Genomic DNA, 115,800 nt, shown 5'->3' with positions numbered 1-115,800 from the left:
GGCCCCCGCACCTCACTCCACCTGGCCCCCAGGCACGCCAGCAAGGGCTCCTGCCTGAACCCTCAGGACGTAGGGGACTTGGGGGTGGGGGCTGCGACCTGCAGGTGAATTGCGAGTGGCCGGGGCCCTGGGCGGCCTCTGCTGTCTGCTCCTCCATGGCTTGGCTCCCATCGGGCCCTGGGGGTCATCATCGGGGGCACAGACCTGGACCCGAACCCTGGAGAAGGAGGCCGAGGCCCTTGAGCACGCCACCCCGGGGGCACTGTGAGCCTGCAGGCCCCTCTCCCAGCCGGGCCTCGGGCTGCTTGGAAGAGGCCGGCGGTGTGGAGAGCCCCATTCCCAGCCTCACGGGGCTTGGGAGCTGGAGGAAACTGCCCTGGGCTGGTGCCCAGAGGTGGAGGGCGGAGGCGGGGGGGGGAGAGCAGGGGAGAAGCAGCGAAGGGCTGGGCGAGGAAGACCCTCTGTGTTGGGTGGCGGCATTGGGGCTTTGTGAGGGGCGCACGTCACTCAGTTGCGAAGCAGTCGGCCACTCTGCAGCGGGCCGGGCGCACGGGCAGGGCCGGAGAAACGGAGCCGTCCGGGTGGCGCCTGGACAGGACTTGGTGGCCGACGGGAGGGGTGCTGTGACGGCCCCTGGAACAGGTCCCTGCGGAAAGCAGGCTTGGGGGGAGGGACACAGTCTTGGACTTTCTGGGACCCCGCGGCTGTCCTGGTGTCTGGAGCTACCTGGGCGCAGGGGGGCGCGGGCAGGAGGGCGCGTTGGCTTCTTTCTGGCTCCAGCTGGCGACCCCGGGCTTCGGGCAGCTCCTGTGGCCTCTCCTCAACCTTCTCCCGGGGGCCTCTGACCAGGGCTCTAGGCCCGTCCCTCCGAGTCTTTCCGCCCCCTGAGGCTGAAGGGCCCATGTTGCTCCCGCAGAGATTGGGACCGTCCGTCCTTGGGATTTCTGACCCTTCCCGCCCCTGCCAGCCTCCCGCAGCCCCTCTTTGAGGCCATGGGTGTGGGTTTTTTTTGGGTTTTTTTTTGGTTCCCCTCTCGTATCTACCACATAGGAATCTCTACACCCAAAGGCATAATTCCAGGGCGGGGCGGATGGAGCCAGAGGTGGCCAGTGGTGCGCATTCCAGGCATTCCCACAGCCGTCAGAAGCTGGCAGGAGGCCAGTGCAGACCCACAGGAGATCTCAGAGATTAGAGACGCCCCCAGGCCATGCACGGCGCTCAGGGAGCCCGTGTGGCATTTCCCTGCGAGTTAGAAACGTGGCCGGTGCAGCCCCGTGCCAGGGAGCACAGCTTCGCCTGCCGTCCATCGGTGACCTACTGGCCACACAGGCCATGGAACAAGCTGTCCCGAAGCTCAGCCGCTGCCCTGGCCGGTTGGCTCAGTGGGCAGAGCGTCGGCCTGCGGACTGAGGGTCCTGGGTCCCATCCTGGTCCAAGGCCCATACCTTGAATGCAGGCTCCTCCCCGGCCCTGGTCTGGGCATGTGCGGGAGGCAACCAACCCATGGGTCTCTCTCTCACATCCATGTTTCTCTCTCTTTGGCTCTCCCCTTCCCTTCCACTCTCTCTAAAAATCAATGGAAAAATATCCTCAGGTAAGGATCAACCAAAACAAAACAGAACAAAAGCCTCAGTTGCTTAAAACAGCGGCCACTTACTGCTCTGAGCTGGGCCGCGGGCTCTCGTGTGTGCAGTCACCTGTGGTTTGCTGGGCAGCCCCACGGGCTCTCTCCCATGCCCAGGCCTTCCTGGGGCAGCTGGGCTGCTTTCATGCGGCCTCGGGTCCTCCAGGCAGATGGCCAGGATGGTTCCCAGGGTGGAGGCAGGGGTCCAAGCGAAAAGCAAAGGCCCAGAAGCCCCCTTGTGGCCTACGCTCAGGACTGGCATCCCAGTCTCCTCAAAGCCAGTGACAGCCAGCCCGGGGTCTGGGGAAAGGGAAATACACTCCATGCGTGGTGAGAGGCGCTATAAAGGCACATTGAGGGGATCCCTGGTGAGTAAGAATCAGGGCCATTCTTGCAATCAATGCACCACATGCCCCCTTGGCTGGGCACCTGGTTCAGACCCCAGCCTCCTTCACCTCCTCTGTGCCCCTGGTCCCGCCTGGACCCAGCACGGCTCTAGTTACCCCTCTATCCTGTGCCCTCCGGGTGGCATGCTTCTAGCTCCCACTTACTTAGTCACCCGGAGTGCCCTGTCTCCTCTCCACTCACACTCAGTCCAGGGGGCAGCAGTGGCCCGTGCCAGCCTGGGAACCAGTGTCCCTTCTGCTGGGGGGAGCTCCCTGGTTTTCCTTTGGGAAGTGATCCCTCCCCCACTTCCACGCCCTGGAGCAGTGCCGGTTGGATGAGGAGGGTCTCCTGGCTCAGGGTCAATTCAAGGCTGAAGGTAGAACTGTTTGGAAAAGGAGGCTTCCTTTCTCTGGGGTGAGTTGCTGGGCGCAGAGAGGGTGGAAGGCTGGGGGGAGCTTTCAGAACCTCCCCCTGCAGTGCACCTGCCTGGGTGGAAAGCCCGTGCTGGAGAACAGACGAGAGATCACTCCATACATCTTGTCCCTGGATCCAGCCATGCCTGAAGCAGGATCTGGACTTGTCTGTTTCCAAGACAATTTGTAACCGCACCCCCTCCCCTCCATTTGTAAATTCTTAAATTTTATTTTAATGTTTTGGCTTAGGCTGGTTTGGATGGGTCCTGTCCCTTGCAACACAAAGAGTGTTGACGAATACACCTGTCCGCAGGTGGTTGTAGATACTCGGCCTTTTCATGTTCTCAGCGAATTCTCTTCCTCCATAAACGCATTTGCCAACACCTCTGGACTGCCTCCTGTGTGCCAGGGGAAATGCTGGGTGCACACATCGTATGGGTCAGCGTCTCCGAGGCTGGTTCCCTCGGGTTGTATTTCATGGTGGCTCTACACCCGAGTCGGGACAAAGCCCGATCTGTGAGCCAACATGTGCTCCCTATCCCCCGCCAACCCCTCACCCAACAGCATGATGGGAACGCAAGCACGTTCGCCCCAGGAATTCCTTGGTCTCTCACTGACGCTAAGGGAGGCACAGCCTAATTACACACCGCCTCTCCCAGCGACATCGGCCCGTGGTTGCCAGGAGTGTGCTCGACGTTTCCACAGATTCCATTCCATTTGACTTTCACAAGGACCCTCTGCGGTGGGCTTTGTTAGCTCCTTTTTACAAGTAAAAAGTCTGACACGCAGGACGGTCATGTGACTTGCCCGGTCGAACATGTGGGTCCGTGTAAATCCAAAGCCCATCCTCTGAGTGGAAATATCGTCTTTGTTTTGCTTTACGTATTTCTTATGCTTTTTAGATGTTAATAGTCATGCTCCAAGGGCCACGGGTGCTGGTGACTTCAACATAAAGCCCTTATACCTCTTTCCTTACCACTTCCTGTTCCTGGCCAAACGACGATGACAAAATAGCACCGTCGGAGGGGCTTCAGACACAGGAATCTATTTCCTCCTGGTTCTGGAGGCTGGACGTCCAGGATCAAGCTGGAGGCAGGCTCGGTTTGTCCCGAGGCTGTTCTCCAAGGCGTGCAGGTGGCCGCCGTCCCCTCGAGCCCCCGCATGACCTCTTCTCTGTGTGTGTGTGCGCATCCCTGTGTGTCTTCCTCTGCTGAGGACACCAATTACATTGGTTTAGGGCCCCACCCATGTGACCGCACCTCACCTTGATTACCACCTTAAAGACCCCGTCTCCAGATGCAGCCACATTCTGAGGAGCCAGCCGGGGGTTAGAACGGCAACATCTGAATTTGGGGAGGGGACACGATTCAGCCCATCACACTCCCTTCTCGGGGGCCAAGGGGAGAAGAGTCCTGGGCTGAGCTGATGCTTCTAAGAGAAAGGATCCCGTGAAGCAGGATTTCCTCACTTCTCCGCCCGCTCATTCCCACGCTCCTGCCCTCGCCTTCCTCCCGTGCTGCTCAGGCCCTGCCGGTTACTCATTTTCTGTCTGTGCTGTGTTCCTGCCCCCCGAACCCCCAGGCATCTCAGCGCACCAGGGACCTCAGCTCACTCCCCACTGACTCTCCCCCTCCCCGGCAGCACCCCTTCCCCCGTCGCACCCTCTAGAACAGTCTTGGCTGGTGCCCTCCGGAGCCAAATTGTTCAGACTGTTGTCTACACCGGCTGCGTCTGCAGCCTCGCCATCCACTCACCTCCAGGCCGGGCAGTGTGGCTTCCTCTCTCTTCATCCCGGAACCTGCTCCGGCCTCTGACAAGGAGCTGCCGGGAGGGCCGGCTGTCCTTATCGTCACTGCCCTCTATTACAGCCTCCCGGGCACTGTTTACCCTCCCTTGGCAAATCCTCACACACCCAGGCTCCAGCGGCCAGCTGTCTGCTCCCCGATAACCCTGTCCTCGGCTTGACTTCCCATTGGCCCAGCTGTTTCTAGACTTTGCACACAACAAGTGCTCAATAGTTACCCGTTAAATCAAACCGAATGACATCAAGGTAGGGAGCTACCAAGAGTGCCGCCTCCTCCCTATGAAACAGTTCGGCCGCCTGTATCCGGGCCCCTAAACCAGGCTGCGGAGGAAGGTCTGCAGAGCCAGACAAGCAGTGCAAACATGTGGCGTGGGCGGGTGTGAGGAAACGAGGACAAGGACGAGAAGCCGCTGACCGGCGGCCAGGGCGGGCTGGGCCCCAGGAGCTGGGGAGCGGCTGCCGGCTGCAGGGGGACCGCCCAGCCTCCCGCCATCCCTCCGGCCTCGGACTCCCACGTGGGAAGACACACCTTGTGGTGCCCGAGCTGCGGGCTTTCGCAAAGGCAGCCAGAAGCCCAGATTTTTATTTGAAATGTTGGCAACCAATTCAAAGCTTCAGAAAGGTGCTCAATCGGAACCAAAGAAAAGGTCTCGGTGACCAGGGGAGCCCAGCGGGGAGTTTGCAGGCCCTGGAACGAAACGTCTGCGTCATTGGATGCGTTCATACCACCTGGGTACGGAGGGGGGGGGGATGTTGGGGGGCTCCCACAAAGGGGCTTGGTTCGTTTCCAGTGTTAGCAAGGGAGCCGTGCTGGGGCTAGCTGCAGTCCGGGGGGAAGGTGCTGGCGGCCTTTTTCTGCAGGTGCCCCTTGTTTTGGAAAGTCACCCCGATGGGTCCCAGAAGGCGGGACCCACGCGGTGTTCTGGGGGAAACTGAAGTCACCGCGAAACCAATGCTGTTCCCCAGGCCGGGGCGCAGGGCCTGGCTAGCTGTACGAACGACCCACCCCTTTACCTTGAGAGTGCCCCGATCTCTAAAGAGGGTTTGACTGACTTCTGGATGGCCCCAGCATTGATGAACACGGCAATTGTGCGATCTTGCACCATGTGGGGTTGGTGTGAGGGTTTCCACAAAAGGAGACGGAGTGTCCAGGGGCAGGAAGGACTGGGTAGGGTGCGGAAGGGGGAGCCCTCTGGGCTGGAGGTGAGCTGGGTCCTGCCCCGTGAGAGCTGCCACTGCCCGCCCGCACTGAGCGCTGGGCGGCCTCCAGGAGGTGGCCTTAGCGGTGTGGGAAGGACTTCCCACGTTAGGAGGGAAGTGGTTCAGGGAACGCAAGTGGCGTGGGCAGGTGTGGCGGCTCTGAGCTCGGCAGCTGGCCACAGCGTCAAGCACAGGGCTACACCCCTCAGCCATCCCCCAGAAACTCCCTGAGGAGGGGGACCCCAGGAGAAAGGCTAGACGTGGAAATGCACCCCACAGAAATAGAAGTGCGGGGAGGCATGGAGGCACGTGGCCGTTCCTTGTGGTGTCCATCAGAAGCGACCAGGATGTCCAAAAGCTCGGGGATCAGAGGAACGGATTCCACAAGAGTCCTAGGTTGGAACGTAACACAGTGCTTAGAATGGTGAGGCGTGGTTAAGGTCATGGGAGGGCGCTTAGAATGGTGAGGCGTGGTTAAGGTCATGGGAGGGCGCTTAGAATGGTGAGGGGTGGTTAAGGTCATGGGAGGGCGCTTAGAATGGTGAGGGGTGGTTAAGGTCATGGGAGGGCGCTTAGAATGGTGAGGAGTGGTTAAGGTCATGGGAGGGCGCTTATGATGTAATAAGTAAAAAATACAACATGGATGGGCCCTGGCTGGTTTGGCTCAGTGGATAGAGCATCGGCCTGCGGGCTGAAGGGTCCTGGGTTCGATTCCGGTCAAGGGCACATACCTAGGTTGTGGGCTCATCCCCAGTGGGGGGCATGCAGGATGCGGCCAATCAGTGATTCTCTCTCATCATTGATGTTTCTATCTCTCTCTCCCTCTCTGAAATTAATAAAAATTATATATATATAATAAAATGGATGGGACCAGATGACCTAGGGTACAACAGGACTTTTTTTTTTAATAACCGTTCTTTTTTTCTTTTTTCTTTTAAATATATTTTTATTGATTTCAGAGAGGAATGGAGAGGAAGAGATAGAAACATCAATTTGATTTCCCATTGGCCCAGCTGTTTCTAGACTTTGCACACAACAAGTACAAAGAGATGAGAGAGAATCACTGATCGGCTGCCTCCTGCACACTCCCCACTGGAGATGGAGCCCCCAACCCAGGCATGGGCCCTGACCAGGAATTGAACCGTGACCTCCTGGTTCAGAGGTCGATGCTCAACCCCTGAGCCACCGCGGCCTGGCACAACGGGACTTTTGGAACGCTTCATGAGTGACGCAGGGCTGCGTGGGGCATCCCGACGTGGCCTGGCCTGGCCTGTTCTCCCGCAGACGCCGGGCGGTACCGGTGTGAGCAGCCCTGTGGGTACCTGCTCCTGGCGGAACTAGCCTCATACTTCCCGTCATCCTGGGAGAGGGGCGCCTCGGGCCTGAAGTGAGGACTCGGAGAGCCAGCTGTGGGCTGGACGGGAGAGACTGTGTTTCTGGCCCAAGTTCCGAGGCCCGAGGCCCCTGCAGTGTTCTCAGTGGAGTGAGTGAGGGTGCCCAGGGCGGGAGTGTGGACTGACGGCCGTCTCCCTCCTCTGCACAGGCCCCCCCATTGCCTGTCTCCCCAGGAAACCCAGGGACCCTGGCTGCCATTGTCCACCCAGGTGGCTAGTTTGCTGGAATTTGAGTGGATCCGTGGCCTGAGCGGGGCCAGTCGGAATCCTGCCTCATGAGATTTTAAATAACCCCTAGAGATTCCAGCCTTGCTAGGACTGCTCTCCAGAACAAAAGAGATGTGGACTTGCCAGTGGGCTGGAGAAGCAGAGAGAGGAGAGTAAGGTACATGTCATCTCTTTTGCCATTTCTGAGTGTCTGCTATCAGCTATCCAATCGCTTCCTGAGAAAATCAACCTCAGATTGCCAAGTCTTTAAAGAATGACTGATTTCATTCTGACTGTGAGGAAATCTGCAGAAAGTGGTTCTCTTAAATAATTACATGTTATTCAAAACTGCATGTGTGTGCGTGCATGTGTGTGTGTATTGAGGCACATACACATATATGCATATGTGTACACACACAGAATAATTCATAGTCCTCCTGAAGACATCGTAGACTCAGATGCATGGCACGCAGAAATAAATCTCAGACACAACCTCGCACATGGAGATTGACATCTTCCCAGCAAACTGACCTGAGAAAAGAAATGAGGAGAGACAACGGCGTGCAGTTTTCTATCAGGACTTTTCCGAAGGTTTGATGGTGCTCAGACTGAAACTCGCCGCATCAGCTCTAGAAAGAGTGGAAAGAAATGACCACTCTCCTAGGTGTGACTAGGTCAATATGAGGCAACATGCTGTAATTCTTTACAGAAAAAAAAAAAGCCCTGTCCGGTCTGGCTCAGTGGTTGGAGCGTTGGCCCAGACCACCAAAGGGATGTGAGTTAGATTCCCAGTCAAGGGCACTTACCTCGGTTGCAGGTTCTCTCTCTCTCTCTCTCTCTCTCTCTCTCTCTCTCTCTCTCTCTCTCTCTCCTTCCCTTCCTCTGCCCTTCCTTCCACTCTCTCTCTAAAATTCAATGGAAAAAAATATCCTTGGGTAAGGATTAAAAAAAAAAAAAGCTCAAAAGCTCAGAAAGCCTCTTCTATACCAAAAAAGATAAACACATTCTATCCCTAAGTGGAGGGGAGATGAAGAGACAGCTTTTCCTAAGTTCCTGGACCCTTTCCGTGTTTAACTTGGTATCGTCCGCACAGGTTGTTCTACGCATCTATTCCCAAGAATGAAAAGTGGCTGTGGCTCTGAATCCCTTTTCACGCGCGCGCACACACACACACACACACACACACACACACACACACAAAAACAGTGGCAAGACCCCAGCCCCATCACTGAAACACACAGGTGTAGGCCGTATGTAAATATTTATGCAATCTGGCAACATCTCACTACACACATCCGTTTCTTTGGCAATGCTCGCCAAGGCACAGCCCCAGAATAAATGAGATGGACGCCTGGAGCCGGAGTGAAGCGCCATGTCTCACTTGCTCAGGAAATTCATCCCCCAACCTTGGCTCGTCTTTCCTTAGACCAAGGACCAGGTGATGTTTCTGGAAAATGCTGTGTAAATGGATACTGCCAATGCCGACGCAGGAGCTGAACTGCTGAGTCATGGGGGACCCCAGGTAGAGGAGACGGTGAGCATTTGGGCAGTTTGTTCCCACGCTGAGTGGAGAACTCTGTCCCGGGAGCAGGCCAGCCCATGGCCCCTGGACACGCCCTCATCGTACAAGTATTGAATCACCATGTTGCAGCCCTGAAGCTAATGTCATTGGATCTCAACAAAAATGGAGACATTACAATGCTCTGAATTATTAAACTTGTTAATCCCAATACACTGACACACACACAAAATCAGTATCACACGAAGAGGTGACCAAAGAGGGTGCAGTGACAAAAATGTAGGAAAAGAGAGCATTTCGTACGTGTGCGAGGTGGTTCATTAGTAAAAGCGCTGTGAGGCCTTGGGGCCAGAGGCCGGCCTGTGTCGAAGATCTGGTCTGACTGCGCGCTCATCTCTGCTGGCCTGTGCCAGCCAACAGTCCAGCGCAGGCACTTCGGCCACATCACAGCTTCTGTCAAACTAGCCTGATTCGTCCAAATCACCCCAAACCGCCATCTCTAACTCAGGCTTCCATATGTTTCCCTGGACAAGTGTCTTTCGCCTCCCGTGTGCCGTGCAGTCACAGAGCCAGTGGCGGGAGCGGGAGCCTGGGTCCTGGCTGTTGCAGGAGCTGCCCTGGACCAAGCAGGGTTTTGATCATCCGAGGGACTAAGCTGAAGCCCACCGCCGGCCGGTGGATTCTAGAGCCCCTTGCCGGGAGCTGGGGCAGGAAAGCGAGGTACCATCCACATGAAGACTGCCCTCTCTTCGCCCACAGTCGCTCCTTGGGCAAAGAGGTTTAAAGTGAACTTCCTCGCCGAGACCGGTTTGGCTCAGTGGATGGAGCGTCGGCCTGCGGACTCAAGGGTCCCAGGTTCGATTCCGGTCAAGGGCATGTACCTTGGTTGCGGGCACATCCCCAGTGGGGGGTGTGCAGGAGGCAGCTGATCGATGTTTCTAACTCTCTATCCCTCTCTCTTCCTCTCTGTAAAAAATCAATAAAATATATTTTAAAAAAAATAAAAAAATAAAGTGAACTTCCTCATGGGGAAACTAATGTAGAACAAGGACGGGGGTGGTGGGCCTGCACTCCAAGAGAAAGGGACAAAGTGAAGGGACAAAGTGACCCGTGCTGAGCGTGCTTGGCACCGACCCTCGGGGCGTTTGCCATGTCTTCAGCCCAGGACGGAGAATTTGGAAGAGTGAAGGGGAATCCAAGAAGAGGCTGTGATTTTGGCGAAGGTGCCTGGTTTAGTGCTGTAATTACCTTATTTTTTAAATATATATATTTCTTGGAGTAAATCCTATATAACAAAAGCCTAATATGCAAATCGACCGAACTGTAGAATGACGGGGGGGGGGGGGGTATGACCGGTCGCTATGATATGCACTGACCACCAGGGGGCAGATGCTCAACACAGGAGCTGCCCTCAGCCCGCAGGCCCCAGGCCAGCCAAGGCAGGTGCCAGCAGGGGGACCCTGACAGTTGCCCCACAAGTCAGCCCTGATCACCGGCCAGGCCTAGGGACCCTACCTGTGCATGGATTTCGTGCACCAGGCCTCTAGTATTTCAAGTAAATGATATCAGTGTTTAAAAACAAATAAAAGTATTGTGTCATTTTCTGGCTTCTGTGCTGTTTGTGGCATCTGTCAGCGGGTCTGGCTTCATGGTAAGCGACCACTTTCTCAGGGACAGAGGGCCCCACACTCAAGGCTTAATGCTCCAGGGCGACCGTCTTCAAATTCTGAATAGTTTTATCTTTGAATTTGTGTTTTGCATGTGACGTCCGTGGCCCCTGCGTGGTTCCACTATTGCCGCCTTCTTGCCTCATCAGGATGGGTTCTCGGCTGTCTGCTCTCCTGCATCCCTGGCAGCCCAGCCTCCTTCCCTCTGCTTCTGCCCAGTGACCACGGCCACCTTCCATTGAGGTGGGAGCCTGGGGGTAGGTGTGGAGTGGGTCTGGTTGAACGTGTGTGCCTTGTGGCCTATATGAGCAGGGCATGGCAGTGGCCATCCCACTGTTTGGTGGTCAAGACTCTCACCCATCCCTGATCCAGGGATATCCTGACACCGAGTCTCTCATGCCTTTGAGGGTGCCCTCTGCCAGGGGTTGAGGTGGTGGTGTAGAAAGAGGAGATGCCAGCTGGAGGGAGAGGGAACCAGCAGGCACCAGGCCCCGTGCATACTCCACCCAAGCCCAAGGCGGGCCCTGGCTCACTGGAGCCACAGCGCTGGCCCATCCCCGATCCCCATGCCCAATGCAGTGCTCTCGACCTGCACTGCACGCGGGGACCCCTCTCCTCCTTCCGACCTTCCTGCATCTGTCCTGTGTTCATCTCTTCCAGCCGGGTCCACGGACACCCAAGGACAAGCCATGACATACGGATCGTGTGTTTTCAGGGATTCTGCGTCCGTGGTAAATGCTCGGATACTTGCATTCAAATCCGACGTTGCCCGATATAAAGACAAACGGTAAAATTCACGATCACAATTTAAATATTTTTTCTTTACTTAGAATGAATGGCAGTAAATAGCAAACAGGAAACACCCCAAGTTGGGAGAAACCGCAAGACAGGGGAAAGCTTATATTTTAGTCTCTTTAACAGCATTTCCCTCTGCTTTCCTCAGGGGATCCCACGTTTCTTCACGGGACCCCACAAATTATGCAGAAGATCCTGTTTGTCAGCTTCATTCCCTTGGCAATTTCTTGTGATTTATTCTCTCATCCTACAGAGTTGTTCACTTTTCTACCTCATTTTGCTCTCTTTCTCAAAGGGAGTTCCCAGAATGATAAAATCTTCAGACCTCCTCATAAGTGAGTTGACGACTCCCTCCCCAGACACCCCCAATATCGGCCTTATCCTCTGTGAGGCCACCACGGATTAATTTTTATTTTTCTCTTACACTTTTTCATACAGTAAGCCTGTAGAGCTCTTACTATTAGGGGGAGGGGAAAAAATCGCTCACAAGGGAGTGTCATTTCAAAAATTAAAAGGAAATCGCTGGCACCCGAGGAGAAGCCGGAAACCCAGCATGGGGGAGTTGGCGAGAAGCCGGGGTCCTCCGCAGCGAGCCCGGGAGCGGGCGCTCCCCGCCCGGCCTGCGTTCCGCAGCGTCCCCTTTAAGGGCCGGGGCCAGGGCGGGGCCTGGCGGCGGCTAGCTTTCCCAGGCTGCCCCGCGCGCGCGCCGGCAGTTTGGCCACGTCCCTGGCCACGTCGCGCCCGCTCTCGCCATCTTCGCCGCTTCCTCTCAGGGGCCGCCGCCGCCGCCGCCGCCGCCTGAGCCGCCGAGCCCCCGGGCGCCGCGCCGACCGCCGCCGCCGCCATGAACATCTTCCGGCTGACCGGGGACCTGTCCCACCTGGCGGCCATCGTCATCCTGCTGCTGAAGATCTGGAAGACGCGCTCCTGCGCCGGTGAGCGGCGGGCGAGGCCCCGGGAAGGCTCGGGCGCGGGGCCGGGTCCCCCGGAGGACCCGCCGACCTCGGCCGCCCCACGGCCCGCGGGCCTACGCCGGCCGGACACGCCCCCTCGGCCGGCCTGGCGGGCGGCGGACCCCGGGCGGCCTGCGACCCCCTCTGGGTGGGCGCTCCGGCCGGGGCGGGCGGGTGGCGTGGTGCGGGGCCCCGCTCCGCGCTGGGTCCGCTCCCGAACTTGAACCTGAGCCGTCGGGGCGGAGGAGGCGCCACCCCGGCCGCGCGCGTCCCTGTTCTGCCTGAAAAGTTTGGCTGGTGGGGCGGGGGGCAGTCAGGCAGGCGTGTCCCTCGCCCCCGGCTTAAAGGGGGCGCCGCCCCGGGGGCCTGGGCGGGGGTCCGGAGGTGCGGGGACCCCGCGAATCAATGGGACGGGCGGGCGGAGGATGGGCAGGACCGCGGCCGGCTCGGCCTGACGTGGCAGCCGGGCCAGTGCGGTCGGTGGCGCCGGCGTGGAGAGAGGTCACCTCGCCCCGCACCCTGCCCCTGGGAGGACCGGCCTTTGGGCCAGGGTGTCGGGTCCGACCTGGCCTGGGCGTTCTGCGGGCTTGGCCGCACCTCTCGGGCCCGGGGTCGCGCCCGTCGCGGGAAGGGGGTGTGGGGAGGGCTCGAACGAATTGCTTGGGGACCATTCGTGCTGCTTTGAGACATGGACTAGTTTGTCCAACTCCCAGCGCCTCGCCATCTAATAACGGGTTTAGGCCCGTGCGGCGCCCGCAGGGGACCGCCTGGGTCTCTGTGGTCGCTGTGATCCCTCGCTCCACGTCACCAGTGAGCTGGCGGCTCCCTCCCCGGGGCGCACCTCTCCTGCGGTGCTGGCGGCAGACCGACAGACAGACAGACCTCCTCGCCGGGGACTCCTGCACTTGATCAAGCCTAAGCATTTCAGAATGGCCGCTTTTTAAATGACTTGTCAGACTTATTTTTGGCGCCATGGCCTCCGTGAAGTAACTTTTGGTGGATTCTAGAACGTAATTGTTGCGGAGGCAGTAAAAGATGGAGTCCTCCAGGACCTGGGTGGCAGAGATTCCATTTACCGGGATGGATTCCTAAAAATGTCCACATCTAAAGTAACACCCCATCTTTGATTGCTGTCCTCAGGGCTCACCTCTCCCCCTGGCACATAGCTGAGATCCAGGAAGTAAGCAAAAACAAAAAAGACCTTTGAGCAGTCAAAATGGATGTTACAAAGTCCATGTGCTGAAACCAGTGTATCAGGCTTGGAGGCCATCCCTCGGTTTATGCGTAGTTCTGAGAGGTCCGGTTGTATGATTTCCGATGACAGCAAAGTAATAGCTGGGAGAGCTGACACTTGAGCACTTGCTATGCGCTGGGCAGTGAGCTCAGTGCCTGAGGTGGCTCATCCCCTGTAGTCCTTAAAATAACCTTCCGAGGCAGGTGCTATTGTTCTGTTCTGTGGAGGAGGAACTGAGTCTGGGGAGGTGAGAAACTTAGTGGTAGAGCCAGATTAAAACAGGCAATCGGTAACTCGAAATTAAGGATTTTGAAATATCTGCTTATTTTGTTCGAAGTCATTTCAGTGTAAATGTTTGATGCCAGGCCAGTTGCTTAGGTCATTTTTTGTTGCACTCAGAAAATTATTTTTCCTGCTTTACTGAGATATAATTGACATATTGTGTTTTGTGTACAACATAGTGATCACAGTAAGTTTAGTTAACATCTACCACCACGGGTAGTTACAGGTTTTTTCCTTGTGATGAGAACTTTTAAGATCTGCAGTCTTAGCAACTTTCAAATATACAACACAGTATTGTTAACTATAGACACTGTGCTGTACATTACACTCTGGGACTTACTTATCTTATGACTGGAAATTTATACCTTTAGAACACCACCCATTTTGCACACCCCTCCCACACACACCCAGGAAATGTTACTTTTAATCTTTATTTTTACTCCAAAATTATTGGATGAGTCTCTTCATTTTCTTTCACTTGTTTCTCAGAATCCCTGCCTCTGTCAAGTCATGAAGTTGAAGCATGATGTCTCCTAAATGTGTACGTAAACTAAGATGTTGGACAACCTCAGATAGAAAATTCTTTTTTAATCCTCACCCGAGGATATTTTTCAATTGATTTTTAGGAAGGGAGGGGGAGAGACAGAGAGAAACATCATGTGGAAAAGACATATTGGTTGCCTCTCAAATGCACCCTGACCAGGGCCCAGGCTGGGGAGGAGCCTGCAACCAAGGTACATACCCTTGACCGGAATCAAACCTGGGACCCTTCAGTACCCTTCAGTCCGCAGGCTGACACTATCCACTGAGAAAAACTGGCTAGGGCTAGAAAATTCTTTTAAAAAAAAATATATATTTTATTGATTTTTTACAGAGAGGAAGGGAGAGGGATAGAGAGTTAGAAACATCCATGAGAGAGAAACATTGATCAGCTGCCTCCTGCACGCCCCCTACTGGGGATGTGCCTGCAACCAAGGTACATGCCCTTGACAGGAATCAAACCTGGGACCCTTGAGTCCGCAGGCTGACGCTCTATCCACTGAGCCAAACCCGTTTCGGCTAGAAGATTCTTAAGGGAACCTTGAGTAATAAAGAAAAAACGAGTTTGCTCTTTTGTTTGTTTGTTTTTTAATATTCACTATTTTCATTTGAGAGATTTAGGAGCATTTAGGAAAATATAAAATACTTCAGCCAAAATAATTAGGGAGATAAATAGGTGAATTCCATTCGTGTGTGTTTGTCAAGTATTCCTACAGTTAAACCTGTAGTTATAGGGCATTATGAAACTATTTCCCTTGTCAGACTTAGGATCATTTTAGTTCTTATACTTGAGATTTCCTAACCTTTTAAAAACCAAAATCATGAGGATTATTTCTTCAGAATTAAATGCTAAATTTGACTAGCTGCTTGGTTTTTCCATCCTAAATTATAAAAGTTGTTTAGAGACTTTTGAAAGAGTAAGAATTTGATATGAGTTTCTCAAATAACTGGAATAGGAGACATGTACATCCAGGTTGTGTTTCTCACTTTGAAAATACTAGTGTTGGGGCTCACTTTAGGAATTTGGCACCTGTGTTGAACATGCCTGCAGTTAGAGAACCAGGGGGCTTTTTTCTCTTAGGTCAGGGCTGAGACAGGCTAGTAAGGAAGTTGGAGATTGTTTTCCTGACAGTCTAACTTGAGAACAGCTGCCTTAAAGGACCTATCTTAAAGTGGGGGCAGAGGACTTGATCTTGGTTTAGCTCTGTTTGAATTGGCATTTGTCCTTGTCTGTGTCTGCCATTGTCATTACAGAGGGGTGCCCACAGGAAATGTGAGTTTCTCATATTCCTGAACAATCGTTGCAACTGGATCCACAGTTTGCTCAGGTTATCACTTTATTCTTTTCCTAAACACTGACCCGCATAGCCTCCGGAGAACAAGCCTGGGTTTGTAGCTACATTTTCCTGTAGGCTGATAATTTTTAATAGTGCTGTGTCTGTTTTACAACAAGCAGTGTATAAAACCTCTAGAAGAAAGGTATCGGACTTCGCTGATGGACATAGAAGATGAGCTGAATGTACGTTCAAACCCTAGTTCTGGGTGGGACCAAGCAGACTGGTGAGGAAGCAAGAACATATGTCTCCCCAAATTAACTTATTCAGAATATCATCAAAGTGAAAAGACAATGAACTGAGAGAAATAATCTGCAAGATATCTAAGTGACAGAGGGTTAAAACCCATAAGATACTCCTACAATTAAAAAAAAAACCTGCTAGAAAAATGGACAAAGTTGGCAGTTCACAGAAGGGAAAGGCAGGGTGTGAAATAAAGGGTACTCTCATCGGGTGTTAGTGAATGGGTAAGGGGGCACAGCCTTTCTAGGGGAAGTTTGACAGTGTACCACACTTCAAGTTGCATATATTTTATCCCAGCAATGCTAGGGAATCTGAACAACAAAATTTGTAATGTGTGTGAGTAAACTTTATATAATTATAAAGATATTTGTTGTACCTAATAAGTACAAAGCTGCTACTTCCTAATCAGGATCCCAGGCCAGAAAGAATAAAGGAGAACTGTGTGAGTGTCCTCAAATTCCACAGAAGCAGTTCCTGCTTGGATTCTGCACAGCGGGGCAAGCTCCAGCCACACGCTGCCCGTCCCTGTCCTCTGCCCCATGCTCTGCTGGGGTGGGGGGGGGGGGGGTGGGGGGGGGCTCTCCCACCCTCTGGGTGGCAGTAAATTAGGGCAGAGCCCGGAGCATATTGCCCACTTCCAGTCACAGAGACACAGTATGACTTAGAAACTCTTTGGAAGTATTATCACAAAATGAGAATTTACCCCATGACATGAAAATAAAATGAATTTCATTTTCTTTTGTCCATTTGTTCATTGATTTAGCAAATATTTCCTTAGCCTGCTGTGTGTCAGGCTTAGTGCTCAACACAGATAATACCAAACGGAGTAAGGCACATCCTGGGCCTTTGAAGATCTCCGTGTCTAGTAGGGGCTGGGGGAGAGGGGGACAGGTGACCAGGTCCTCACCCTGTATTTTATAAGAACTGTAATAGGAGCTGGGGCAGCAGCTGGCGCGAAGCAGTTCCCATTATGTAATAAACAGCACTGAGGAGTGGGTCTTCAAAGATGACTTCCAGAGGGAGTGATATTAAGTTGGGTTGCAAAGGGGAGTGGGGAAAAGCAACATGATAGTCCCTGGTCTTTAGTATAGGAATGTTGAAACTGGAAGACAAAATTTCAAGTCTGAATGGCTTTCAAAGTTTTATTAGAATAAACCTTTTGCAGCAAAATTTGCCCATATGTATCCTATAATTTTTTTATTTAAAATATTGGAGTGAACCATGTAGGAAATTCACTAACATTTATCTTTCAAGCCTCCAACAAACACCAGATGTGAATCACAGAGCCCCTGTTCTCTCCCTTCCCATCGTGTCTTCTCTCCTATTCGGGGTCAGCGGCAGCTTCGTTGGTTCTCCTCTTCTGTGGAACATTGAACTTTAGTAGGAAAATTAAGTTTCTCATTTCTGGGAGAAAAAGCTAAAAAGAGCTGTCTATAGCTCTGTCTATAGCTCCACTCCTAGCCTTGAGGTTGGTTACTATTGATGGGTCTGGAGTCATTTCTACTTAGGTGTTTTTGTGAATAGGCTAGAACTGCGGTTATTCAAACATAGGAAGTAACATCCTTAGATCCAGGCATTTAATTTCAACAAGCTGCAAAGTTGTTCTGTAAAACACTATTTTTTAAAATGTGATTTTGCCCTGGAGAGGTGGCTCGGTTCGTTGGGGTTGTGGGTGTGATTCCCTGTCAGGACACATACCAGGGCTGCAGGTTCAGTCCTGGTTGGGACACATGCAGGAGGCAACCAATTGATGTTTCTCTCTCTTTCTTCCTCTGTCTCTAAAATCAATAAACATATTCTTGGGCAAGGATTTTACATTCTGTAGGTGTATTGCTAATTTGCGTGCAGTAACAGATCTGCACATGCTTAAATAAGTTTAATGGTGTGAGATTTGCAGTGTTGAGGGGGGATGGGTTCTGTTTCCTTAATGAATTCACTCAGTCTCCAACATCTGAAACCCTTAGTGCACGTCCTTCATCACAAATATTTGGCCAAATGTCGATATCGGAAAAGCCCAGTGCATGCTGTGTGTGACCTAGACTTCCCCAGCTGACTCCAGTTGTGCTACAATAGTACTCTGGAGGTGGAAACAGTTTCAAGGGGTTAAAAAAAAAGACTGCTGCTTTTGAAGACTGGCTGTGTGAGTGTGAGGTTGGTTGTATGATGAATCTAAGAGATGGAATTTTAAAACTTTGTAACGTGTCCAAGTCAGTGCTGCCCTCACAAAAGAAGTGGCCTTGGGGCCATACCCGAGGGCTGATGCTCAGACTCCTACCTGAAGCAGTGTTCCTCGTCACCTTGACCAGAGTCCAGCTCCATCCTTGAAAGATTTGTCACCACGAGGCCCTGTTTCCTAATGGAAAGAGAGGTGCTAAAGGTGACAGATGAGCTACAACACTAAATAACAGCAGACTAAAGTGACATATTTGAGCCGAAACCGGTTTGGCTCAGTGGATAGAGCGTCGGCCTGCGGACTCAAGGGTCCCAGGTTCGATTCCGGTCAAGGGCATGTACCTTGGTTGCAGGCACATTCCCAGTAGGGGGTGTGCAAGAGGCAGCTGATCGATGTTTCTCTCTCATCGATGTTTCTAACTCTCTATCCCTCTCTCTTCCTCTCTGTAAAAAATCAATAAAATATATTTAAAAAAAATAAAGTGACATATTTGAGAAATAAATGTTCATTTGGACAATGTGCATCCTGGTATATTGGCTCTGGCCTAATTAAGACACTTTCCTGAGTCACCCCATCATACTAAGACAACAGTTGTTAGAACCTCCCCAGAGGAGCATGTTCAAGAATGTGAAGGGTGAGAAAAACGAAAACTCTCTTATTTAGAGTCATCCCAGACGTTAGCCGTTGGTCCCTGGTGTCCCATTTCCCAATCTGCTTTCTGCACAGTGTTATCTACATGAATCCACGCTCTCCGGGCTTTTCTAACACTTTCCTTTTATTTCTTTAGGTATTTCCGGAAAAAGCCAGCTTCTCTTTGCACTGGTCTTCACAACTCGATACCTGGACCTTTTTACTTCATTCATTTCATTATATAATACATCTATGAAGGTAGGTATGGCATCCAGTGGAATGTATTTCATCCATAATTCACAGACCTATGGAAACATCATTGAGCATTTTTTTTCCATTTCAGAGCAGTATCTATTTAATTAAATGTTTTGCACTTAGAAATTTTTAAATCTTAAGTTCCTTGAGTATGACAAATTTCTAATGCTCTTGATAATCCTATAAGAAAGAGGGGTAAGCCCTGACCAGTTGGCTCAGTTAGTTGGGCATCATCTCCAAGATGTTGCCAGTTCGACTCCTGGTCAAGGGCACATGCCTGGGTTGCAGGCTCCATCCCTGGTAGGGGGTGTGCAGGAGGCAGCTGATTGATGATGTGCTCTCACATCAATGTTTCTCTCCCCCTCTCATTTCCTCTCTCTCTAAAAATCAATAAATTACTCTTTGGAAAGAAAAGAGAGAGAGAGAGAAGGAGGGTAACTTTTATGTTTTCATGTAGCGGGAAATTAGACTCCTGGGAAACCCAGCAAGTCGGTTCAGGACAAGGAATGAAAGCCCGGGCTCCTCGCTGCAGTGCCTTATTTTGCTGCTGAGGGACTATGTTAGGCCTTTACCACTTTTATTTCCCCCCCACTAAGTCCATGTTTCATAAACTTTTGCCGTATGTACCATCTTTATTATTTTTGCCGAGCTTAAATGTGCCATAATTTACTAAATATGTATTTAAACCTTTTAATTTATCCTCAGCATTAGTATCAGTGCTACCTTTAGTGTCCGTATGTTTTCCCCAATTCACATTAAACAAATGTATGACTATTAAAATACAAAACGTTTTCATATACTTAACACCCTGTGCAGCACTGGGGGCTCCCACTCCACACTAGGAGAAGCAGAGTGCCCACAGGGTGGGGCATTTCCCCAGCACCGAGGACAGGGCAGGAAGCAAGCAGAGGTCAAGATCTGGTGGGGAAAGGAGACCAGCGGTCGCCAACCTTTCGGACCTCACGGGCCACCGGTGGTCATCCCAGTGCTGCATGAATGGCTGTGATTTGTGATGGGTACTATGGAGGAAAAGTAGGGGGCTCTCAGGGTGTGAAAAGGAGTCTGATTTCATTCATTCAAATGCTTAGTGAGTGTGTGCCAGGCACTGTTGTAGGCACAGCCAAGAAAATAATGTTTAAGCTGAAGCTTATTGATGTGGTATTTATGTTTTGGGTTTTTTAAAATTATTTTTGTTAATCCTCACCTGAGGATATTTTTCCATTGATTTTAGAGAGAGTGGAAGGGAAGGGGAGAGACAGAGAGAGAGAAACATGGATGTAAGAGAGACACATTGATTGGTTGCCTCCACACAAGCCCTGATCAGGGCCGGGGATCGAGCCTGCAACTGAGGTACATGCCCTTGACCAGAATGGAATCTGGGACCCTTCATTCCTCAGGCTGAGGCTCTATCACCTGAGCCGGCTAGGACTTGGTGTTTTATTTGAAACAACTCCCCAGCACTTTGTGTTCAAAAGCATTTTAATAAGCACAGGTCAGAGTAGACAGCAATATTTGAGCCTGTCATCTTTACTAAAAAGCAAATTTGAGCTGCCTGTAATCATTCCATTCTTCATTACTAAGTGATGGGAGCTTAGTCATTAGGAAATTGGCTTACTTACAAATGCCTGTGTCCCTGCTTGTCCATGCAAGTTAAAACTGCAGGTATTAGAAGTGTGTGAGCAAGAATCCTCTCCCTCCCCCTTCCCCTCAGGATACCTAGCCTTCAGAAGAATCCTGCTTGGTTCTAGTTTCCAAGCACATCCTAAGAATCAGAGAAATACAAGTCGAGTTTTATGTGCTCATAGCTTTTTACTTTAAGTGCCAAAGCACTGATGAGTGGAGAAAAGGGGCTGCTCTCCCCAGAGGCTGCTAAGCCCTTATGGACATAATCTGGTCAGGCCACAGCCTGGATGCTGGCGGGAACCCTGGCAACCGTGTTCCTCGGCCAGATGTTCTGCTGGTGGGGACTCTGTGTACATTGATTTTGTGTGTGGCGAGAACTCCCAACAGTATAAGATTGACCTTGATTTTTTTTTTGGTAGTTCTTTGGTGTTTGGATGGGTATGATCAACAATTTTAATATTTACTATTTGCAAATACAACTCATGACAAGGTGCCAGGGACAGTTTAGTGTCTTTGTTTTGTTTTGAAGCAAAACCAAAGGGCTTGATGATGGCTTTCGTTGTCCTGTTATGTCATTTGCCCAAATGCTGCCCCTAATTAAGTTGTGCAAGGTGCTTTTCCTAAGGAGAAGCACATGCAGTAAAGCTGGTATCCCAGTTGTCTTTACTCACAGGCTAACCCTGCTTTTTGGTTCCTGAGCCTAAAATTCTGCTGTCTGAAAATTGGTATCATTTCAGAATGTCAGAGTTTTCTTTTGGATTGGATGAATGTGCAGGAACATCTATAATAATAAAAGCATAATATGCTAATTAGACCAGACGTCCTTCTGGACGACCTTCCAGATGAAGCCGGGACTGCGAGGGAAGCCTGGGTCTCGGGTGCCAGAGGGAAGCCAGTGCCAGTAGCTGGGGGAAGGAAGGCCTACTCTTGCATGAATTTCGTGCACTGGGCCACTAGTATTACATACAACCTTGAGTGATGCAGCTGAAATCACTCCCTATTGTAGGCAGCAGTTTTTTAAAAAAAATATATTTAATTGATTTTTTATAGAGAGGAAGGGAGAAGGATAGAGAGTTAGAAACATCGATGAGAGAGAAACATCGATCAGCTGCCTCCTGCACACCCCCCACTGGGGATGTGCCCGAAACCAAAGTACATGCCCTTGACCGGAATCGAACCTGTGACCCTTCAGTCCACAGGCCGACGCTCTATCCACCGCGCCAAACCGGTCAGGGCATAGGCAGCAGTGTTTTACTGCCTACACTTACTTTTGGTTTTGGTTTTGTTATGTTACCAAAGTTTCATAGCAACAATCTGAAGTTCAGTGTTAAAGGAATATAATTTAAGTAAAAACCGTCATCTTATAATGTTTAAGATGAGTTACATTAATTTATCTTTAAAAAGCAGTATTAAGAAATATTACGAAGCTGAAAGAAAGTACATTGGTTTTGAACTGCATTGAACTTTGCATTTCTTTTTTTTCTTAAGCTACATTCTAATAGTTCAAAATGGGATTTAAAATACATTCTTTGGCAGTTTCTTATAGTTACACTTATACTTAACACATTGCGGACGGATCATGAGAATTCTCGTGTTTTCTGTTCTAAGGCCTGTGGCCAATCATGAGAATTCTTTAAAAAGATATTAGCTTGTAAGAACATGTAATAAATAACTTCAAAATGCAATGGGTATTTAATTTTAAAGCGTGCCTTTAACATTTATGTAAAACGTTTTTTGAACTCATTCAATAGAAACTTATCTGACCACTGGGTAAAGCTAGCAATAAAACTACTGGTCCGCAATGTGTTAAGATATGATCCAGCAATCCCATTCCTAGATATTTACCCAAGAGAAATGAGAAATCACACAAAAGCCTGTACACAAATGTTTATAGCAGCTTTTATCCCCCAAGCCGGAAACAGCCCACCTGTCCTTAACTGGTGCGTGGATGAACAGACTGGTAACTCGCACAGTGGGCTGCTGCTGCTATTCAACAGCAGAAAAGAGTCACTTGTTTTATTAACATACCAACAACATGGATGGATCTCAGATGCATAATGCTAATCGAAAGAAGCTGGTCTTAAAGTCAGCATATTGTATGATTCCATTTTTGCAGCATTCTAGAAAAGTAAAAACTACAGAGACCAAGGATTGATCGGAGATTGCCAGAGGTCAGGCCCTGGGGGGAAGGCTTAACCACCGAGGGGCGGCATGAGGGAATTTTGTGGGGTGACAGTACTGATCTGTTTCTTGATTGTGGCAGTGATTATGACTCATAGAACTGTATAACCCCCCCAATAAAAAGTGAACTTTACTATACTTAAATTTTTAAAAATATGTTTTTATTGATTTTATAGAGAGAGAAAGGGAGAGGGAGAGAGAGAAATATCGATGAGGGAGAATCATTGAGCCAGCAAACCAGGCATGTGCCCTGATGGGAATTGAACCTGCGGCCTCTTGGTGAATGGGACCGTGCTCAACCAACAGAGCCACACTGGCCAGGCTATATTAAAATTTTAAATGAAAATTATCCTATATAATAAAACCCTAATAATAAAACGACCAAATGGCTGAACAATTGGTGGAACAACCAGTCACTATGACGCACACTGACCACCAGGGGGCAGATGTACAGAGGGAGATGACCAGCGGTAGTGAGGTGGGGGAGGAGGGGCGGGGCTAGTGAGCAGGCAGTGCCAGGCTGCCAGCCAAGGCAGGTGCCAGGAGGGGGCCCCGATCGCCCCACTCGCCAGTCACCCCACAGATCAGCCCTGATCACCGGCCAGGCCTAGGGACCCTACCCTATATATTGGGAACAGTCTCAGATTTAAAAATTAAAACCCGACAAGGCTACTCTAACTGAAAAAACAGGATGATGCAGCGATGACATGCATGGACTTTGGCTTGCACATTTTGTGGTCAGCCCTGATTCTGACACTTATACCTGTGTGACAGCCAATTCTCTCTGCTTCACTTTTTCCACCATACGAGGGGAAAATGGTACTACTGCCTCAGAAGGATCGTGTTATGTACTACTTTTTATAATCGGCGAAAAAGTGTAGCTGCCCATACAACAGCAAGATGCCTTTCACCTGCATGAAAAGTATGGTCACTGGTGCATGCAGCATCCCGGATTGCGAGAGGGATGTCTGCCTGCCGGCATCCCCTGAGGGTGCAGGCTGGGCTGAGGGGACCCCCACCCCATGAACGAATTTTGTGCACCAGGCCTCTGTGTGTGTGTGTGTGTTTATGAATGATGTAGACAACCAAGAGTTGGAAGCATTGATGACCTGGTGTTTTTCTTTTGCTTTAGCTTATCTACATTGCCTGCTCCTACGCCACAGTGTACCTGATCTACATGAAGTTTAAGGCAACTTACGACGGAAACCATGATACCTTCCGAGTGGAGTTTCTGGTGGTCCCTGTGGGAGGACTCTCGTTTCTAGTCAATCATGATTTCTCTCCTCTTGAGGTTAGTTAAGAGGTTATTTAGTGGACACGTCTCGTTCCCTAGGGAAATAGACCTGTTTGTAGACAATGTGGGTTTTGGTGTGCTTTTTCAGTTGGCAAGCTTCTGGTGCAACAGAAACTCTTGGGTATACATAAATGGTGGGCAGAAGTTAACCCCAGGTAGTCGGCTTTTGAGGTACCAAACACTCTGCCTGTCTGCGTGTTTGCTGAACAGGATCTTCTCCCCACTCTAACCAGCTTTGTTTCCCTTAATGCACATGTCGATACTGTCGGTGACCCCTAAGCAGCACTGCTGCTCTGCTCCTCAGCTTGAGGAAAAGTGGTTTGCATGGTGCCCTGGCACTGGGAGGCTGTGGCGGCCCCTCAGTGCCCAGTCCTTCCCTCAGCACCTGGGGGTCAGTTACTGCGCTGCTCTTGGTTCTCTGATGGGTGCGCTGCTCTTGGTTCTCTGATGGGTGCGCTGCTCTTGGTTCTCTGATGGGTGCTGCAGGCCTGGGCTCGTGAAACACTCCAAGGACTGCTCCCGAGTCCTGCCGTCAGCGTGAATAAAGTGCCGTGTTGGGCAGAGTTTGCATAACAACAACTCCGATTTCTTCCCTCCTTTGGTTTAACCCCACCAAGAGAGCCTGAAGAATAAGAAAAATCGACTATTTGGAGAGACTGGAAAGGAGGCCAGTTGGGGAGGAACATTGGCAGTGAGGGAGTGGAAGGGGCCTGGGTATCAGTGTGGTCCACCCTGGCAGGAAGCAGGGTTGACTCGGGACCCTAGATTCAGACTGGGACAAGCTTATCCAGGAGAAACATCCTCCGTGTAGATTCGCGGAGATTTGTACAGGGAAGAATGCGACGCTGGAGAGACGAGGTAATGAACCTTCATAGAGGTAGAGGTGTCCAAGGTGACCCAGCTTGTCACTGGGAGTGTCCGTGACTTAGGAAATTGCTCAGCTGCTCTGTCCTGGGCTCAGGCACCCCGACTCCCCACTTCCTGTACTCTTCCACAGTGAAACCAGCGTGTTTCCTGTGACCCCATGGCGGGCGCTGGGTGCTGAAGGATCCTCTGCTTTCCCTTACAGATTCTGTGGACCTTCTCCATCTACCTGGAATCCGTGGCTATCCTTCCGCAGCTCTTCATGATCAGCAAGACCGGGGAGGCGGAGACCATCACCACCCACTACCTGTTCTTCCTGGGCCTCTACCGGGCGCTCTATCTCGTCAACTGGATCTGGCGCTTCTACTTTGAGGGCTTCTTTGATCTCATCGCTGTGGTGGCCGGCGTTGTCCAGACCATCCTCTACTGCGACTTCTTCTACTTGTACATCACAAAAGGTACGCCGCTGTGCCCTGCCCTGTTCCCTCAGGGCTCTAGCTGCACGCTTTTGCTCTGGCACTGGCTTTATGAATCAGAACCGGCTGCAGAAAAGCATTTAATGGACTGTGAAATTCAGTTCTGGATCCGGTTTTAAGTCTTTCTTCTTTTGGCTGTAGCTGTATTTTTTTACAATGGCATATTTTCATTGTCAAAAATTCAGTCAGAACTAATACTTCTGAAAACAGTCGCCTGAAATCCTGCCACTCAGAGATCCTTATTACTGTTTCAGTAAATGGAATTCCAGATCTCTCTGTGCGCATACACAGATACATGGTTAACTACACCTAATCTGCCTTTTCCCACTCACAGTTGTTCATGTCAGTAAATAGAATGTACGTGATTTTCAACATTATGTGTATTACCATAATTTCCTTACTCAGCCAGTTGATGGATATTCACACTACCACTGCTATTTTGCTATTAAAATCCAGTGCTTAAGTCAGCATCCTTGTATATGTACATTTTTGCATTTATGTCAATATAGGAATGTGAACTTCACAAAACTCAGGTGAAAACTATGGTCCTTGCTCAGGGAAAAAAATGCATATGCATATTTATGCATATAGTTTTAGGGGGTTCTGGAGCCCCTGAACCCAGCTGTAGATGCTATATAGTAAATTCCTAATGATGTTGTTATTGCTGGTCCCAGGGCATATTTATCCCCCCTTTTTTGTTAAATGTGTTTTTATTGATTTTAGAGAGAGATGAAGGGAAGAGGAGAGAGAGAGAGAGAGAGAGAGAGAAAGATCAATGATGAGAGAGAACCATTGATTGCCTCCGGCATGCGCTCCCCTCCCCCCCCCCCCGCCCCCGTCCCCCCGCCCTTGGGATTGGGTCCGAAACCCTGGCATGTGCCTTGATGAGGGATCAAACCGTGAGTTCCTGTTTCATGGGTTGACTTCAACCACTGAATCACACCGGCCGGGCTCTTATCCCTTTTGTAAGGTCCAAATTTTTTAGGCATAGTGATAGTTACTTCTTAATATATGTTGATTAGGGAAGAAAGTCATAACAACTGCTGTGAATGTAGCAACAATTTCAGTCAAGTTTGTGTTTCTTAACTATAATTGAAAACCCCAGTATATGTGTGCGTGACATTTTCATAGTTGAGCGGGCTTTGTTTGTTGACACCAAAATCCAATGACTGTTGTTTGCCAAAAGCTTATTTCCTTGAACCTGATCTTGACCTCTGGGAATGGGAGGAAGGAAACCGTGAGCATGTCAATGTCAGTAATCTTTTGTTTTCCTCTCTCTAAAATTCTAGTACTCAAGGGAAAGAAGCTCAGTCTGCCAGCGTAAGTGCCAAAGACCATCACCAGCATCTGTCCTTCAGGGTGCTCGGACAGAATTCTTACCACAGCAAAGGCACAAGATGCTCGATACGGAAAATCAGAAACTTCACTCTTTTGTTGCAGATAGTCATCAGTGGCTCTGTAAGAACCAGAGGAAAAGAACCAGGAGGTTTCTGTTTAATGCATCTTGCCTTATCTTTTTTTATTACTATGTACAAAGATTTTTTTACACAAAGAAACTTAATGCTGTATTAATAAATTCAGTGTGTAGCTTCTATTGGGGTAGTTCCAAAAGTGAAGATTTTGTGAGAAATAGTGCAAACTTCTTTTTTTAAAAAATTCTTTGAAACTTTTGATTCTTTGTGTCTGCAATGAAATCGTACTCCTTGACAGTTGGTAGATTATATATTCTTCCATCTATCAAACTTGCATTCCACTATATTTATTTTTTGCCAAAAGATGAGTCATATTTGTTTGAAATCTGAGACGCTATGTTCAATTTGGTGTATCTGTTCCAATTTCTTCCACCGGATATGAAAGCCCTCCCTTGGACATCACAACACTACTTTTAAGGCTGGTAAGGATGACATGCAAGTCTATGGTTTTCATCACCACAGAGGTTAAGAATCTGAATGTGGACCGAGTCTCATTTGAGAGTTACCAAAGGTGCCTGCTCCCCTCCTCTGCTAAGAAGTGTCCGTTTGAGACAGTCCCACGGGCGTCGAAGGACTCTGTGGGCAGGGGTTCTGGGCTGCCATGTGAGTGCAGGATGCGAGGGACACTGATGACGATTTTGGATCTATGACTTGACTCCTCTGAGGACTAGAACGCAAGGAGTCACCTATCACTTTAGTTTACAGTTCCGCAAGATTGCTACAACCATGTCCATGCTCAGATTCCAACACTTTTTCAAATCACTTCGGGTAGGAAAATGATTGACGTATTTTTAAATTGGCAGCACCAATTACCATTCCTTATATTCTTACTTTTTTGTTTTTACTGAGCTCTTGCATGATTTATCTTGTGTTACCACCTTAATAAACATTTTATTAAACATAGAATAAATTGTCTCTTTTTCATGAACTAGGCTTTTGGAACATCCTGTGTCAGGATTATTTTTTGTTTGTTTTTCATTTGGCAACCAAAGCTCTATACAGGGCTGCAAACGTTTGTTGTCCACTTAATAATCTGAAACTTTCTGTAGTTTCTGGAAAAATTGGAATTTTTCATCCTGATTTTGCCATTAGGTGGATTTGCTACTTTCTTTTGACTTAAGCAAAAGCATATGAATGCACCGTAACTGTTAAAGTATTGAACACTAACAGCACTTACTACAAGAGGGGCACAGGCTTGCTGCTGCATTACAGTTCCTCGTGGAGGAAGGGAGCTGGGTGGGTTTGTTTTTGTCCGGGTCTCAGCAGCTTTCTCAGTTGGCTGTGACCGCATGGTGTAACCTCCTGTCTTTACCTCTCATTTCGCTTCCCTCCTAGCCTCATGGTTTAGCTTTTGTGTATCAGTATCTCTCCAGCCTCCTCGCCTGGGTTCAGTTTCTGTGTTCACCCTCCTCGGAAGATCCTGGAGGAAGGGGAGGAAATCCCGTCATTAGTGGAGCAGACTGCTGCTGCCCGACTGGGGACGGGTGGGGGATCTCGAAGGCTTTCGTGCGTGTAACCCAGACGCCAGCGGGGCTCGACCACGGACAGCACAGCACCCAGACCTTGGTCTAGGACCCCAGCATGCCACCTGACGGATGAAGTACGTGTTCTCTGGCCGCTGCCCAAGTAAAAATAAAGCCGGCTGAGATGTGATCACCATGTTGTGCCCAACCGGAATGACACCTTAATAAACAGGCTGCCTACGTGGGAGGGCAGGACTCGGGCAGTGCCCGGCACACGGCGGAACAAAGGCCTGGGATGCCTCGCCTTTTGAAGCGCTGTTTCAGAGTAACTCTCACTTCCTGAATAAAGGTTGGCAGGTAACTAATCTTTTTTATGGAGCTGTTTTGTTTTGTTTGTGTGGACTTTTAAAAATGTGAGCATAAAGAATTAAAGCCAAGTTAACACATTGCCCACTAAGAAAAGCTGCTGGCCATTGGCTGCTTACAAAGACCAGCCCGTTCCCTGCCCAGTTCAGTCCGTCTTGGAATGGCATTTCCTGCTCCTTTTCAGTCTGGTCAAAAGAGGTGGAGGGACAGGTGGCCAAAAAAAAGTCGCCAGTGGGAGGCCTTGCAGGAGGAGCCAGCCTTTCCAGAGAAGCCACTGGGCTGGACAGCTTCCTGGGAAGGTCACGAATGACTTCCTTTCCATAGAAGTGGCCCGTGGGGGGACTGAGGAAGAGCAGCACAAGCTCGGGCGGCCTGTGTGCAGAGCCTTGGCCCCCCACTCGGCTCTGGGACCCTGGGTTGAACATGAGCCTCGTCCCCGGTCGGTTAGATGCCTCCAATGTCGGTGAAGTATCAGTCTGTGTGGGGGAGCTCAGGATTCAGCTTGGTGCACTGGAGGTGCTCCCCATCAAGGCGCCCCCTGGCCCTCCCTTTGTGCTGAGCTAGGAACAGCTGCCTCAAAAGCTGGCGGAACCGTTCGGTCAGGAGTCCCTCTGGCCCATTTGATGGCCTTGGTCAGCTCTGCCCTTGTTGCGGGAGAGTGCATCTAATAGAAATGACTCCTAGGTACTTGCCCAAACTTCCCATCCCAGTGCGGTCTGGGGGCTGATGGCAGTGGGGCTCCAGGTGGGGTTTTCTGTGCCTCGCCCTCTAGAGCTAAGGGTGGAATTTCCAAGGATCCTGCGTTCCGCCCAGTGTGTACCACCGCTTCCCCCTCCCCCGACACCTGACTTGGGTTGGCCTTTGCAGCAGGGGCTTCACAGGTGCTGTGGGTGTGTCTCCTACCCGAGCAATTTAGAAGTAAATTGAAACAATATAGCTCTATTCCCTTTCAACAACACAAGGGCACTATTTCTTACAATACTAGAATACTCCAGATCTCTACTTCTAGTTTCACTTTGGGCACTTAAAGGGTGAGGTCCTTTTTAAAAAATATTTTTTATTGATTTTAGAGAGGAAGGGGGAGGGAGAGATAGAAACATCAATGATGAAAAAGAATCATCATTGGCTGCCTCCTGCACAACCCCTACTGGCGATGTGCCCGCAACCAGGGTACATGCCCTTGACCGGTATCAAACCTGGGACCCTTCAGTCCGCAGGCCGACGATCTATCCACTGAGCCAAACCAGTTGGGGCTAAACCAGTGACCTCTTGATTCCTGGGTGGATGTTCAACAGCTGAGCCACACCCAGCTGGGCAAAAGGCGAGGTCTTTAGGCAAACACTTCATGACATTTGACTCCATTACCAAAACAGAATGAAAATACAAAACCTATTTACTCATAAGGTTTCTAAGACAATAAATGGTTCTGTAACAGGGAAACTGGTTTGCCCTAAAACTAAAAAAAGTGACTTTCAAGTTCTGAAAACTGAAGATCTTGGGTCTGTAAAGAATTGCTTAGAAGCAACGATCCAAAGAGAGCTCCCCTGGCTAACACTGCCCACCCCCAACTATGTAACAACAGCAGCAAACCTTAAATGCAAGGATATTCATTTTACTCTGGACATAGACATTTAATCAAAGAAAATCAAGTCCTAAAGGAAGAAACAGAGTAGGAGATGAACCCAGGGGTTTGGGAAAGTGAGAATAAAGATCAGTTTCTCAAGTTAATATGAAGATGAGATGAAATGCCAAGAAAGTCTCTGAACAGCCCTGACCAGTTTTGCTCAGTGATTAGAGCATCGGCCCATGGACCAAGGGATCTCTGGTTTGATTCCCGGTCAAGGGCACATACCTGGATTGCAGGATCCCCGCCTGGTGCGTGCGGCAGGCAGTCAGTTGATGTGTCTTCCTCACATTTCACATCCATGTTTCTCTCTCCCTCCCTTCCACTCTCTAGGGATCAATAGAAAAAATATCCTCAGGTGAGGATGTAACAACAACAAAAATCTCTGAAAAATACTTATAATTTGCAATTAAATGATGAAATTAATCTGAAACAGCAGCAGAGAAGGATACCAAAGGTTTTTTTCTCCCAAAATTCAAGATGGAGCAAATACGGCAGGATGTTACCCTCACTAAATCGGGATGCTGGGCCTCAGGTGTCCCGCATCTCTGTATTTGAACATTTTCATCATTTAAAAATAGCCAGGACGGTCACTTATCCTTTCAAGAGCTGTGCTTTGCCGTGGAGTTCCGTTATTGAAATAACAAGAAAGTTATTTTTTAAATAGATCTTTTTAAATAAGTCTATTTTTAAATATCTATTTTAAATATTTTTAATTGATTTCAGAGAGGAAGGGAGAAGGAGAAATAGAAACATTAATGATGAGAGAGAATCATTGATTGGCTGCCTCCTCCATGCCCCCTACTGGGGATCGAGCCCTTAACCCAGGTACATGCCCTTGACAGGAATCGAACCAGGGACCCTTCAGTCACCAGGCTGACGCTCCATCCACTGAGCCAAACCGGCTAGGGCTAAAATATCTGTTTTTAATAGCAGAAAATTAAAAAACCTGTGTTTAAAATAAGGGAATAATATGCTTTTCACATGTACCTTTACTAACAAAAGTTTATGTAGAAGCATTATCTTATTGCTAAGCCTCACAAATCCTGTTTTCAAGAGGGAACAATTACATTTAAGAATATGTCTGATCACAGGTGTAACCTTCTAACTTCTGAATCACCCTCTCACCTTAATTCCTACTTTTCCTTCAGATCTCATTTCAATATCTCCTCCAGGGGTACCTTCCCTGACCTCTCATTGTTTAATCAAGTGCCCAGTAAATACTAATTTTGTGAAAGGATGAATGGCTTTTTTCTATAAAAACCTCATAACTTCCCTATTTACAAGTCTCTGTATCATTTTGACAACCATCAGTACAATTTCAATATTATCTTTAGCCCTGAAATGATGCCCTTTAGAAGAACCCTGAAAGAACTCAAGACTCGGAAAGCTTTAATAAGGCTGTTTATTCATTCATGGAATATGTAATGTGTTCCATTACGTGAACAGCGATGGACAGGGTGCCTATGCTCATGCCACTTACACTGGAGGGCGGGAGGAGAGGTAATAACCATGAGAGACAGGGAGTGGTAAGGTGCTGGGAAGAAAGCTGAGCGTGGGAAGGGAATGGGAACCGACGGGTGAGCTGTTTCAGATAAGGTGGCCGGGGAGGCCTGTTTGAGGCGGTGACACGAGCTGAAGCCTGAATGAAGCGAGTGACATGGAAATGCCTGAGGGAGGAGCGTCCCAGGCAGAGGAAACGGACTGTAAGAAGCCCTCAGGAGAGACCGAGTTCAGGGAGGAATACTAGGAGGCAGGGAGTGGGGTGATGGAGGGAGAGAGTAGTAACCCCACCTCGGGGAGACGGATCAACACTCATTATAGACTTGTGATGTGTGACTACTCGGGAAAGGCCTGGGGGTTGGAGGTCGGAGCCCATTTAATATACAAAGTGAAGGCTTGCAAGATCCAAGCGGAGGATGGGCTTGGTTTGACGGTGCGACAAGGTCCCTGTGCGGGGAGGCAGGGCAGAAGGAAGGGCGGTGTGAGTCCAGGCCGGGCTCGAGATGAAGGCGCTCGGACCAGGGAGGAGGAGACTGGAGGTGCTGAGACGGGTCAGGAGGCACTGAGCGACGCCTGCTCGGGAGGCCCAGCCCCAGCCCCCGCCCCCGCCCCAAGCTGCCAGGTGGTTTCAGGTCCTCAACTCTAGAAGGATCACCTGCTCCCTCCCCCAGACAGCGGGATGCACAGAGCGGGCAACAGCGCCACAGGCCTGGAGTCCCACGGGCCCGGATGAGCCTAGACCCGCGCTAACAGCCGAGGGTCTCGGCGCTGACCGACCCCTCCGGCCTGCTGGGTCCTCACCGGGAGGAGGTCAGCAGGACGGACTTCACCCTCCAGCGCACCTGCCCTAGAGCCGGCCGGCGTCCTCGGGCTCAGCGCACCCGCGCAGGCGCACAGGGCCCCGCCGCGCGCGCCAGGCTCGGCCTCGGCGTGCGCATGCGCCCGGCCCCGCTCGCGTGCGCCTGCGCCGAGTCGCGGTCAGTTTAGTTGGGAAACCGGGAGGGCGTGGGGCACAGAGTGGTGACCGGCGCGCGGCGGGCTGTCCGGGGCCGGGCGGCGCGACCTTCGCCATGCCGGGGATGGTGCTCTTCGGCCGGCGCTGGGCCATCGCCAGCGACGACCTGTTCTTCCCGGGGCTGTTCGAGCTGTTCCTGCGAGTGCTGTGGTGAGGGCGCGGGGCTGTGCGGGCGGCCCCGCCGAGGAGGGAGCGGGCGGGCGGGGGTCCGGGTTGGCGAGCCGTCCGAGAGGAGGGAGTGGCAGTGTCGTCAGGTCCCCGGTGCCCAGAGTTGGCCTTGCGTCCCCTTGTCTAGTCCTCTCCATCGCCCGAGGAGGTCGGTGCTGTTATTCTCCCCATTGTACAGCCGGCAAACTGAGGGCAGAGCGGGGAGGCGTGCCCGGCCGCCCAGGTGGGCCCTGGCGCTGCGGGGCGCCTGCAGCCCCCCCTCCCTCCCGGCCCCGGTGCCGAGCCCTGGCTGAGAGCCGCCGGGACTCCCTTGCCTCCCGAAAGCCATGGCCCGGGGATCTGCCTCCTCAGCCAGCGGCGCCGCGGCACCTGCCCGCACGCCGCGCGGCACGCCCAGCACCTCGAGGTGCACCTGCCCGTGAAAGAGGCGCAGTCGCGCGGCTCGGTGCCTCCTGAGCCGCCTGGGGCCGCGTTCCGCCACCAGCAGACGGGCTTGGCACATGCCCTCTTGTCTTGCACAGCCTGGGATCCGTGGGAAGTGGAATTGGGGCCCTGAGGGCTCAGCAAGGAATAATACTGTTGTTATTATTATTATTTTTTTAAAGTAGATTCTTGAGGGGAAAGAAAGGAAAACATGAAACGTTGGGACCTGCTACTGAGTAGTTTCATAGTTTTCAAAGCTAAGCCTTTCCGAGGTCAGTTCCCACTCTTTCTAGCCACGGGGTCGTAATGTCACAGAACTGACAAAAGCGTGCGTTACCTAGTCCCTTCCCCCCGGGGACTAGGATCCTTGGGCTTGAGTCCTAATGCCGGGCTCTTGCCAGGCGGCTGTGCCCTCTGCTGAGATAGCTCCAGTGGCGGTTGACACCTTTCATCATGGAGCACTGAATTGCAAAACGTTTGTGTGTCCACAGTGCTTCTCCTTTGCAGTTTACCGTGCTCTCCACCGACGCGGCTGCAGGCTTGCTCTCTTCCCCCTGGGCCTTTTGTGTTAGACACAGCAGGCTCCAGCGTGTGCTTACCCATGTCTGGTTGATCCACAGAAGTAAGATTTCTCCCGTTAGTAATTTAGCAAGCACCCAGCGTGTGCTTACCCATGTCTTGTTGAGCCACAGAAGTAAGATTTCTCCCATTAATAATTTAGCAAGCACCCAGCGTGTGCTTACCCATGTCTTGTTGAGCCACAGAAGTAAGATTTCTCCCGTTAGTAATTTAGCAAGCACCCAGGGTGTTGGTTTAGCAGTCGTGCATTTCTGAGTCGTGCTGTTTGCTTTCTTACGGCTGGAAATGCCGTTATTGCCTTACAGCGGATACAGAGTAAGAAGTTGTGCAAGCAAGGGGAGTAGAAAGCTCATTGTAAAAAGCCATAGGCCTAGGTGACTTTGTAGATCTTTTATTGATGAGCATTGTATTCCAAAGCCAGCCTCGCCTGTTTAAGGGAACGATTCGCTCCTTTTATTTCTTTCTATCGTGTTTGGCAAAGCAGCTCCTGGACTGACGTCTGACCCTCCTGGTTTCTCAACAGGTGGCTCGGCATCCTGGCCTTGTACCTCAGGTACCGAGGGAAGCTGGAATGTGCTCGGGGGGTCCTGCTCAGCAACTACATGGTCGTGCTCATGGTTCTCCTGGCGGTGATTATATGTACCATGTTGGCCATCGTGTACGTCAGCACGAGAGGTAAGAAGGAGCAGGCTGCGCGGCTGGCGCGGCACGGTTGGTTGGAGCGCTGTCCTGTACAGCGAAAGGTGGCAAGTTCATTCCCGGTCAGGGCACATACCCGGTGGTAGCGTGTCTCAGTACTGCATTCCTTTTTGTGGCTGAGTAATGTTACAGTGAATGGCTACACCTCATTTTACTCACCCATTCCTCAGTCCGGAACATGTGGCTGGCTCCCACTTTCTGGCTGTTGCAGATAATGCTGCTGTGAACATTCACAACATGTTTCTGTGTAGACATGGGGCCAGGACCTTCAGGGAGTTCACTGGAAATTCTCTTGGATATGTGCCGAGGGGTGGGATTGCTATGATGGCGCTGTTTCCCTTCTGAGGGACGGCTGGACTGTTTTCCAAGCAGCTGCACCATTTTTCTTTCCCCCCAGCAGCTTATAAGGGCTCCAGTTTTGAACAGCACTTGTTATTACGTAGGTCCTCGGGTTACGTCGGAGATCCGTTCCTACGGGTGATGAAACGCGATTTTCGCTGTTAAGTCGGAACCCACCTACATAAGCATCTACGTCACTCACATGGAGCACACACACAGCAGCAATGAAGTGAAGCAGTAAAAAGAATTTAAAAGAAAGATAATAATTCCTGACCTTTACTTGTGGTAAATATATAATAAGACACATAAAGCACATATGTACATACGTCGAAATGATGGAACTTTTTTTTTATATAAATAAATGGGAGATGGCGATGTAACCACGAAACGACTCGGATGAAACCCGAGGACTGCCTGTATATGACTTCTTTTCTTTTTTAAAATATTTTTATTGATGTAAGAAAGGAAGGGAGAGGGAGAGAAAGATAGAAACACCAATGATGAGAGAGAATCATTGCTCGGCTGCCTCCTGCACGCCCCCTACTGTGGATCAAGCCCGCAACCCAGGCATGTGCCCTCGACTGGAATCGAACCCAGGACCCTTCAGTCTGCAGGCCGACACTCAATCCATTGAGCCAAACTGGGTAGGGCTATATGACTTCTTTTTTTAAAAAGTGTTTTTATTGATTTTGAGAGAGAGAAAGAGAAACATCAATGTGAGAGAAAAACACCCATAGGTTACCTTCCTCATGTACCTCTACTGGGGACCCACCCCTCCTGGGTATGGAGCCCAAAACCTGGGCATTGTCCTGCCTGGGAATGGAACCAGTGACCTGTTGGTGCATGGATGACACGCCAACAAACTGAGCCACACCGGCCGGAGCTATGTGCCTCTTGGTCACAGCCATCCCAGTGGGCGTGAAATAGTAGCTCATCGTGGTTTTGATTTGCATCCCTGATGAGTAACAATATCAAGCATGTCTTTGTATGCCTAGTGGCCATTTGTGTATCATTTTTGGAGAAATGTCTATTTCAGTGCTTTGTCCAATTTTAGATTGGGTTATTTGTCCTCTCGTTAATGAGTTACATCTATTCTTAATGATCATTTCCCCCTCCATGTCACCATTCTCTGCAGACAGACACTTAGCTGGGAAGGGTGGAAACCTTCCCTGTCGATGCTCCGGGTCACAGGAGGAGCTGAGTGCTCTGGGCCTGAGAAAGCAGTGCTCCCTCAGTGACACTGCCCGGCGAAGGCCGGGCATGCCCCCGCGTCGTGGCCCAGGTCTTATCACTGCTTGCATCAGGATGCTTGCAGGCGACGAAACCGGGGGCGTAGCTGATACAGTGGCGAGAAACTGGCATTTTGAAATGATAGATTGAGACGTACAAAATGGTGGTTCGTGAAGACGGACACAGAGAGAAGTGTTAGTGGCAGCGTGTTTCATGGGGAAAGTCTTGGGGTTCGGATGACCAGGAAGCATGGCGTGCGCCCGCTGACTGGGGCAGGGGTCTGCAGCAGAGCCGGCTGTCAGTCCCGAGTCTGGACTGGCAGTGGTGCTGGTGCCGAGTGAGTGTGCGCACCGGCTGGAGCGGCACCGCGACGTTAGTGAGCCAGGATTTCTGAGAGATGAGGCATCGAGATGGTTCTCATTTCCGATACCATTACCTAACCTCTGTGCCCTTTCTGTTCGGGTCACGCTCTGATTAATACACCATGTTTACAGCTGTAATCATGGGTTCAGATGTGAAGCAGCAAGTGTAAGCTTTCCCCCCAGAAATGTTTTCCTTCAGATAGGTTTTGGGGAGTCAGGGCCCAGTCACACCCTGTGATGAATGGCCACATCTCCCAGGCACTGGCACACGCTCACCATCACAGCATGGGGGGCGGGGGTTTGCCTGCCCAGCAGCCTCCTCCAAACAAAACCCCGTTTAACTCAGGACACCCCCCTCCCCTGCACATGCCAGTGCATGTGTCACAGAGCCTGGCCCTCTGCCCAGCTCAGGAACGATGTCCGTGTGTCAGGGACTGCTTCAGGAATTGACATGTGACCAATTGGGGTCATGACATTCAGGGAATTTACTGGGAATTTCTGGAGAAGTCCTTCCTCTTGCTCCCCTAGGACTGTCACCCCTTCTGGATGATGCTGTGCATGGATGAGCTGCTGAATTCCTGCTGCGGTCAGGCCAGGGATGAGCAGCCAACACCAGGGGGGACGGCGCGGTGGGGGGGGGGGGCGGCGCAGTGTGTGTGTGGGGCGGCGCGGTGTGGGGGGGGCGGCGCGGTGTGGAGGGGCGGCGCGGTGGGGGGGACAGGGAGCACGATGCCCGGCCGCAGTCGGGCAGGTCTTCCTGGTTTGGAGCCACTTTGAGTTGGATTTCCTGTTGCTTGTGGTGAGAGACATCGCAGCTGAACTGAAAACAGTGTGTATTTCATAAAAACATGCTAGCTCAGTTGCCAGTTTGTTCCAAATGATTAACATCACGTGCCGTAGGATAAATATGTAAGCTTTAGTGAAACATACCATACAGAAAGTTTAAAAAAAAGGACGAATGGGATAAAAATATGAGACTTAGAGCCAGACTCTTTCATTAAAAGGGCTTTTGTGACAAATAAGAAAAAGACCAATAGTTGGTAGAAACATGGGCCAGGATCACGAACAGTTACATAGACATCAGTAACGTGTACATAGTTCAGCCTCCATCACGCAGGAAAAGTTCCCGTGGATAAAGCCTGGAGTCGGAGGCTGCAGGCACAGGCGGCTCGTCTTGTTGGTGGGAATGTCATTTGGTTGAATCTCTGGGCAGCCCCGTCTGGCTGTGTGTGCGGCTCCGTTCTCCTGTATGTTTGAAGGCGCGCAGAGTCCTCGTGGGGATGGTCCCTGTGGGGTCGTTTATAGGGACGAAAGGCTGGAACAAACTCAGTGCTTGTCGGGGCCACTGGCAGGTGAAGTGTAATTCAGGCCTGTGATGTCTGCTGTGCCCCCGAGGGAAAGGTCGGGAACTGCTTGGACACAGGAAAAGTCTCCACTCGGCTAAGGGACAGGACACGGCATTAACTTGCTCCCGTTTTCTAACGCGGATGTGTACACTCACGTTTTGTTCACGCGCGGATTGCGGGAGGCTACGGAAGTTAACTGGAATCGGGTCAGCGGTGGAGGCGGATGCTTTATACCTATTTGAACTGTTTGTACTTTTTACCTTTCCATGCATTACCTGCACAAAATCAAGTGTTTTACAAATTGTAAATTTTAGGTATATACATTTTTTAATGTAGTTTTATTGATTTCAGACAGGAAAGGAGAGAGAGAGAGACAGAAACATCCGTGATGAGAGAGAATCATTAATAGGCCGCCTCCTGCATGCCCCACAGTGAGGATGGAGCCCACAACCCAGGCATGTGCCCTGACCGGGAATCGAACCGTGACCTACTGGTTCATGGGTTGATGCTCAGCCACTGAGCCACACCAGCCGGGCTTGACTCCCACGTTTTTGATGGAACAGCCTAGATGTGAGAGGTCTGCCATTCACTGTGTCTGATTCCCGGACATTGAGCATCTCTGCATTTGCATCTCAAAAGCTCGTTGCTCATCTCCTGCCAGAGAAGATTCTACAGTGGGTAGAAGTGTTGAATCCAAAGACTTGTGCCTGGTGAAGGGTTACTTACCGAGACTGCTGGGACATAACATCCAGGGCGTAGCTTTCTTGTTAATCATGACGCGTTGCCTCACGGGGCCTTTGCAGCAGCCAGGGCCACACCAGCTATGCTTTTTCTTGAGAAGAAAATAAATACCTCAGTAAGATTAAAATGTTTTCTGGGCCGAAACCGGTTTGGCTCAGTGGATAGAGCGTCAGCCTGCGGACTGAGGGGTCCCAGGTTCGATTCCGGTCAAGGGCATGTACCTTGGTTGCAGGCACATCCCCAGTGGGGGGTGTGCAGGAGGCAGCTGGTCGATGTTTCTCTCTCATCGATGTTTCTGGCTCTCTGTCCCTCTCCCTTCCTCTCTGTAAAAATCAATAAAATAAGATAAAAATGTTTTCTGGGCAGGCACAACTATGTAGAGGGGACTTTCTCAGTGTCCGTTTCTCTTCTGGAGCCTTACACAGAACTCCATTCCTGATTCCTTGTTTGTGCGTTTGTTCTGTTCACGCAGCAGCCACAGCTTGCCTTGCCGATCTGGGGGCTGCTGGGTGTCGGGCACTACTCCCTTATTTGGGACCCCGTGCTCCCGGAAGCAGGGGCGTGTGCAGTACTAACTTCCTGTTTTTCCCCTCGGTGATGGCTGTTGTTACACAATAACAGGCTCCAAACTTAGGACTGGATTTTTCATGCTGCACTCATCGTCCCTCGGAGAGATTGCCGACTCAGTTCCCTTGTAAGATTTGTCTTTGTGCCCAGAATGAGACCCCATGGTGTCTAATATATTAAACGGTGACTTTAGCCCGGCTGGCATGGCTCAGTGGTTGAACGTCGACCGATGAACCAGGAGGTCATGGTTCAATTCCTGGTCAGTGCACATGTCCAGGTTGCGGGCTCCATCCTCAGTAGGGGGCGTGCAGGAGGCAGCTGATCAGTGATTCTCTCTCATTGTTGATGTTTCTATCCCTCTCTCCATCTCTCTTCCTCTTGGAAATCAATAAAAACATATTTAAAATAAAATAAAATGTGACTCTACATAATTCATTCTAATGGAAGATAATTTTGGATTTTAAAAGTGATTTCCTTACCAAGTCATTCTTTAGAACTTGGATTTATTGTATTTGTTTCAATCATATGGTATTTTGGTGTCACTTAAATTAGTGTTGATCATAACATTTTCTCAAAGGGAGAGGATTGATGATGCACGCAGGCCTCTATTGATGCTCGGATGTGTTTTACACACACAGTAAAAATGTGTCTAAAATGTCAGGCTTCTCTCAGTGGTCTTGAACATCAGAATGACTTCTTCCCAGAAGGGAGGCAGAGAGCCAGGGTCATAGTCACGGGTTATACTTTAGAAAGCAGCTTCTGAGCTCAGAGCCTCGGGTTCCTCGTTTGTGAGCTGGGACGGTGCCTCTCTCACGGTCATCTGATAACGAAGACAGCATCGTGGCGCCTGTGGCCACCGAGGGCTCCGGGACTGCAGCTCGGTTTGTCTGTGGGAGCGGGCACTGGTTCTGTGTCTGCCTGGACTCGTCCTGTTTATGCTCGTCCCAGCGTGATTATCAATAGCACCTTCTTTTGCTCTCAGAAGTATCCCAATTTGGACCCTAGTCAGGCCCCCGAAGCGTTTTTAAACCCGGCTAAGTCCAGGAAGCGAATCTGAGGCTGCCTGTCCGGCTCCCCCCTTACGTGGTCACGTGCTCAGTCTCAGGCGTGGGTGACCAGTTACAAGTAGGAACAGCAGGTGGGGTGCACGCAGTGCCGGGGACGCCCTGGCGGCCGTGCTGCTGTAGGAGGCAAGCCCTGCGTCTCCGAGGAAGCGGGTGACCAGCCTGAGTGTCTTCTGTCCTAGGAACCATCTGCAACCCCGGACCCCGGAAGTCCATGTCGAAGCTGCTGTACATCCGCCTGGCGCTCTTCCTGCCCGAGATCGTCTGGGCCTCCCTGGGGGCCATGTGGGTGGCAGAGAGCACTCAGTGCGACAGGATAGTGGTGAGCGCCATCATCGCCACCGTCGTGGTCAGGTGAGCGCTCCCTGTCCTCTCCCGCTTCTTGTCACACGTGCACTTGAGATGTAGGTGAGCAGAGCTTCCTGAGGGGCGACAGACAGCCCGGCGTCACCAGGCTTCCCAGCGGTTAGAAACTGGCCGTGCTGAGGACATGGGAAACATCCAGAGGCACCTGTTCATACATGAGAAACAGTTCGCCTCCCATCATGCACTTTTAATAGGTATTTATTGATTTCAGAGGTGAAGGGAGAGAGATAGAAGCATCAATGATGAGAGAGAATCATTGATTGGCTGCCTCCTGCACTCCCCACACTGGGTCTGTGCCCCACACTGGGCTGTGCCCCACACTGGGCATGTGCCCTGACCGGGAATCGAACTGTGACCTCCTGGTTCATAGGTCGACGCTCAACCCCTGAGCCTCATCAGCCGGGCTTATGCATTTATTGATGGTCTTCTTTCTTACCGGTTCCCATTTTCCTGTTCCCTCCCTTCTCACACAAGAAGGAGGAGGGCCTGAGGCCAAAACAAGGGCAGACACCAAGGCAGGATGGGAAGGAGTGCACTGGACAGAGTGTACTGCACTAGAATAAGGCTTTGGCATTTCCCAGGCTAAAATGTTTTGAAGTGATCTTGCCATACCCCATGTTGTATATAAGGAAGCGGACAGCCATGCTGACGGTGCCGTTCCTGGCCTCGCCCCCACGGGCAGCAGAGCCCCCCTCAGGGCCATCTCCAGTAGAGGCGTGTTGTGAACCCAGAGGCTCGCGCATCGGACAGCCTGGAACGATTTCAACACCGAACCAAAGGCCGGTCAGGGCCGGCTCTGGCAGAATTCTGTTGGTTTTACCGGCCGGAACCCTGAGGCCCTGGGGAGTGAGGGCGGGTCCTGGCCGGGCTACAGCTCTGCCCACGCAGCCCTTTCTCTGGTGATCGCCTTGGTCCTCGGGCTGTGATCCTCGCGGCCTCATCAGGAACTTTCTAGGGGACCAAGCTGCTCCCTCAGCCAGGTCCTGGAGAGCTGCTTCTCCCTGGAGGCCCCGGGCCCGCCCTCTGCGTCGGCCTCAGCGCCGGGTCCGCTCTGTTTTGCAGCTGGATGATCATCGGCTCCACGGTGGTCACCATTATGGTTGTCTTCGACCCGCTGGGGCGGAAGGTGGCGCGGTACTCCTCTGCGGGCCCCACCCTGGCGTATAACCCCGAGGCGAGCCAGTTCGTCGGTGGCCTCAAGACCGCAGCGACGAGCGTGTGGGAGAAGAGGGTGAAGCTGCTGTGCTGCTGCGTGGAGCAGGACGACCAGGCGCGCATGGCCTTCTCCAGCACCGCCGAGCTCTTCTCCACCTACTTCTCCGTAAGCTGCGGGTCTGCCGCCTGTCGGAGCCCGTGCTTCTGACTTTAGAGGAGGGCTCTGCACTTTGGGCTCCCCCCCCCACACACACACACACACACATAAAATAGGTCCCGGAGGTGACCTGTGGGGGTGGGGGGACACTACTCCCTGGAATGAGTACTGAGGACTCAGGGCGTTAACTGGGGGCCCTGCGTGTGTGACCCTGCCTCTGGTCAGTGCCTCCTGGTGTTGACACCTGTTCGTTCCTCTGTCAAGATTTTGAATTAGTTTTTAATGAACTGAATACGTTTTCAAGGACCTTTACACATTGCGAATAATTCATAATTCGCCAGTTGTCTTTTCACACCCTCCAACCAGCTGTGTGAGCAGACGCGGGGGCGGGGGGCGGGGCGGGCACTGGCTTCTCACTCGGGTTCCTGCCTCCGAAGGAAAGCTGGAGGAGATTGTTCCATGCGGAAGGGGTCACCGCCCTAGAGTGGCTTCTCAGTGTCTTGGACACATTCGTTTTGCTTTCGCACTTAATGTGTGTCTTTCCATACAATGGCCCGATAAACTGCTCTATGTTCACGCGAGACCACGTCAGGGAGAGTGCTCTTGACATCCCGCACCCGCGGCCTTTCTCAGCTCTCTGTCCAGGCTGGGCCTGTAGCCAGCAGCAGCCTCTGTGGGGATTAGGAGTGTGTCCCCGAAATCATCTGAGAGGAGGGCTTCAGCCTGGCCTGAGACCGGTGGAGGGAGGAAGGAGGATCTGGTCTCCTTGGAGGAGGCCGTGCCTGCATCACGGGCAGAGCTGAGAGCTGAGAGGTCAGCTGTGGGTCCCTCCGGGAAGGGCGGGCCTAGGCCACTCGGCTGCTTCCCCCGTGACGGTTCTTCCTGAGGCTGCTGTGCCTGGCGGCGTGAGCCCAGGCTCGTCCCTCCCTCCCACGGACCTTCCACAAAGCCTTCGAGCATCTTCCGCTTTGGGAGGGTAACCCTGGCTGACACTGGCCGTCGCGACAAAAGTGGCCAATCTACCCACTTACTCCCCCGCTTCGTCAAAGACGGGAAGTAGGTTAAAAAGAGCTCGGTCACTTGAAGAGCAATTTAAAATGGAGAACCACCCCGTCCTCTGTTCTCCGGTCGAGCTGTCCGAGGGCAGAGCAACACACTGAGCTCACATCCAGGCGGGGTCCCGAAAGGAAACTTTTTAAAGCACCTTTTTACATGTGCCTGTGCCTGTGTGTGCGTGCCTGTGTGTGTGCGCGCGTCTGTGTGTACCTGTGTGTGCCCGTGTGTGTGTGTGTGTGCGTGCCTGTGTGTGCGTGCGTCTGTGTGTACCTGTGTGTGCCCGTGTGTGTGTGTGCTGTGCCCGTGTGTGTGTGGGTGTATGTGCGCGCGCGCGTGCGGGGACCGTGTAAACGGGTGTGAGGGACTCGGGGGCCATCCTGCTGAGCTTTACGACAGGCCGTGTGGCTCCCTGTCCAGGACACAGACCTGGTGCCCAGTGACCTCGTGGCGGGCCTCACCCTCCTCCACCAGCAGCAGGACAGAGTCAGGAAAAACCAGGCGCCGAAGGAAGTGATCAGCCATTCCCCAGGGTCCTCCCAGGTGAGCCCAAGTCTGTCGGGTGTACAGTTGTGACATTGACACCCATTTGTAAATCTTTTTAAAGGAACATACACACACACAACCTCGCCAGCAGCAGTCCCAGCAGCTGGCGGGGAATCAGATCTGTGCCTCGTGCTGCTTGTGACCTGTCACCGTCAGGTGCGGCAGCTTCCCGTCACTGGAGTCGGAGAGGGCCATGCCCGGCCACTGCGCCGGCGCACTCTCAGGAAATGGGCCACGAGCCCACGTTTCAAACATTCCTCCTGGGGGGCCTGACTCCCCGGGGTTACGTGGTGCTCTCTGCTCTGGGCCTGGGGAGCGGAACAGCTCAGTTTTGTTGATGAGAGTTCCTGCCACGGGTTTTATGCTTTTGAAAGAGCACTTCCCACATAAACACATGGTTTCTCTGCACCTCATCCGGGCACCCGGTTCTCAGCTGGCTGGTCACAGTGGCGTGAACATCGCCGGTCTTCACCTGCGTCGGGCAGGAAGTCGGTGGCCCGGGCACCGGGCGCCGGAAGGTCCTTGGGGCCTTGCTGCCGGCTCACTGCACGTGCTGTCCTCCTGTAACTGAGGGTCCGTCTCGGCCGCACTGAAGGGCCGGTTCTCCCTGTGGGCGGCTCGGCGAGGAAGGGGCGCAGGGCCTCCAGCTCAGGGTCAGGGGTCAGTGTGTGGGCCTCTCCGGAATGGGCCCCTAAACCAGACGCTGTTCTCTCCTGCAGGAGGACGGCCTGGACGCAGAGCTAGAGAACTGCCGCCACTACATGCCGTTCGCGGCCGCCGCCTACGGCTGGCCCCTCTACGTGTACAGCAACCCGTTCACCGGGCTGTGCAGGCTCGGGGGCGACTGGTAGGTCGGCAGGGGTGGCCTCCCCCTCCTAGATGTAGCTTACTGAGGCTCCCATACATTGTTTCCTAAAAATAACCTTCCTTCCCTTTAAAAAAAACTCTGTTTTGAAATATTTCAAAAACTGCAAGATCAGCACTAAGATTCCGGGTCTCCGTGATGGGGAGCCGCCAGTGGGGCTCGTTTCGGTCACGTGTGCTGTGCGCTCTGTATAGTTGCCCCTGAACACTGGCGATACGGTTGCAGACACCACGTCCCTCCGTCTCCAGGTACTTCAGCCTGGATTTCTTAAGAACAAGAGCATTCTCTTCTGTAACTACAGCGCAGAGATAAAACTCAGAAAACTCATCATTCATCATTAGCTCTTTAAAACTTGTATTCAAATTTTTGCAATTGTCCCAATGATATTTTTTAAAATATATTTTTATTGATTTCAGAGAGGAAGGGAGAGGGAGAGAGAATTATTAATGATGAGAGAGAATCATGGATTGGCTGCCTCCTGCTCGCCCCACACTGGGGATCAAGCCTGAAACCCAGGCATGTGTTCTGACCGGGAATCGAATCGTGACCTCCTGGTTCACAGGTTGAGACACAACCACTGAGCCACGCCGGCCAGGCAGAAATATATTACTTCCTAAGGGCCATTCTATGTTAGCCAAACAGTCCTGAAAATTGTAAACTCTGGTCCTCGAGTTTGCTAGAGAAACAAGACGGGTTGAGCCCCTGGGGGAGGGGCTCAGGTTGTCGGTGTTTTCAGTTGCAGAAGCAGGACGACAGAGTATGACGTGGTTGGAGGCGATCAGCTGCACTGCCATTCTGGCTCCGTCCTGCGGGTGACGGGGCTCCAGCACAGGGACTTCATTCACATGAGCTTCCACGACAAGGTAGCGTGCACAGCGCTTCCGGACTGCCTCGGGGTCCAGAGTCCTTTGGATGCTGATGGAAGTTATAAATTACTAGAGGCCCAGTGCACGGATTCATGCACCAGTGGGGTCCCTCGGCCTGGCTGCGGGGATTGGGCCGAAACCGGCTCTCCGACATCCCCCGAGGGGTCCCGGATTGCGAGAGGGCACAGGCCAGGCCAAGGGACCCCACCAGTGCACAATTGGGGCTGGGGAGGGACCGTGGGAGGGCTCCAGGGCATGTCCAGCCTGTCTCACTCAGTCCCGATCGCCCGGACCCCAGCAGCAAGCTAACCTATTGGTCGGAGCATCTGCCCCCGGAGCATCTGGTTAGTGCACATCATAGCAACTGGTCGAACGGTCAAACAAACAGTCTGACACTTAGCATATTAGGCTTTTATTATATAGGATTCCCCTGGAAAAATGTGCGTAGACACACCTACCGCACACTCTCCCCAGGTTTTGCATGTCATTTCAGGGGCTTTTGAGCCCCCAAAACCCACACAGGTTTAGCCTGAGGTGGAGCAGGAAGCCTCCAGCAGAGCTCTGCTGTGTCGACCTGGCCCACCAGCCAGTGAACGGCAGTGGGGGGGTTAGTCCCATGCGGTGTCTGGAGCTAGTTAACACTGGTTTCTGGGCCTCGGCCCACCCACGTGGTGGCATGCAGTCGGAGGGGACCGGGAGCACTGGGCACTGGGACCCTCAGGAGCCCATCGGCCAGCTCCTGGGGCCTGCCCTTGCTGAGGCTCGCGGCTCTGCAGGTGCCTGTCACGTGGCCAGTGCGGTGGCTCTGCAGGTGCCCGTCACGTGGCCAGTGCGGTGGCTCTGCAGGTGCCCGTCACGTGGCCAGTGCGGTGGCTCTGCAGGTGCCCGTCACGTGGCCAGTGCGGTGGCTCTGCAGGTGCCCGTCACGTGGCCCAGTGCGGTGGCTCTGCAGGTGCCCGTCACGTGGCCAGTGCGGTGGCTCTGCAGGTGGCCGTCACGTGGCCCAGTGCGGTGGCTCTGCAGGTGGCCGTCACGTGGCCCAGTGCGGTGGCTCTGCAGGTGGCCGTCACGTGCCCAGTGCGGTGGCTCTCGGGTGCTGCCGCACAGGATGTCCTGGAGCTTCCCAGTCCCCGGAGTTCCAGGCCACGGGGTCAGGGAACTCCGAGGCCCTGGCAGTGGGACCCGGCCCAGGAGCCCCCGTGTCGGCGTGTTCCTCTCCTGGGAACCAGGGAAGTGAAGGCGGCAGTCTGTCTTTCCCCGCTCACCGCCAGCCAGGGCCGTCCTCACAGTGTGCCGTCACTGGCCGATGGCCGTGCGAGCTGGGTGCTGTGTCTGCGCTCCAGCCGGGCCGGCCTCTCCTCAGGAAGCAGCAGCAGCAGACCCAGAGGCCCGGGCACTCCGTGTCCTGCAGGGCCGGCTCCGAAGGCAGGAGCCGAGTCCCAGCTTCACCGGTGCTTGGTGCTGGCGAGAGGGAGGCGTGCCTGGCCCAGACCTCTGTCTGCTCGCACGTCAGGGAGGGGGCTCTGACCTGCCCGCCGAGGCGGCCCGCCCCGCCCAGGGCAGCCTGAGGCCATGGGACCAGCAGCTGTGGGGCTGCGGCGGGGCGGGGAGGGGGCGCCACACGCACAGCACATGGCGGGCCAGAGGCGGGAAAGGAGACCAGGCACGTGTTCCCGGGAGCAAAGGCAGCTCGCGGAGCCTCGTGCGCACAGCATGCGCCGCGGGCGGGGCGGGCGCGCCCCTGGGCCTCACGCGGCGTCTCCGGCAGGTGTACGAGCTGCCCTTCCTGGTGGTTCTGGATCACAAGAAGGAGTGCGTGGTGGTGGCCGTGCGGGGAACCTTGTCTCTGCAGGTGAGGAGCCGGCCTGAGGCCTGGGAACGGGGCGCAGATGCCGGGAGCCCCCAGTGGCAGCCCAGGAGCCACAGTCCTTTCCCGCCTCACGGGAACCCCCGGGCGGGGAGAGGGGACGCGAGTCCAGGCTTGTGAAAGCTCCTTTTGGAAAACGGCCAAGTCATTTCCTTTTCGTGGAGAAACTCAGAAACAGACACCAGGGGGGTGGGTCCCCGCTCGAGGGAGTGCCCGCTGACTCCCCTGGTGCGCCTGGCCTGGCCCCCAACCGGGGTGACCCCTCGAACTTTTACTCCCACCCCAACGCCAGAATGGGAAGTAAGTTGAGCAGTGCTGGCCGAAGTTGCACCACGCTGTGGGCACGCCCTCGCGGCCCGAGGTCCTGTGTGGATCTCAGCGGGCCCAGGGGCTGCCCTGCAGGGGCTGCGTGAACCTCCTGGTGTCCCCAGCCCCGGACCTGGCCACCTGGCCTCTGCCCTGTGGGACCGGCCCCCTCTCCCTTTGTCTCATGTTGGTCTCTTGGCCGTTCCTGTCTCATTGCCTGGCTCCCGTCGACTCTGCTGGCCCAGAAAATGCCTGAATGCATGAGACTCCAGAGCCCGAGCCCCTTCCTCTGCCCTCTGCCCTCTGCCCTCTGCCCGGCTCTTGGGGCACGGCTTGCAGCTCAGCTGGTGGCCAGGACCTGGCCCAGAGTCCAGAGCCTTCCCTCCTCCAGCCTGCTCCCCGTGGGCCCCCCTTCCTTCTAACAACGTGGCCTGCAGCGTCTCCTCCCTTTCTGCCCGGCGTCTCTGCCCATCTCCTCCCCGTTCCCAGCGCACGGCCCGCCCTGGCCCGGCTGCCTTTCCTGGGCTGGGGGATGGTTTCCCACCGCGGTGCCTGCCTCTCGTCTCACCGCCCCCGTCTGTCCTGAGCGCTGTCCACAGACCCTCTTTCCAGGCCTGGGCAGACCTCCCCTCCTCAGGAAGCCCAGCGAAGTTCGTGTTTCTCGTCACAGCTCGCTGGTGCTTTCCGACCTGACCCAGCGCCTTTCCGGCCCCCTGGGTGCTGGGAGCTCAGGGGCCCCCAGTTCCGAGCCCCGCAGCCTCGGTCACCTGTGCAGCCTGGTGACGCGCAGATGTGGGGCCCCTCGCCCAGCGGTTGGGCTCACTGGGTCCTAGGGACACGCCCGCCTCACAGGCCCCTCTGCCCGATCCCCTTGCTGTGCCCATTGCTGGGAGCCCCTGAGCCAGGCCCGCCACCTGCTTCTGACCCAGGAGACCGCCGTCCCCACTGTCCCTCAGGGGGACCCGCCCGCCCAGCCTGACAGCGCAACACCCCAGCTGACGCCCCTCTCCCCACGCTCTTACAGGACATCCTCACGGACCTGTCGGCGGAGACCGAGAACCTGGACCTGGGGTGTGAGGTGCAAGACTGCTCGGCACATAAGGTAGCCGCCCGGGGAGGGCCAGGATTTCCCAACTCCGAGTCTCCTGTTCCGCCTAACCAACAGCAGCTCGCGCCAGGGGCTGCGCACAGTGGGTGCTTTTGTGCTCCCAGTGCAGGTTCCCCGGGCAGCCTGTCAGCGGCTGGCGGGGCAGCATTGTAAGAGGCGGGCTCAGAGCCAGGGTCACTTGCCAGGAGCCTCCGGGCGCCTGAGTGAGTGTCCTCCCTCGTCATCAAAGGGCTGCGTTCTCAGGGCGGGCGCCCAACCGCAGCGCGCCTCCCCGGCAGAGCTGCCGCCACCAGGGCCTGGCCACGGCCTGAAGCTTTCCATGCCCACGGCACTTTTCATTTTAACTGTCAGTGCGTTAGACATTCAGAGCGCGGTGGCCATCACCTCCATGCCACCCATCAACCCTGGTGCCACTGAGTCCCAACTCCCCTCCCCGAGCCCCACCCCACCATCCACTGTCTGTGAGTTTGGTTGCTCTTGGGACCTCCTGTCAGAGGAATCGGTGTCCCTCCTTTCATGACTGGGTTGTTCCCCTGTGCACCGTTTTCAAGGTCCGTCCACACCGTAGCATGTGTCAGTGTTTCTTTCCTTTTCAAGGCTGAACAGTATCCACTGCTGCACACCTACCCCTCTGGCCACCCAGTCCTTCGGAGACGGGCGTGGGGCTGCTGTAATGTTGCTGTGCCCGGGGGTGTGCAGGGGTCTGCTCAAGTCCCGGCTTCTTCCTTCGGGTGTAGACCAGAAGTGGGATTGCTGGGTATTGATTTAACATTTTTTAAAATATATTTTTATTGATTTCAGAGAGGGAGAGAGAGAGAAACATCAATGATGAGAGAGAATCATTGATCGGCTGCCTCCTGCACGCCTCCCACTGGGGATTGAGCCTGCAACCCCGGGCATGTGCCCTGACCAGAATCAAACCTGGGACCCTCTGGTCTGCAGGCCGACGCTCTATCCACTGAGCCAAACCAGCTAGGGCTGGATTTAACTTTTTGAGGAACCCGAACTGTTTTCCAGCAGATGCACTGTTTCACATCCCACCAGCATGTATGCCAGTTCCTGTTTCTCCACGCCGCGCTTCCTGCTCTGTTACGGCACCTCCTGTGGGTGTGGGCGGCCTCTCGCTGTGGTTCCATGTGCGTTTCCCTGGTGACCAGTGAGGCTGCGGCGCGGAGGCTTGAACCCTTGAGGGGAGTTTGAGATGATACCAGGAGGGGTGTGAGGGTGCAGGGCAGTGAGCTTGTGCTCTCACACACTTCATGTGTTTTCCAGCTAAAACGTGTCCTTCAGTAGTCACCATTTTACACACAAGACGCCCAGCCTTACACAGATCCCGTGTTCCGCAGGCGTGTGGCTGCCCCGCTGGAGGCAGTGGGGGCTTTTGTCTGTCACCAGCTAGAAGCGGGGCGGTGCTGGGAGGGTGAATGACGTTCCTTTCACCCTGGGCTAAGTTTTTGCGCCCCGATTCGTGAGAGTCTAGTTTGACCACTATTGGGTGTGTATGAGAAAAGCGTAACCTTATTCTGGAACATCAGCCAGCCAGCCAGAGTCTGGGCTTGGCTGCGGTTCGGTTCCTCCAGGATTCGCCTCGCCTGCAGGTCAAGGCTGTGTGGCCACAGCTGTGGCACTTGGGGCCTGGCTCACCCCCCGCCCCCAGGCCTCCGCTCCGGCTCCTCCAGCAGCAGCCCTTCCCCTCCGGCGGGAAGACAGCTGCTCCAGGCACCGGCTCCACCTGCCCTCTGCTCTTGGCTCGGCCGTAGCAGCGTCGGCCCTGGCACTGTCCGTAGTAATTGGAGTTGAAAGCTCTGCGCCTGAAAACGCACTTGGCACCTTGTCTGTGTGAGGCATGTGCCAGGGAGACACCAGCAGGTGAGGGCCAGGCTGTGTGGCTCTGACTGCCCAGAACCAGACCCGGGATCGGTGCCTGTAGTGCAGAGGGAGCTGACGGCTCCCGTGCTCGTTGGGGGAGGGGACCTGGCGGTTTGTCAGTGCTGTCAGCCTTCCCCAGCTTTCTCTTTCCGGACGGCGGTGGCCTCGGCCGTGGGAACCTCCCAGGTTTGATCGCATTGTCTCCCCCGTCGGGGCTGCTTGCCGTTCAAGAAGCGGTGAGGTAGCTGTATTTATTAGGAAGTCTTACATTTTATTTTTTGAAATTAAATCAAAGCCCGACCTCCCTAAAATTCACTTCTGATGGTCTAAGTTTTGCCTTTGCAGGAACAGGGGACACTTAATCAATGTCACTGATTCAGAACTTTGTTTTAATGCCATTTTGAAACCTGAGTCATTCATGATCTAAATCTGACCAACCATAGGGACTTGGCCAGACTGGACTGGTACATCCACATGGCGAAACACTCCGTAGCTACAGAAAACGCCGTAGAAATACCCACTGATACAGCAGGAGGTTCCTGATGTCACCCGGGTGTTCACGTGCCCACCTCGGCACCGGGTGCCAGGAACACAAGAGCAGCGGGCATGGCCACTGCCCGAGACGCTGCTCTGCTCGCCGTGTTGGAGCGGCCCTGCCTGGCCGTCACTAGCCGCCGCCTCTGTTTCAGGGGATGTCTCAAGCTGCCAAGTACCTGTACCGCCGCCTCGTCAGCGATGGGATCCTGAGCCAGGCCTTCAGCGTTGCTCCTGTGAGATGGTCACTCCTTCCTTTCATTCTCCGCCGTTAGCTGTTGGGTTTTGTGACCTCGCCTCATTCCACTTCTGTCCTTTAGGAGTACCGGCTGGTCATTGTAGGGCACAGCCTGGGCGCGGGCGCGGCAGTCCTGCTGGCCATGATGCTCCGAGGCACCTACCCCCACGTCCGGTGCTACGCCTTCTCCCCGCCCAGGGGGCTGCTGAGGTACTGCTTCGTCTCCGGGCGGGTAACGAGTGTACGGAGAAGTCTGTAGTTGAGACTGGTCTTGTGTTGGTGACTTAATTTTTCATCCTCAGAAGTGTCTTCAAGTACTCTTTAGTTGAAGAAAGACTACACAGCCTTTCTTTTTAAAAAAATAGTTTTATTGATTTCAGAGAGAGATGGAAACATCAATGATGAGAGAATCATTGATCGGCTGCCTCCTGCACAATCAAGGATGGAGCCCACAACCTAGGCCTGTGCCCTGACTGGGAACCGAACGTGACTTCCTGGTTGATAGGCTGACGCTCAACCACTGAGCCACGCAGCAGGGCCTACCCAGCCTTCCGTAGGTCTGTCCGACCATGGCTTTGACTTCCTCAACGATGGAATGCCAAATGACATACACCATATTTTACTCATTTCAGGCACACAACACAGTGACCCAGTATTTATATATATTGCAAAATGATCACCACGGTGTCTAGTTAACATCTGTTACCATGCATTTTTTTCTTGTGATGAGAACTTTGATTACTGTTAGCAACTTTCAAATATGCAACAGTGTTAACTACAGTCCACTTGTTTTATGACTGGACTAGAGGCCTGGTGCATGGAACTCGTGCACAGGGAGGGTCCCTAGGCCTGGCCAGCAATCAGGGCCCATTGGGGCCTTCCTTCGTTCCATGCCACCCCCTGGTGGTCAGCGCACATCACAGCGAGCAATTGAACTCCCTGTCTCCCATCGAACTCCTGAGGGGACACTGTGCATATTAGCCTTTTATATATATAGATAAGCACTACGGTAAGCACCAGCTCTCCGACATCCCCTGAGGGGTCCTGGGTTGCAAGAGGGCACAGGCCAGGCTGAGGGACCCCACTGGTGCACGACCGGGGCAGGGGAGGGACATGGGAGGTTGGCCAGGCTGGGGAAGAGAGTGCGGGAGGGCTCCAGGGCATGACAGGCTGTCTCACTTAGTCCCGACTGGCCGGACCCCAGCAGCAAGCTAACCTAACAGTCGGAGCATCTGCCCCCTGGTGGTCAGTGCACATAATAGCAAGCAGTTGAGCCTTTAGCATGTCATTAACATATTACGCTTTGATTGGTTGAACGGCTGACTAACTAGTCAACCAGACAGCATATTAGGCTTTTGTTATATAGGATGTCTCTACCCTTACCCTTTGAGTCCCTTTGTGCATTTTGCCCACTTCTGCCACCCCTGCCCCTCTCCGGGCAACCACCAGTCTGTTCTCTGTATCTGTGAACTTGTTTTTTAGATTCCACATGTAAGTGAGATCATGTGGTGTTTGTCTTTCTCCGTCTGAATTACTTCATCTAACACAATGCCCCAGGCCTATCCACGTTGTTTCAAATGGCGAAGTTTCACTATTCTTACGCCTGAATGGCACTTGTCAGTGGGCACTTCCATTGTCTCCGTATTGTGGCTACTGTGACGCACGAATGTGTTCGGGTGGAGAAATGAAACTTATTTTTTTCTTTTTTTGGAATTCCAGCAAATCCCTTTATGAATACTCCAAGGACTTCACTGTGTCCCTTGTCCTGGGCAAGGATGTGGTTCCCAGGTCAGTCTGCTGGTGCTTCGTCTGGGGTCGGGGTCGCTGAAAAGACCGAGTACTGAGCATCAATCTGATCTTTTGACAAACAGGCTAAGTGTGACCACCATGGAGGACTTGAAGAAGAAAATCTTGCGGCTGATTGCCAATTGTAACAAGCCCAAGGTAATGTGTGCCTGCAGGGGCCTGGGCCCCCCCAGGCTGTGTGGCCTGGGGAGGATGTTTCTAAATTCAAAGCCTCAGCCCAGTGCAGGTGACGCTGCTGCCGCGCAGACTTCTCAGACTTGGTTGCGATTTGCCGTAGGACTTCGTAGCCCTGTCTGTGACCCACGATATCCTGATGCGTTTGGTCCCAAAGCTCAGAAAACAAGGCTACCAGCTAGAACGTGTGACGCAATGGGAGGGCGTCCTGGGGAGTAGGAGGCAGCCTTTCAGAATGGGGACACGAGCACTGGTTGGTGATCTCAGTGGTTAGAACACCGGCCTGCACACCGAAGGGCTGTGGGTTCCATTTCCAGTCAAGGGCACATAGCTGGGTTGTGGGTTCGCTCCCCACCCCAGGTTGGGGCACATGTGGGAGGCAACCAGTCTGTGTCTCTCTCCCTCCCTCTCTCTGAAAAGCAATGGGAAAAGTATCCTCTGGTGAGGATTAGAAAAAAGAATGGTGATGTAGAGAAGGCTATCCATGATGGACTGAAAAGTTAAACCCACAGGATATCAATAACAGATGCTTTGATGAAAAAAATCTTTTTTTAAAAAAAATGTTTTATTGATTTTTACAGAGAGGAAGGGAGAGGGATAGAGAGAAACATCGTTGAGAGAGAAACATGATCAGCTGCCTCCTGCACGCCCCCTCCTGGGGATGTGCCCGCAACCAAAGTACATGCCCTTGACCGGAATCGAACCTGGGACCCCTCAGTCCTCAGGCTGACGCTCTATCCACTGAGCCAAACCAGTTAGGGCTGATGAAAAAAATCTTAATCTCTCTTTAACCTTTGTTTTCTGACTTTTTGTTGTTGTTGCTAATCAGAAAAAATACTAAGAACTGAAAATAAACTTTCTCCTTATCAGCTACCCCCCACCCCCAATTCAAAACTATTAGTACCTACCACCTTTGAGGGAAGAGTAAAACTGGTTTGCAGAGTTACCTGAAAAGAATTAAGGATAATTTCGCCTCAAATTCTGCATGCTTTGGTTTTTAAATATTGCTTCTAGTATGATGGCTTCTTTGCCCAAGAGACACCCGAGTTTAGGCCCAGTGGTCTCCACACTCCTAAGATCCGACTGAAATACAACGCGAGGCACCTGTCCGCGCTCCGAGAGCTGCTCCCGCCTCCCCAGCTCGGGCGAGGGGAGCCCGAGTAACAAGAACGCCGCCTCTCGGCTCTCGCCCTTTAGTACAAGATTTTGCTGCGCGGCTGCTGGTACGGGCTGTTTGGAGGGAACACAGATGACCTTCCAACAGAGCTGGACGGGGGCGACCACAGAGACCTGACCCTGCCACTTCTCGGGGAGCAGAGCCTGCTGACACACAAGTCCCCAGGATACAGATCCAACGACTCCCCCTTGGAGTCCCCCACCAAGTACCCCCCTCTCTACCTTCCTGGCAGGATCATCCACCTGGAAGAAGAGGGTACTTCAGGGAGGTGAGCTGTGGGCTGGGGGCCCTGACCTGGCTCAGGCCACACACCGTCCGTAATGAAACACGCGTCTGTGGAGTTCAAGTCCAAGTGATGCTTTGCCAATTGATTGTCTCTCAGGTGTTCCTGTTACAGTGCCCAGTATTCTGCAAGGTGGTCACATGAGTCAGAATTCAGCGAAATCCTCATCGGCGGCAAGATGCTAACAGACCACTTGCCGGACATCCTGACCAAAGCCTTGGACAGGGTGGTGTCCAACAGGGAGGCCTGCATTTCCTGTCCCACCCCAGGAGGCTCCGCATAACGCGGACGTGGCGCAACCACAGCGCCTGGAGCTCCAGCACTGCAGACGCGGACGTCCTTCTTAGACTTGGTCCCAGTGGGTCCTGTGATGCCAGCGCAACGACAGGCGTTGACAGGCACTGACCTCGAGGCTCACGGCTGAGCGGTCCGAGAAGCCATTTTATCATATTGTCAGCACAGCAGGCTGCACGCACACGAAGCTTCGCAGGAGCCCGTCCCGGGACCTGCGGATTCCCGCACCTGAGACGGCCCAGGACAGCGCGCGACTTGGCTGCCAGGTCTGATCTGCACCCCACCCCCGCCACTTCCCAGGGCAGGGCCTTGTCCCTGCTCAGAGGAGCCCGAGCTTGGCACCCAGGTGTGCAGTTTATTTAGCGCACTGGATTCTCCTGGCTGCACACTCAGTCCTCAGCCGGGAGGGTGCAGACCGGGTTTGCTCCTGGAGGCACTAAGGATTAGCCCTGAGCTCCTACTGGGAATCAAGACAAGACCCGGTCAGGAAAGCGAGGGGGCAGCTCCTGCCCGCGGGCCGCAGCCCTTCCGTTTACACGCTCACACGCGCTCACACGCTGGCCTTGCTTCATCGCCCAGGCCCCAGGTGATGTAAACAGCCTCTGGCTCTGGGAGTCGGCATGGGTTCAGAGGGCACTAATAAAGCGCTTACACGGCTACAGACTGGAGATTGCATGGACATCTGATTTCACTCCAACCCACAAAGCCCATAAAATGAGGGTCAAGATTTCTTTAAAAAGCATAAGCCTGGCCCTAGCCGGTTTGGCTCATGGATAGAGCATCGGCTTGCGGACCAAAGGGTCCCGTGTTCAATTCCGGTCAAGGGCACGTACCTTGGTATTAGGCTCCTCCCTGGCCCAGGCCCTGGTCAGGGCTTGTGCAAGAGGCAACCAATTGATGTGTTCCTCTCTGTCTTTTCCTCTCTCTTCCACTCTCCCTAAAAAGCAATGGGAAAATATCCTCAGGTGAGGATTAACATAAGCCTGCCCTGGCCAGTGTGGCTCAGTTGCTTGAGCATTGTCCCATGCACCGAGAGGTCACCGGTTCAATTCCCAGTCAAGGCACATACAGGAGGCTCAGCTGCATTTACACAGTAATAATAGACACTCAATGAGCACCAGCCACAATAGCCATACTGAGGAAATGGGAACGGGGCTGGGCCGGAGGTATAACTGGGAAACAAAGCCCTCAGATCTCCCATGGTGGGAATATCGATGGTAATGGCTGAAAGAGGAAAACCCGACCACTAATAAAAGCACAGGATTTAGACTGACCCCCCGAGAGGGGCCGGCAGCTGATTCATCACCAACGGGTTCAATCATTCCTGCCGTGCGATGAGGCCTCCATAAAAACCCAGAGGATGGTCCTGAGAGCTGCTGGGCTGCTGAACATGTAGCTAGTTGGGGAGAGTGGCCCTGGAAGGAGGCATGGAAACCCCACACTCTTTCCCCATACCTTGTCCCATGCATCTCTTCCATCTGGCTGAGTTACAGCCTTCTATAATAAGCTGGTAATCTAGTGAACAAAAAAAGCATTTGGAATTAGATTATGGGGGCAAATATAAAAAAACTGCTAAAGTACTCAAAGTAGTTGCCTCTGGGGAGGGTGTACAAGGGGAGGATTGCTATTTCTGTAGCAAGCTTTTAGAACTCTTTGTCCTTTAAACAGCATATTTATCTTTGGTTAAAAAGAAACTCAAAAATAAGCCTTCCAAAGCAATAAAAAAGAATATTTAGGAACCGGATTCTAGCATTAACTACTTATAGCACAACTTCAGGCTCCAGAAAGGGTCTGAAGTCAGTGTTTCCGCCCCACCAAAATGCCAACTGCGATCCCAGCATCTCATTGTCAGCCCAGAGCCCTGGCCCGAGGTGCACATGCGATGCACGCACGCATGCCCCAAGGTGGGCATCATGGGAGTATCTCACCAACGACCAATAGGTCCGAAACCAACCACCCTCGTTGGCTGACTCACCCACGCCTCGTCTCCGCCTGGAGGGGCCCGCCCTGTTCCCCAGCAGGAAAAGGGGTATTGAAAAGGAGGATCTTCAACAGCCTAGGAATTCAAAGTAAGGCAAATGAACATGGACACACCAGGAGGTCGTTCCCCAGTTCTCAAGAACTCAAGTATTACCAGTCATATGATTCAAGGATTTATTAAGTCATACATGCAAAACATACTGCTAACTGCATTAGCAAAAGATCAATGTAAAAACACTCCACAAGTCTGCAAATGTCAATTTAAAAAATGTTGTTCTAGTGGTTGAAAGGTCCAATTTTGTGTTCTTGCCAGTGGGTAAGCTGTACAGAACGTCGTTAGCACAAGCACAAGGTCACAACCTCCCACCCAAAGGATCATGGTTAGGCAGAGCACAGGAAGCGTGACCACACGGGGAGGCGGGGGGCCAGCAGCGGCCAAGGTCCAGTGCTGGGATCTGGCAAGACAGTGGTGGTAAGAAGGTTCGTAGTTTAAGAATATCTAAAATACTTAAAAAACTGTAGATGCAACACGTGATTTTTACATCTAGTTACTAGAAAACTAAGGAAAGCACTTATTAGCTTTGAATGAAAGAACGTGAAAACAGGAATGCACTTTACTAATCTACAAAAAAACTAATGCATTATTATCAAGAAAGATTTTATACAAGGAGGCATATTGCTCATTGAGAAGGGGGTCTATAAGAAAAGCACTAAGTTAGCAACTATGGGAATGACCAGTTCCAAGATGAATTAAATGCCCAATTGTGGGAGGGATTACAGGTTTAAGAAAAAGGAAAATCTTAAGAAAACACTTACTGATTAATACCAACTTTCACCATCGACTGCATTTGACAGAAACTAGCTTTTCAAATCTTACCCGTGACCCTTTCATTCAGTTTGATACGCGTACAATGTAGTGTGAATTAATCTCCACTTCATCTTTTGTCAAATACTGTCTTCATCCTCTGATCACATTGTGTTCCCCACACTCCACCCCAGTGTGCCCTCGAGAGCAGAATACTTCATCAGAGGAACACGCGAGGAAGGGTTCTGTTCACGATCTCAGCGAAAGCTAACATACGAATTGTTTAAAATCTCACTACGAAATAAAGACCAATCCAGAGTTGAGTTGATGTACAGTACAATGTTAGGTGAGGAACATGGGTTGATAAATTATGAATGGCAACTTTTCGTAAAGAAGGCTGCGTGTGAAACTCATTAGTAAGCGTCTGCCTTCCCTAACGTCAGAGGCTCGTCTTCTGCAAGACAAAGGCCTTTAACAGGTTAGTGCTTAGTGTTCTTAGCACAACAATGCGACTTAGTTCACAAGGAATTTGGCAACTCTCTGTCTGAGCAAGAATAGGGGCTTTTGAAAAATAAGGCTTTAAGAAAGCTTGTCATTTTAGGGCTAAATTTTAATAGAATGTGAAAGTTTGAATCCTTACACTTATTTGTTTAAATAAAACCTAAAAATTACTGATTGGTTCAAAATGGTTTTATGGAAAAGCTAATTGGTAACAAAAACTTGGCATTGAGTGCGAAGGCTCCATCGTTTCTGAGCAAAGCATACAAAGGTTCGCAGGGGCCAGGGCCGGGGAGAGGCCCAGACGTTTACAACAGCAGGCATTTTCTCTTCCTCTTCTTGACGGGCGGCGGGCAGAGAACGGCTCGGATAGCTTCGTCGAACACTGTCTTGAGGCCCCGCTGTGTGAGCGCCGAGCACTCCAGGTATTTTACGGCGCCTGCGGAAACAGCCTCTTAGGGCATCGGCCCGGTCCTGACAGAACAAGGCTCCCCCAGGCCCGCCACCTTCTTCCGTCAGGCGAGACACAGCACAGCAGCCCCTAACCCCACTGCCTCTCCCGAACACTATGGGCGGGGCCCACCCAACTGGTTCCCCAAAAGTGAGCCAGACCCTGAGCTGGAGGAACACCCTTCCCCGTCCCAGGCCGGACTCTCTCTCTCAGGAAAATGGAAGCACGTGCAAAGCAAACACGAAAAGCGCGGGAGCTCTACCGATCTCCTTGGCCATGGCTAAGCCCTGCGGGTAGGTGATGGGGGTCAGCTTCTTCTCCTTCAGCTTCTCAATCGTGTCTTTGTCATCCCTCAGATCCAGCTTGGTCCCCACCAGGATGATGGGAGTGTTGGGACAATGGTGTCGAACTTCAGGGTACCACTGGATGCGGAGAAAGGAAAAGAGTTACGACGCTCTCCTTTTGGCTTCCTTCACCCAAGTCATATCCTCAGTTGCCAAAATGTCAACTGCCCTTTAGTCACTGTGCCCGACGGCCTTCAACGGACACGGCACCTGCTCTCCAGCCGTGCTCACACATCCCACTCACTCCCTTCGAGGACCACGGGGCAGCCTGGACCACAGGGCCCCCGTGGATATTTGACAGCAAGCAGGACTCCCAAGTTAAACCCCACAGCAAGCAGGCAAACTCGTGGCCCTACAGGGCAGGCACTACTGTCAGCAAGAGAGAGGGGAAGAGACAGGGATGGTTCCCCTAAAACCACTTTGTTTTTAGTAAAACGAGTCAAGTTCTTAGGTCAGCTCAGAAAAGACTCCATACAGGGGTGGGCAAAAGTACGTTGACAGACTTAATACAAATAAATGCAATAATTAATCACACACACAGTATTTAGTGTACTCACAACTGTCAACCTCCATTTGCCCACCCCGTTTACTCAGGGAGGAGAATAAAGGTCTGAACCAAGGTCTCCGCTCCGCTGCCATCACCCGCTGAGCCTCGAGGAAGGGCGGAGTCTGAGAGGTGCAGGGGGGGCGGCGCTGGGCCCCCTCCTTGGAGGTTGAGAGGTACAGGGGGGGCGGCGCTGGGCCCCCCTCCTTGGAGGTTGAGAGGTGCAGAGGGGGGGCGGCGCTGGGCCCCCCTCCTTGGAGGCTGCCTCGGCACTGAGTCAGCCGGAAGCTGCCGCTCCCCGCGCTGCAGTCAGACACTCAGGACCCCGATGGTGTGCTTCAATAGGATTACTAAACCCCATTTAACAACTGAAAATGTCAATCAGTGAATGGTATTTTATTTCTTAAAGTTCCTTCCTGAGAGTGACATTACGTAACAAAATAGGTTTTCTAAAAACAACAACAAACAAAAAGAACCCACTTACCTTTGCACGAACATTCTCAAAGGATGCAGGACTGACGAGAGAGAAGCAAATTAAGAAGACGTCCTGTAAGAGGAACACAGGTGGCGTTTAGGAGATGGTCTCGCCGTGACGAACGCACTCTGCTTTCTAAATGCCGCTGGGGACGAGCCGCCGGCCCAGGGGCACGTCCTGGACCCGCAGCCTGTTGAGAGCCGGCTCCCTGGACACACCTGGGCCTGGCAGCCGGCTCCGGCACGGTGGGCAGGGCGCGGAGGCGGAGCAGGCTACCAGCTACTGAGGCTGTGGAGGCACCGAGTCAGAGCCCCAACTCCCACCGGGAGTCTGACGGGGACAAAACCACGTGTCAGGGCACCCCAGGATATGTCCGTAAACCTGGTCAGTTTCTCAAAACGTCATCTACAAGCGGCACGCCTCTCAGGAGCTCCGCACCGAGGTGACGCGGCTCCAGACCCACTGGCTGAGCACCTGCCCGCGGAGGCCGGCCCGCTGTCCGAGCGGCCCCCGGGCGGGGTAGGTGCAGAACGAACACCTGAGAAAAGGTGGGGCTCCAGTGAGACATCTGGGCGCTCCCTCCCGCTCTGCATTGTGTAAAAAGTCTAAATACCTACTCGAGTTAAAAAATACCGAGTTTCTAGAATGCTAACTTTATAAAACATTTTCCTGGAAAGAGGCAATTTGTTACTTGGTGAAATGCCCAATTCCCAAGCTAACCCTCTCAATCATCCCGCGGCTATCGTGTACCTGAAAGGGAAAGAAAGCCCACAAAACGGCCTCTGTGAACATTTCTAATGCAGCACATGCACAAGCTTGTCCAAGAGCCACCTCAGCTGACGGCATGACCAAGCAGAGTGGGTTAGCTTGCCAGCCCGCACAGCCGCACCCAGACAGCCCCGCACCAGCAGGAGAAGCCTGGCAGCCCTGGTTAGTCTCACCCGCTGGGCTCCGGGCCCGCAGTGGGGTTCCTGGAGGAGCCCCGTCTCCATCTCCACCAGCCTGGGGAGCCCCCTTCACTCGGGAGGAGGAACTGCTTTCATTCAAGCTGGTGGTGAACGGTCACACCCTAGCCAAAGCTCGGTTCACCAAGCACACCCCAGAAACGTGAGGCTGAAGAGGAACCCTAGGAACGCTAAGAAACGAGAGGAGAGAGGAAGCTGAAACTGAAGTCGACTGAAAGGTTTACATACGGCAATCGGCTTGTCTTTGCCCCTGGAGGTTATATCCTTACCGTACGTTTCTCCGACCTAGTAATGCATGAGAACTTGGTTTGAGTTTAGTAAAAATGGAGGAAAATACAATCAGCACAGCCTGTTATTTATTCCTCACCAGAATTGTCTCCACCCGCCCAAGGTTTTGGTCCAACAGCAGCCAATGGTCTAACCCCGCGGTCCCCCACCTCTCGGACCCCACGGACCCCCGGGACCACCGGTTGGCGACCGCTGGTCTAAGAGGTCTCTGATGCCAAAGCCAGTTAACCACCCTGGGGGAGGGGATGGTGAAGCCGGAGGGCAGGCAAACACGGAGGAGACGGGGCACCCTCCTCCCCACGGCAGCACACCGAGGCCACACGCCCAGCAGCTGGTGCTCAGCAGGGAGGGGTTAAAGCGTGTCCTTCCTGCCACGGCCCCCATCCGCGGCAGGCACGCCTCCCCGAGAGCCCCGTCCGGCCATCAGACGCGGCTGAGGCCGCTGTGGACAGGCCTCGGGGGGACAGGCTCTCCGGGAGAGGGCCGAGGCTGACCTCTGGGAGCAGTGTTGCTGCACAGAGACCTTCAGTCGCTGCCGCCGCGGCTGTGGACAGAGTGGCCCCGAGTGACAGCATGCGGGTGTGGGTCACGAGGCTTTCCACTCACTCCTCTGTCTCAATAAAATGGGGAGACTGGCTCTTCCAGCAACACACAGCCCTGGCTCTCTCAGACGCACGGACAGAGAATTACCTTCATTTCGTCTCATTCGAGCTGCTCTCGCTTCCAATTTGAAGAGACCAGTAAAGCTTCCCTAAGCCCCTCTGTAGCCTGTGGCTGCCGGGGAAGATCTGTCCTCCCAAGAACTTGCCGTGACGCCAGATCTTCACTGTGACACAGGGACTCCTCGGGGCTGGCCACGGAAATGCCGTTCAAGATGCCTCTACCCACATCTACGGCACCTTTTCCATTTTTAAGAACATCTTTTGTGACGGAGAAAGATGTTTTCCGACCTACGTTCACGTCCCACCATCTGCCTGTTCCCTCCCCGGCCGACAACCCTTCCCCCTGCTCAGACCTCCTCCTCGCACCGGCTGCTCAGACCTTTGCTCTCCACCTGCCCCCGCAGTGTCACGCGGCCCATCCCTTGTGACAAGCCTGTCCCTGTGACATGTAGCTCCTCACACAGCCACCTGTGGGCAGCACAGGACACTCCTTCCTCCCAGGTCGCTGTGTGTCCTGCAGCCTCTTCCACCTGCGCGGTCCTGGGCCACAGCCACCTCCCCTGGGCGTGGCCGTCACCTGCCGACAGCACAGGGCATTCCTGACCCACGGCCGGGCCCAGAGGCGCTCGGTGACGTGACCACTCCCGCTGCTAACCCTGTCCTCACGGCCAACGTCACAGCCGTTTTCCTCTGCCCGCCCGCCCGCCGCTCGGTGGTACAACCCACAAAACGAGGTGGCAGACCTCTGATGGCAGACTCTCACGGCACTGTCATTCTTTCCTTCACTTCCGTCGCTTCCCAATGCTTTCCACCTGGTTGTTCCTTTCAGGCTGGGGTATTTCTTTAATACAGGCATTCTACGCACCAGAAAAACACCAGGCCCACCCGCACGCAGAGCAAGGAGCCCCGCCGAGGGCAGGCCTGGCCCACGGCTCCGCCACGGCAAGTCTGTGTGGCAACAAGCCATCTCCCAGAAGGCCGCCATGGCCAGTGTGCGCCATGCTGAACTGGAGACCAAACGTAAAGCAAACGGAAGACCACTCGCTTCCCAGCTGCCTAAGCACAAGCACAGGAGGTCACTGTGCCAACTGCAAAGCCCCGCCGCCCTCCCAGCCGAGGAGAGGAGCTACCAGCCCGCAGCCGGGCCGACTCCATCCTCACCTTCTAGGCAGGACTCACGAAGGCCCCACAAAACGCCCTCTTCCTGCCAGCACCCGCCAGGGCAGCCCGCTTCCTCGAGCCCTTGCCCAACTCTCACCGCCGTCGCCGAGGCGTGCGAGTCCCTCAGGACAGAGTGCCAGCCCCTCCGTGCTCACCACGGCCGTGTGCCCAGAGCCTGGCCGGAGGGCGCTGATGCCGCGGCGGCCAACCTGGCCACGCTCGAAGCCGTGTGACCATCACACAGCCCCGCTCCACACCCCGGCGCTTCTCTGTCTCTCGTGTGGCAGTAAGCTAGCCAGTGCTTACAAACCCTTTTCAAGTCAGGGCACATACTGCCACGCCCCACCTGGGTGACCCACACAGGGTCGGGCCGTGTGACTGACAAGTCACACCTGTTCCCACTCACACACTAAGCACCGGAACAGGCGGGCACAGGCAGCGCGCGGACACAGGTGCTCACACCTCCATGCCGAGCACGCCAGGTGGAGGTGAATGTGCAGAAGCTACAAACATTTTTAAGGAGAACGTCAAGGTAACTTATCGGAGGGGAGAAAAGCCCTAAGGATTACTTAATTTAGAAAAAATAAAAACGTGAAGGGCAAGCTATACTGAAAACGATGACTACTTGCTCACCACCTTCTGGAGAACGAGGTAGAAACCAATGGTTTCAAAGGCTGAACTGAGCTGCAGAGCTGCCAACAGAGGGGTGCCGCACCCAGTGGCCTCGGGAACAGCGTCTCTTTCCAGGACCCACAGGCAGGATCGTTTCCCAGGGGCCCTTCCAGAGTGGGCCTGAGCGCGGTCACGGATGAGCAGCGGGAGCAGGCGTGCAGCCCAGAGAGCCGGCAGCGGGAGACCGTGCTCCATGAGCACCAACAGGAACCAAGAACCAAGGAGCCGGCCTGGCCCCTCAGGGCCTGCTCCTCCCGGCAGGACAGCAGGGCTCAGCGGAAGGACACCTTCCAGGCAGGGGCACCTCCACACTCGGACCCGCCCTCCGCCGCCAAGGGTGACGTCCTTCCTCATCTGCCAGGAGCCCAGGCGGGCGTGCCTGCCTGCTGGCTGGGTGCTCTCCCCCTCTGCTCCTAAGTCACGCCCCTCGCCCTCCATGTAACACGTGGCGCACTACAGTACACTGTATGTGTGAGCTCCTTGAGGGCAAGAATCACACCCTACTCCTTCAGCTGTTCAAGCACTTGCTAGGACACAGCTCTTCCCGCAGAGGGAACGAGACGGCCAGGCTTAGGTCCCAGCCCTCCCCCGAAGGACAACACCCCCTCGGCTGTCAGCCAACTCACTGCCGCCCGAGTCAATCAGTGGCTAATCGGTGGCTATCTGTGTTCTTTAGCACACCAAGCGGAAATCTGGCCAAGTCACCTCTGACACACCGAGTGCCTCTCTGAGAAAAAGACCACGCCCCACCCTGAGTCACAGGAGGTAGAGGGACACCCTACCCACCCTTCCAGACGTAGCCAGTGGGCCAGGAGACTTCTAGCTCAGTATGTTTGCAAACCCATTTAAAATCTCCAATTATTAAGCACCCACTGGCATAGAAGAGATTCCTAAACATATTGATTTGGCTGGTTTTTAATACTTTGTTAATTTTTAGTTGTAGATAAACTAAAAAATCATACAATTCAAACCTCCCATTTTATAGTTTTTGTCTGTTACCAGAATCTAGCTCAAGAACAATCAGCAAAAATCTACAGCTCAAAGAAACAGTGCTTGGCAATTTCTCCAGCAGAAAACAAAAGAGGCAATCAATGACTGCTGCCTGGAAAAGGCAGTTTTCAGAAGTTTAAAACTACCGTTACTAAACAGGAAGTTCATTTAAAAACAAAAACAAGATGTGGGTAGACTGGAACGAATTAGTTCTTTTCACCCACACTACCCACCAAGGAAAAGTGATGGGTAAACCAAGCGAAGGGTCAATCAAAGGATCAAAGCTGCCTTCTCCAGCTGTCTCCCTGACCTGACCCTTAACCCCTCTGGCCATCTGGCTTGCTGGGAGGATGGGTGACTCTGAGCTGAGGTCTGCAGACCTGCATGCGAACGAGGGGGGCCTAACAGGCGCCGCTGATGTGCCCGGGACTGATGTGCCCGGGACTGATGTGCCCGGGACTGATGTGCCTGGGACTGATGTGCCCGGGACTGATGTGCCTGGGACTGATGTGCCCGGGACTGATGTGCCCGGGACTGATGTGCCTGGGACTGATGTGCCCGGGACTGATGTGCCCGGGACTGATGTGCCTGGGACTGATGTGCTGGGACTGTCCCATATGCTTCACGCTACTGACTCCGCTAACCCCACAGGAAAGCGGTGAAGCCAGAGACGAAGACAACGGCCCAGGTTGCACAGTAAGAGGGAGAGCGGGGTCTGAACCCAAGGAATTTGTTAACTGCCTCTATACCATGTTTGTCATTTGGTGACTAAGCCTCCGAAATTGTTTTAAATGCACTTTTAAAAGGAAGAACAAAATGTAACAAGATAAGCAAATGATGCAAGTAAGATACTTGCATATTTAAAGACAAGTGGCTCTCTCCCTCTCCCTTCCTCTCCCTCTAAAAGTCAAATAAAATCTTAAAAAAGGAAAAATCACTCGTGGTCCTTACTGTCTGCGGATAGGAGAGGGGACGTAATCGGTCATAATCTTCTTGTCCAGCCGTATCCCATAGGCCCAGATTCACCGGTTTTCCATCTACCATCACATTGGCAGAATAGTTGTCAAAGCTGTAAAACACGGAGAAAGAACTGTTAGTCTCTAGCCTTGGAGCATAAGGCCCAGGTCCAGGACCCGGGTCGCTGTCCCAGCTGGGGTCCCAGAGGAAGTGGTGCTGAGAAGGCCGGCGGGGGTAGGGGTGAGGGGGAGGGTGGGGGCTGGAGGCCGCCAGGCCAGCAGATACCCCTCCTGCAGGCACAAGGAGACACCTGTGAGCTAAGACGTGGAGGGAAGACGGGGTGGAGTGTGAGGGAAATAATGCACAGCTTGGGAAAATGCCTGAGAAACAAAGGAGCGCTACTAATGTAACGGAAATCAGTTACTGTCAGCAATAAAAAGCTCTGCCTTCACTGAAGAGAGCACTAAGGCTTTCCTCCCCAGGAAGAAATAGAATGTAAACCTGGTCCCTCTTTCAAATCCCGCTGCTGAGCTTTTCACAGACGTCTGACTCACTCTCAACAAGACGGCACACGGCGGGGCTGGGCCTCCGCAGACCCACCGTGCAGGCTGGGCTGAGTCAAGGCTGATCATCCACGCCCGCAACCAGCGCAGCGCGCGGAGGGGTTGAGAAGCCATCGCTTAACGTTTTCAAAGTGAGTGTAACTGGATTACACATACGATTAAATTACTCTGAAGTTGCTACACAAAAACTGGTTAACCATAGGAGGAAGACCAAAGAAGCCTACAGGCTAATAGGGGAAAATAAGGTTGACAAAAATTACGAGTATCACAGAGTAAGTAGTTCATTAAATAAAAAACTGGCATTGCAATTCAAACCACACAGAAACAAAAGAGCTCCAGAATGCATGTTTACATACTCTGAAGACTAAAACTTAAGGTCTTACTACACTGGGGCAGCAAAGTCAAGGTCTAAAGTGCTAATGTGGTTTGTAAAGTTCAGTGACCAAACTAGTTTTCACTGGAGGTCTGATGTGTAGTAATTCTGCCTCATGCGAAAAGGATAGATTATTCACTGAATGGTGACTCCCCCCACCTCCAATTTGGGAAAGAATCAGGTGCCTGTCTCATACTAAAATAAAAAATACATTCGAGGCCCTGGCTGGGCAGCTCAGTTAGTTAGGGTGTCATCCCAATATGCCAAGGTTGCTTGTTTGATCTCTGGTCAGGTCACACAAGAGAAGCAATAAGTGAATGAATAAGTAAGTGGAACAACAAATCAGGGTGTGTGTGTGTGTGTGTTGCTTCCTCTAAAAATCAACCAATAAATAAACATTAAAAATACACCCTAAATAAACTAAAGATAAAAACTTGAACCACAAAAATCCTAGGAAAATTACTAGAGAATATTTCCCCATCACTCATAGGAGACATCGTAACAAAGTTCAAAGACAAATGAAGAGACATGAATTAATATTTCTTATATGCAGAAGTTCCATTGGTAAGAAAAAAATTTCAGTAGAAAAATAAGCAAAAATTTCAACAGGCAATTCACAGAAGACTATGAATGAACAGTAAACATTCAAAAGATTTTAACTTCACTGATGATCAGAAATGCAATGGTAAGGTAACTTTATCAATTCATGAGGACCACCACATGTACTAAGGGGCTGTTTCCGTCACAGCTGGTCAAAGTGATAGCCTTTTAGACGACAAATGGGTAGTATCTATGAAAATTTAAAATTTGGTACAATTCCACATGTGCACAAACACACATGCAATGATGTTTAACACAGCTCTGTGTGCAATGCCAAGAAAATGACCAGGGTTCATCAGCTATAGCAGTTCAAAGTCCTAACAGCTGTTAACGACTCAGCTCTATCTACATGTGTGGATCAGGACAGTCCCTACATAGGTTCCGGACAGTGTGATTCCACTGATCCTAATATATAAAAACCCAGGGTCCATAATGACCGAAGGCTCGACCCACCGGAAGCCACGGGAACGACCCAGCACTGACTGCAGAGGGGGCTGCGGATCAGGCCCAGAGAGAGGCCTGGACAGAGAAGCAGGGTCTGATCCGTAGCCTCCGTGGCAGCTGTTGATCAGCCCTTGCCTCTCTCTTTCTCTCCAGGCCTCGTGGGGGCTGCTGATCAGCCCCACTTCTTTGATCAGGCCTAGAGATGCTGACTGGCATAGAAACCAACCAATCAGAACCAAATAAGGGTGAAGTGGGAGGAGCCAATGGCTGCCTAGGAGGCAGAGCTTTTGATGCTGACTGGCATAGAAACCGACCAATCAGAACCTAATCTGGGTGAACTGGGAAGGGAGAACCTAAGGTGGGGGCTGAGGAGGGGTTTTAAAGGCTACAGCTGTTTGGTATAAGGCAGTGGTTGGCAAACTTCGGCTCGAGAGCCACATGCGGCTCTTTGGCCCCTTGAGTGTGGCTCTTCCACAAAATACCATGTGTGGGCACTCAAGTACAGTGTGATTGAAACTTTGTGGCCCATGCTCAGAAGTCGGTTTTCAGCCTGGGCGAGTCTATTTTGAAGAAGTGGCGTTAGAACACTCAAGGGGCCAAAGAGCCGCATGTGGCTCGAGAGCCTCAGTTTGCCGATCACTGGTATAAGGTGTAAGAAAGCGGTTCAATTTTGTAATGACCGGTTTGGCAGCATAGTGTATATGTCTGGCAACATGGGATTATGTATTTTTGTCTGCCAAGAGCATCTCCTCCTGCAGTAAAAGGGTTTTCCTCCCCATTTAAGCAATCCTATCCTATATAATCTATCTATACTAATAAAAGGGTAATATGCTAATTAGACCCGGTCAACCAGCCATCTTCCGGATGTCCGACTTCCTTCCGAACAAAGCCATGGTGGTGGGGGGCTGAGGCAGAGAGGGCAGTTGGGGGCGAGATCAGGCTGGCAGGGGAGTGCCATCTGGGGTGAGATCAGGCCAGCAGGGGAGGGCAGTTGGGGGCGATCAGGCAGGCAGGCAGGTGAGTGGTTAGGAGCCAGTGGTCCCAGATTGTGAGAGGGATGTCCCCCAAGGGGTCCCCGATTGGAGAAGGTGCAGGCTGGGCTGAGGGACCCCCTCCCCCCGTACAAATTTCATGCACCGGACCACTAGTATTAAAATATGCAACAAGACACTTCAGGGAGCACCTAAGTGTGAGCATTGTGCTTGAGGAGATGGGACGTGAGGTGTTTCCTCTCCACCGGGAGGGAAGCCGGAAACAGAGTTCAGCGTGACCACAGGGTGGTGCTGCGAGGCCAGGCAGGCTACATGGGGCTCCCTAGTAACCCCATCATTAGAAAAGCGCTTTTCCATCTCCACCCAATTCTGCTGCCAACAGGGAATAAGCAGCTCAGTAGCCAATTCCACCCTCCTGTACGCTCACTCCCAAACACACCCTGGTTTAAATTCCAAAGCCCCGTAACTCAACAGTGACATGGAACCAGTGGAGAACTTGCCAGAAAAGACCAATTACAACATAACGGAGGAGGTCATGTTCCAATTCCCTGAGCCTGCACACAGAGCCCAGAGAGCCAAATGCATCTGAGACGTACATCACCCAGCCTCTATACTTCAGTTAGTTTAAATTTCTTGTATTTCCTAAACGTCTAAAAATCAATTAGAAAAGCTGTGTGTTTCATGACTGTGTGGAAACTACATTATATTAGGTATTTTTTTTAAAGCCCAAATACCTAGATTTTGGTGAATGTTTGAAAGGAAAAGCAATCATATCTGTTCATGTAAGTAGCAAAACAAAGGTCAAAGGTATCTGAAAACATCACAGATGAGTTGATTCCCAGTTTAACTTAAGATACTTACACAGTGGGGATATATTCTCCAGGAAATGCATTGGTAGTATAACTGATCAGTAGGCAAGTTTTACCTACAGCTCTAGAGAGAGAGAGAGAAAAAAAAAGGTATAAGTTGCTTGGTTAACATGAGTAATCCTAGTCTTCATTATTCTGTTAAAATAATTTATAGAAAACAAGGAGTATACACCAGTACTTAGCACTAAAGAAAACTGTTTCTGTAACCTTTTCTTTGACATTACACGTGCATTTTTATCTTGAAATTTAAACTAAACGAACTAGAATTTTTCAGAAAGGCAGTCAGGAGCCGTCACATTCTGGTTAGGTACGCAGTCAGGAAACGCTCTTCAATAAGGTTCAAGAGAAGCACTATTTTAAAATGGAAATTCTTTCCTGTGACCATCTGTAGAATCTTTCATCCAAGAATCTTCAATTCTAAACGGAAGTTATTTGATGAAACTAATATGCAAACACAGCTTTCCCCTGCCACTTCTAACGTGTTGCTAAGTAATAGATTGTGCTGCCTCTGAGTGGCAGCTCAAATTCCACCACCTTCCTAAAGCCGTCCCTCTGGCAATCAGTAATGACTGCTCTCTTAACAGAGTGCTTAGTCATAACCACCACACAGAACTCTTCTCACTTTAACTCATCTGCATTCACTTGCCACCTCCCCACCCTCTGTCCTCACGTATCACCACAAGCTTTTAGGGCAGCTAACACAGTATAATCCGGACGTTAATGAATAGCTCCGGGATGCTGGAGTCAACTTCCCAGCAGCGGCAAGGAGGAGAAAGCGAGAGACTCTGCAGAAATACTCCACAGAAGGAGAAAGGCCTCCTAGCTGGTAACGGGTACAGCGCACCATCACGCACAAGTCTGGGATTGGAAGTCTCCCAATCATTAAAAAATAATTTTTTTCAAGAGAACATCAGCTAAAATTTAAAGTTACTGCACCATTAGCCAAAACTGTACATTCCTAGGAAGACTTCAGGGCTGCTAGAGCCCATGGCCCTGGCCGCCTAACGGTTTAGAAGATGCCCACCTCCCTGCGTGCTCAGTAGGCTCACCAAGTTCCGAGGACACACCGGCACTCTGAGCTGTAAGGCTCTGTTGTCCAACCTCAACTGCTATAAATGAGGACTCACCATACGAAGCTGGTGCGTTTCTATTTTCCCTGCACTCTTCATTTAAGGCAAAAACCTCTCAACGAGGGCCGATTACAGGCCCATCCAGTCTTGCCAGTACTTGTTTCACTGGTAACATTACGTAGGGCTTAACAAAAGTTGGGACTCCCCACCCTAAAGCCCTCACAGAGTCAAACATTATATCATCAGGGGGTAGCTTCCAATTCCTAAAGGCTTTCTAAACAGAGATGACTCACTGGCCCTACATTTTGTTAAAAGCTTAGCATGTCAAAATAAACCTGTACGAGCAGGAGCCTAAGATTTGCAGTCATTACCCTGAACTGAGATCCACCCATGGCCAACTCTATCACTTACTGGCTGGAACTTTGAGGTAAGTTTCAGCTTCCTTATGCCTCCAGTTTTCTCAACTGTAATATGGATGCAAAACTACCAACTCCATCACAAACTATTGTGAGCATTACTTAATTCAATTTGAACCTATACCAACAAATTGCGTGCTATGCCAGGAAGAATATATACTAGGTACTGCAACAAGTAAGGCCTCATGGAATGTATGCAGTTCGTTAAAAAATGAGGAATACAACCATGACAAAAAATTACAGGTGCAACAGTGTTATCAAAGATGCTCTGGAAACATACAGCAAGAGAGCTAACCTAGTCTTGGGGGCAGTTAGAGGAGGCTGCAGTGCATGCTGAGACTTAGGGGAAGGAGGGACACGACAGGGAGGATTATTCTAGACCAGTGGTCGGCAAACTCATTACTCAACAGAGCCAAATATCAATAGTACAATGATTGAAATTTCTTTTGAGAGCCAAATTTTTTAAACTATATAGGTAGGTACATTGTTATTAACTTAATTAGGGTACTCCTAAGCTGGCCTTTGCTAAAAACATGGTATTTTGTGGAAGAGCCACACTCAAGGGGCCAAAGAGCCACATGTGGCTCGCGAGCCGCGGTTTGCCGACCACTGTTCAAGACAAAAGCAACAGCATATGGGGAGACCCAGGACTAAAAGAAGCCCAGAATAACTAAAGAACACAGGAATAAGAAGCAAGTGGTAGAGGAAAATTGGAAGAGATTATCATCTCTTCTTGCTAGGAACATGGACTTTATCCACTTGGGAAGTCACAGATGTTTTTAGTTGCCAAGAAACCATTAGATTTGCATTTTTAGAAGACTCTGAAGGCTGCTTGGAGAGAAGACTGAGGAAGCTGGGACCCTGAAGCAGGAAAAGGAAGGAGCAGCAGCTGCTCCATTCCAGTCACTACCCCTGGTAGTCTGGACCAAGAGGGGCTTTCAGGGTGAAGAGAGGGGGCATTTCAAGAGCTGCCTAGACTTGAGGCAGGACAAGCATGGCTCGGCCATGGGTTGGATGTGGTAGCTGAGGAAGAGAGCGGAGTCTAGGGCTATGATAAATGGACCTCTTTTCAAAATTACAAATGTTGTTGTGCAAAAATGTTCAGTTATTGTCACTTAATGTCCAGGATAAGCAGCTATGAGGATTTTAACTTTCGTCTTTGCCTGTGTGGCTCAGTTGGTTGAGTGTCGTCCTGTACACGGAAAGGTTGCAGGTTCAATTCCCAGTCAGGGCACATGCCTGGGTTGTGGGCTCAATCCCCAGTAGGGGGCGTGTAGGAGGCAGACGATCAATGTCTCTCCCTCTCCTACAAGTTTTCTCTCTTTACCACCACCAGCACGGCTAGAGAGCAGACGAGTTCCTGAGTAGGGGCGGCTGGGGATTGAGAAAGAGAGAGAGACAGAGACAGTAGGGAAAGCTGGGACCGGGTGGGACATTGCCCTCTGATGGAGAGACAGTGACCCAGAGCTGGTGCAGCACGTTTATTATATACAACATGATTCCAGGAAGTTTTACTAGAGTTTAAAACAAAGGAAATTATGTGAAATCGTGGTTAAAGATCAAGCTGCAATTCTTTATTCTTGTGGCTTCTTTGTAATTGTCACTCCTGGCTGAGCACGGATAATTAGGTTGGTTCTTTGCAACTGGCTGAACTTAGATAATGAAACCCACCCCCTGGCACCTGAACTAAGGGTCAGGCTGACAACATACCTGTCTCTGGCACGGTATGTTTCCCAGGACATGGCTCTGCCGGTGCCACTGGACTCAGCCAACAATTAGCTCATGTGCCTTCCCAGGCGCTCTCTACACTCTCCCTTCCTCGCTAAAAATCAATAAAAATATATTCTAAAAAATTTTTTTTTTACTTCCCTGTTAAAATGTAGTAGCACTTCCTTTAAGATCCTGGCCTAAGTCTCTTCTCTATATCTGAGGAATAGAGCCATTACTGTAAAGATGGCCAACTGTGCTTTAAGCACCCTGAACTTTCTTTTCCTGAAACTTTGTCTTCAGCTGAGGCAGTATCTTTTGAAAGGTTGAACTATAAAGGAATTCAAGGTAAGGACATAACCTGATATTGACTGAAATTTTATTAGCAATCAGTTATTTGCTACAAATCTGCATCCTATAAGATAATTATAAAATTATAACTTTTTAAATAAGTACATGTCCAACCTTTTATTTAAATATTTATTTAATTTTTAAAAACAGATAAAAAGAAAAAGGAAACAGTTATTTACCTCCTATTAGTGTATTTATTCACTCCTTTTAAACACATCCACAAATAAATGCCAGAAGCCAAAGTCAACACTGGCTCTAGGAGAATCACAGATTTCCCCACAGGAAGAATGGAGCCGTATTTGGTCATAGCCTGGACTGATGCTGCTGCAGAATTTCAGGAAGTTACTATTTGCTTTGGAATTTCCAATTTTATATATTAACTGCTCAGTTCAACCTCTTTTTAATCTTTGAAAGATTCAACTCCAGAAAATGAACGTGAGTCTACTGGAAGGACTTTCACATGAGCACTTTTTCTTTAACCTACCTGTGCACCTGCCCCATCTAACAGAAGTAACTAAGATTAAACCCAGTAACTTGTTCCTGTAATGTTCATTTTTCCATTAGAATTTTAAGGAAACTTTACTTAAAAATATTTTGGACAAATTCCACTGTTAATTCCTGAAATCTATAAACCAAAACTTTCACAAGAGAGTATTTTTTCCCATTGGTTAGGGGGCGGGGGTGTGAGAAACATGGATGTGAGAGCAACACATCAATTGATTGCCTCCAGAACTCACCCCGACCAGGGATAGGGATTGAGTCTGCAGCCATGGTATCGAACCCGAGACCCATTCATGCACGGGCCGACGCTCCAACCACTGAGTACACTGGCCAGGGCCAAAACTTTTTTTTTTTTTAATGATCAATAATCTAGAAACATCAGCAATTTCTTCATGTTTTTTTTAAAAAAAAATTTAAAGATCCTGAATTGAAAGGCCTCAACTTGCACTGGGAAATGGGAATGAGGAATCTAGCAGTAAGCCTTCAGTAAATGCAAAACTATGCACAGAATATGTTCAGAAAATACATGAATAGTCATTTCATGCTACAAAAACACAAAACACTAACAGAAATTCTCATATTCTGCTACTAACAAGACATCACAACCAACTTATAGAAAGCCACTAAAAAAAAAAGAAAAAAAAAAAGAAAGCCACTAATTATCACCATTGGAGGCTTCAAAAAACTCATCTTCTGTGTAGTTTCTGGAACAGTCAAAGCCGAAGAACTGCCGAATACAGAGTTAAGTCTGAGCAGCCTTTACTCAGACCGCCAAGCCTAACCCTGGGATAAGCTGATATTTGAGTCAGCTGAAGGTAAGAGTTCAAACAAGAATTTTTAAAAATGTGTTTTTAGTAATTTTTAGAAAGAAAGGGGGAGGGAGAGAGAGAGACATCAATGAGAGATAAACATCAATCAGCTGCCTCCTGCATGCCCCCTAACAGGAATGGAGACTGCAACCCGGGTATGTGCCCTGACCAGGAATAGAACCAGTGACCTCCTGGTGCATGGGACAATGCTCAATCCACTGAGCCACACCAGCTAGGCTCAAAACAAGAATTTATATCTAACTGTCTATCAGCCTCAGTCTCCTTCAAAATCAACTTCCCTAGTACATCGTCTTCAAACATTCCCTCCAATAATGGGAAGACATGGGACAAAGCAAACAGCAAAATGTTGATGACAGAATCCAAGTGGCAGTATCCACGTGTACATGTAGTTCATCGCACACTTCTTTCAACTTCTCTGTATGTTTGGAATTGTTCATGTTAAGATGCTGGAGGAATAACATTCCTTCTGACGACGTCTCTTAACTGCCCATCTGGAACCGGTAAGCAGGGTTCCTGACCAAGCAGCTCCTTTCTGTGAGACCACAGTGAGACGGGGCTGCCTGGCCATGCAGAGGTGAAAAGCAGTTAAGTACCAAAACAGTAGATGACTAATGCAAAGTCAACATCATAAAAGGTGGATTTAAGGTTTTTAAAAATGGATTCCTGACCCTCCTCCACTAAACCAAATTTTTACTGCGATTATAATTTGAATAGCAGTCAGAGAGAAGGGGTATTGGGAAGCTGGGTGAAAAAGGTAAAGGAATTAAGCAAAATTTTAAATTAAAAAACAAACAAACAAAAAACCTTAGCTCGGCCAGTGTGGCTCAGTGGTTGAGCAACAACCTATGAACGAAGAGGTCATAGTTCCATTCCCAGCCAGGGCACATGCCTGGGTTGCGGGCTCAAACCCAGGTGTGTGCAGGAGGCAGTCGATCAATGATTCTCTCTCATCATAGATGTTTCTCTCTCTCTTTCCCTCTCCCCTCCTCTCTGAAATCAATAAAAATATATTAAAAAAATGTTTTAAAAACTCAGTCACAAGCAACCGTATGGTGATTACCAGAGGGAAAAAAGGGGGGGAGGCTGAACACACAATGTAATATATACAGATGATGTATTATAGATTTGAACACCTATAATTTTATTAACCAATGTCGCCCCAATAAATCCAATTTAAAAAATTAGTTCACAAAAGAAAAAAATTTAATCATATACGACCTAACTATCCGATAGGAGAATGACTGAATAAGCTATGGCTATGATAAAGCATGACACATTAAAAAAAAAAAAGGCATTAGGTGTCATTTTACCAACCAAGATCAGTCGTATACTAAACTTGAATTTGGAAGTCAGGATTTCAAACATCTTTACAACAGGCCAAAAACATGGCACCCTATGCCTCAAAATGAAATACTTAAGGACAAACCATGAAGCTTAAAAAGAAAAAGATTATTCCATGGAAGGCATGATGCATACATGAATTTTTCATGCTCAATTAAAAACAATCCCTGGCAGCAATATCTAAATTAGACACTGGGCTGAAGAGGCTACTAGCCCGATCTGGACACCAGTTTGTAGAATGAGTGAAATGAGGGCTTCAAGTCGCTCGCTCCTCGCCTTCTAGTAAAACAAAGCCAGAGCAACACTATTAAAGATCGTTTGTAAGTGTCTGACTGTGAGATGCTGCCTTTCAGAAGTCAAGCTGAGCGAAAATCTTAGGGAGAGGTCCCCCAAATAAAAGCGACGACCCCGTGTTCAGGAAGGACTGCCTTCAAATAAAAAGTATCAAATCTTATCTCCTAGTTTAGAGTCAATGCAATTAAAACTCACAATAGAGGAAATAACCCATTAGAAGAATATGGATTAATTCACCCAAGTTATAACACGGTCATGACATGGGACTTAATGAATCCAAACCGACATCATGTCGGCGTGGACACCCAATTAAACACTGGAAATAAAAATAAAACAAACAAAACCACCATGGTTATGACTTAGCTTTTAACCAGAATTCCCAAGAACATTTTGAAAATGAGGAAGCTTGAAATTTGTGGAACCTGTTTGCCTTCATTGCTTCAACTGCCCTTAATTGCCGGAAAGTCCACACACTGAGTGACTCCTTAGCTCCACGCAACGTAGACCCACACTTAACGTAGACCCACGCTCGGCTTTAACAATTTGTTAATGAAAGAACATTCCCACTTTATCACCAGGAACATATTTCATTTGGGTAAAAGCAGGAAAACACTTTGGGTATGGAAAACTGGTATCTACGTTTTGTGCGGAAGTCCTGTCTGCCACATGCTGTCCGCACAGCTCCAAGCTGTTTGCAAAGGTGCATTGCACTCCCGCTACCCTTTAGCCCTGTCAGCACCCATGTCAAAGGCAGTATCTAAAAACCCCAAAAACTCCAGGCTAGGAACTGTGCTTGACGCCCCACACTCGCTTCCCAGAGCCCGGCAGCGCCCCGGGCATCAGAAACAGCACCGTGGCTGGGGCGGCGGGCCCTCGTTGAGCATCCGGGAGGCACGTCCAGCATCTCCTTTAACCCTCACAACTTCCCCCGGAGGCCCCGCCCCGGGGGGATGAGTGACGGCTCCGGGGCCTCCTCCTCCGTGGTGGGGCCGGGGCTGAAGGACCCAGACCCCAAACGAGGCATTCAACAGGTCCTCGGACCAGCCAAGCCACTCCCCACAGCACATTTATTTATTAACCTGTAAGTAATAAATAAACACACGAAACATACCTGCCGTGCTTACGGCTTAGTTTTAAACATTTCCAAATGGGAATGTGACGCGCTGTGGCACTATATGAAGACATCAGCAATCTGACCTTTTTTTTTTTTTTTTTTAAACTCAGAGAAACAATGTCAACTGTCCACACAACAATGACCGAAAGGCGCTGGGAGCTCCTCAACGCACGGGGCAGAAAGCGACACCGGCCCCGGGACGAGTGCGGGAGCAGTAATCGCCAGGAAGAGCGAGGCCAGAGCGCTTCCTTCGCCTCTGCCCGCGGCCCAAGGCGGAGCGGCCGCCTCCCGGGCTGGAGGAGACGGGCTGGCAGCCCCGCTCGCGGCTCCCCTGCTCGCGCGGAGCTGCCCGAGCGATGCCGGGACGCACTGGTGCTCGGATCACACTGAGAGGCTTGTCTCGATGGGAGAAAAAAGCTGCACAAGACAAGTCTTGTGTCCCAGGCCCGTGACCACCGCACACAGGAATGAAAAGAAGAGCCCGGGGTCCGGGCCGCCCCGCCCCGCCCCGGGGCTGCCGGCTCGGCTGCACCCCAGACCCAGCGCCAGAAGCCACGGCCACTGTCCCTCTCGTGAGGACCCCACCACACTCAAAGCACAAAACAAATCCCAAAAACCCGTTTTAATCACCCCCCCGCTCCTCGCTGATGGGGTCTGAGAAGTTTCTCCACGCAACGAGCAAAAGTAGTCATTTCTTACATCCTGCAAGTGGCGGAAGTGGACACCCTGGTAAATCAGTTCGGGGTCCCCCAAACCAGCCGGGCAATACTCGTCAGTGGTGACCGACGGCCGGGCCGCACGGGCGCTCCCGAGGGGGCTCCGGGGCGCACGGAAAGCCAGCCCAGGGTCCTTTTTCAGGAAAGGCAACCGGCCCACGCAGCCCGTCCGCAGCCTGCGAGGCGGTGGCGGAGCGCCGCCGGCTGCGTGTGGCCCGGCGGGCAGCGGGCGCGGGGGGAAAGCCGAGGGTGGAGTTCACTTTTCCCTCCGGCCGCCGTCGGCGACTCCCTCCCCCACCAAAGAGAGAGAACGGGGCCGGAACCAGGCCCGCGCCGCGGGGTCCCGGGCAGGGGTGGCGGCCCGCGCCCCCGAGAGGCCGGAGCCCAGGCCCCGCGCGCGCCCGCCCCGTCCCACCCCGGCCCTCGGCCCCGGCCCCCCGGCTCCCACCCGCGGCCCGGCCCGCGCACTCACCCGTCTCCCACCACCACACACTTGATGGCCTGCATCTGGGCCGCTCGGGGGGCCGCGGCAGCGGCGGCCGGGGAACGAGGAGGGAAGCGGGGGGCTCGGCGCGCGGCGGGCGGGCGGGCGCGCGGCTGCAGGCGGCGGGGCGTGGGGTGCCGGGGCCGCTGTCCACGCCGCCTCGCCCTCCTCCAACGGGAAGCCGAAGCCCAGCAGCGGCCACCACCCAAAGCTGGGGAAAACTGCAGAGAAACAGGAAATGGCCGCTCCACTCATATCCGGCCGTCCCTCCCCGCGCCGGCGCCGGCGCTCCCAGGCTCGGGGCGGGGCGTTCCCGCCCGCGCGCTCCCGGAGCTCCTCTCGGCTTCGGGCGCGCTCGGGGCCCTTCGGGAGCGCTCGGGCACGGCCGAGGACGCTCGGGCACGCTCGGGAGAGCTCGGCTCCGGCCGGGCGCCAGGGGCGGAGGGCGGGGCGCGCAGGCCGCCATCTTTGCGCGCTGAGGCCGTGGTGCTGCCCTGACCCCGGAAGGCCGGGAGGCGGCCTGGAGAGCGGCCTCTTTATCCCGGACCCGCTCCTGTTCGAGGCCCGCAGAAGGGCGTCGATCTGTCGTCCTTCCTGTGTGTTAACAGGAACTTAAGTGATGACGACACCTTCTAGAAGATTCGGAACCCAAAACCATGAAGACCATACATCGCACCTTTATTCCAACAGGATAGGTTCATTCAACCAAAAATGTGCTGAGCTTTGTCCCCTGCGTGTACGTTCTCGATGATTTCTAGTGCGCTGAGCATCTCCCCGGCCCGGGCTTTTGTTGCACAGACACGTCACCGTCCGCGGCTGACCGGCGTGTGCGGCCATTTCCAGCCGGAAAAGAAGACCGGGGCCGGGCGTGCAGTCTGACCACCTGCCGCAGCGCCCGGGGGGAAAAGGCCACGTGCCGCCCGGAGGTGACTGGCCTTTTACGGAAGCAGTTTGGGGAAGGAAGATGGAGGTTGAGGAAGGGTTGACCTGGCCCGGCGGGCACTCAGGGGCTGCGCGCCGACCTGTGAACCAGGAGGTCTCGGTCGGGTCCGGTCAGGCCCAGGGCAATGCCCAGGTGTGGGCGTGAGGACACAGCGGTCAATGATTCTCTCTCATCAGGGGTGTTTCTCTCTTTCTCTCCTCCTTTCCTCTCTGAAATCCATTAAAAATATATTTTTTAAAGCATTTGCACCGCGTAGGAGAGGCGCCGCGTCCGCAGGAAGGGTTTGCTCCCTGGGCTGGGCGGTAGGCGCCCGTCTAGAAAGTTCACATGGAAACCAGGAGGGGGAGCCCCGGGTGGATGGCACCCGGCTGTGCCCTCTTTGGGTAATGGCGGAAACAGCCACCTGCAGTCCATCCAGAGGCCCACCTACCCTCAGGAATGGGACCCGTCTTGTCCACGGGCCCCCGGCCATTAACAGCCTGTCTGTCCCTTTCACTCAGCCCTCCATAAATTTTTTAAAATACGTTTTTACTGATTTCAAAGAGGAAGGGAGAGGGGGAGAGGGGGAGAGAAACATCAATGATGGGAGAAAATTATTGACTGGCTGCCTCCTGCATGCCCCACCCTGGGGACGGAGAGGTCAGGGCAGCTGCCGGGGAATCCAACCGTGACCTCCTGGTTCATAGGTCCACGCTCAGTCACTGAGCCACACCCCAGCCGGGCCCCCCGTAATTTAATTCGGAACATCTCAGTAGGGGAGAATGTTGTTTCTCTTGTCACTTTGTACCAAGTCCTGGAGACAATGTGCTGTTAGCAGTCCATTCAAGTGCCGATAGTTTGGTGTATTTTTTTAATTTATTTTTATTTTTTTTATTTGTTTTTATATTTTTTATTGTTTTTTTACAGAGAGGAAGGGAGAGGGTGGTGTATTTTTTTTAAATATATTTTTATTGATTTCAGAGAGAGAGAGGGAGAGATAGAAACATCAATGATGAGAGAGAATCGTTGATCGGCTACCTCTTGCACGCCCCCTACTGGGGATCGAGCCCACAACCGGGCATGTGCCCTTGACCGGAATCGAACCTGGGACCCCCTCAGTCCCCAGTCCTATCGACTGAGTCAAACCAGCTAGGGCTGTAGTGGTTTTTTGAAATCAGATCTTTTCTCCACAAGTTTTTTAAAGCATTTTTGTCTTGTAGTTATTTCACAATAAACATGTTCCCAGGGCAGAAGACATCTCCTTTTCGCTCTGTTCATAAAGATCTCCCTTGAAAAGGAGTTAAAATGTCAAGAGCTGATAAAAATTTCCAGTACATCTATGACAAACCTAAGCCACTAAGTACAATTACCCTCATGTCCTTAGGGCAGAAGCAAATAAAAGTGTGGGGCCTCCGGTCAGTAATTTAATTCAAGTGCACGAACATGTGAGTGCTGCCCGCCCATCCCGGCCCGAGAGGAAATGAACCAGGTAGCGACCCAGTTGCCAGGATACCAGGCCCACTGGTGAGTGCTGTAAGGAGGGTACAAATACAGTGCTTATCTATCACGAGGCAAAAAACGATATTCACGCTAACAAAAGGGGTTTCCCCCGAGGGATGAGCGTTGAAAGATGGGTCTGGGTCGGTTTATGGTGGGTCTGGAAGGAGTAAGAAGAAAAGGGTTTTCCACAGAGAACCAAGTCCTGGAAGTTAGCGTCCTCAGGTGTGACACGGGTGAGCCAGGCATGTGGGTTGCTCCAGGTTTAGATCCAGAGATAACCACCGGCTGGGTTACAGACTGCCTTGAGGATGGACTGTATTTGGACAGGACATGAGTCTTGAGCCAATAGGTGGCACAGCCACATTCAGATCATTATTTATCTAGATTGATAAAATGAAAGTCTACCCTATAAGAGGTTGGATCATCATCTATATCTATATCTATATCTATATCTATATCTATATCTATATAAAATAGAGAAATATGCTAATTAACCGGGACGCTGTAACAGGTCAATCAGACAGGAGGAGGTTGTGCGTGCAGCGTCGGAGGCGGGCGGCAGGGGCCTCCGCACGCCTGCGCTGGGGGAGGGTCTGATCAGCAGCGGCCGTGGCTGCTTCAAGGGCCGGAGAGGGAGGCAGGGCCGGACCGGCAGTGGCCACGGCTGCTGTGGGGCCCGGGGAGCGAGGCAGGGCCGGACCGGCGACTCGAGGGTGGGCAGCGCCGCGCGATTTTGAACCACACGCTGGGCTCCTAGTTATAAAATAACAAAATTAATGTACAACCCACATATGGAAATTAGCTTTAATTTAAAACAAGTTTCATTTAAAACATCTCCAAGTTTGGCTTTGAGTGTCTGTTTGTAATGTTCTCCATGGCAACAGATGGTCCAAAATAGTTAAAACTAAATATTAGGCCCTGTGTAACATGTGCTATGTAGTTACTTCTCAAGTGCCTTTTGTGTATGCAATCATGTCCCTCGTTCCAGGTCAGTCATGTATTATGTTCCGGTCGCTGCGTAGGTGTTGGAAGTGTGAAACGAACCGAACAGACCCCGGCCGTCATTCTGCAGAAAACCTACATTCTAGTGGGGGAGAAGCTTACCAGGTAAATGAACATATAGTATTCATTTCCAGGTTGACATGATGGAATTACATGCAAGGATCCAATTTCACTTCAACCCAAAGCACCACTAGAATTTCAGGACAGGGATTTCTTTTTTAAGGCCCCGTAATCCCAGAACAGAAATTATAGAAAAGAAGACACGCGATATGAGAAGCTGGAGTGAGGGGTCAGACTCATGAAAACTGATTTAGCCACCTAGACCAGCCATGGGGAAAGCTGATCCACACCACGTGCTGGGGACCCGCAGCCCCAGGCACCTATGGGACTGGGGGGAAGGAGAGTGGGATGAGGAAGATGGGATGAAGCTGAGAAGCAGCAGCAGGCAGTGCACATGGCTTCCTAGCATGGACCAGGCAAGGGGGCTGCCTTCCCCACCCCCTTCCTTTTCCCTTTTCCCTTCCCCTGCCCCTGCCCCTGCAGAAGACTGCAGGTTCCCTCCAGGCAGGGAAACCCAGAGAATATTCCGTAGCCTAGGCTGAGTCCTAAACCTCTCCAACACCTCCCTCATGGCAGTTGTCCTCAGAGTAGGAGGGCAGAGAGCGGAGAGCGGAGGGCTCTGCTCAGGAACAGATGTCAACATGGGAAGAACCCTGGCTGGTTTGGCTCAGGGGATAGAGCGAAGGCCTGATGACTGAAGGGTCCCGGGGGTTTCAGGCTCGATCCCTAGTGTGGGGCGTGCAGGAGGCAGCCAATCAATGATTCTCTCTCATCATTCATGTTTCGATCTCTCTCTCCCTCTCCCTTCCTCTCTGAAATCAATAAAAATATATTAAAAACAAACAAAAAACCATGGGAAGAGTCTCCCCGAATCCTCCTAACTTCCCTAGAGCTTCCCATTAACTCTTGGTTTCCCACCTCTGATTGGCGGCAGACATAGGTTACGGGTGACATGAACCAAACGTCCAGAATGGAAGCTCGAAATCAGATAACACAAAAAAATAAGGAAATTTGAGGAAAAACAAAAACAGGACAGGGAGAAGGAAACTTTTTTTAAGGCTGTGGATACCTTCATTGTTAATTCACCATGAATAAGAAGGGAGTACTACTTTTTTAAGAAGAAACATTCAGATGATTTAAAAAAGAAGAACTCAGATTAAAAGCAAGCTAGCAAAACAAACAAAACAAAACAAAGGTTGAAACATCAAGTTAAGGAAACCTCTCAGAAGACCTGAGAGTCTTGGAGAGAGAGAAAATGGGAAACCCTGAGACTATGCGGGAACCAGCCCAGGAGGCCCAGCCCTCTGAATAAGATCCCGACCCAGAAGAGAAAGAACAAGGAAAAGGCCGAGGAGGGGACCTCCCGGTGCGGAGCCACGGGAGTTTGCCGCGGGAAAGTGCCAGCAAGTGAAGGAAACGCACTGAGCCCTGAGCCCCGCCTCGTGAAACAGCAGGCCAGGCCAGATCAGATCCTACCAGCGCCACAGAACAGTCACAGGGAAACAGAAAGTGGAAAGTGGAGCCGCGCCTTCACGCTTCTGAACAAAAATGATTTTCGCCCAGTAACAGCCAAAGCATTGATCAAGTGGGCGGGTAACATAGGGACGTTTTCAGCCAAGGAAGTTCTCAAAACTGTTTTACCTCCCACACACCACATCCCAGGAAGCTACCGGCAGGCCAGTTCCTCCAGGAGGAGGAAATAAACCTAAAGAGGCAGAAGTGGGAGGTCCCACACAGCCCAGGGAGAAGGGTTCCACTCCCCCAGGGTGCCTGTTGTAGGACCAGCCCACTTTGATCCTTCGTAGCCATAAACCACACCTGGTCTGCATTCCCCGCTACTACCCTCAGGGTGACCAGCTCAGCGCAGATGGCTGGCAAGGAGGTGATAACAGGGAGAAAGAACACTGAGGCAATAGGGAAGTACCTCTTTTTTCTTTCTTAAAGAATCCAGATGTATTTCCAACTTTAAAGTCTGAGAAAGTAAAACAAAACATTTTGAATCAAAGATTCAAAGACATGAATAGTGCCCTATTAAAAAAAAAAAAAGAAGCGCCTTTATTTTTATTTATATTTATGTTTTTATTTTGAGGACACATTTATCAAAGCTGGGTACAATGAAACAAGGAAGTGCTTAGCATAGAAGAAGCTACAGAGGGCCTAGGCACCATCAGCGTGTGAGCCTGACCCAAAGGCAGGCTGCTGGCTTGGGCCCCAGCCTGTGGAGTCACCAGTTTTGTCCCTGGAGTCTGGGCAGCCCAGAATCAGGCAGGAGAGATGTCCAGATTACCTCACACCCTCCACCCAAGCCAGCTGCTACTTGCTCCTTTGTTTGCTCAAGTTTGTGGGGATGGTGTGTCACACCAGGAAATGTCCAATAGAATATAACGCAAGCAAATTAATAATAATAAAAATAATGCAAGCCATACAGAATGTCCCAGTCACAGCATTAAAAAAAAAAAAAAAGCAAAAGGAAACAAATGCAACTAATTTTCAAAGTATATATTTTTTATTGATTTCAGAAAGGAAGGGAGAGGGAAAGATAAAAACATCAATGATAAGAGTGAATCATTGATGAGCTGCCTCCTTCACACTCCCTACTGGGGATCGAGCCCGCAACCCGGGCATGTGCCCTGTGCCCTTGCCTGAAATCCAATCCGGGACCCTTCAGTCCACAGACCTATCCACTGAGCCAAACCAGCGAGGGCACAACTAATTCTTCAAAACCAATTTATGGAGGTGTGATGGACATACAAAAAGCTGTACATATTTAATGTATACAACTTGATGAGTTTGGAATAATGTGATTAATTCTAATCATAAGTTTTATGAAACTCAAGATAGCTAAATATTTTCATTTAACATGTAATCAACATAAAAAGTATTGAGCTATTTTGCACTCTTTTTTTTTTATTGTTTTAAGTATTACCTATGTTATTTTGCACTCTTTTTAGTAACTTGCACAAGGTCAGCTCTCTGGCAAATGGCACTTGGAATGAAAGTAGTTTGAAAAAGCTGGTCCCTGCCCTCAAGGAGCTTCCAGTAGAGTAAAGCCACAAGTGCTGTCACAAAAACAAACCGGTTTTGGTTTGGAAGATAGAAGTGACATAACTCCGACTGGCCCAAAGGAGGACCCGGTCTTCGGCCTGGAATGAAGGCCAGCTATTGGATGGGTTTTTCTAGTCGTGGCAAATGGTGTTTTCCAAGTTGGCCGCAACCAATGAGGTCTCTATCTTACCTGTCCTTCCTACAAAGTGATACTGACATCCTCCCATTGAGAAATGGGCTCCTGGTCCCTTCCCTGGAAGCTGGGCAGGACTGTGTCTGGGGCAGAAGTGTCTGGGCAGTAGTAGGCCAGGGGTCTCCCCGGGATCTCCTGGAAGCTGGCTCTTGGAGCCATCAAGCTGTGAGGAAGGCCAGGCCACGTGACAAGACCACACACAGGCGCTCTGACTGACAGCCTAGCCGAGGGCCCCGCCAATACCAGCTTCCGTGGCCGCAGCCTCGAGTGAGGACGTGCAGTACAATCAGAAATATATTTGGTCTTTGTCCCCAGGTCCTGACACAGAGCTCCGAACACCCCTGGAATTTCCCGAGTGACAGGAGTGTCTTTTATGACTCACAGACAAGACAACCTTTTCAACCGTACCTGAGTTTATGCTAATGAGGTGACTCAAAGCCAGTCCCCACATAGCTTCAGGGTGGAAGCTGGGCGCCAGATAAACCAACCTGTGTTAGAGGGCTGGAACCTTCAGCAGCACTCCCTGCCCCCACAGAGGGGAGAGAGACTGGGGATGGAGGTCAACCAGGTGACCGGTGGTTTAATCAGCCCTGCCTGTGAGACGGAACTCCATATGAAAACCCTGACACAGTGGGGGTGCGGGAACTTCGGGGCTGGTAAACGTATTAGGTGCTGGTCGGGTGGTGTGCCCAGAATTCGCAAGGATTCTGACTCTCATTCTCCCCAGCCTCGGACCTTGTTTTTTCAGCACCTGATGGAAGTAGAATTGACATACAGAAAGAGAGAAGGGTCGCTTTGTTGTTCCACTCACCTGTGCATTCACTGCTTGCTTCTGGGTATGTCCCCTGATTGGGGGTGGCACCCATGACCGTGGAGTATCCAGTCAATGCTCTAACCAACTGAGCTACCCAGCCGGGCCAAAAGCTACACCTAGTTCATGGATACAAGATGAGTGTGGAGACAAGGATACATTAGTGAATCCATTATCACAGTCTGTGTCACGCACATACCCATCACTTCCAAAAGTTTCCCCCTGCCTCCTTTACTTTGTGTGTGTGTGTGTGTACGTGTGTTTTAATACTTCGTTGTTCTAAATTTTCTTCCAGTTTTTTAAAAGTTAATTTTAAAATTGTTTTCAATTACAGTTTCCATTTAGTATTATTTTGTATTAGTTTCAGGTGGACGGCGTATTCGTCAGACAGTCATATAATTTACAAAGTGATGCCCCTGATATTTCCGGCCCACAACTGGCACCTTATATAGTTATCAGACTATTATGGACTGTATTTCCTGTGCTGTACTTTACATCCTCAGGACTATTTGGTAACTACCAATCTGTCCTTCTCAATCCCTTCACCTTTTACACCCAGTCCCCCAACCCCTCTCCCTACTGGCAACCATCAGTCTGTTCTCTGTATCTGTCTGTTTCTGCCTCTTTATTTATTATTTGTTATAAGAACACTTAACACAAGACCCGCATTCTTAAAATGTTAAGTATATGAAACAGAATTGTTAACTATGAGCACAATGCTGTACAGAAGCTCACTAGGACTTATTCTTCCTGTATAATGTCTCTACTTTTATAAGTTCGACTATTTTAGATTCCTCAGAAAAGCGGTATCATGCAGTCTTTGCCCTTCTGCGTCTAGCTTACTTCGCTCAGCACCTGTCTCACAAATGGTGGCATTCCCTTCTTTCTTAAGGCTAAATAATATTCCATTGTATCCTATTCATCTGGCTGTTCATTTATAACAAACCAGTAGTCATACGTATAGTGGTTTCCTAAGTCTGTAAGTCATTGCAGTGAATTATCAAACCTGAACCGGGGTTGAGGGAGCCCCTGAACTTACAGCCAGGCTGTCAGAAGTCTGAATGGCCCCCATGACTGGTGCCTGGCCTCTGAAGTGGGGTCATCTTGTGGGACCGAGCACAGGAACCTGTGGAATCTGACAGTAACTCCGGGTAGTTAGTGTCAGAATGGAGTCGAGCTGTTGGCCATCCTGTTGGCTGTGCGGGAAAATTCAGGAAGCCTTCAAGATGACAGCAGCCCTAGCCACCGTCCGACTGCAAAAACCTGAGCCTGCCAAGGGAGCCGCCCTTTAGCCGAGCCCACTCAACCCCCAGAGCAGTAGGGATGATAATAAAACGGTTGTTGTTCTACAGCATTTACTAGTATCCGTTCGCTAGGTTACGGGGCGATCTGTTATGGGAACACGGGAACTAAGGCGTGTCAGGGATTCCAGGCGGGGACGCCTGCAAACCAGAGGTGAAGGAATGGGGAGGCAAAGGGCGTGCTGATGGCGCAGCCTCAGCTGTGGCTCTTGGGGTGATGGGGACAGAAAGCTCCTCTGGATTCGGGGGAAAGAGAGAGAGGAACGTGAAGAACACTGGTGAGCTCACAGAATCACAGGGAAAGTGGAGTAATCAGGACTCAGAAATGATGGGGTCCAGGGCCATGCTGGGGACACTGATGTCACACGAACTTAGACCCACCTGCCTGAGGATGCCACTCCACCCAGGTTTCCCCTCCTGGCAAAGGGAGGGGGATTCTGGTTGGTATGGTTTGGTTAGCTACCCATCCTGTGGGGGGAAAACGGGAGGGAGGGACCCGGTGACTCACAGCCCACCAGAACCGCAAGGAATGGGGTAGAGGAAGTCCCCCCGAAAGAACGGGAAGTTGTGGCTGGGCAGGCAAAACTGAAGGATAGCTACTATGTTCATTAGGATTAGGCTCAGTGTGCATGACAGAGACCTAAGTGACAGCGGCTTAAACAAGGTCGGTTTATCCCCCTCCCCTGTGCACAAACCCAGAGGTAAGTAATTCGGGCCAGGATGTTCTTGTTACCCGGGGAGTCTCAAGGCCCAGCTCCTTCCTAATGTTCCAAGATGGAGCTCCAGAGGCACATCCAAGTTCCAAGCACAGGACGAAGAAACCAAGGTGAAAGGCAGCAAGGAGGGTGTGCTCAGGTGTCTTTTAGGATGATTCTGGGAAGACAAACCACTCCTTGCATCCCATTGGCCAGAACTTAGTCACCTGATCACAAAGCTGCAGTGCAGGTTGGGAAATATAGGCCCTGCTGAAAATTCTATGACCCCCCCCCCCCCCCGCCAAGGAAGAGAAGAGTGGACCCCAAAGGACAATGATCAGGTCCTGCCACACCCACCCCATGCCATCTGGCTGCCTGGGACTCACATGCACACATCTAATATTTTTAACGTTCCCATCCATCATAATGTGGCCGTCATAATCTCACTCTCAGCAAGAACACACGCACCGTCCTCAGGAGAGAAACACAGAATCAGGTGCAGGCGCTGCCACGGCTCCGAGTCAGGACGCTTCCTTCAGTCCCACCTCGATGTTTGCAACCTGCGGACCAAACCAAAGTTTAACTTGCACCAACTCGAGTCTGACACCAACTCAATTCTGACACTAAAAAGAAGGAAAACGCCCGGCTGTTCATTGGCCAGTGCTCAATAGTTGAACGTTGACTTATGAACCAAGAGGTTGCAGTTTGATTCCCGGTCAGGGCACATGTCCGGGTTGTGGGCTTGATCCCCAGTGTGGGGCGTGCAGGAGGCAGCCGATCAATGATTCTCTCTCATCATGGATGTTTCTATCTCTCCCTCCCTCTCCCTTCCTCTCTGAAATCAATAAAAATACTTAAAAGTGTTTTGTTTTGTTTTTAGACGAGGAAAAGGATAAGAAAAGAGATCTGAAAGATTTTAAAGAACAATAATATGATATGCAAGCAGGGAGATGCAGGTGGATACTGTGTACACTCCCCATTTCCACAGCCACAGCCTGTGGCCGACATCATCGCTTCCCCTTCTCACTACCCTTTCTGACAGCCCCTGCCTTTGGCCAGCATCTAAGTCAGTCAGTTTCTTTGCTCAAAACTTCATTGCTCCAAGGTCTGAGCCCTCGATGGCCCAGCCTAGGTAGGGATTCTGGTATCTTTTTAAATCTTCACCTATTACTGAGTAAGAAATGACTCCCAAGTGTAAAGGTGTGTAAAACAACAATGAATACTAGTAACGAAGGGCCATGGAGAATGACCATTTCCCACCCCCTTATCTACAGTTGACATTTAAATGCAGATAAATGTCTCAAGTCTCTTTTAAAATGTATCAGTTCCCTTTCACTGTCTTTTTTTATAAGTACTTTTTTTTTTTTTTTTAGTTTCACAATCTTGATTTTGCTGGCTGCATCATTGCGGATGTCCAATATGTCCCTCTGTAATTAGATCTACAGGCCTGACAGATCCAGGTTCAATTCCGCCCCCCCCCCCCAATCATATTTCATCAGGAGTTACATGCCTAGTTGTTTCATTTTGTGATGTTAACAGTCATCAATGATCATTGCTAGACTCATTAATTCATTAAAGGCTACAAAATGGTGATATTCTGAATCTAGCATACCTGTTTTATATATATATATATATATATATATATATATATATATATATATATATATACACACTAGCGTTCTCATTGCAGGAAAAATCCTGCAATAGGGTTTCCTGCTGCACTCTACCCCGCCCCGCCTCCGCTCCTCCCTTGTCCCCCGGCCCACCTTCTCCGCCAGCCCGCCCCGCTCTCCTTCCTTCTCCCCTGGCCCCGCCTCCGCTCCTCCCTTCTCCTCCCTCCGGCTTGCTTGCTTCTCCGCAGCTTTGCTCCCTTCAGCATCTCTTGGCTTTTTTCTAAGCTGTCTTGATATGCAAATTAGCCGCCATCTTTGTTGGGGTAATTTGCATACTTGTCCTGATTGGTTGATGGGCGTGGCTTGGCTGGTGGGTGTGGCTTGGGCGTAGCGAAGGTGCGGTCAATTTGCATATTTGTCTATTATTAGGTAGGGTATTTCAGAAAGGAAGGGAGAGGGAGAGACAGAAACCTCAATGATGAGAGAGAATCATTGATCAGCTGCCTCCTGCACACCCTCTACTGGGGATCCAGCCCACAACCTGTGCATGTGCCCTGACCAGGAATCAAACCGTGACCTCCTGGTTCATATGTTGACGCTCAACCACTGAGGCACACTAGCTGGACCCCTCTGCAAAGAGAACATACCCTTATCAACTACTTGCTTACCTCTAGTGCAAGTTTATTCAAGTAAAATAGGATATATATTTCCTTTCCCCCCTTTATTTACTATTTTACAAAAATGAGTTTGTCTCCAAGCATCTTCCAAAGGTGCCCAGTGAGGCTGTTTTCTTTGTTTGGTTTAGTAAGTGAGTACTGTACTGGGTTGAACAGTGTTCTAGAAAAGTCATGTCCACCTGGGACCTCAGAATGTGACTGTCTGGAAACAGGGTCTTTGGAGATGGAGTTAGTTAAGACGAGGCCATGCTGGAAGAGGGTGGGCCCCAAATCCAGTGACGAGGGGGTGTCCTTACAGGCAGAGAAGAGGACCCACAGGTACACACTCCGAGGGGGCCACGTGAAGACAGGCAAACTGGAGCGATGGAGCTGCAAACCAAGGGACGCCAAGGAGTGCTGGCAACCGCTGGACGCTGGGAAGGCCAGGAAGGGTTCTCCGTTGGAGAATGGACATGGCCTCCCGAGTGCACATGGCCTTGCCAGCACCTTGATTTTGAACTTGTAGCCTCCAGAGCTTTGAGAGAATACTTTTCTGTTGTTTTCATCTGGTTTGTGTTAACTTGTGATGGAAGCCCTAGGAACCTACTACAAATACCATAATGAACGCAGGGATTTGCCCATATTCGCTATGTTTTTTTCCTGACTGGTGCTCAAATAGGCTCATTTTTGGCCAGTGGGAACCTCTTTAAGTTGGCTCCGGAGTCTTTTTGACTCAGTCTATGAGAACTTCTTTACAATTCAAGGCTCATCTTGTACATTGTCTGCCCCAGATTGGCTATCTGCCTTTCAGTGGGAAATGGTATTTGGAGATTCCACTGGGCTCTGGGGGCGCTCATGGCTATTAGGTTGGCCACTATACCAAGGCCTTCTCAGTGAGTAGAATTGGAAATACACACACTCATATTTTTAAGATAAATACATATAAATTCACGGCATAATTCCAACTCCAATTCAGGATTATAGCGTTTTTGTTTCACTTCATCAAGCTTATAGGGAAACTCCTTTCTCTCGTGCCCAAACCCCTTTTCAATAACACCAACATAATACTCATTTCAGTACAAACACAAATATTTCAGAACAACAACACCAATGCCACCACCACCAATACGACACTGAAAAGAGTTTAGATGTGTATTGCAAGTTTTTTTTGTACAGTCAAGTGACAGCTGAGCTTTTTCCTGGAATGGTTCCTCTCTGAGTGTCATCCACCGATTGGATATACAGGTTCCTTGGTTCCATTTCGCTCTGGGGTTTTAGGGTTTTAAATTTTGTCTTATAATTATGTAAAACATGTACATGGCTCCAAACTCAACTTCTCTAAATAGAGAAGTATAGTTTTCAGGTCTATATCCTTGACCCTATTCCTTCCCTCACTACATGTAACCACTTTAAGACAAATTTATGGTTTATCCTTTTATTTAAATAATAAACAAACAAAAGACCCCCACGACCCTAGAAATCTATACTAATAAAAGGGCAATATGCTAATTAGACCGGGAGACCTTCCGGACATCCTTCTGGACAAAGCCATGGTGGCAGGGCCGAGGCAGAGGCAGTTAGGAGTGATCAGGCCAGGAGGGGAGGGCAGTTGAGGGTGATCAGGCTGGTGGCGGGGGCAGTTGGGGGTGAGAAGGCTGGCAGGGGAGGGGCAGTTGGGGGCAAGCAAGCCGGCAGGCAGAGTGGTTAGGGGCGATCAGACAGGCATGCAGGTGAGCAGTTAGTATGTTTGTCCCAGATTGTGAGAGGGATGTCCGACTGCTGGTTTAGGCCCCACAGGGATCGGGCCTAAACCGGCAGTTGGACATCCCCCAAGGGGTCTCAGATTGGAGAGGGTGCAGGCCGGGCTGAGGGACACCCCTCCCATGCATGAATTTTGTGCACAGGGCCACTAGTATATATATATTTGCATGTATATGTAAATAGTGTCTTTCAATACATACTTTTTGTCCCCTTACTCCTTTCACTAAGAACGACCCCACACTAGTAAATGTGTCAATGACTCCCATTGACCTCGATCTGTTGAAATAATGCACCAGGCCCCTGGAAAGAGCCCTTGAGTTGGGAGACTGGAAACCTGCATTTTCTCAGCATGGAAACTGAGCTCACCTGTTTACATCCACCCCACCCTGCCAAGCCTCCGTGGGAATGAGCAAAGGAACAGAAATAATTTCTGACCAACGTTTTGGATCCCTGTGTCCATCCTCTCTTCCAGCAGCATAGTCAAGTTGCCTCATTCTTTGGGTTGCTCGTGGTCCATAGTGAAAGATTACTAATTGTAATGATGATTAATGGTTCCATTAAACGTGCATTCGAAGGGCTGGAGGGCTCCGCTTAGGAAAATGGCGACCACTTCCCGGGCGCCCTCTCTCCACCTAGGACTGTGCGGGATGCTGTGCAGACCGGCTCTCCTTTACTCCTCACAGAAACTCTGTAGGATGGGGTCCTGGTCCTCATTTACAGAACCAGCTGGGAAGCTGATGAACTGGAACCTGGCTCCCCTGTGCTTTTCTTACCAGGTTAACTTGGAAGAAAAAAGACTTTACATTCATTCATTCATTAATTCATTCATTCATTCATTTTGCTGCTCTGATCACAGGAGGGACGATTGTAGGCAAATCCCCTGGATCCTGACGGTCAAAGGTGAATAAATTTCCTTATTTGCCTCAACCTTTTTTCTTCTCCCTGTAGGAAAATACTTTTCACACTGACTTATAATTAGTTCTGCCCGTTAGTTTTTCAAATTATAATTAGCAGAAGGACTTCCCAGAGAGGCCAGAAAGTTGAGGGGCCGAGTTCAATGTTACGTGAAGCGGCTAGACTGATTCACCAGCCTACTGGGTGGCTTGGAACTAGTTAACCTTGGTAGGTATATATTAAGCCGGAAGTCTTGTTCGCTCTCCTTTGTGTTCTCTTTGATCTCTCATTATGTCTAATTACAACAGGCTTCTCACCTCGCTCAGTTTAGTTTTGTGGAATTTTGTTTGTCATTGTTTATGGCACTTAAATGGCTTGTTAAAAATGCCTCAGGGCCTCAATGGCATTTAGAGACAAAGGAATGAGTAGCCAGGGAACACACACACACACACACACACACACACACACACACACACGCACCCCTCAAATCCACACAGCACATCTGGTCTTTGAGCATAATTCTAATGAATAGGACAGCCAATTCTCCACCTGTGAAAATCTTTACAGGCTTCAGAATAAATTCAGCTGACTTCCAAACCTGTTTATTCATTGTTAGATTGATTGGGGCAAAATTTTCCTATAAGACTCTAGCCATTAAAATGTTCCAATTATTTTCCTAAAAACTGTATAAAGGCCCGGCTGGCGTGGCTCAGTGGTTGAGCATCGACCTTTGAACCATGAGGTCGGGGTTCGATTCCCGGTCAGGGCACATGCCTGGGTTGCCGCTGGTCCCCAGTGTGGGGCGTGCAGGAGGCAGCCGATCGGTGATTCTCTCTCATCATTGATGTTTCTATCTCTCTCTCCCTCTCCCTTCCTCTCTGAAATCAATAAAAATATATTTTAAAAAAACTGTATAAAGAAGTTTTCATTATGCTTTTTTGGAAGGGTAGCTTGAAAAAATAATAAATAGTTCAGCAGCATGTGCTCTGGGGTCCTCAAAGACAGTATCCACTGTGCACTGAAAGGCAAAAATAGCTTACAAGAAAAGGGAAGTGAGCTTCTCAGTGTCAACAACACATGTGGGGAAATATAAGGCTGAAAAATAAGGGAAACTAAAGGTTTGTGCAAATACTTTGAAAAATATCTATATATATAAAAGCCCAAGGACTAGATGACTGGACAACTGAACGACCGGTTGCTAATGACGTACACTGACCACCAGGGGGCAGACGCTCAGTGCAGGAGCTGCCCCCTGGTGGTCAGTGCGCTCAGCTGACCGATGGGCGCCAGACACAGGGCTCATGGCTGGCGAGCACCACTGCAGCGGCGCGAGCCTCTCCCAACAGGGACTGACTGGGTGCAAGCCCCCAGCAGGCTCAGCGGGGCCAGGATGAGCGGGAGTGGCAGGCGGTGTTGGACTGCTGGTTTCAACCCAATCCCCGCAGGCCAAGCTGAGGGACCCCACCGGTGCACGAATCTGTGCACTGGGCCTCTAGTTTCTTTAATAATAAAACTAGTCCAAGGCTAAAAACTCTAAAATATTTATTTACGATCATCTTGACCTGGAATACAATGGATAGGAAGTATAGGATGACTGAGCATTAAAGAGGACAATTCTGCCTGACCTGTTTGGCTCAGTGGATAGAGCGTCGGCCTGCGAACTCAAGAGTCCCGGGTTCGATTCCGGTCAAGGGCATGTACCTTGTTTGCGGGCACATACCCAGTGGGGAGTGTGCAGGAGGCAGCTGATCAATGTTTCTCTCTCATCGAGGTTTCTAACTCTCTATCCCTCTCCCTTCCTCTCTGTAAAAAATCAATAAAATATATATTAAAAAATCAATAAAGTATTTTTTTATAAAAAGAGAACAATTCTTTTATACAGTAGACATCTAAGGAAAAACAATAGCCCTAGCCGGTTTGGCCCAATGAATAAGAGCATAGGCCTGAGGACTGAAGGGTCCCCGGTTCGATTCCAGTCAGGGGCACATGCCCGGGTTGTAGGCTCAATCCCCAGTAGGGGGTGTGCAGAAGGCAGCCGATCAATGATTTTCTCTCATCATTGATGTTTCTATTTCTCTCCCACTCCCTTCCTCTCTGAAATCAACAAAAATATACATGAAAAAGAAAAAAGAGAAACAATAATGCTAAATAGATTATAGATGAATAAAATGAAGATTATAAGAAAATGATTTTGAATGTAAATTCATTTAATGTTGAGAATTTTAAAATGACTTTTAAAAATTATTGCAAGCTTATTTTGGGGCAAAGGATTTTTACATGTAGATCCATTTTCACACTTGCTTTCTGTTCTTGCTACCTTAAAGGACCTAAGGCTTGCATTTCATTATCAGTGAAACTCTTTTGTCCCTCCAGTAACAAATGCCCAGACTTCCTCCTTGGTAGGCAGAAGTAATGACATAAAATACTACACAAACCTTTGCTAGGAACCTATATGCTTGAGTAGGAATGTAAACCCTCACTGCCAACCCCCCGTCCCAAAGACCCAGACCAGCAGAAGTTTTGGAAGTTTTAATATTTTTACTTTTCACATCAGGGGCTTTAACTAATATAAAAATGATAAAAAAATCAAACTTTATATGAGTGGACACTGAACAGGAATGGCTGGGACCACAAGCGGGCTACAGGGGGCGAATGTGCTGTCCGTTGGCCCCCAGAAGCTTCGCTTTGTTTGCTTTTTATAACTGTGTAAAGACACATAACATAACATTTACTCTCCTGATGGTTTTTTAAGCCTACAGGGCACTGAGTGCGTGCAGAGTGCCTCTCCAATTCCAGTTCCCTCTTCCTGGCCTCCCTTTGTTGTTATTTTCTGGCTCACCAGTAGGGGGCGGCCACAGCCAGCACACCAGCCGCCCTCCCGGAGACACCGCCCACGCATGCGCGTCTCACCTGCGGGAAGGTGACCGGGGGCGGGGCCGGGGGCGGGGCCGTGGCGCGCAGGCGCGGCGGGGCATTGTGACGTCAGGCGGGGCGGCCGGGCCCGGAGCGGGCGGTGTCTCCCCGTGGCGCTTCCCACAGGGTGACGCGCGGACTGCCCTCCCCGCGGCCCGCCCGCCGGCCGCCTCGCCGCCGCCTCCCTCGCTCCCTCAGCGCGCAGAGCGCGGGCCAGCGGCCGGGGCGGAGGCCCGGGGGCGACGCGGGGCCTGTTGGAGGGCGGGCGGCGGGCTTCAGGGCGCCGGGCAGCTCGGGTTCGCGGCCGGGCAGTGCGCGGCGGGCCGGCGGCGGGCGCGGGTCTATATGGCGGCGGCTCTGTCGGGCCTGGCTGTCCGCCTCTCGCGCTCGGCCGCCGCCCGCTCCTATGGGGTCTTCTGCAAGGGGCTGACCCGCACGCTGCTCATCTTCTTCGACCTGGCCTGGCGGCTGCGCATCAACTTCCCCTACCTCTACATCGTGGCTTCCATGATGCTCAACGTCCGCCTGCAGGTGGGTGCGCCGCGCCCGCCGGCCCCTCTCCCCGACCCTCCCGCGCGGGCCCGCCCACCTCGCCCGGGCGACACAGGTGCTGTCGCGGCTGCCGGTCCGGATGCTGGGTGTTTGCCAGGCGCCGTGCACGTCTCCTGCCGCCCCGCGGGAGCAAGCCCCGCTGCGGGCATTGTTGTCCCCGCTCTGCAAACAAGGCGGGGGGCGGGGGGCCGGGGGCCGGGGGCGGGGGCGGGGGCGGGAGCGCTCGCCTGGGCTCAGGGCCGGCTGCCCAGGCGCGGGTCCGCGGAGAGGCGGAGGCGGGGGCGGGGGTGGGGGAACGGGCTGGGGTGGGGATGCTGCTGGCACGGGCTGGGAAGGCCTGGCCCTGAAGAGGAAATTTTGACCAGAAAGTGACAAATTTGGTTTGGGGGGGCTTTAATGGTTGACTGTTGTAGTTCCCAAACTTAAGAAGCTTCGGAGAAAATGACCCTTGAAATTGAAAACGGGTGAATGAATGTTAACTCGTGTTCTGATAGATGCCTCTCGTTGACCCTGGCCGCGAGGTGGGCGTGGGGTGAGGGTGAGGGTGAGGGTGAGGGAGGAGGAGGTGGAGGAGGCAGAGACGCCCAAGGTTCAGAGGCCGGCAACAAGTCAGATGGGAAACCGCAGACACACACACACACACACACACACACACACACACACACACACACACGGCTCCCTGGAGACCGCCGGTGTTATAAACGACTGACGTTTCTACATCCCTTGAATTACAGATGCCTTTTTCTAGTGGAACGAAAAGTCGTCGGGTTGAGAATTACTCCTTTCTACGTGTGTTGTCATACGTGACTGTGAAAGAAAACTTAGTACATAACGTTGAGAATTAGTTTTGTACCATCAAAAAGTCACCTTTCTCTCTGTGCCCGTGTATGTCAGACCACCTGCCTCGTCCAGGCCACCACGGCCACTCACCGGGACCATCGCTCCGCCTCCCGTCTGTTTCCTCCAGGTGGAGGGTCTTGTCATTCTTCCCAGAAACAGAACCAAAACGGAACTGCGCACTGCACTCAGGATGCAGACCTGACTTCTCTTGCTCTTTCTAGACGATCACTAGCTTGTTTCTTGCTTCCTATTCACACTTTCCGACCTACCCATCTACCGCCTGCCTGCACCAAGCCCGTCCTGCCCCAGGACATTTGCAGGTTTGTGTTTGTTTTTTTAAAATATATTTTATTGATTTTTTACAGAGAGGAAGGGAGAGGGATAGAGAATTAGAAACATCAATGAGAGAGAAACATCGATTCAGCTGCCTCCTGCATACCCCCTACTGGGGATGTGCCCGCAACCAAGGTACATGCCCTTGACCGGGATCGAACCTGGGACCCTTCAGTCCGCAGGCCGACGCTCTATCCACTGAGCCAAACTGGTCAGGGCCATTTGCAGTTTTGTGCCACCTTGCGTGCTCTTCCCCGGCTCTTTGGGTGCTGGTGCCTTTTCCCTCCTCGGCTCTCATCTCGGAGAGGACCTTTGTGACCACCAACCCCGTGGGTGTGATCTTGCACCTGCTCTCTGCATTGCGAGAGCGCGCAGGCTTGTCAGTTTCCTGTGTGATAAGGAAGTAAGGAATCCAGATGTCACTGTTTGTCGGGCAGTGAAGTAACCTGCAAAGGCTATTCCAGTACAAATTTCATCACTAGGGACCTACAGGCTGATGGTTGAGGGGCAGTGCCTTTCGAAGGAGGGAATTGGCTCTGTCCCAGCAGCGTGGACAGTCAGGAGAGCTAGGTGCACCGGTCCCCAAGCCCATCGCTGGGCACTTGGTGGACTTGATGCCACGTGAGAGTCCAGGTGCAGCACAGCCTTAGTGCATCATGGGAGCCGAATGCTCTACGAGTCCACCGTGGGCCCTTGTAGTCGGGTCAGGGGTGGGGGTGGGGGTGGGGGACACACAAGGTGGTCGCCGGGGACCTCTGGGAAGGGCTCAGAACAGCGTGGGGATTTTAGGTTTGATCTCGGCTCGATCCAGTGCAGCCGCGGCCATGTCACATGCTGAGGGGGACGGTGGGAGCGGGGTGTCCCTTTGTTACTGTAATATTCACATCTGCTGCTTTAAATTCCCCTGCAGGTTGAGGGTTTCTGTTCGTTTGTGGAAAATCACTAACGTACCTGAATTGAGGGTTCATTGTTCTGGCCTCTGCTAAAGGGAAGTGCCGCAGAAAACAGAATCTGAGTGAGGGGGTCCGCCTGGCTCACCACTCTCCTTTGACTCAGAACACCGTCCCCGTGCCCTCCAGTGCCCGGGCGCTGGAATCTGTTTTGCAAGCAATAAGGAATAAAGGACTCCATTTCCCCCAGGTTTACTTAGAACCCCCAACTCATTTGGAGGGCAGCAGCACATTTTAAGGAGGTTGTCATTTCTTTACTGTGAGAGATGATTAAATGAGAAAACAGCTGCAAAAGGTTTTATAAACCGAGAAGGGTTATGATCTTAAAATACTGTGTGTAAGCAAGCCTTAATCAAGAGCCATTAGCATCCTACTGATTTGTACGGAATCTGAAATACCTGGCAGTAAAAACACAGACTTTATATGAACTGCTGAGTGTAGTAAAAGCGAGGTAGGAAGATGCGCTGAGAGCCTATGTAATTGACAAGCCCTGCGGACACCTCCGTGTGTGGCCTGGGGGAGACTCAGGTGTCCTAGCCCAGCTCACCCAGGTCCTTACAACGCCTAAGAGGGAGGGAATCAAAGAGCAGCTGGAGAGCAGAAGGCATGTGCAGGCTGATGATAGCTGTCAGACTGCCTTGTCAAGTGTCCTTGTGTTCCTACGAGGCCACCCTGCCCTGTGCTGACCAGGCCTGAGAACCTCCCTTCGGCCCCTCCCTCTCCTCATTCCGTTTCTGACTGCTCTTCATAGTCGTCTTTTTCTGAATGACTGTCTCAATCCGTAGCTCCTTATGTTTCAATGTTCACCCATCACTGGAAAACCACATTCATTCGTTCCAACCAGGAAAATAGTTCCGGAAGGCAGGTAAGGGTGGGGAAGCAGTCAGAGGGACCTCACTGATAAGATGGCATTTGAGCAAAACTTTGAAGGAGGGGAGGGCTTTTAGCCTTAGAAATGTCTGGGTCAGAAGAGGACTGCGCTTTGCACAGAGAAGGCCCTGTAGCTGGCGCAAGCCTCACGTGTTCTGGAGCAGTAGGAAGCTGGCCATTGAGGAGGAAGGTGGCAGGAGCCCGCATAGTGTGGCTCAGTGGTTTAGTGTCGACATACGAACCAGGAGGTCACAGTTCGAATCCCGGTCAGGGCACATGCCTGGGTTGCGGGTTCAATCTCCAGTAGCGGGGTGTGCAGGAGGCAGCCGATCAATGATGTTTCTCTCTCTCCCTCTCCCTTTCTCTCTGAAATCAATACAAATACGTTTCTTAAAAAAGAAGGTGGCAGGAGATTCAGACTGAAGTTTAGGGGAAGCTCACGTGGTGTCTTATAGGCATTGAAAGGACTTTGGCTTCCACTCTGATGAAATGACCTTAGGACTGAACAACTTCAAAAATTAGTAAAGATTCCAAAACCCTAGTTCCAGGGTCAGTTGCAGTTTGACATGAATTTTATTTTGTTGCTCGATTTACATCAGGTTTCTAGAAGAGAACTGGGGGAAATTATAGACGTTTAAGAAAACATTATAAAAGCTTATAAGCTTTGCAGAAGCTTAATGGACCAAGTCAAAAGCAGGAGCTCAGTTAAACATAGTTTGTCCTGGCTTCTGAGGTAGTGAACAATTACATACTTTGGATGATAAATACCAAACATACAGGAAGCATAGAAATACTATGGAATCTTTTCTGTCAACTGAATGCTTTAATCACGGTTCATAAACAAACACTTTCAACCTCGTAAAATCTGAAAGGGGGCTACAGGGAACACCTGTATCCTTGACTCAGGTTTATTTATTTTTTAAATATATTTTTATTGATCTCAGAGAGGAAGGAAGTGGGAGAGAGATAGAAACATCAATGATGAGAAAGAATCAACCACTGAGCCACGCCAGCTGGACGAATTTGTTGTGTTTTTTTTTTAATTGATTTTAGAAAGAGAGAAACATGGATTTGTTGTTCGACTTATTTACGCACTCATTGGTTGATACTTGTATGTGCCATGACCGGGGATCGAACCCGCACCTTTGTTGTGCCTGGACAACACTAACCAACGGAGCTACCCGGTCAGGGCAGGCTTTAAAGTCTTACAAGTGCAGGCAGATATTAAAGTGTACGAGTTAGATCGATACATGCTATGTGAAAACATACCCACCACATGTAAGTAAAGAAAAGCACGTGTAGCCCGGCCAGCGTGGTCCAGTGGTTGAGCGTCTACTTATGAACCAGGAGGTCACGGTTCAATTCCTGGTCAGGGCACGTGCCCGGGTTGTGGGCTCGATCCCTAGTGTGGGGCGTGCAGGCGGCAGCTGATTCTCTCTCATTATTTATGTTTCTATCTCTCTCCCTCTCCCTTCCTTTCTTAAATCAATAAAAAAAATTTTTTTTAAAAAAAGCAAAACAAGTTTAAAGCCTTTATTTTTTTTCATATTAAAAAGTAAAATGAAGGTGGGCCTTAACCTTATACCTTATATAAAAATTTACTCAAAATGGATTAAAGACCTAACCTTAAGGACCAAAACTGTAAAACTGTTCGGGAAGAAAACGGGTGAAAACCATGATATTGAATTTGGCAGTGATTTCTTGCCAAAAGCGGAAGCAACAACAACAAAAAATTAGGCTTAATCAAAATTAAAACCGTTTGTGCATCAAAGGACACTATCAAGAGAGTGAGAAAGACAACTCGCAGAGTGGGGAGAAGTATTGGCAAACGCTGTCTCTGATGCTGATTAATGTCCAGATATAGAAAGAACTCAGCTCGACAACGATAAAAACGGCCCAATTCTAACACGGGCAAAGGACTGGAAAGACAGTTGTCACCTTCCCTTCCCGAACCTGAGCTGGTGATGGCTATAAAGGGCCCGGTACCCACGGAAAGGTGGACACTTCCACGTCCTGCTCTACAGACCCCCTGGGCAGCACCTGTCACTAGCTCCCTGACACTCTGGATGCCATGGTCGCTGCTGTTCATTGGATGCTCTGGGTGCCGGTCAGAAAGGTGCTGGTGCTTTTTCACACGTCGGGTCCTCCACATTCTGAGGAAAGGGCGTGGCCCGGGTCCCCAGCGGGGACAGCCGCCTCGGAGGTGTGAGCCGCGTACCCCTGGCACCCAGGCGATGGGACGAGGAAGCGGGTGGTGGGTGGTGGCTCAGGAGAGCGCACAGCTGGCTCTCTGAGGGCCGGTGTGACGGGACGTGCGCAGTGACGGGTGAGTGGCAGGAACTGGTACTGTGGTGCTTCCTGTGGTCATGATTCAGCTTGCTGTAGAGGACCGAGTCCTTCCTGCTCCACCCGAAGCTGGGGAGCAGTTTGCGGAATCAGTTTCAACCACACCCTGGCCTGATCATTAGTCACGGGTGCGAGGTGTTAAGGTGAATGATGGTCACGTCTCAAAGCTGCAGAGGCAGGGATGGTCTTGCCGTGTGTTTGCGCGCCAGCGTCGGCAGGACCCTGCTCCAAGCCCGCTGGCACCGCCGGCCCAGCAGCCCCGCTCGCGTGGCCCTGTCTCCTCCAGGCCCCCGGGAGCAGCCGTGCCAGGAGCAGCCGTGCCAGCTGGCGTCGAGAAGCTTGAGGCCGGGATATTTTTAGTATCCAGACCGGCAGGTTCCGAGGCCATTAATAGCGCAGGTCAGGGAAGGGAAGGTGCCGTCCAGGAGGGCAGCCGCTGCCTAATTGGGTCAGGCCGTTGCGCAGGCCCAGCTGCCTCCCGCGGGAGGGGTTTCCGTGGAAGGTGACTTCTCAGGGCGGCACCAAGGACCTGGCCGCACCAGACGGGCTTGTTTTCTGCGCGCCTCACCCGCTCCAGCCTCTGGGTTCCGTTTCCAACCTTTGTCATACATTGGGGGGAAGGGAGGAGGGGGAGAACTAGTTCAGGAGTCTGCTCACAGTCCTGCACTTTAATTTTCCTGAATCATACTGTCTTGAGCTTAAAAATAGACTCCTCCCTTCATTCTAGTGGCTCAGTTTTGGGGGATAAGGTTGTGAGCCATGATTTATGCTGCTTATTATGTTATAGGCGTAACACGGGAGCGGGAGGTGATGGCATAGCTGGGGCCAAGGAGAGTTCATTACATGATTATGTGTGCTTTATTTGGTACAACGTGGTGTACCAACATATGTGTAATATAGTGGAATAAACTACAAAAAATGCTTTATAAATGGCTTGTCTGGAAATTGTATGGCTCTCAGATAGAAGTAGTGTGTGTGACAGCCTAATGTCAGCGAGCGGGCTGGAGGAGGGCTCAGAGCCAATGTCTTCCCTGAGCTGGAGCTTCTGTTAATAGAATTAAGTACATAGTTTATAACGGAACTTACTGAAGAACTAGAAGATCTTCAGCAAAAAATGTATTCTGTCCTTCTTAAATACATCATTACTTTATTGATTCCATGCATGGTGCCTTATTTAAAACATTTTAGCACAATTCTGGGAATACCTCATCTTCTGAACAGTACTCAGTCCTTGTACAAGGACATAATAGAAGTGGTTAGAAACTAATTTTCCTGAGAGTTGGCCCATATTAAATGACCTGTTTTTCTTCAGAATTTTTAAAACCTATATTAAAATGTATTAAAGGCATATTAGGGAATGCTTCTATTTCAGGAAAATGTTCAGTCTTAGTATATTTCAAATTAGTAAACTAAATGTAAGATTTGACATAGTTTGGAAGTTAATTTGAGAGAGTCTGTCAAGAGATGTTAATTATATTTGACTTGGTAAATTTTGAAAGTATTGTTTTGAGTTGTAGACAGAATTCACACTTACAAGAATTGCATCTCTTGCCCTATTCGGTTTGGCTCAGTGGATAGAGCATCACCCTGCAGACTGAAGGGTCCCGGGTTTGATTCTGGTCAAGGGCACATGCCTGGGTTGCGGGCTCGATCCCCATAGGGGGCATGCAGGAGGCAGCCAATCAATGATTCTCTCTCATTGTTGATGTTTCTAGCTCTGTCTCTCTCTCCTTTCCTCTCTGACATCAATAAAAAAATATTTTTAAAAAGAAGAATTGCATTTCTTGCCCTGGCTGGTGTGGCTCAGTGGTTGAGCGTTGTCCTATGCACTGAGAGGTCACCGGTTCAATTCCTGGTCAGGGCACATGCCCTAGTTTCGGGCTTGATCCCCAGTAGGAGGCATGTAGGAGGCAGCTGATTGATGGCTCTCTCTCCCTCTCCCTTCCTTTCTGAAATTAATAAAAACATATTAAAATAAAAAAGAATTGCACCTCTTAAAAGTTCTCATCACAAGAACAAAAAAACCACACCTCTAACTACGGGGATGTATGTTGATTGTGGCGATCATTTTGCAATATACACAGATACGGAATGTTGTACACCTGAAGCTCATAGAATGTTATGTCATTTATACCTCAACTTAAGAAAGATTGCACCTTACATTTGTATATTGCTTTATATTTTCCAGTTGTATATAGAGTAACTAGAGGGCCGGTGCACGAAATTCGTGCACCGAGGGGGGGTTGTCCCTCAGCCCAGCCTGTACCCTCTCCAATCTGGGACCCCTCGAGGGATGTCCGACTGCCAACTGCACTGAGGGATCGGGCCTAAACGGGCAGTCGGACATCCCTCTCACAATCCAGGACTGCTGGCTCCCATTTGCTTGTTTGCCTGCCTTCCTGATTGCCCCTAACCGCTTCTGCCTGCCAGCCTGATCACCCCCTAACCACTCCGCTGCCAGCCTGTTTGCCCCCAACTTCCCTCCTCTGCCGGCCTGGTCACCCCTAACTGCCCTCCCCTGCAGGGTTGATCACCTCCAACTGCCCTCCCTTGCAGGCCTGGTCCTTCTCAACTGCCCTCCCTTGCAGGCTGGGTGCCTCCCAACTGCCCTCTCCTGCTGGCCATCTTGTGGTGGCCAACTTGTGTCCACATGGGGGCAGGATCTTTGACCACATGGGGGCAGCTATATTGTGTGTTGCAGTGATGACCAATCTGTATATTACTCTTTTATTAGATAGGATAGAGGCCTGGTACAGGGGTGGGGGCCAGCTGGTTTGCCCTGAAGGGTGTCCCTGATCAGGGTGGGGTTCCCTTGGGGCGTGGGGCGGCCTGAGCGAGGGGCCTGTGGTGGTTTGCAGGCCGGCCACACCCCCTGGCAACCCAAGCGGAGGCCCTGGTATCTGGAATTTATTTTCCTTCTACAATTGAAACTTTGTAGCCTGGAGCGGAGCCAAGCCTGGGGCTCCCTCTGAGGCTGGCAGCCATTTCGGTTGGGGTTATAATTGAAACTTTGTTGCCTTAAGCCGGTGGGCCCGGCCAGGGTGTGCGGAAAGCTTTGCTTCCCCTGTTGCCGGCGGCAACCCTGGCCTGCTCTCTCAAGCTCCATTCTGCCACCATTTCTGTTTGAATTTGTTTACCTTCTATAATTGAAACTTTGTAGCTTGAGTGGAGGCTTAGGCCTGGCAAGGGCAGGCGGAAAGCTTGGCTTCCTCTGTTACGTAGGAAACCTTGCTCTCTGTGGCTGTAGCCATCTTGGTTGGGTTAATTTGCATACTCACTCTGATTGGATAGTGGGCGTGACTTGTGGATGTATTGGAGGTATGGTCAATTTGCATATTCGTCTATTATTAGGTAGGATTATTAGGTAGGATGGTCACACTGCTAGCAAGAAGTTTTGTGCACACCCCACAGATATATATATGGTGTCCTCAAGAAATGTATACACACACTTTGCATAATTATAAAGGCAGTGTTTATTAAAATATATTTCATTTTCAAAATTGAGCTATCAGCTGTTAAAGTGTGTCCCAAAAAATGTACTAGTGTATACACTTTGGCTCCCATTATTAATTCCAGTGGGTTAAATCTGAAAAGAAAGAAACATCAATTTAACTGTCCACTGTTAAGGTGTGTATACTTTTTGGGGGGACACCCTGTTTATATATAGTATTTATAAACTATATATTTTGCTCTACCAAAATATGGTATATATTATAAAGCATAGAAAAAGTTAAAAGGGGCCCTGGCCAGTTTGGCTCAGTGGATAGAGCGTCGGCCTGCAGACTGAAGGGTCCCGGGTTCAATTCCGGTCAAGGGCATGTACTTTGGTTGCGGGCACATCCCCAGTAGGGGGCGTGCAGGAGGCAGCTGATCGATGTTTCTCTCTCATCGATGTTTCTAACTCTCTATCCCTCTCCCTTCATCTCTGTAAAAAATCAATAAAAACATATTTAAATGTAAAAAAAAAAAAGTTAAAAGGGGGTGAGATAGAAATGAACTAAGCAGACATGTTCTGATATAGTCTCCCATGCTCCTTGAGGCAGGGTCACCCCATGACGGCTAGAAGGTTGTGTGTAGTTTTCGAGGTTTACCTGGAGCTCACTAAGCTGTTTGTGCAGGGAACACACGTGTGTAACCCCCCTTTTCGAAGCACTCAGTGCAGTTGGCATCTCCCTCCCTGGTGGCCCTGGTCAGTTGGTCTTTAGGTCTTGGAGATCCTGGCCTTGTGCCCTCAGCATGATGGTGTTCACGTGCGATACCGCCTCCCAAGGCTGGCCTCAGAGTGCCGTCCTCCAGCTCTGACATCTCTTGAGATGAGGTCTTTATTATATATTTACTAGAGGCCTGGTGCACGAAATTCGTGCACTCGAGGGCGGGGATCCCTCAACCCGGCCTCCTCTCACAGTCGGGGAGCCCTAAGGGGATGTCCACTGACAGCTTAGGCCCGCCGGGGAGTCGGACATCCTTAGCGCTGCTGCGGAGGCGCTTGCCAGCCTTGAGCCGGCTTCTGGCTGAGCAGTGCTCCCCCTGTGGGAGCACATGGACCACCAGGGGCAGCTCCTGCATTGAGCGTCTGCCCCCTGGTGGTCAGTGCGCATCATAGCGACCGGTCATTCCGCCGTTTGGTCGATTTGCATATTACCCTTTTATTATATAGGATAGGATAGGATGTATGTAGTTATTTATTTACTTATTTTTGTTAAACCTTACCCAAGGATATTTTCCCATTGATTTTTAGGGAGAGTGGAAGAGAGAGGGAAAGACAGAGAGAAACATCGATGTGAGAGGAACACATCGATTGGTTTCCTCCTGCACGAGCCCTGACCAGGGCCTGTGCCGGGGAGGAGCCTGCAAACAAGGTACGTGCCCTTGACCGGAATCGAACCTGGGACCCTTTGGTCTGCAGCTCGATGCTCCATCCACTGAGCCACACCGCTAGGGCGAGATGAGGACTTTATCAATCTAGCTGCTCAGCGAAGCCCCCGTCCAGCTCTCGGTGTGTCCCTATCTGAACGCCTCCCCATTTTCAGTGAGTGGACCCTGGTGACCCAGAGTTAAAGCCAGAAGAAACCTGTGGGTTATCGCGCCCTCTTCTACATCGGGTCAGCCACTAACTAAGTACTTTCTCTCCTCTGCTCTCACAGCCCTACACCGTCCTTTCCCTGCGCTGTGGCACAGCCTCCTAATTGGCCTCATGCGGTTCCTTCCAGTCTAGCCACCGCCCTGCAGCCAGAGTAATTCATCTGAAACGCAACCTAGCACGCGGCTGGGATCCTGTGCCTCCCACCCCCTCAGAGGCCGCCCAAGCCCCTGGTGCCGGCGGCTGTGCCTCCCCGGTGGCTGTGCCTCCCTGGTCGGCTCCCACCCTTAGCTCTGTGCCTTCCCCTCCAGCCTCCACAAGACTTGTTTCATTTTCTTCTCGGTGTGCTCGCCTTTACATTTCTTTTTTAAAAATATATATATTTCTTTATTGATTTCAGAGAGGAAGGGAGAAGGAAAGAGAGATAGAAACATCAATGATGAGAGGGAATCATTGATTGGCTGCCTTTTGCACACCCCCCACTGGGGATCGAGCCTGCAACCCAGGCATGTGCCCTTGGCCGGAATCGAACCTGGGACCCTTCAGTCCGCAGGCCGACGCTCTATCCACTGAGCCAAGCCGGCTAGGGCTCGCCTTACATTTCTAAAACAATTCGCACACGGAGGCAGTCTTACAGCCTAGACCAGTGATGGCGAACCTATGACACGCGTGTCAGCACTGACACGCATAGCCATTTCTCATGACACGCGGCCGCTGAGGCGGCCGCATGCCGAGGATGAAACATTTGCTGCTCCTGAGGATGAAACATTTGCGAAATAATGTTTTTTCCTCAAAGTGACACACTACCCGAGTTATGCTCAGTTTTTTGGCGAAGTTTGACACACCAAGCTCAAAAGGTTGCCCATCACTGGGCTAGAGAGTCGCCTAGTTCCCAGGGTTGGTTAGCCTCCTGCCTCTGTCGCTCCACGCCCATAGCCGGCCACCCTCGCTGCGGCTGCTTCTCTCGCGGTGACAGCTTTGTCTCTGAATGGGGTGCTTGTGGTGTTGCTTCTCGACTGTTCGCTTGTGGGCTTTGTCCGTGTCACTCAGAGGGAGGGCTCGGTAAACACCGGCCCCGTAAGGATCGTCGGCCTCGGTTCCTTGGAGTGGCTCGTCACGGCGGAGCCACCGAGCGCCGTCTCAGCGAGGACACTGCGCCATGGCCTCGTCCAGTCCCATCCTGGTCAGAGGGAGGGCAGCCTTTTATGAAACCAAAGCAAACCACTGCTGCCGTGGAAAATACAAACCCGTGGTTATGTGTAAAGTGCTGTCAGGAGGCTGTATGACCGCAGTGCTGTTCTTTTCCTTGTCACTTTCATTGGCAGGTTGTCCTGTTTTCTGTCAAAAGTGGGGCTCGCGTACGAGACCTCCCCGTTGGTTAGGAAGTAGCTGTGTGTGACTTGGACTCCTCGCCACTGTGACACTTCCATGTGGTTGTCTGTTCCAGGTTCATATCGAGATCCACTGAGGACCTCCCGCCGGCCGGCACAGGCGTGTCCGTGGGCCCCGCAGCAGAAACGCAGCATGAGGGACGGGACAGGGACCCTGGGCACCTGCCCCGCCAAAGTGCCGCGCGGGGACTCGGCCAAGCGACCATGTAGCCTGCGAACACAGGAGAGCCTGCGCGCACCCGGCGTCCCTCCCTGGGTGAAGACGCCTGCGGGGGATGTTCATGGAAATTCACCAAGTGAGACGGTGTCATTGGAAATGAGGAGTGACCTGCGTGAGGCCTGGCTTCACCGTGGCACCGAAGTGCTTGCATATTGGAAAGAATCATTAAGAAGAAATTCGGCTTCCACGGCGGCTCCGGGCAAGACTGTGGATCTGCCCTTTGCTCCTGCGGAGGAGTGCCGTGCTGGGGTGTCCTGTGGTGTCGGGGCCGCCCTGGTGCGGGACTGGCCGGGAGGCGGGCCCAGGCCCACCAACAGCCACAGGGGCCGGGGCCGCGGAGGAGAGCCTGGGGGGGCAGGACCGCCATGCGGCTCGCGGTCAGGAACGGGAGTCTCTGCGGGTGCACCAGGGGCTCTCCTGGAGGGCAGAGTCCCTGGCCGGCGTTCGGTCCTGTCCACAGCGCTGCACGCGCGGCCCGAAGTACTCCCGAGTGATGGCAGCGCGTTCCCCCGGCCCCTCGGAGCAAACAGCAGAGCGCAGGGAGGTGCTGCCGAGCGCACCCCGGACCTCCGCGGACCTGCCGCCGGCCCCGGCTCCTGGGCTGGGCAGGCTTCTGAAGGAGCCAAGCCGTTATGCCGTGGTTGAGGTACAAGCTGCACAATAAAGTAGTGAGATTCCTGTACAAGTGTCCTAGAATGATTTCTTCCCGTTCTGCCTGAGCGAGCAGTGCAGCGCGAGCGAGGCTCCTGCCCTGGTTTCTGGGTCCTGGCGGACTTCAGCGAGTGGGACTGAAACTCGTGGGAAGCTGGTGACGTGGAAGGACAGTTCTGAGCGTGTTTTAAATTGTGCTTGAAAGCCCTTCAGGATCGGGAGAGAACAGGATCATAACCTGCATAAATGTCAGACTAGACCGTAAAGATGTGACTTCGAGCCCCTTACAAACCATCACCCGTCCGAAGGGCTCCTGTCCCGGATGCTGTCTCCCTGGCTGGCTGACCATCTCCAGGAAGTGGGTGTTTGACGTCGGCCCCTCTGCCTGCCCGCGGCCTTGCTGCGTTGATCACGTGCTGTTACCAGTGCTGCATTTTCGTAGAATCATTTTGGTCGGGAGAAAAATTTGATTTCTTTTCTCGCCTTCCTTTCCTCCCACTTGAAATGAAATTTTAATGGAGGCCCTACGGTGAACGTTGCAATATCAAGCTCACCTTTAGAATAAACCTTTCTCAAACCGGGACCCTGGCAGCGTCACCCGAGCCGGAAGCGAGCGTGAGGCCCAGCAGAGAGGCCCCGCGTGGTTCCCTGCGGCAGGCTGGCCGCTCCCAGGAGTGAGTGCCTCTCAGCGGAGGTTTTCCCGCGGCCACTCCCGTTGTGTTGTTTGTTGGTAACTTGGACAGAGGTCGTTGGGAGCGTACATTTGTAAGGAGTCCAAAGCCAGACGGCCATTTCCGGACGATGGATTGCGTATATCAGTCTATGTTGTGTGCTAGGTCACCGTGCCATGTGCTTTTAGTGTTTTGGGGAAATGAGAAATAAAATCTGTCCTTTAGCACAGTAAGTGTCTGATTTTATGCGTACAGTCTCGGTTCACCCTGTCTTTTCATTGATGCTGCCTTCCTCATGCGTACAAGTCTGTTAGCGCAGTGGCCAGACGGGGCGGCCAGGGCAGAGCTCGGAAAACCGTGCGAAGCTCCTGGGCACGCAGCTCCCGGCCTCCTGGGACAGGTGAAATCTGCGCCGTGTGGTCCTTGGGGTGGAGCTCCGAGTCCCCAAGTGGGAGTCCTGGTGAGGGAACAAGCCAGCCGGTCCGAAAGGACAGCGTCTTACTGAGCAATTCAGGCCCTGCCGGCAGACACTCCGGCGAGGTCACTGACGGATTGGGAAAGGAGACGAGGACACATTTCAGTGTTTTAAAACGAGAGCTGTTTTGTGAAGCCTTTCTCGCCTGACCCTATTTTTTTTTTTAAAACTAAGTCTGCTCCATTGGGGTAGAACTTTCCATGACTCGTTTTATTTCTTTTGGTTTATAAATTGCAAGTATATAACTTTTCAACCAGTTGCAAAGGAAAAACAGGGATTTCCCATTTGGCTTCAAATGCTAAATGAATAAATTTGAAATGTTTTTTCATGTAGTTATATTAGAATAAGGTGTGCTTTTTTCCCCTAAGAGCCATTTGGGGGGAAAGTTCACAGTAACTTTTTCTTCACGTTAATTTCTTAGTACACGAACACGTTGCTGAAATGTTTCCCTTCGGTGCTGGGTGTGTCCAGTTCCTGTCTAGGTGGAATGTTCTGGGTCAGTAAACATTTTTCTTTTTGAGGCAGTTAGTACAGAAACAAGATATTTTGATAAATTGCTCCATGGTTGAATTACAAAAGGAGTCACTCATTTGAAATATTTCAGTTGTGCCATTTTGGCAGTGAAATCGAAGGGAAGCTTGTCTAAGGCGTTCTTAAGTTTATCTGCATTTCCTTTTTTGCCTCCATGGGTTCTGCTCTTAAGGATTGAACAGCTCATTCATTTTAAATTTAGAAACAAAATCTTGGACTTAGTTATTTTCATTTGGAAATCATAATTTCTCTTTTAACATTGGAATGAGTGCTGAGGTCTTGAAGCAATTATGAGGTTGCAGGCCTACAGAGAATAAAACACTGAGAAACTCCTGCAGTGAAATAGATCGTTCTTATGAGCATTGATTTTCTAAATAGGAGCAGGATTCTGCTCCCTGCGTCCGGGGGGTGGCAGGGAGAATCCTTGTCAAGTCGGCGTTCACGTTTCCTGCTCCACTGAGATCAAGGTTTGGGGATACGTGGCTTTAAGAACGTTTAAACATCTTGAGTTTCTGTGAGAATCTGCTGCTCCTTTTCCCCTTTTATTAGGGATTCTCAACAAGAACATCAACCAGACTCCCTTTGGGCCCATGTGAAGTTTGTGTACAGATGGTCCCTGGCTTAAGTGCTTCACTTACGATCTTCTGATTTTATGATGTTTCGAAAGTAATAGGTGTTTGAATTTTGCATATTTTTTTAACAATTCTATTATTATTTTTTAAATTTCTTTATTGATTAAGGTATCACATATTTGTCCTCATCCCCCCATTCCCATCCCAAACCCCTCCCCATGCATGCCCCCACCCCCCTGTTGTCCGTGACCACTGGTTAGGCTCATATGCATGCATACAAGTCCTTTGGTTGATCTCTCCCCCTTATCCCCACCCTCCCCTACCTTCCCTCTGAGGTCCGACAGTCTGATCTATGCTTCCTTGTCTCCGGGTCTGTTCTTGTTCATCAGTCTATGTTGTTCTCTATTATTTTTTTTTTTAAGAAAATATCTTTTTATCGATTTCAGAGAAGGAAGAGGGAGAGAGCGATAGAAACATCAATGATGAGACAGAATCATTTATCGGCTGCCTCCTGCACGCCCCCTACTGGGGATCGAGCCTGCAACTGAGGCGTGTGCCCTGACCCAGAATCGAACCGAACCAAACTGAACCTCCTGATTCATAGGTCGACACTCAACTACTGAGTCACACCGGCCAGGCACATTTTGCATCTTGATCTTTTCCTGGATTAGCAATATGCTTATGTTACTCGCTCCTAATGCTGGACAGCGGCAGCAAGCGCAGCCCAGTCAGCCCCGGGATCAGGAGTAAACAGCCGACACTCCGCAGCGCGGTATTAATTGCATGTTTGACTTAACAATATTTTTAACTTGGACGCGTTTATGGAGGTAACCCCATCTTAAGTCCAGGAGCACCTGTGCTTGGGTTGCACATACTGTCTCCCTACTCCCTGCATTCGTCACACTGTCTAAAAAGGGCCCAGGAGGTCAGTCACCCACTTTGTTTTTTAACATTTGCATCATTTAATATGGAGACTGTTCTACCAAAAAATGACGCTGTTTTCCTGCCAGCTTGCTTTCGGGAGCAGTGAGTCTGTCTCTGGACCACAACACTGACTCAGCTTTCAGACCTGACCTTGATGATGTGTGAGTTTTGCCCTTCGCTACTCAGATGGTGGCTTTGGGTTGGGTTTGTTGGGAGGGGGAGGGGGGTCCGGAGGAGGGCACGGAAATGCCGACGTCACTGTAGGTGAGACTCATTCAGGCCAAGGGACCTCCCTGCCCCGGTGAGTAAGAGGCTGGAGGGCTTACCTCCCACCGAGGCCCCTTTCTCGGAGCAGATCACGCAGCGCCTTTCCCATGCTCCCAAGGCTTTGACTTGGCTGTTGGCGGGACCGGAGAACCTGGGGTTTCTTTTAAAGCCAGTTCATCCGTGCAGGCTCCGATGGAGGTCACACTTGGTTGCGGAGCTGTGGAGATAAGCATCTTTGCTTTAGTTGGCAGATGAGATGAAATGCATCGTGAGAAGGTGAAGTTTATTAAATGGCCTTTAGTAGCCTGCGCCAATCGGTGTCAGTGGGTCATCTCGCCTCCCTCTGGGGGTGCGCGGCTGAAGCCACCCCCAGTGGCTGGGGCACTGCTGCCTGCATGGTGTGCATTCAGGGTATTTTTATTTTATTTTACTTTATTATTTAAAAGTATTTTTATTGATCAATAACTGAATAAATTTTTATTGATGTCAGAGAGGAAGGGAGGGGGAGAGAGAAACATCAGTGATGAGAGAGAATCATTGATTGGCTGCCTCCTGCACGCCCCTTACTGGGGGTCGAGCCCACAACCTGGGCATGTGACCTGGCTGGGTATCGAACCGTGACTTCCTGGTTCATAGGTCAATGCTCAACCACTGAGCCATGCCGGCCGGGGCAATTCAGGCTAATTTTAATGTAGCTGCTGAATTTGGGGGACTAGGTGAGGCATGAAGACAGCCCCGTTAGCCTGTGCCTGTGAGGTTCGCTCTGACCACAAGAGGGAGCCACGTGTTCACGTAGGGAGTGTCTTGCTTCAGGGAAGGCCTTTATTTTGTCTAGTTATTTATCCAAATGAACATGAAGAGGTGGGAGTTAGCTCAGTGTGGTTTGTTAAGCTCGGTGACGGATAGATCAAACCTTACAAGAGGCTAACTAACTCAGCACCCATAGATGGTGCTTTAACACAAGATGAAGGTGTGAGAAACCGTTCGTGGTGGATTTGTGTTTTATTTTGGAGAGTGACTTTCAGTCTGAAATCACATTTTCACACTGTATCAAGCAGCTGACCCCCAGGGTCCCCTGCGGAAGGGTCTGGTCAGTCCTGATTCCCTTCAGGCCACAGGGCCTCGTCCTGAACCCGCACCCCACGCGCGAGGCCCTTGGAGGCCCGTGTAGGGAATTCTGCGAACACGTCCAATGTTTCACTCCAGAAATCACAACCTGAGATTTCTTTGGTGTCTCATCGTGAAACGTACTTAAAACGTTGGGATCTTAAACTCCTGGCAACTGCTATTCTGCAATGTTAATGAATTATTGCTCTTTCCGGTACATTTTTGCAAAAGATCAGGGAATTAAAAAGAAAAAAGATAACTTGTGAGAATAGGGTATGTATAAATAGCTCCCGAGCTATTTAATTTCTTGGAAATGTTCTGAGCACCACTTAAGACTTAACAGAAAGCCGGCTGTGGGGATAAGCTGCAGGCTTCCTCTGCTAGATGTTTCCGCTTTAGCCTCCTGGGGACCAGCTGCGAGGCCGCCGCTCCGTCTCTCCGCCTGATGTGGAAAAGCTGCTCAGGCTTGGAGAGCAGGGCAGCCTCGCAGCTGGTCCCCAGGAGGCTGGCGCTGTGTGGTCCTGAGCCCTTCCAGGCCGGAAGGCCTGCCTTCCGCTCCACACGAGGACTTCACTAGCCCCGGGCGGTGCCAGCCTCTTCAGCCTCAGACTTTCCCACCCGGGGTCCAGGACTTAAAAAAGAAAGAAAAGTGCTAGCTGGTTGGCTCAGTGGATGGAGCATCGGCCTGCGGACTGAAGGGTCCTGAGTTTGATTCCAGTCCAGGGCACATGCCCGGGTTTCGGGCTCGACCTCCAGTAGGGTGTGTGCAGGAGGCAGCCAATCAATGATTCTCTCTCATCATTGATGTTTCTCACTCCCTCTCCCTTCCTCTCTGAAATCAATACAAATATATATATATATATATATATATATATATATATTTTTTTTTTTTTTTTTTTAAAGAAAAAAGATGACCCTAACCGGTGTGGCTCAGTGGATAAAGCATCGGCCTGCAGACTCAAGGGTCCCAGGTTCGATTCCAGTCAAGGGCATGTACCTTGGTTGCGGGCACATCCCCAGTAGGGGGTGTGCAGGAGGCAGCTGATCGATGTTTCTCTCTCATCGATGTTTCTAACTCTCTATCCCTCTCCCTTCCTCTCTGTAAAAAATCAATAAAATATATTTTTTTAAAAAGAAAAAAGATGAATGGATCTTGAAAATTGTGCCTGAACAATTAGGTACTAATCTCATGTGACTACATTTTAATTGAAACACAATCAAACCTCGGTTCTCGGACATCTTCCATCTCGAGCAGTTTGCTTCTCAACCCGACAACCGTTTCATGCGGATACCTGTATGTCACGCTTCTCTCAGGCGACAAAAAAGGAGAGAATATGCGCGTAGGAGTCACCTTACCCTGTTAACATCTCAGGAAATTGTCTTGTGAATATTTTCGTGTGTTTCTTGCTTTTGTTGCTGCTTATTATTATTAAACTTCCATTTTTTTTACTGTACATTTCATTTCCTTTTTGTTAAATTTTCATTTACAATTTCATGCCCTTGTTTTTAAAACGTTAATTTATAGCTTAAACAGTACATTAGATGTGTACTGTATATAAGGAAGGTTAAAGCGGAATCATTTGGGGATCTGGAACGATTCATTCAATTTGCGTGATTTCCAATGGGAAAAAACGATTCAGTTTTCGAACAGCCTTCCAGAACGAACTCAGCTAGAGAACCGAGGCCCCACCGTAAATAAAACGTGCAGTTTAGCTCCTCACTCACGCTGGCCGCCGTCCAGTGCTCAGTAACCCTGAGCAGCGCGGCTGAACTAACGGGACAGCGAGGCTGTTTCTGTCACCGGGGAGATGCTGCTGGGCAGCCTGTCACTGACCAGGCCCCGCCTCAGGGTTTATTATATCAAGAGTACGTGGCATTTTTGCATTTAACCCCCTTTTAATAGAAGACAAAACACCATTCTCTTGACGTGGGGAAGAAAGATCACGCGTTCCCGCATGATGCTCTGTGAGCTTTGGCCGGACAAAAAGGAATTGTCTTAGTCTCGCTTTTATCTTATTCATGAGGGTGTCGGCCAGGGTTCTCCGGGGAAACAGCCGACAGGACCGCAGAGCTCCGTGAGGACGCTCCCTGTGGAACTGGCTGCTGCGGGGAGAGGCTGGGCCAGGCCAGGTAGCCGTCCCCGAGCCGAGAGCCGGGAGCTGCGGGCACAGCACTCGGGGGACCAGCAGGGCGTGCCGCGCCGGAGGGCGGGGAGCAGGCGTCCCGGCCCCAGGGCGGGAGTTGCCCCAGGTCCCCCTGTGTCTGCCGCAGGCCCCAGTGGGTGATGGTGCCCGCCCACTTTGGTCTGGGCAGGTCTTGGAAACGCTGACCTCTTCCCTCTCGCCTCCCAGACTCACCCAGAAACAGCGTGTCCCCAGCTGCCCGGGCGGCCCGCAGCCCAGCGGGCGGACACAAAGGATCCAGGACACCGAGGCCTCCATGGTTGTCGGAGAGATGGGAGGGTTCGCACAGCGCCAGGC

The 115,800-nt window shown here is 51.2% G+C and overlaps 4 protein-coding genes across 6 annotated transcripts; 3 read left to right on the top strand and 1 right to left on the bottom strand.

Moving 5' to 3' along the window:
• Positions 1-11,728: 11,728 nt before the first annotated feature.
• On the top strand, positions 11,729-28,392 carry KDELR2 (KDEL endoplasmic reticulum protein retention receptor 2). Its single transcript, XM_079771027.1, has 5 exons — positions 11,729-11,945; positions 18,557-18,657; positions 23,591-23,749; positions 24,822-25,074; positions 26,382-28,392. The coding sequence occupies exons 1-5, from the start codon at positions 11,855-11,857 to the stop codon at positions 26,414-26,416; spliced, it is 639 nt and encodes a 212-aa protein (XP_079627153.1). The 5' UTR covers positions 11,729-11,854; the 3' UTR covers positions 26,417-28,392.
• A 4,121-nt stretch (positions 28,393-32,513) lies between these two features.
• On the top strand, positions 32,514-57,949 carry DAGLB (diacylglycerol lipase beta). Of its 2 annotated transcripts, XM_079770180.1 has the most exons (15): positions 32,514-32,685; positions 34,229-34,380; positions 40,236-40,407; positions 41,482-41,740; positions 43,205-43,327; positions 44,050-44,177; positions 44,932-45,058; positions 46,830-46,913; positions 48,259-48,336; positions 50,901-50,981; positions 51,066-51,193; positions 52,703-52,771; positions 52,855-52,927; positions 54,161-54,408; positions 54,523-57,949. In XM_079770180.1, exons 1-15 carry the CDS (start codon positions 32,591-32,593, stop codon positions 54,704-54,706), a joined length of 2,001 nt encoding a protein of 666 aa, XP_079626306.1. In that variant the 5' UTR covers positions 32,514-32,590; the 3' UTR covers positions 54,707-57,949. The 2 variants fall into 2 exon arrangements, with proteins under 2 accessions (XP_079626306.1, XP_079626307.1); XM_079770181.1 differs by lacking the exon at positions 50,901-50,981.
• A 142-nt stretch (positions 57,950-58,091) lies between these two features.
• On the bottom strand, positions 58,092-78,458 carry RAC1 (Rac family small GTPase 1). 2 transcript variants are annotated; one of them, XM_079770183.1, is made up of 7 exons: positions 78,163-78,458; positions 69,343-69,414; positions 65,504-65,621; positions 61,008-61,064; positions 59,824-59,886; positions 58,714-58,873; positions 58,092-58,439 (listed from the first exon to the last, which is right to left on the bottom strand). In XM_079770183.1, exons 1-7 carry the CDS (start codon positions 78,195-78,197, stop codon positions 58,309-58,311), a joined length of 636 nt encoding a protein of 211 aa, XP_079626309.1. In that variant the 5' UTR covers positions 78,198-78,458; the 3' UTR covers positions 58,092-58,308. The 2 variants fall into 2 exon arrangements, with proteins under 2 accessions (XP_079626309.1, XP_079626308.1); XM_079770182.1 differs by lacking the exon at positions 61,008-61,064 and having other exon boundaries at positions 78,163-78,451.
• Positions 78,459-95,662: 17,204 nt separating this feature from the next.
• SMIM10L3 (small integral membrane protein 10 like 3) lies at positions 95,663-108,130 on the top strand. The gene is made up of 2 exons (XM_079770826.1): positions 95,663-96,071; positions 107,959-108,130. The coding sequence occupies exons 1-2, from the start codon at positions 95,886-95,888 to the stop codon at positions 107,977-107,979; spliced, it is 207 nt and encodes a 68-aa protein (XP_079626952.1). The 5' UTR covers positions 95,663-95,885; the 3' UTR covers positions 107,980-108,130.
• Positions 108,131-115,800: the final 7,670 nt, after the last annotated feature.

This window comes from Cnephaeus nilssonii, assembly GCF_951640355.1.
Source record: "Cnephaeus nilssonii genome assembly, chromosome: 5".
NCBI classification, from domain to species: Eukaryota; Metazoa; Chordata; class Mammalia; order Chiroptera; family Vespertilionidae; genus Cnephaeus; species Cnephaeus nilssonii.
Note: the sequence above shows the minus strand (reverse complement) of the source record. Positions and strands in the feature narration are given on the sequence as shown.

What these genes read in the sequence shown, in the direction of transcription:
- KDELR2 (XM_079771027.1), top strand. Translation starts at nt 11,855, where the DNA reads ATGAACATCTTCCGGCTGACCGGGGACCTGTCCCACCTGGCGGCCATC. An exon ending in TATATAATACATCTATGAAG is followed by an intron (nt 18,658 to 23,590) that starts GTAGGTATGGCA and finishes CTTTTGCTTTAG; the next exon opens with CTTATCTACATTGCCTGCTC. An exon ending in ATGATTTCTCTCCTCTTGAG is followed by an intron (nt 23,750 to 24,821) that starts GTTAGTTAAGAG and finishes TTTCCCTTACAG; the next exon opens with ATTCTGTGGACCTTCTCCAT.
- DAGLB (XM_079770180.1), top strand. Translation starts at nt 32,591, where the DNA reads ATGCCGGGGATGGTGCTCTTCGGCCGGCGCTGGGCCATCGCCAGCGAC. An exon ending in TGCAGGCTCGGGGGCGACTG is followed by an intron (nt 44,178 to 44,931) that starts GTAGGTCGGCAG and finishes CGGTGTTTTCAG; the next exon opens with TTGCAGAAGCAGGACGACAG. An exon ending in AGGCCTTCAGCGTTGCTCCT is followed by an intron (nt 50,982 to 51,065) that starts GTGAGATGGTCA and finishes TCTGTCCTTTAG; the next exon opens with GAGTACCGGCTGGTCATTGT.
- RAC1 (XM_079770183.1), bottom strand. Translation starts at nt 78,197, where the DNA reads ATGCAGGCCATCAAGTGTGTGGTGGTGGGAGACGG. An exon ending in GGAGAATATATCCCCACTGT is followed by an intron (nt 65,622 to 69,342) that starts GTAAGTATCTTA and finishes CGTGTTTTACAG; the next exon opens with CTTTGACAACTATTCTGCCA. An exon ending in CCCTCTCCTATCCGCAGACA is followed by an intron (nt 61,065 to 65,503) that starts GTAAGGACCACG and finishes ATGCATTACTAG; the next exon opens with GTCGGAGAAACGTACGGTAA.
- SMIM10L3 (XM_079770826.1), top strand. Translation starts at nt 95,886, where the DNA reads ATGGCGGCGGCTCTGTCGGGCCTGGCTGTCCGCCTCTCGCGCTCGGCC. An exon ending in TGCTCAACGTCCGCCTGCAG is followed by an intron (nt 96,072 to 107,958) that starts GTGGGTGCGCCG and finishes TGTCTGTTCCAG; the next exon opens with GTTCATATCGAGATCCACTG.